The 144,179-nt window shown below is 45.2% G+C and overlaps 2 protein-coding genes across 3 annotated transcripts; both read right to left on the reverse strand.

Annotated features, from left to right (window-relative positions):
• Positions 1-13,499: 13,499 nt before the first annotated feature.
• EFNB2 (ephrin B2) lies at positions 13,500-62,138 on the reverse strand. The gene is made up of 5 exons (XM_052650050.1): positions 62,017-62,138; positions 36,921-37,204; positions 20,307-20,399; positions 19,463-19,576; positions 13,500-17,243 (listed from the first exon to the last, which is right to left on the reverse strand). Exons 1-5 carry the CDS (start codon positions 62,136-62,138, stop codon positions 16,855-16,857), a joined length of 1,002 nt encoding a protein of 333 aa, XP_052506010.1. The 3' UTR covers positions 13,500-16,854.
• Positions 62,139-69,971: 7,833 nt separating this feature from the next.
• Positions 69,972-96,205, reverse strand: ARGLU1 (arginine and glutamate rich 1). Of its 2 annotated transcripts, XM_052649998.1 has the most exons (4): positions 95,630-96,205; positions 86,974-87,199; positions 84,600-84,683; positions 69,972-70,901 (listed from the first exon to the last, which is right to left on the reverse strand). In XM_052649998.1, the coding sequence occupies exons 1-4, from the start codon at positions 95,974-95,976 to the stop codon at positions 70,737-70,739; spliced, it is 822 nt and encodes a 273-aa protein (XP_052505958.1). In that variant the 5' UTR covers positions 95,977-96,205; the 3' UTR covers positions 69,972-70,736. The 2 variants fall into 2 exon arrangements, with proteins under 2 accessions (XP_052505958.1, XP_052505960.1); XM_052650000.1 differs by lacking the exons at positions 69,972-70,901; positions 84,600-84,683 and adding an exon at positions 84,695-85,169.
• Positions 96,206-144,179: the final 47,974 nt, after the last annotated feature.

Below are 144,179 nucleotides of genomic sequence, written 5' to 3' on the forward strand. Positions count from 1 at the left end.
ACAAAGGTCCGTCTAGTCAAGGCTATGGTTTTTCCAGCAGTCATGTATGGATGTGAGAGTTGGACTGTGAAGAAAGCTGAGTGCCGAAGAATTGATGCTTTTGACTGTGGTGTCAGAGAAGACTCTTGAGAGTCCCTTGGCCTGCAAGGAGATCCAACCAGTCCATCCTAAAGGAGATCAGTCCTGGGTGTTCATTGGAAGGACAGATGCTGAAGCTGAAACTCCAATAGTTTGGCCACCTGATGTGAAGAACTGATTCATTTTTGAAAAGACCCTGATGCTGGGAAAGATTGAAGGCGGGAGGAGAAGGGGACAACAGAGGATGAGATGATTGGATGGCATCACCAAATCGATGGACATGAGTTTGGGTAAACTCTGGGAGTTGGTGATGGACAGGGAGGCCTGGCGTGCTGCAGCTCATGGGGTCGCAAAGAGTCGGACACAACTGAGCAACTGAACTGAACTGAATAAGAAGTAATCCATAGCATAACACATAGCATGCTTTGAGACTTGTTGGGTTCATTATCCCCAGAGAGCTGTGCTAAAGAATAAAAAGCATCCTGAAGAACACAAAACGTTGCGTCCTCTTAAGCTGTATTGTTTCAGCCTGATGCTGCAACCTGACCCTCATACGTTCTCAGGACACAAACACTTTTCTGGCTGTGCTGGACTCAGCAGCAACACAGGCTGTTCACATGTCAGCCCTTTGTGGGAATAGCCTTGTGACTGTGTTTTTGTTACACATTTATCACAAAATTTGCAAGTATGAATCATTGGCAGAGTATGTCCAAGGAAATTCCCAGCCGTTATCAGGCTGGGAGATATGGCGGACTTATATACCCTTGGCCACGGCAGCACCTCCTTGCAAATCCCCCTGAACATTTAATGCTGCCTCCCAGACAAGCAGGGCAAAACCTGTTCCCGAGCCGCATTTCTCATCAAACTCATCATTTTTTTGCCTTCGTAACAATAACTGCCTGCATTTCATCAGCGCACATGCTATCCGTCGTGCTCTTGGACTATGACACCCGTCTCGCAGTCACTGACTCGTTTCAGTCCTGTGCAGCACTTAGTAAGACTATGGCCATTTTATAGTGAGAAAACCAAGTGCTTTCTGAGGTCATGACAATTAAGCTGCCGTCTGGAAGGCAGACCAAAATCTGCGGGATTCCAGGCCCTGCTCTGAGCTGTGCATTGCTCTGTCTGTCTGTCCAACTCCTAGCCTGACACCCAGCAACCCAGCGCCGAAGGACAGCCTGCTGCATTAAAACTTTATAACTTATTGCCTCTCACACTGGGGCTTCTTGGTGCTTTTGCAGGACAATATAGTCAATGGTTTAATCTGCCCAAATAACATAATCCCTTTACCCAGTGTCAAAGCATAATTTTTCCAAAAATAGGTGGAATCATGCTCCTATAATCAATAGAAAAATGGACACACAGTTATAATTAATATTCTATTTCAAAGGCACATAGGGGGTAAATGATAAAAAAGACATCTTTTGTTTAATGAAGTCTAAATATATTGCTCATATGGATAAAGATATAGACTCTTCAAGAAAACAGTCACAGATGGAAAAGAATAAATATTCTCTAATGTTAAAGATAATAGACACACATTAAAGCTTTTGCTTAATTCATTCATGGAATCTGTCTGCCAATGCAGGAAACGAAAGAGACACAGGTTCGATCCCTGGGTTGGGAAGATCCCCTGGAGGAGGAAATGGCAGCCCACTCCAGTATTCTTGCCTGGGAAATCCCATGAATCGAGGAGCCTGGCAGGCTATCAACAGGGTCACAAAAGAGTCAGACACAACTTAGTGACTAAATAACAACAACAAAAAGTAAACAAGTGTTGTATCTGGTTATCTGAGCGGGTGCTGTTCGGACAATACGTGTTTGTGTGCTTGCTCGTGCTTGAGTCTTTGCTTGAAGTATAGATGTATCAAGTCTGTTAAGCTGAACTTGTATATACATCTGCTATATATGCTGTGTATGTATACGCTACCCACACACACACACATATACACATTGGCTTCAAGTTCAACTTCAAGTATAAACGCATGGCCATTGGTTTAAATAGTCCAGACAGAAAAGTAAAGTGCAAAGAAAGTTTGTTCTCTCCTTACTCTGGCAAAAAATTGCTCATGGTTTCCCCCTTCATTTTGCTGTTGTTCAGTCGCTAAGTCATGTCTGACTCATTGAGACCCCGTGGACTGCAGCACACCAGGCTTCCCTGTCCTTCACTATCTCTGGGTGAGTGAAGTTGCGCAGTCGTATCTGACTCTTTGCAACCCCATGGACTGTAGCCTACCAGGCTCCTCCGTCCATGGGATTTTCCAGGCAAGAATACTGAAGTGGGTTGCCATTTCCTTCTCCAGGGGATCTTCCCGACCCAGTGATCGAACCCGGGTCTCCCGCATTGTAGGCAGACGCTTTTACCATCTCAGCCAACAGGGAAGTCCCATCTCCGGGTGTGTGTGTGTTTGTGTGTGGATACAAAGATGCTGTGTATGTTATGTAATGTCTTCAATATGAATGTTTTGTATGTCCATTGAAAGACACAGAGATTTTAAAGAAAAAAATCAGCAATTCAGGGTGACTTGTGGTCAAGAGTAAAATCCATCAAAAGCCAAGCCTTGGGATGGGCTGTTTGATACAGACACACTTCAGAGATCACTGCGCAGGGCCTATTCTCTTCCAGACTCATTGACGTATGGTGAAGTGAAGTGCAGGGAAGTGGAGTCGCTCAGTCGTGTCCGACTCTTTGCGACTCCACGGACTGTAGCCCACTAGGCTCCTCTGTCCATAGAATTCTCCAGGCAAGTGGAGTGGAGTGGGTTGCCGTTTCTTCCGCCAAGAGATATCCCGACCCAGGGATTGAACCCGGGGCTCCCGCATTGCAGTCAGACACTTTACCATCTGAGCCCACTAATCTTCACAACAGCTCTCAAGATGGGCGTTAATGGACCTCTTTTCATTGATGAAGAAACCCGAGGTTCCAGGAGGTTAAGTACCTAGATGCGCAGCCAATCAGCAGCGGGGCCAGAGTCGCCCGTAGCCAATGGGAACTCGCTCTGAGCTACGATTCATGGAAGCTGTGCTGATAATAGCAAGGCTTAGAGTCCCTTTATATCGGGTGCCACGTACCACAAGTTGGGTTGAACAGGGAGGTCCCGCCTGGCAGATCCTACACAATGCAGCTAGGGGAACATCCCCAGGGGTGAGCACCATTGCACCCAGCTGCACACCCCTGGATTCCAAGCTCAGGGGGAGGCTGCCCTCCCAGCTCTAACCTGCTCTTCTGCCAACGTGATCTTTCCCTAATATGTTTTGCTAATGCTCTGTTTCAGCCTCCCGGCGCTCGGATCCACGGAGCGCAAGTCCTGTGAGCTCCTTCCCTCTCTGTGGAAATTGGCAAAAAAGAAAGGGCAAGAGCCCAAAAGAAAACAAACAGGCCTCGTGTTCTCGGTTATCACCATTAGCTATGGATTGTGTGTGTGTGTCTGGAACAGTTGAAAGACTTGCCTAGTTTCTAATGCCTCTGTGAAAAAGTTGGGAATGTTCATGGCATGCAAAAGAGGAGAGAAGGAAAGAAAAACGATAATGCTTGTCCTCACTGTTCTAAGGAACCATGGCCAAAATCAACCCTACTTCTGGACAGGGAAACGCATAGTTTGAATGCTACAGAGAAGCTTTTGTTGCCAAAAAAATAATTCTGTATTGACTTGCTACAAGCTGATTTTTATTGGGAGAAACAAGAAAAGCAGGGGCATTGTCTTCAGAAGGCCCGAGTTAAATAAACCATGTGTTTCCTGAGCAAAGCCTTCTCACTTATAGAAACTGCTCATCAGATTAGGCGGCTGAAATTTGGGAGTGGAGGAACTGAGATATAGGTCGACGTCAGTGGGTGTGGTTCCCAGCAGAGTGAAGTTGGCAGCGTCCTGATGGGATGAAAGGATCCGGGCAAGGAGGGCCAACCCGCTTCACCGGGAGGAGGATGGGCAAACGTTTAGTGTCTTAACAATTGCTCCCTAAGGAGAAGGTACTTTTTTTTTTTTTTTTCTGTCTTGTCTATGCTGATAGAGAAGGTACTTTAAATACAGCCACACATGTGAGCAAAAAGAAGGGCATTAAACTTGTCGAGAACCAACGTCATTGTCTTGCTAAGAGCTGATCCTTTTGCGGGCCCCTCTGTGTAAAGTTTACGTTTCTGAATCGTCTGATTGGCAGACAGGCGAGGCCCAGGTGAATACTGAAGAGATCTGGAGAGGAGGTGTTTGCCCATAAACGGAGACTTTTGATGCTGAGGACAAGCTTTACTCATAGACCGCTTGGACAACTACATAGGCAGTGCCGTCTAGGGAGTCTGAGATCTAAGTTCTAGCCCTGATAAAGCTCAGTTACTTCTGTCTTGCCTGACTCTTTGTGACCCCATGGACTGTATCCCACCAGGCGCCTCTGTCCTTGGGATTGTCCAGGCAAGAATACTGGAGTGGGTTGCCATTTCCTCCTCCAAGGGATCTTCCTGACCCGGGAATTGAACCTGTGTCTCCTGCATTGGCAGGTAGGTTCTTTTACAGCTGAGTCATAGGGGAAGCCCAGGCATCTTCTTACTAGGAGCAAAATATGTCTCCTTACATCGTAATCACAAAGCAAGACTGAAGGTTCTGAGCACTCTAGAAGGTACTGTGTCCTATGTAAATATAAATACGCATATTTGTGTGTGTGATATTTCTAATTCCCAGAGCTTGGCACCAAAGCAATATTTAGTGCCTTAACAATTGCTACCTAAGGAGAAGGTACTTTAAACACAGCCACACATGCAAGCAAAGAGCTCCTGGTGGTATTAATCTTTCTCATCCCATTTGCCTCTTGCAGGTTTTAAAGTACATCACAGAGGAAAAATGTAAACAAACTAGGAAAGGGAGGCAATGGAGTGGAGCAGAAGTTGTATATTTAAATCAAAAAAAAAAAAAAGAAAAAAGAGGAAGGTAATTGGAAGGCAATCTGGCAGTATTTATCAACATTTCAAATGTGTATTGCCTTTTGTATAACAATTTCACCACTAGGAATTTGCCCTATGGATATACTTGGGAAAATACCTGGAGATAATGAGGATGTATAAATTAGGGTAGGTGGACACAGGCTGTGGTAACAAATACCACCCCCCGGCCCGATCTTCTGGCTTACCACGTAAATTTGAGTCATCACACGCAGAGCACGGTAACACAGACCAGCAGGAGGCTCTGCTCCATACGGTCACTCAGGATCCAAGCAGGCCAGACCCAGCCTCCACTGCCTTTGAACTGTGCCCTCTGGAACTTGTGGCAGCCTCGTCGTGATGGCTGGGGAGGAGGGACACATGGCAACCCCTCACCTGCTCTTTTGTCCTTCATACGACATCCCCATCACCGCTCGTTGCCTTCAACCTAATTGCAAATGAAGCTGAGAAAAGCACAGAAGTATGTAATTACTCAATGAATCCCACTGTCTCTGCCACTAACCATGAGCTACACGTGATGTATTGTGTGTCCAAGCTTAAAAACCAAATTTTGCTGGTGGCCAATGATTTAAATAAGCTGCGATATATTATAATACAGTGACTTAAAAAAATGAATCTGTATGTCCCAATAAGGAAAGACCTCCTAGATGTATTATTTAGCAAAAAAAAAAAAAAGAAAAGAAAAAAAGCAAAACATGGACAATGTGCAAAGTGTGATCTGTAGAGACGTCATTTAGAGAATGCACATATGCAAGTATACAGTGTTTTTCTGAAGAGACAGACACAATTCTGTTCACAATGGTTGCCATGAGGAATGAAGGAAGGGACAGGAAAACAAAGATAATTTTTGCCAGATGCAAGCTCAGTACTAATTTTACCCAAAATAAGAAAGCTAAAAAGATAACTCTAACACACTAGTTAATAATATTGTGAAATTCTTAGTTTTCTCAAGATTGATTATGGTATTTTGGTTCCATGAGGGGGGGAATCTTTGTTCTTTCATTTTAAATATTTTCTTGGCCATGCTGCACAGCACATAGGATGTCAGTTCCCTGACAGGGGATCAAACCCACGCCCCCTGCTCTGGAAGCTCGGAGTCTTAACCCCTGGACCGCCAGGGAGGTCCCGGGTTTCTCTCTTCCTAGATGCTGAGCGGTGCAAGGAAGTGTAATGATATCTGTAACCATTTTCAAGTGCTTTAGCCGAAGAATCGTGTGCATGCGCACACACACGTGCCCCCAGAACACACACTTATGTGCAAAATGTGAATTGTTGAATCTGCATGGTAGCTCTGTGGCAGTTTACTGTTCTGGTCTTTCAGCTCTTCTGTATATCTGAGAATTTTCAAGGTAAAAAGCTAAGGAAAATGAAATAATTAAAAAGCTTGGCACCTTAGGACAGAGAGCTTCAGAGATCTCCAGTCTTCCTGATGTAGGCAGCGTTCACAGTTTGCCATATTAAAACGTCAGAAATCAGGCATTAAAATCTGAAATGAAGATGCATCACAGAAAGAGTGGAGACCACGGTCTGGTGGAAGGAGCTCTCTGAAAGGATTTCTGTTCAGGCCTAGGAGAAGCTGGGAAACCTTGATAAGGGTAACGAGACTCTTCCAACTGCTTCGTCACTGTCATAATCACGGTATCTTCTTGGCTGGAGATGCTGTTTGAAAAGATCGGTTGCCTTGTATCAAACCCTTTTGTGGAATCTGTTCTTCAAGTTAACCTAAAGGAGACTCTTAAAAACAGTGCAGGGGGATGAAAAGCCCAGTGACGGTAACTCATTCTCTCCTGCGTCCTTGAGGTGGTGATGACTCACGAGAAGGTGTGTCCCTGCAGGTCATCCTCGGGGAGGCAGTGATGCTGCCATCCCAGTGGCTGGCGGCCTCTCTCCGCATCCCAAATGATGCTACACACAGACTCTTGTCTGTTGCGTTCCATGCAGGCTGCGGTGTTTCCCACATTCAGCAATCGCTGGCAGCCGAACCTTGTCCCCACGACGCAGAGCTGAGGGGCCTGGAGGAAAGGAACCATTACGGGCTATCTTCCATCGCCCGACAAAACGAATGGTAACTTCCTCTTTGAATCTGACACACGTGCTCCTAGAAAGAACATGTGTGGTGCCATCTTGTCTTTTCCTGACCACAGTATGGAGGAATCCATGTGTTACGTGTGTCATTGATGACAGATTTCTGCAAGATAATTAAAGGAGTTGGTGGTTATCTTTTCTTCTCTCCGTTACAAGGAGAGAAGTTAAAAGGCAGAGCCCTGGTCTCGACAGGAGGAGCCCTGTGTCTGCTCGGCTAAATACCTTCTGCTGCAAGAAACTCTGGAGGTCAGTCTGGCAAGCATCCCAGACACTCAGACTTCATTTTTTTTCCTGCTGTTTTTGAGCTCAGCACTAACTACTGTTAGCAGACAGAGAGCTCTCTGCAATTCTTTCCTCAGAACTAGCTACAAGAAAACTACCAATTATAGCCAAGAAACAGTCTTTCAAATACACAAACACATTGTAATGTGGGCTGGAAACCAATTGGAAACGTTTTGATTTGCCCTTTAAGGCCAGAGGCAGGCGCTTGAGGCAGACTCTGAAGATGTTTTAAAGAACCGTTACACTAAATTTAGCATCTGAACCAGCCCGTTGGCATATATGTAATGAAAAATTTAAAAGGAAAGAAATGTAACCCACAGTAACAAAGACATAGGCTGCTAATGGACAAATACTTCTTACAACAGATGCTCTGGGAATAAACCATAGAGTGGTTATTAAAGTTGTTACTCCCCTCTTTACATGCGTTTGAGACGCTTCATTTTCACTTGTGAAGGTTTTGAGTTGACGACTGGACTCTGAGCTCCCTAACAGGAGGAATCTTTGATTCATGTCGTCATTTCCAAGGCTTAGGGCCCTGCCTGGCATATATTAAGTGTTAAATAGATGTGTGATGGGTAAGTGGGCAAGTTAAATGTGTGTGTGTGTGTGTGTTTTCAGTGGACAGAAGCTTCTAGACTTGTGTAGAGCCTACTGGGCCCCTTGTTAGCATCTTGGACCCGTCCGGTAAAAAGGGTCTCTCTGAGGATGCTGAAGTCACTGGTAATTCTGCTTCTATGTCATCATTATCTGCGAATCTCTAAGCATTCACTCCGGGTAAGCTATAGAGATAATAGGTTTTGATTTGTTGCGTTTTATAAGCTACACGCCAAAATGGGACGCACGGAATTAAGTTAAACCTTATGAGTGAGTGTCCCAAAAAACCCACTTTCAGATGACTGGCCTTGGAGGAGGAAGGAACAGCTATGCAGTTTGCCTGGAGCCGGGCAGCGGGGGCGGGTTGGAGGGGGGTGCAGGGGGGAATCCTACAAGGAACCAGAAGCTCCAGACAGGTGTCCCCAGTTCTGAGAGTTGCATGCATTCTCTCAGGCAAAAGACACTTCATCAGAAGGATATGAAGGAACCCAAACACAGTAAATGCCACATGTAAAACAAAGAAATTTGCAGTGATGTTTGTAGAAACCTCTTACAGCCTTCTCAGCATCTTGAACATTATGCCGATGGCCAGGATGACAAAGGGACCAAATACCTTATAGACGCGAATGAGAGCTGTCGCAGGAGCTTTTCCTGTGGTGCCGCTGTTGCTTCCCCCACCGGGTATGTCCTGGAGCCAGATATTAATCCCGACCACCTTTTTTGTCTCCCTTTCATGTGGCCTTAATGAGGCTACTAAACAAAAATGATACACCTCAAAGGCATCTTCAGATTTCAGTCGATTTTAAGCAGTCTTCTGTGATGACCATTATCTCCTGTACGGTTCTTGAGTTTTTAAAGATAGAGTCACGGATGGCTTTAAAAACAAAACACACAAAAACTCTGTGATGTCTTTCTTATGCATGAATGATTCTTGGGAAATAACAGCGCTCTTAACAACCAAAAGATGTTTTTCAGTCAGGTACTTCTTTGCCACAGATTACAGAATCAGAGGTGTAAATCAGAAAGGAGATAGTAATAATAAAGACGTGTTCCAGCAACCAGCACGGAGAGAATGAACTACTGAGCAAGTTAATCTCAAGTACAAGGAAAATAAAGTGAACCTGGGCTCAGGAAGAGAACACAACCAATCGCTACCACATTGCCTGGCCCCTCATGAAACCTTTAAACAGAAGCTGGGAGCCTGCTCAGAGTGACTGACAATGTTTTTAAATAAAAAAAAGATTTACAGGCATGCCTTGTTTTATTGAACTTAGCTTGACTGCCGTTTTTTTTTTGTTACAAATTGAAGATCTGAGGCAACCTTCAACCAGCAAGTTTGTTGGAATCATTTTTTCCAATAGCATTTTCTGACTTGGTGACTCTATGTTACATTTTGGTAATTCTTGCAATATTTCAAACTTTTCATAACTATTAAATTTGTTATGGTGATCTGTGGGCAGTGATCTTTGATGTTACTGCTGTAACTGTTTGGCATTTTTTGGCAATAAAACAATTTAAGAATTAAGGTCTGTACATTTTTTTAAACATAATGTTATTGCACAGTCACTGGACTATGTGTGTGCGTGCTCAGTCACTTTAGTCGTGTCCGACTCTTTGCAACACTACAGACTGTAGCCCACCAGGCTCCTCTGTCCGCGGGACTGTCAGGCAAGAATCCTGGAGTGGGTTGCCATGCCCTCCTCCAGGGGATCTTCCTGACCCAGGGATCGAGGCTTCATCTTCTGCTTCTCCTGCACTGCAGGCAGATTCTTTGCCGCTGAGCCATTGGTGCTAGACTGCAGTATAGTGTAAGGATAACTTTTTCATATGCACTGGAAAATCAAAAAATTCATGTGACATGCCTTTATTGCAGTATTTACTTTGTTTTGGTCCAGAACCAAACTTGAACTATCTCTGAGATGTGCCTGTTCTTAAAAATTATGGCTAAAAGGCTGAACACACAAGAGCAGGGCTCCCAGTTCAGTCAGTGTGTGCAGATTGTTAGAAGTTGGATCTTTCTAGTTTTAAGGGCAGGAAGGGGTGGCGAGCAGCCGAGCTCAGAGCCAGAGGTGGACTCTCGATGGGGGAGGGGTGAACGGTCAAGTGCAGCCCCAAGGGGGTTGGGGTTTGACGGTGAACAGTCTTCAGAGCTCTGTCTGTGGGATGCCAGGATAAATAGGAGCTTGCACTGAGATCCTTTTGTACAGAAGACTGATGGCTTTGCTGCAAATCCTGTAAAAAGCTGAAAGCGACCTTCAGTGTGTTGGAGACACGCCCTCTCACTTTACAGGTGAGGCTGCTGGGGCGCGGAGCACAAAGCGATTTGTTAGAAGGCCTTGGAGTCAGTGGCAGTAGAGATGGAGCAGGAAGCTAGGTCTCACTTTCACTTACTCGACACTCGTGTCGACTTTCTACGACTGTCCATGAGCGTGCGGGTTTCCTTATTTCTCCCGTCACACACTTATGTCCATAGAGATTTTTTTTTTTTGAGGAGTTTGGTTGTTTTTTAAAATGGGTCTGTGTGTTTGTTGCTCAGTTGTGTCTGACTCTCTGCAACCTCCTAAGATTGTAGCCCACCAGGCTCCTCTGTCGATGGGATTCTCCAGGCAAGAATACTGGAGTGGGTTGCCTCTTCCTTCTCCAGGGGATCTTCCCAACCCAGGGATCGAACCCAAGTCTCCTGCATTGTAGGCAGATTCTTTACTGTCTGAGCCACCAGCAAAGACCCCCCTCTTAAAAAAAAAAAACTACATATATATAATTAGCTTCATGTGAAGAACTGTTTCTAAGAGATTCTGTTGGTTCATTTACTACGATATAAAACCTTTGAAGTGAATACATTTTTCAGCTTTGGGGGCACACTTTCATCACTAAAAAGTGGATTCATCTATCTGTAATTTGCTGGAAAAAAAGATAATATTTTAACATCCCCTTGATCACTGATAAATGCTTTGTTACCTGGAAATATGAGGTAGGAAATACGAAAAGAGGAAAATATTTAGGAAATCCAGAAATTGTGCCATCAAGGGCATCAGCTGTGTAAATATCACAAACGTGATGCCAAATTCCCTGAAAACAGAAACAGAAGACCATCCTGGGCCTTTGGGTGCAGTTGCAATTTTGCCTCCTGTTGAGCCACCTGAAGACCTGTTTTCTGCCCAACCAAAAGCAGGTAATCAGTCTTTTCTATGTACATTAGCAGTCAGTTTTATTCCTCTGAATTTTGTTTATTTTTTCTCCTTCCCCTGATTCTTCTCTGGGTTGGGGCCACAGACTGATACCAAGCTGCACGGCCAGACACTGATATTTTATTTTATTTTATTTTTCTCATTTCCATTGTGAACCTTTATCACAGTGTTTGAGTGGACAACTGCTTTACCAAAAAGGAGACTAACAACAGGGAGAGTTGTTCTGAAGAGTCGTCACCTGGCCGGACAACACTTGGGGATACGAGGCAGGGAAGTCACAACCGCGGGCTTACCTTTCAAAGAGGACGCAGGGCTCCTGCTTCTGCAACCTCTGCAAGGAGTTTCTGTATGTGACATTCCTTCTCTCTGATTGAGAAGAATAACACCTGTTGGCACATTTTATTTTTCTCAGTTGAGGCTTAGTTTGGAAAGGATGGTTTCAAAAACAAAGTGACCACTGACACTGTGTCAGAGGTCACAATGCTTTTGTGAAAATTGAAAACACAGTATTTTGTCATTGATTTCTTTTACTCAGACTAATCATTCGTGATCAGGGTTGAACATTCAGCTGGGGGACGTGGCTATAAACTGTACTCGAACCTTGGATTTGCACTGGAGGGGCAGTGAAATAACCTGATGGGGAAGACGAAATTACTATTCAAGCACCAAGTGAAACTGTAGGCCTCTGGAGAATTTTGTTTCTGGTTTTAGGAAAGAGAGCATTTATTCGACAAACACGCCTTTAGCCCAAGTCTGCTGGGCCAAGGCTACAGATGCAGACTTTCACGACAATCTCCTGAGGGGCTTCTGAAGCACTCAGATTCTTCGTTTGCTACAGCTGTGGTCTGGGGCAAATCACCCCGGGCTGAACGATTTCTGGCTCCTTACTTCAGGGGCCCTTTCTCACCCTCTCAACCTAAAAGGCTTTACTCCTTAAGGTAAGGATTAACCAGAGCTCATGTAGCCAGTGAGGGCTTCCAAGGTGGCTCTGTGCGAAAGAAACCGCCTGCCAGTGTGGGAGATGCAGGTTCGATTCCTGGGCAAGGAAGATCCCCTGGAGGGTCTCACTCTGGTGAGGTTCTGAAGTCCTGGCCACTCACTCCAGTACTCTTGCCTGGGAAATACCATGAACAGAGGGGCCTGGTGGGCTGCACACCAGGGGGTCACTCAGAGTCAGACACGACTGAGAATCGGAACACTCACGTGCTGCATAGCACCCGCGTAGGAGGACTGAACCCTTCATGGTTACCAGTCAGTCACTTTTTGGCTTGACCACAGCTCTGCCCTCGGAAATCAAAGGATGACCACGGTGGGGGTCTGACGATCAATCCCAAGGCCTCAAAGACCACAAGATAGGGGAAAACACTTCGGGCAGCAGTCACCTTCCCCAGAAGGTGCGCGGCAAGGGTGGCTAAAGCTAAATTCACTGCTTGTCTCAGTCCGGTGTCACAACACTCGCTTTCATCCATGGCACGTTTTCACAGAGAACCTTTGACTTTTTCCCTCCGCCTGGGATTATTTTGTGAAGGAAAGGGAAGCAAACTGCTCTGTTTGAATGGAAACCAGATCAATCTGGAACTAAGGTTGGAATAAAAGTCCTTATTCTGGGACTTTCCTGGTGGTCCAGTGGCTAAGACTCTGTTCTCCTAATGCAGGGGGCTCCGGTTCCAGGGAAGCTATGGGCTTCCCTCATAGCTCAGTCAGTAAAGAATCTGCCTGCAGTGCCTCGAGTTTAATTCCTTGGTGGGGAAGATCCCCTGGAGAAGGGAATGGCAACCCTCTCCAGTATTCTTGCCTGGAGAATCCCACGGACAGAGGAATCTGGCAGGCTACAGTCCATGGGGTTGCAAGAGTCGGACAGGACTTAGTGACGCTCATTTCATTTCCAGTTCGATCCCTGGTCAGGGAACTTGATTCCACATGTGTCAACTAAGAGCCCCCACGCTGCAACGAAAGGTCCTGTGAGCCACAACCAACACCCAGTGCAGCCAAATCAATAAACAAAAATATTTTTCAGAAGTCTCTCTTCTTCTCACGGCTGTTTTCACACTGTGCAGGTCAAACTGCTCAGGATGAAGAGGAGTCCATGTAAAACCTGACACTAAAACGTGAGTTCTAAAGTTTTACGGGGAAACCAAGGGGCTCACGCAGCAGGGTGGGGCAAGATGAACCTTTACGCTGTGCGCACGGCCTGGTTTGAAAAATGGGCACGTGCACCCCTATGGGCAGAAGGGTTTGGGTTACTGCAATCACAGAGAAACATGGGAGGCAAATTAAAATAACCAACAAAAAAGAAAGTCAAAGGAAAAGAAAACAAGCAGGAAAGGAAAATACTTTGAAGGCGCTTTTTCCATAGGAAAAAAATATTTTATTTTTTTAAGAACAAATTCAGTTTGAAACAGGTTTGGAACGTGACTTCATTGGCTGGGGGGCTAACTGCAATGTGGAACTAAAGCAGATCAAAAAACCTATGACAGGCTATCAAAATAAAACAAAGGAAAGAAAAAATATTTATAACTCAAGCATAATACTGTGTTACTTACAAATTGGACAACGAAATTTTAAATAAATATTCATGGTACATAATTACGGCACAAATATGCAGCAATTTGGCAACCTTTTATACCATTTTTTTTTCCTCATTACAGTGCAAAGGGGAATGACACTGCTGTTTAACAAGCTGTAGCTAAATACATTGCAAAAGTCAGATTTTATACAAAACATCTTGCTTAGACTTTATAAAAAACCAACATTGCTCTATGTACACAATCTGGGTAAGAAAAGCCGTATCTGTCTCGTTTTTCATGTGTATTTTTATTAAAAAGGTGAATAAGGCTACTGTAACACCCCAAATCCATATACAGTAAAATCTGAACTTATTTACAGCATCTTCACTTAAACATTATGGTGCAAATTCCAAAGTCAGGTGACTAGGGATGAGAATACAAGGAAGGCATTTACAGTAACTTTCCAAAGCTGAACCAACTTCAGACAAAGGGACAGTTGGTAGATTGTCATATTCTGCACCACACACAAAACAGACGCACAGACTACTTGTCAACTGCTTGCAGGCCACTCTTCATCAACTCATCTGATTTTTTTCACAGTTTAGCACATACTCAAAATGTAGCCAACTGATGACGCACACCTTCAATTGCATTAAAATCAGACTGGTTCCCATTTCTCCCCTTCTTGCCCCTCTCCCCCATCCTAAAGGTCAATTTTTGATGGCTTACAAGAAAACCTTGTATGAATGCACGTACAGGAGAGGCCAGGGTGATGGAAAGAATTACATATGTACTGTGGCTGGTCACCATAGCAACCTTTCACAGAAATATGATATAGATATATATAATATATACTGTCGATATATATTATACATATATGTACACATGTATACCACACACCCACTCACACAAACACACACACACTTTGGACCAACATCATTTTCAGGTTCAGGAAATAGAAAGAAAAATTTCTGTGACAACTCATTTTTGTAGGTATTCACTGGAGGTTTGAGAACCTTAAAATGCTGTTGCTTTCTTTTTTTTTTCTCCCAATTCAGAAAGCAAAGTGTTACCATAGTAACGGGACTATGTTAAAGATGTCTATTTTGCATAGTACATAAAAAGTAGGTTTCCTGTTTACTCGCTTCTTTTCCCAGCAGGGAAGGGGCGAGGGGAGGGGGTAGAGAGGAAGGAAGGGGGTCAGGCTGAACTTTCAGCCGAAGCCCCCTGGACGTGACCCGGTGGATTCTAGCGAACACTTCAACCCATGAGGCAAGGAAAACACAGCGCAGAAGCTAAAGGCCGGCACATCTTCTCATTGTTGAAAACACCACGCAGTGAACACTGATTTCCTGGTATTTGGGGCTTGCACTTCCTAATCTATGGTGACGTGACATGCCTTCAGAGGACTTGGTTATTTTTGTGTTTGCTCCCATTATTGTTATTTTTGGAGTAATGTCGTTTTTCCCAGAAGTAGCAGTCCAATTAAAAAAAAAACAAAAACACGGAGTGTTTGAGATCACTTAATCGCCACAAATGAGTTTCACATCTTCTGGTGTGGATTGTGTGCAATCGTAAAATATATATTAGTAAAACTCTTTCATTTTATATCCCTTGTGTTCTATATACCTATTATAAACACATCCTACCTTCCTTCTCCCCGCCGGACATCATCATTTGGGCCCTCGGGACTCCTAGGAGGGTTGCCGCGTGGGCCTCTCCCTGACACAGTACCGGGGGCTGCAGTCTCGATCAGTACCCACCCCTCGCCCCGAGGCCAGGGCGGCACCACCATAAACCAAAGAGTCACGAGGCGCGATGGGGGGCGGGGGGGGGGCGGCGGTGGCAGGGGAGGGGCGATGAGGGGGCGGGGGGATCTGACCTTCCTTACGGATATGAAGATGCCTTAATAATTAATGTCAATGATGATGGAATTACAGCCCGTGTGACCTTTGGCTTTTTAAACTTCTAGGTCAGATTTGGCTCTCTGCTGTTCTCCTAAAGGCTCTCCCTGTGTGAATAAAATGTGATAAGTATAGCAGCTGGGTCCGCTTTAAACAACATCCAAAGCAGACCGAAGACTTCCCTACAGCTTCACAGCTGTACGTCTATTGCCAGTACCAAGAAACTCCTGCCCGAATCACCCTTCTCTCCAAGCCTGGTCCTCTACCAACAGTGCCTCTTTGTTCCACCCGGCTAGACAGGGACTGTTTCTTTCTTTTATTTTTCCTGTGCATTGCTATTTGATAAGAGTGAATTCCTTCAAATGCACCCTAATCTACGGTGTGTGTCGTTGTGTCTCCTGCTTGCCTCTTAAAAATCTTAGCAAAACCAAAGTGCTGTGCTCTCTAACTGGGGCTTTCCCTTCCCAAATCTTGTTTCAGAGGTGGCAGCACGGAACCGCCTTCGCAGACAGACAGCCTTTGAGTCTCCCCCACGCCCCCTTCTCACGAAACTCCTCGTTTTCCTGGGCTGACAGCCGAGCATCTGGCTGGAAGGCTCCTCTTTACCCGCAGACGCAATTCCTATCAACGTGTGGCCCCTTTCGCTGCGGCTGTTGTTGCAAAAGGATGGGGTAGGAGACGCCCAACGTTAATGTCCCGTGTGAGTGATGCGAGTGTGGCGTGGGGGTGGGGGGGAATCTCGTGTGAAGGCCTGCAGAACCCTGGATGACAGGGCGTGTGCAACAGTGAGGACTAGAAGCCAGCGGTCTCCCGAGGCCTCACGCAGCCAGAGTCTGTGCGACAAGACAAGTCCGGGGTGCAGCTCAGGAGTAGGGGGTCGGGGGGCCACGCCCGAGGCGGAGGGCGGCCCCGCCAGGCCCGGCGACCCAGGGGCCTGGGATGCTCCCAGCTCTCGCTCCTGCCCACCAGCGGCTCGGTCTCCCGGCTCCTGCGGAGGCCCACGGGCGCGCGCGCTCGTGGTACCCAGTGGTACACGGAGGAGGAGAGGGGCGGGGCGCGCGCGCGCATCTTCTACGCGAGTCTTCCGACGGCCGGGGCACATCCTCCGTCACCGCGGCCGAAACGCTACAGACTAGTAAGCTGTCCGACTCTACGGGGCTCTTCCAAGAAGGGGTGTCCCCACTCCCCGCTGCGCGTCAGTCCGTCGCAGACACAGGGGGTCTCGGACCCTCGGCGGGCGGCAGCGGGGACAGTAAGTTTCCTCCGGGAAGTGAAGGCACCGCCGAGGCTCAGACCTTGTAGTAAATGTTCGCCGGGCTCTGCGGGGGCATCTCCTGGACTATGTACACCGGGTGCCCGTAGTCCCCGCTGACCTTCTCGTAGTGGGGGCAGAAGACACTGTCCGCGGTCCTTAGCGGGATGATGATGTCGCTGGGCTCCGAGCCGTTGTTGTTGCCGCCGCGCTTGGGCGTGGCCAGTGTGCTCAGCGACAGCGTGGCCGTGTGCTGCGGCGAGTGCTTGCGGTGCCGCCGGCGGTACTTGAGCAGCAGCACCACCAGCGTGATGATGATGACGATGAAGATGATGCATCCTGAAGCTATCCCTGCGAATAAGGCCACTTCGGAACCGAGGATATTGCTCCCAGAATGTCCGGCGCTGCTACCGTCTGTGCTGGAACCTGTGGGGAGGATGGGGGTGGGAAGAGCAGTCAGAAGAGTCAGCGCTGTCCCCAGGGGGTTCTGGAGCACTGCTGGGGATGAGGGGAAGTGTGTCCAGGTGGTAAAACTCAGCGGGGGACCAAACATTTCCCTGGCAGCTAGACTCTGGTAAAGCAATCACCTCATTTATTAGCCAAATGCAAGGGTAAATCAGAAAATCGGAATTGACCAACCACTACTATATATAAACTAGAAAACCAACAGGGACCTACTGTGGGCTTCCCTGGTGGCTCAGAAGGTAAAGAATCTGCCTGGAATGCAGGAGACCCAGGTTCCATCCCTGGATCTGGAAGATCCCTTGGAGAAGGAAATGGCAGCCCACTCCAGTATTCTTCCTGAAGAATGCCTGGTGGGCCCCAGTCCATGGGGTTGCAGAGCATCAGACACCACTGAGCAACTAACAATACAATACAATGCTGTATCGCCCAGGGAACGATACTCAGTATTTTGTAGTAACTTAGAAGGGAAAAGGATCTGGAAAAGAGCATATATGCATACCTGGATCACTGTGCTATACACCTGAAACTAACAGGACATGGTAAATTTTGTTTTGTTTAGTCACGAAGTCGTGTGAGTCTTTTCCGACCCCGTGGACTGGAACCCACCAGGCTTCTCTGTCCACGGGATTTCCCAGGCAAGAATACGGGAATGAGTTGCCATTTCCTTCTCCAAGGGATTTTCCTGATCCAGGGCTTGAACCTGCATCTCCTGCATTGGCAGGCAGATTTTTTTTTTTTTTTTTTTAACCAGCGAGCCACTACTGTACTTCAGTTAAAACAAACAAACAAACAAAAAACAGCTAAATGCAAATGGCAGAAGCCAGCCCTGGGGGGAGACGGGACTCCAGGTGGGGCTTTGAAGCTGCTCCCAGACTGCTTCATTTCCCCTCCATACATCATCGTCCATCAGCTTCGAGAACGGGCTGTGACAGGCAGCCCTTGATCTTGCCCCACGTCTCAACCCAGGTCAGCCGGCCTGCAGCCACCAAAGGGCGCAGGAAAGGAAGTGGCCAGGCCTTCAGGTCAGCGTCTGCCGCTCAGGCGGCACCGCTCTTGGACCGCCTTCTGGCTCCGAAGGCTTCCTGGGAATCTCCAAACCCCTTGTCATTAAGGACAAGCCCCGCCTACCCGCAGAATGGCGGGAGCGCTTGCGAAGAGGAATGGGGCCTGGGAAAACGTTCAACCCGTAACTCGTTTGTATTACTTGATTTACACTTAAAATATATCTGGAAGGCAGTAGAAACTCTCACACGGAACAGACTGCCAACCCAAATGTTAAGCACTAAAAAACTGCCTGGCATCATTATATTATCCATTTATCAGTTTGTCATAAGAATTTGACACATCTTGTCATTGAAAGTTAGAAATAACAACTTCCCTCCTTGAAGCTTGGAAAGAGATGGAATACTGCTACAGATGCTAAATTCGTGCGACTACCAACCAGGCGATCAGATCTGACGTCTGCTCAGCGACCACCACATAACAAGTTCATTCCAGTGGTAACAAACACATAGCTATTTGCTCAAAGACTGCTAAAAAAGCGAAGTTATACAACAGTTTTATCCAGTATTCTAAACTTTTGCCAGGACTCCCTTTAATATCTCATTTTACACTGAATTCATGGAAAAAAAAATTTATGAAACCACCTGGAAAATGTAGCATTGTGCAATATTTTAAGGCGTTACCACCTTAAATGTAGAAGAGGATCAATCAGGCTCTCTGTGGATTAGATATAATTAGATGAGGCATTAGAACCTTAATTATATATACATTAACACCGGCTTAAAGCTAGTGTTGCAACCAGCATGATAAAGTGTCAGCCAATGAAAATAACTTTGATCTGAAACAGCAGTGCTAATAATTGGCACTTAGATTTGATGGATTCTGCTCTCTTGAAGCTAAGACTTTTGTGGGAGTGAATTATTTTATTCTGATTGGGTAATGGTGATGGACAGGGAGGCCTGGCGTGCTGCGATTCATGGGGTCGCAAAGAGTCGGACACGACTGAGTGACTGAACTGAACTGAGAGCGAAGATTACTGACTTCAGGAAGTACAAGTTCACGTTCTGGGGCAGAAATACCTGCACTCTGATACTCCCCACTGTGTGCAACACAGTAAGTGTGGTACACAGTAACAGTGGTACACACAGACTAGTCACACACAAGTCACGCTGCTGTACCTGAATTTGGTTTGACAAAGGGACTTGTTGTTGAACTTCTTCCATTTGTACCAGCTTCGAATTCTGGCCTCCTCGTTGGATCATTATGCCTGGTTGACCCAGCGGAACTTGCATCTATATGAAAAACAGGCAGTTACTTACAGCACAGAGATCTGACGGGATCTACCTTTAGGAGCTGGATCTAAATCTCAAGAGGCACGAATAGCAATGAACGTAAGATTCTTTATGCAAAGTACAGTAAGATGCAAGAATATCATTTTCCTTTGAAAGCACAACGGTTCTACTAGTTATTTCAGAGGTTTAGCTAGTGAGGCCATCTGTGGAAACTATAGGGATTCTTGCATTTGGCAGGCAGAACATTGCAGATGACATTTTAATTTAACTGAGCGAGTTGACTACTACCCCAATGTCTAATTAGAAGAATAATTCTCTCTGCACAAGAGGTCATCTCTGTGTGAAAAGGCTCAGTGAACACAAGTTTTCCGTAGTCAAGAGGCAGAAATGGGCAAAATGGCAGAAACTTTAGTTTGCATTCTGGGTATTTTAATTGTGAACCAAAGGGGGTGTTTTGCCTTGAAGAAGGAAAAATCTATCTGCAGATACAGACATGGCCATAGACACTGAACCTGGCTGACCTCAACTTTTAGAAGTGTCTCCAGTAAAAAGAAATGGGCTGCATCAACTTAAGGAAGTCGGTCAGTGGCTCGAGGTGCACAGAAAGGTTTGCTTTGGAAACTAAGCTGAAGAGTGAGAGCAGGCGCGTGTGCACAGCCCTGGGGGCAGCCATACTAGCTGGGGGCCCAACCAGATCAGAGGCTCCGTGAATCAGCAGACGGTTTTTTACCTTGTCCAACTTTCATGAGGATCTTCATGGCTCTTGTCTGGCACACCCCTCCCTCCTGGTTATCCAGGCCCTCCAAAGACCCATTTGATGTAGCTGATCAAAAATAAAATGGACAAAACAAAAAAATAAAGAAAAAATCAGGAAATCAATAAGCCAAGTTTACATGAACATGAAATGTCTGAAAACAATTCGGAAAATAAGAATTCACTCTTAGTCACAGGTTTGCTGAAAGTATGGGATGCTGAAAGGCAAAACGAAAAAATAAAGAAACAAAGAGCGATGGATGTCGTCCACACTGCCGCACGTATGACCTTTGGTTTCCAATGGACTTAAGCGCTTTCTCCTCCCTTTATAATCAACGGATTTCGTCTGAGTCTGTAGATAAAAGGGAACGGCATCTTCCAAAAGCTGACGATTTTGGAGTTCAGCCTCCAAAGAGCAGTACGGTAAATACGGTAATTTCAAAATGTGGTAATCATCACCCAGCACCTGCTTCCTCTACTACTGATTTCCTGCCTCAAGAACAATTACCTTGATGCTCCCTGATTGTCAAGCGTCCAAGTTCTATAAACACTCAGAGAGGAGACTCCTACGCCCCTTTTTCTTTCCCCAGCCTTTCTGGAGCTTAAGAGGTTGTACTAGAATTCACATCTTCCAGCTCTGGAGTTTTCCTCCTCCATCATTTTGTACTCGTCTCGAATGAATGGATGCGCTATTACCACCACCATCGACCTTGGTCAGACTCATCAACCAGACTCCCTGGCGCAGAACTCTGGGTGGACAGAGTGACCCACACGTGCCCACTGCTCTGTGAGTCGCCCGGGGCAGCTCGGGACGTAAGGCAAGGACTTGGTCCAGATCCACCAGCTCGGTTACCTTTCCACCTTGAGGAGGAGGGGGAAGGCAGGATGTTTAACCATTCTCAGTGTCTTTTTTTTCCCCAGCAGTCCATGCCCTACTCTATTTGAAGACAAAGGTCTATCTCTTTAGGACAGTGAGTTCTCTGAAGAGCATTGTAACTAAAGCTGCAAAAAGACAGGCTGCTAGCTAACTTGCTGAGGGACAGGATTTAAATTACAGGTCAAGTTCCAGATGAGAAAAGGAAGTGGACGTTTAGACATTTCTATTCCTCCACAGTTCAAGGGGCAGGGAACATAAGTGTTTCACATCCAATTCTGCCGTATAAATCTTTCTCTATTATTTTTTTTTCCTCTCTCCCCACCCCCCCCCCCCCTTTTTTGGTCATGCTGTGTGGCATTCTGGATCTTAGTTCCCTGACCAAGGATCGAACCTGTGGCCCCTACGGCAAGCCGGATCCCTAACCACTGGACACTCATAGTAGTCTCCCTTCTCTAATTACCAAAGTTGTGCCTACTAACTCTATACTTTTAAAAGCACTGAAAAGGGGACAGACTTTCTGATAAAAATACATCCAAAGACAGTCTGTTAATGGGCTGTTTGTTTCCCAAACGGCAGGGCAGCAGACAAATCTGGATAGGTGTGCATGGAAATATGTATGCTGTGGATAATTACCTGAGCTGGAAAACAAGGCCTGAGTTGACTCGTTTTTGTGTTCTCAAGTTACTGACTTTTACTTTCACTCTTTTCCTTAATAACAATGGCTGCCTCTTGTGTGTATAAATATCTCTTTGCTTATCTGAGTGCTTCCTTAAAGTCCAAGCTTACAATCATATCTTAGTCTTCTGTTCTTGCTGATACTGAATTTCTCCTGGGAAACTGGACAAAAATTGCCATCATAATTTTTTTTAAAGAGTAAAAAGTAGATAGTATCCTCTTATAGATGTCTGAGAAAATGTTTGGCAGATAAGTTAGAATAAATACCTAAGAAGCTTGCATGCTTTGGGGACTCTAAAAAAATTTTATTTTTTTCTTTCCATTTTCTGTCTTATTTCCCTTTTGTTTTTTCCAAACCTGGGCTTAAATTTCAAAGTATCTTTTCCTCCCACAGGCCTAGAAGAGTATGGTTAAGTGTGAGCAGGCACTCTTTCTGAACAATATCAGAGCAGTACTATAATTGTCACTTGAGTTTTCTCAAAATTTAGGATATGTTTTTATACAGAAAAAATGGTGAAAAGCTGATGTCTTTATCTGGCTGACAGTCTCAAAGGTTTAGTTACTTAACTGAAGTGGAATTCCCATCTTTTCTAATTCATACACACATAAATGCACCCCAATGCAAAGTTCAATGACTAAGTGTTTCTTGCTAAAACTTTAACATTGAGCTGACGAATGATAAAAATAAGATTTGAAGGTTGATACACAGAAGAATAAAAAAACAACCAGGTAAGGGGAAGGAATATAGATTTATTTATTTTAACCTTGATGTAAAAAGATCAAAGATTCAGGTCTGAAAGTAAAAAATAAAGAAATTCAAGAAAGAATAGCCAAGTCACAGCAGAGAACAGTCACTGGTGAATAACATTCAGAACTGCATCTGCAGAGGCAGAAACTACAGCCGACTTCCACCTTGTCAGTTTGGAAGCAGGAGGGGTGCCCGTAATTCGAGTGACTTTCCTTTTGATTTTAATTTATAGGTCAGTGCCTTTCCTGTGCCATGGGAGAAGACCGCTTTGCATCTCCAACCGTGGACGTTTTTTCATTCCTTGGGGAGGGGAAAAAAACAACCCTCAAGCCCTGGAGAGTCCCAGAAGGAAACCTGAAGATGCAGCTCTGGCTGAGCTCTTGAGGCCGAGGCCACTGCTGGGGCTGGGATGAGGATGGAGGGGGCCCAGGAGCAGAAGACTGTGACTGCGGAAGGGTCTTCTCTCCACTCTGGGCTCTGCATCCCTTCCCTCTAAGTCCACTTGGAAATTGCAAAGTTACTAGAAGATACTGAAAATTTCATTCCTAATGTTTGTTTTAGCATCCCAATACTTGGGTGTTCAAAAGGGTGCGAAGTGGGGGGTGGGTGGGATGAATTAGGAGATTGGAATTGATACATATACCCTGTTGCTTATTTTTAACTTTTCATTTTGTATCGGAGTATAGCCGATTAACAACGTTGTGGTAGCTTCAGGTGAAGCACGAAGGGACTCAGCCTTACAGGTATCCTTTCTCCCCAAATTCACCTCCCATCCAGGCTGCCGTGCGCTAACACTGAGCAGCGTTCCCTGAGCTGTACATATACGCTACTGACACTCCACCGTACAGCCCAGGGGACCCTATACTCAAAGCTCTGTGGTGACCTAGATGGGCAGGAAATCCAAACAAGAGGGGACATATGTGTATGTATCGCTGATTTACTTTGCTGTACAGTAGAAACTAACACAACATTGTAAAGCAACTGTACTCCAATAAAAACTTAAAAAAATAAATAAAAGGGGCTAAACTTTAAAATACAGTTAAGAGGGCCTGGCAGTCCAGTGGTTAGGACTTGGCATTCTCCTTGATGAGGCCCCGAGTTCAATCCCTGGTCAGTGAACTAAGATCCCACAAACCATGCAGCTCGGTTAAAAAAAAAAAAAAAAAAAAGTACAGTTATATGTTCCACCACGAAAGGATTTTTGCCCTGAGTTAGGAATGATGTAAGCTGTCTGGGAAAAAACCCCGTTTTAAGATGTGAGTACCAGTGGAAACTTCAGAAGGTAAACTTCACAGCAAGTTCAGTTATAAAATAACTCAAGAGTAACTTCAACTTATTGTATATTTAATCTCACAGTAAAAACTAATGTCTGTCTTCCTCACGACCTTCTTATCAAGGAATGTAGGGCTTGTGGCCCTAATCTAGAGGTGTCCCCTGCCCTCCCTCCGCCCCCACCTTGAGAAAGCGCACAGCTGAAAGTCTTCTGACCTGATGACACCTCATTATTGGCCATGAACTCTGAAATAAAGCCTCAAGATTAATTTTCTGATTTCTGCTGCAACAGCTGGTCACCAACAAGCTTAGTGGCTGACTTTGAAATACAACAAGAAAGTGCTAATACTTGGGAGTAAAATCTACTTCTACTTCCGGAGACAGTTTTGCAATTATTCTTACTGTTGATTTGAATGTATTGGAAATTGTTAACTGGGAGAAGGTAAAAATAAATTGCGAACCTCATTGTACTTAATTTTTCTTTGCATCTCTCAATCAGCATCATCTAATGCCACCACAATCATAGTATGACTGTACTAAATGGATGAAATTGCACTTAATCATTTACAGAGAAAAAATAACACTGTTATATCTAAGCTGTTAGTGCCCAGACTTTTTTTCCCCCCTTAACTCAGAGAAAAACTAGATTTTATCAAATCAAAAATTATCAGAAGAGTATCTCTATCTAGTTAGAAAGGAAGATTCATAAAGATACATGGGCATTTTATAGCCTGCTTTTAAAAGCTTTTGCTTCTGGGATCTAATTGCACTGAGCAAGTGTATTGAAATCACTCACTTGTTCCCCCAGGGCCTGATTTTAAGTGGGTGGAGATTGTGGCTCAGCGGGGGAGGGGGGGAAATACCCTGAGTTCATATTGCCTAAAAGTTCTCTTCACGTTTGAAAACTGCTCCGCGAACATCTGTACCTGCCCGTGTATTTGTACGCGGACTTAACTGCAGTTTCTCCCTAGCTGCAGGCAGGCAGTGTGCTGGTGATCTGAGTAAGAGAGGAGAACCAGTGGGCAAGGCATACTGCATTTCTGGCTGTGTTTTTGGACTGTGCCCACGGAGAGGAAGTCCTATCACATTCTAATGTGTCTTCACTTGGTGGTTATGGCTCTGCAGCCGGGGGAGGGTGAGCTGGAGTCCTGGGTCTCGGCTGTTTTTATTTCAGTCTTCCACCTCGGTAAGTGGATGGAGCATTAACTGCTGGCTGAGTGCCGACGTACACTTGGGTCCATCCCACGCACAGAGAGGTCAGCACCAAGAAATTCTATAGAGTGGGCACCTCCCGACGAAGCACATCCGTCATTCTTAGGTTATGATGGAAAGAATGAAACATCGAGATATCCTATGCAGGGCATTTCATACTATTTTATTTATTTATTTTCATGCCCGCACCTCTCAGCTTGTGGGATCTTAGTTCCTTGACCAGGGACCAAACGTTCGCCCCTGCATTGGAGGCACAAAGTCTTAGCCACTGGACCACCAGGGAAGTCCCTAGACCATTTTAAAATGTAGCTTACTGGGATGGGGCTGGGATGGAGTTGGGGGGAGGAGGGGGTTGATGGACATCCCCAAAGCAAATCCTTTTCTCATCAGAGAGATGCACCAAAGAGAGACAGATAATAAGCATACAGGGTCAGGAAATCAGAGTTCAGTTTTCTAGTAAGAATAAAAACTCTGTGTCCATATAAAACTGCACAAGACATAATTTGCTCTTATTTGGTTATGAAACAGAGCATTTTGTGAAAATCCTCTATCAATATCAGCTTCCTGGCACTGTCCGCGTCTGCCGTGTCATCTGATGCTGGCCATGCTAAGTGTGGTTTCTTCGGGCAGCCCTTATACACACGGGTCTCCCGAAACTCAGCTCAAGAACTGGAAGGACTTGAAGCCTATTACCCAGCACACTGAGGAACTAAAAGAAGCAAAACCAAGTGAGAAACTTGGAAAGTAAAGCGATGTCACTAAAATGCATGTGGCATGTGGATGGGGTTACTGTTTCCTTCCAGAGGGTTGCTATGTAAGTTGAAAACCAGAAGGCTGAGAAAAATGGAATTACTTAATATGAACATACAACCCAGGGAGCTAAGATCTACCTATTTCGCACCCTGACATGAATTCATATTCAAAACATATGATGCATATTCAAAATATATATTAAAGACACAGGGATTCAGTTTCTAGAACTCAGTGTAGTTTAATGCCCTGGGTATCATAGTTATCCTCTAATATGCCAACTTCGAAGAAAAGTTCTAAACATGGAAATGCTAACAATCACTAAATGCCAAAAGGAACTTGCCCTTTGCTTTAATTAATAAAAACTTTTGAAACAAAAACATCTGTATAATGTGTCAAAAGGAGGATGAAAAAAAAAATCACTTCTAACTTCTTTTTTAAATGCTTTCCTCTGTGGTTTTATAGTTAAAGAAGTGGTGAATACACCACCATGGTTTTCCAAGGTCCTCACTATTTTTGCTTGGTGCAGTATCAAAAAAAGTTAAGCATTAATTCAAATCCCAGAATGCCTGATCTTAGAACTAAAGATTTATAGATACTTCTAAAAGTCTGGATTTGAAGGAAGAAAAATACAAAGGAAGACACAGGATGTGTGCATTTTTCACCCAAGGAAACATTGTTTCAGTCATGATGGGAAGAGTCACTTGAACTTAACCCCACATCATTCTGGCTGTGTTTTGACATTTTAAAGCAGTAAATCAGGCATTTGGAGGTAATAACTGGCTTAGCCCCAGTGACTTCTATACAACACATTTAGTTAGTTTCTCTACTAGACAGAATGATTTGGAAAAATGAATTAAAAACCAAAGCCACAATTTAGCCCCTCCTCCCATATTAAACTACAAGTAAAGATACAAGTAAAGATACCTACTTCTCATGTAGCACTAGTCGTAAAGAACCTCCTGGCAATGCAGGAGACATGAGACGTGGGTTTGATCCCTGGGTCAGGAAGATCCCTTGGAGAAGGAAATGGCAACCCACTCCAGTATTCTTGCCTGGGAAATCCCATGGACAGAGGAACCTGTCGGGCTACAGTCCATGGGGTCTCAAAGAGTCGGACACAGCTGAAGCAACTTAGCATGCATGTAGCAACAGAGATAAGGGTATCCAGTATAAATGAATGCTCTTGAATAAAATGGTATAATTTTATTTTCCCAGTTTTAAATGTTCACCATGAACAGTGATAGGATATTCTACTGACAACTCAGTAATGAGAGTTTTGAAAAATGTAACAACCTTGAAACAGTTTAGTCAACTGCTTCCGCTTGTGTGTTCACTAAAAGATTGTATGACATATTACTTTTCCAATATTACTCTTTTGGGAAAGAGGGACGATGCAAAGATACCACTTAGAACTGAGTCTAAAGGTGCCAACATATGTTATTATATCTCCTACTTCATAGGAGACTTGGACGTTGAGAGAATTCAGCCAATAAGAGAACAGTAATAATCGAAAATAATAAATATGACCCTCAGAGCATAAGAGATTTCATCACAGCTTACTCATAAAACCCCTTCACCGTGAGGAAGTATATACAAAGTCCAAGGTGGGGACAATCACTGAAGATGCTAAAAGCCGAAGTCACCTTTGGTGAGACAGCCCTGAACAGTCGCTGACTACACATAAAACCAGAGTGGAAAAAAATGGGAAAAGGAGAAGTGAATGTGCGTGTGTAAGTGTGGGCACACATCACAGGTATATGTCGATGACAGAAATACCTCCCAGGCTCAACGGCTGCTCTGACATTTCGCTGAGAAAGATCAAACAGTCCTGGAAATAAATCACCGGTCCCCTCTTTTTACAAGAGGCAGGCTTAAACACATGGGGTCCTTTATGAGTGGCTTACTTTATTCTCCTCAAAATATGGCTTGCAACACCTTGATTTCTTGATTTTTCATAAATTCTGTTGTGGGAAAACATTCCTTTCAGAGTCTAAAATTTTATTGCTACAAGTGATAATGATGTATGCAGGTAGGATCTCTCATTAGGCAAAACAAAAATTTCAACAAGATTTTTAAAAAAAATAGAAAAAGCTTTGCATCAAGTGTGTTTTAAGAGAGTGTCACAATGATTTAGAATTGAGAGAATGTGATCATTAACAGTAAAAGAACCTTCTACACACGACTGTCAACCTTAATATGGGCCAAAATCTACTTCAAAAGAGGAATCACATTTTAAAAATAGGGTGCCAACTGCCTGGTGGCCCAGTGGCTAGTTAGGATTGCAGATTTTCATTGCGATGGCTATGATTCAAAAAAAAATTAGGGGCCAGATGATCACGTTGATAGAATGACCAAACTCACATTAAAAAAAGAATGAGGTCAGAGTTCTAAAGATAAGACATAATGCCCTATTGTCTATATTAGCTTTACTTTGGCATTCTGATTTTTTTTTTTTTAATAAAAATGAGATTTCCAAGTCGAGAGAGTGATAACATCTAATAAAAACATTTTGGCCATGAAGAAGCGTGTGTTTGGGCAAATTATTTCCAGCACACAATTTCTAGCCCACTCCTGAGTGTTTAACGGTCTTCATCATTAAAATATCTTTGTGGAGATGTGGAAACCTCTAGATAGTGAAGGGTCAGAGTAAAAAGTTCATGGTGGGGCGGGCACAGCCCACAAGCCTCCTGCTCGTCCCTAATCACAGGCAATGATATTAATGACCCAGTAATTGCGAGACCGCGGCACTGAAGTGGAAAACTTCATCTGAGGCAGAGTGCATCTCTGGGTGGTAGGGCTTCACCAGAGACTGAATTAATGCTTGCTGACAGTTTAGAACATAACATTGCAGATGAGAAAATGCATGATAGCTCAGACGGACATGATGTTATTTGCTTTGACCGCCTAGAGACCAGCAGGAACCCTGATAAAGTGCCCTGTCTGAATCTGCCCTACACGTGAACCTAATTCCATTCAGGGGACACGTCCTAGACTCCAAGAAGCCACATTTTCCACATGTTTGCGTCAATAAAAGAACACCTGCAGCTCCTGGTTTAACATCAGGAACGATGAAACTGGGTTACTCCACCAAGGGAAAAAGCCATTTGCAAAGCGGGACGGTCTTTTAACGACACACAGCCTGGCTCCTCTGTGAAGAGATCAACTGTGCTCCTGCCAGAGGTTCTGCTTGCCCACCCACCCATCCACCCCTCCCTCCCTCCATCCACCCATCCACCCATCCTTCCATCCATTCCTCCATCCATCCCTCCATCCACACAAACTGTACGCTTGTGCTTGGCTAAGAAAATCTGAAGTCTCTATTACCTCTTTTGTACACTTGAGAGATTTTTTTATTATTTTTAATCTTACTATTAGCCACTTCTCACTGACAGGCAAAGCACACTGAACCCTTGAACAACATGAGGGTTAGAGGCCCCAATCCCCAAGCAGTCGGGAACCTGAGTCTAGTTTACGGTGGGCCCTCCACACCCGTGCTTCTTCTATATCCTCGAATCCAACCAACAGCAGTTCCTAAGGCGCTGGAATAGTTACTACTGAAAAAATCCGCAAGGAAGTGGATCCAACCAGTTCAGTCCGTGCTGTTTAAGGGTCAACTGTACTTGATAAAACACAAAGCTCTGTCTTGCTGGAGAAGTGGAATTGACTGACAGTAGCTCTGAAGAGAGAAATGAAAATTCGGAAGATCTGATAAATTGCCACTACAACCACTGTTAACCGATGGCCCTTTCTACTTTCCTACTGCTCTATAGCATTTTCGCAGGGCAATTTCAGGGCGTATGATTGCAGTTAGCCATCACTGTGATCACGCTTAGTCGCTCAGTTGTGTATGACTCTTAGGGACTTCATGGACTGTAGCCGCCAGGCTCCTCTGTCCATGGGGATTCTCCAGGCGAAAATATGGAGTGGGTAGCCATTCCCTTCTCCAAGGATCTTCTCAACGCAGGGATGGAACCCGGGTCTCCTGCACTGCAGGCAGATTCTTTACCATCGGAGCCACCAGGGAAACCTGAGGGTAGTTACACATTTACACAACACAGGCCAGCACCTCTGGTCCAACACGTCTGATCCAAGCAGAGGTCTCTGGGTATCCGTGGTGAGTAGCCATGCGTGGGCGCCTGGGTATCCATGCCTGCACTCTGTATGAATATATGCTGTCTCTGCTGCCACCATGTATGTGACATGTGTGTCCCAGTATGTAGGGTGCTCTGGCTACAGACTGTCTTTGCTCTCCGCCTGTGCACAGGTATGTGCCTGACAACCCCAAGGAGCTCCGGCAGCATCTAATGATGCTGGGCTAAGGGTCTGCAAACCTTGGTCTCAGTTTTGCCCCTGACACCCCATGCCTGTGTGAACTGTACTAACCTACTCACACGTCCTCGTTTCTGTTTTCTCATGGTGATAAAAATTCCTCTGTCACCTGTGTTTTGAGACTGCACAGTGACACAGAGTATGTGAGGCCGTAACACTTTCTTGTAAGTGATCAAACACCCAGAGCCTGAGGTTTCAATCTGTCAGGAACACACCCAGGACTCTTAAGAATGATATAAGTAAGTTCTTGCCAAGTAATCTTTTCATGTCTGTCTAATGCTTCCTGGCTATTTCTTGAAGTACTTGATTTTGCTTTAAATTTTGATTTTCATGATAAATATTTAAAGGCTATTAAGAAAGAAATGCGTCCTCATGCTTCCACAAAGTCTCCAGGACTGTTCAATTATTTACAAGTCTAAGTAAACTTTGCAAAAGCTATAAATACAGGTGCTAGGGAAATTAAGATGTAATTTATGAAACAGTAATGGCAGTTTTATTCTGAGCAATTCCTAAATAATTCTTTTTTTCCAAGGAATTGCCTTCACGCCTCATGTACTCTTATTTCACGTGAGAGGCTTTTAGTCTCTCCCCATTGCTTTAAGGACCAGAGTCATCTTGTCCGTTCATAGGTTATTCTGGGAAAAAGGAATGGTGCTCAGAGGACAATCTCTGTCTAGCTTTAAATAAGATAAGCTGTCACTACCGCCTAGGTGACGCCATTGAACATGAACAGAGTCTCAACCTACAATAGCCTAATCCTCCTAAACCCCAAGAGATACGGGATAAATACCCCAGTGGCCATGACTCCAGCAGACCTGCAAACCAGGCATTTCCCAGCACAAGCTCCAGTGGAGCAGAAGTTGAGATTTTATTCCTGAAATTACAAAGAATTTAAGCTTTATTCATATTAAATTGAACAAGGAGTCTTACTGATGTACTCCGCAAGAGCGCTTCCAACACGGTCATAAAAGGATTTTATGTTACACTAAAAATAACAGAAATGATGCTTCTCATGGTCAGACCAGTGAAAGGAAGCATGGTCTCAGTTCGTCTCAGTGACGAGGCAACCGAGATGCCTACATTTTCTCTAGAAGAACATGGATACCACGTTGGGATGCTGTGGAAATGACCAATAAAAACACAGCATCTCCTTTGTGTAACAGGGAATAGAGAAACGGACCTGGCAAGGCTGGTGAGATGCTAAGTGGGAGATGATTATACGTGTAGAAGACTCCGCCCAGTCTGTCTCTTTTGGGTCTTACAGAGGATCTGCTAACAAGCTTGGGCAATTCCTCCAACAAAAAGATCCATAAATGCATGTTTCTCAGTAAGGAAAGCCCAAGGACAAAAGAACTTTTATAACACTCCAAGAAGACAAAAAAAAGGGAAGGTCTTATAATTAAGTTACGCAGCATTACTGAAACTTGTAAAGTCTCCGGAGTTTCATTTTGTGGATGGTTTTTCAAATAAATGACACTTTTGGAGCACATCCTCCCCGCCTGCCAGCTCGCAGGAGCGCACAGGCTTGCCTTTAATCTCCTGCCTCTTGTATCCCTCCACCCTCTGCCTCTCTCCAAAGAGACCCCCAGCTGTGCTTACTCGGGGCTCCATGGTAAGCACTTCACATACAGCGCCCCACTTCAAGGCACATCATCCCCAGCTGACAGACAGGGGCCTGAGGCAGGGACTGGTTCAGTTCCTTGTTGAAGGGCATTCGAGAACCCAGCTATGCCTGACTCCAAGCTCCCAACTGGGTTTTCCCAGGGGGCTCAGTGGTCAAAAACCCGCCTGCCAAGGCAGGAGATGCAGGTTCAATCCCTGGATCAGGAGGATCCCCCAGGAGAAGGAAATGGCAACCCGCTCCAGTATCCTTGTCTGGAGAATCCCATAGACAGAGGAGCCTGGAGGACTACAGTCCACAAGGTTGCAAAGAGTCGATGAGCATTCTATGATGCAGCCAATCAGTTCAGTTCAGTCGCTCAGTCGTATCCAACTCTTTGCGACCCCATGGACTGCCGCACGCCAATCTATGAAGCCAGCAGTTCTAAGTTAAAAATTAAAATGCATTTAATTCTTGAGTTTATACGCATGGCAATTCTATGCCAGGTATCAGACATAAATCCCTGCCCCAAAGTCGGATAAGTGATAGGCTCATACTGCCATGCTCTTGAACTTGATGATGTTTCGTGAGGGAAATACAGCTTTTGCCACCTTTATCATGTACGTAACTTATCAACTAAAGCCCATAATCAACTGCAGAGACCACGCATATATTCTAAAATAAATCTATGTGTAGAAGGACATCTGAAACCTCCCATAATGATTTTGCTAGGGAAAGGGCTTATAGTACATTCAGCATATTTTATTTTTCATTTGTGTATATATATTTTTAATCTTTTGGCCACACCACTAAGCAGGTGGGATCTTAGTTCCCCGACCAGGGATCGAACCTGCACCCGATCCACTGGCAGCACGAAATCTAACCACTGGACCACCAGGGAAGTCTCTATTTAGTATAATTAGTGCCACTTGCTACACTTACTCCCAGAAACAAGGAAATAAAAAACCAACAAGAAAAACAAACAGGAAAAAGAAAACAGTCCACAAAACTACAGGAATGGAATCTGCTGTTCTGTTTTGATTCTTTAAGAATGGTGTTTCCTTATATTTGTGTGCAAACATTTTAATTTATTTTGCAATTTTGCTCAGAAGTGGAGCTTATGCCTAAAAAATAGCAAAGCTGACTGAGGAGCTTTCCAATTTTATATGCTCTGATAACATTTTAAAAAAATTTGCTTCGGAGAATGAAACCCATGATGGGCCTATGAAATGGTGACTCATTCAAATTCATTCAGCGTTTCTCAAGGGAGACTTTCCTGAGGGGTGGCTTTCCGAAGGACCACTGTGAACACAGCAGGGTGGAGTTACAGAACAGCATTTAATCAATCAAACAATCATTAGAAATGATGTCTTTTAAACTGTTCCACAAATCCACATCTTGGCTATGGATTTGCGGTAAAAGAACGTACCAACCACACAAGGGTAAATTGGGAGGTGCCCTGAGCGGGCGGCGTTCTTCCTAACATCTGGGCTGTGGGCATGGTTCACTTAGAAATTATCCACACAAGGGCATTCATTGTCACCATCTCTGACTCACAGGTTTTTGGTAGTGTGATGAAAACCTCTTTGCAGGTATTTTGCAAGATTTTACGCTGTGGCTGGCTGACCAACCCAAGGGACCTTCGTGAGGGTTAATACGGCAAAAGGCCTCCACACCAAAACTGCTGATTCATTCAGCTCTGAATTATTAATTCCCCCCCTTTTTTTTAACTTTTCAAATCCTTCAGCCATTTATTTATTCTTCTCTTTTCATGAATAACTATTGATAAAAAATAAAAACAAATACATAAATAAATAACTCTTAAGCACCAACTATGCAGCCCATACTGTGCTTAGGTCTAGAAATATCCCGGTTAACAAAAGCTGAATCTCTGCTGTGGAAGGCAGAGTGAATACAAAGTGAAAGTGTTAGTTGTTCAGCTGAGTCCGGCTCTTTCCGACCCCATGGACTGTGGCCCACCAGGCTCCTCTGTCCATGGGATTTCCCAGGCAAGAACACTGGAGTGGGTTGCCATGCCCTTTTTCAGGGGATCTTCCCGACCCAGGGATGGAATCCCAGTTTTCTGCACTGTAGGCAGACTCATTACCATCTGAGTCACCAGGGAGGCCCCAGACATAATGCAAGTGAGTTATTAAACGATTCCAAAGAAATCAGTGACAATGACTCCCAATTTGATATTTGGAAGCAAGCAAATCCTTCTGGGTTATCACTTCTAAAAAGAAATTGGAAACCAAGCATAAATTTGACACAAATAAGGCTGAGGACACAGTTAGGAATGCTTGCCTATAGTATTCACTGGAGTGTTTTTCTGAGACTGGGCTTCCTTTGACAAGGGGTCACTTCAGAACAGATAATTATTTTATAAACTTTTTTAAAAAATGTAAAGACATGATTTAAAAAAATAGACCTGTAGCTTATATAAAATGTTTGTCTTTGAGGCAATTAAGAATCAGAATGTAATAAAAACCAGACCAAACGGCTGCAATATCCTCACTTTTGGAAGATTTAAGATTAGGAGATTTTATTATGCAAATTAAACCCAAGGTTAATGACTGACCCAGGTCACCTGAAAAAGTCAGTTCCCAACGTGAGGAAAACCCGGATATATCATTTTGCCCCACACCAAAGCAAATAATCATCCAGGAGAAAACAAATTAGGATGAACACCTGTCACGTCCTTTCTTAGGGGAACTCAGCGGATACTTGGTAGGTTTAAAAATACATTCCCAATCAAAAGTTAATATTGACTTCTAAAACTTAAAAAAAAATGTGATGCCTGTATTACAAACCTGTTAATCCTACAAATCAGTGTCTTTAAAGAGTTTACAGTGGATCCTGTCCATTCAGTTGGAGAAGAGCCACCCTGACAAGAGACGCTAGACCAGATGTACATATCCAACCATAAATGGTTTGGAACTGGAGACTTCCACCATTAGCCAGAATAAGAACAATAATAATAATAAAGGCCGTTTCCTACAGAAGACATCAAACTTCAAAGAAATAAAGTAAGTTTCTCATTAAGCTTAGGCAGCAGGACTAGAACCCAGGTCTCAGGGCTCCTGCCATCAGTTCACCTAGGGAATGACCCAACACCAATTCCAATTCAGTCTACTGGCAACTTGGACTGTTCTCTGGGGGTTATAAACAACTGCTCCCAAGTGTCACTTCTCTTCTTCCTACCCGTGGAAGGAAACCAGGATACAGTAATGATGCTGACTGGACTAATACTCTAGCTGCTGCTGCTAAGTTGCTTCAGTCGTGTCCGACTCTGTGCGACCCCATAGATGGCAGCCCACCAGGCTCCGCCGTCCCTGGGATTCTCCAGGCAAGAACACTGGAGTGGGTTGCCATAGCCTTCTCCAATGTGTGAAGTGAAGTCGCTCAGTTGTGTCCGACCCTCAGGGACCCCGTGGACTGCAGCCTTCCAGGCTCCTCCATCCATGGGATTTTCCAGGCAAGAGTACTGGAGTGGGGTGCCATTGCCTTCTCCAGAAGGTGTAGCCCGACAATGTATAGTACCTGAGTTTAACTCCAAATCTTTGCATCCAGCTAGAAGGTGCCTACTAGCATTGTCAGGCTTCCCTGGTGGCTCAGAGGTAAAGAATCCGCCTGCAGTAGATCCCTGGGAGAAAGAAGCGGCAACCCACTCCAGTAGTCCTGCCTGGGAAATTCCATGGACAGAGGAGCCTGGAGAGCTATAGTTCATGGGGTTGCAAAAGAGTCAGACATGACTTAGTGACTAAACAACAACAAGAAATCTTATTTTAAAAAGTCTTTTTTTTTAAAAGACACTGTTGGACTTCTAAAAGCTTAAGATTTCCATTTATTTTACCTAATGACTATTTTATATTTTCAAAGATTTCCCTCTTATTTCATACATATTACCACCCCATCTGCTTGTCCCATCCCTCAAAAACACTTTTCCTTTCACTGTATGAGCACTCTGCTTTTAAATCTGTAATTCACCACTTTCCCTTTTCTTTGTTACTTATTCTCCCTAAGCCACTCTCTGTGCATCACGCTGGTTTAAAAATAGGCTTTCAGTCGCTGTGGCATTTCAGGTTCACAGCAAAGGACAAGGATTAGATGGTTATGACCGCCTTTGTTTTAATTACTAATGACTGTAATTAAAAAAAAAACAGAAAACAATATTGAGTATTTAATACATAGTCAATGAATTGTTGATTTTACAGTTTCTCAAAAGCAGCCAAGAGAGTTTCAGTCTGATCCCCCAGAGACGGTCTCCCAGCAGACAGCAGCTCAGTGCCCCTGACAAACTGGAGCCCACCATGATGAGTGGAGACTCCCAAAGAAACCAAGGAAAAGGACTGTGCTGCCCTGATGTGAACAGCTGTCCTAGGCACCCAGACTGGGCTCTGACATAGCCTGGTCCTGGAACAACCCTAACTCCTGTACCTAGTAGATGCAGCCTGCCTCACTGGATTTCACAGCCTCAGGAGCGAACAGCAGTAGCTCAGATAGACCCCAAAAGGTACACAGGATGTGTCAAATTAATTATATGGGGAGAAAAAAGAGAAATTCATCAAACCTAACTTTATTCTTATTTTTCCAAATCTGGTTTCAGCCTGCCTGTGTACGACAGTGGTTGCCTGGAACTCCCATCCTTTGACCTACACGCTCCCTGAGGAATGGGTACCATTTTACCATCTCGCTCACTGCTGAACCCCCTAGCACTGATGCACAGTTTCTGGCACGGAGTAAATACTAAATGAATGGATGGATGGACGGATGGATGGATGAAGATAAAGTCATCGCACAAGATTCACCTATCAAAATCTCACCAATGTTTCTTAAAAATGGTTTCGTCAGTAGAGATGCTGAGGCATATTCAAATATATCCAGTTATTTCAACGCTACAAAAATTCTAGGAGGCTCTTTCTCTTTAGGTATTTATATTAATGAGTATTACTAATACAGGGGCCTTCATTCAATTAAGGCTTCTTTAAAAAAAAATGGACAATTTTCAGCAAAGATTCCCACCAAATTATTTGCCACAGTAATAATTTTAAGGAAACAAAAATGGATACAAACCTATTTAGCTTATCCTAATTTCTATAAAATAAGCGAATAGAATTATACTTACATATAATGTAATAATCTCTGTTCTTCTGAAATTCTAGACCCCAGAGGTTAGGGCTGAATTCTTGGAACTTGATAGTGAACTTTACATCTTGATCTGGTCTGGCACAGTTGAGAAGAGGGGTATTTTCCTTCTTAATAGTGCATCTGTCTGCTTGGTCTTTGTCCACCATATAAACTTTATAATATTCATACTGGCCAACAGTTTTAGAGTCCACCTTGGGGCAAATAATATCCAGTTTGTCTCCTATCTGTGGGTATAGTACCAGTCCTTGTCCAGGTAGAAATCTAAAAGCATAAAAGAAAAGGTACCATTGAGTTTATTTAAAAAAAAATTAACCGTGTTAATGATAGTGACAATATAGTCAGACAACATCAAGAATTCCAAACTGCAATTTCATAGTTCCACACTTTTATTGATCAAGAGTATCTGAGTTCACTTTGCCGACAAAAGTCTGTATAGTCAAGGCTATAGCTTTTCCAGCAGTCATGTATGGATGTGAGAGTTGGACCGCAAAGAAGGCTGAGTGCCGAAGAATTGATGCTTTCAAACTGTGGTGCTGGAGAAGGCTCTTGAGAGTCCTTTGGACTGCAAGGAGATCCTACCAGTCCATCCTAAAGGAAATCAACCCTGAATATCATTGAAAGGACTGATGCTGAAGCTCCAATACTTAGGCCACCTGATGTGGCGAGCAGACTCATTGGAAAAGACCCTGATGCTGGGAAAGATTGAGGGCAGAAGGAGAAGGGGCCGACAGAGGATGAGTTGGTTGGATGTCATCACTGGCTCAATGGACGTGAGTTTGAGTGAACTCGGGGAGATGGTGATGGACAGGGAGGCCTGGCGTGCACAGAGAGTGGGACACCACTGAGCGACTGAACGACAACTCCCTGAGCTCAGATCAGCACGGGATGCATGTATTTAGGAACTAAGCTTTAAAGAAAAAAAAAAAAAAAGAAACCACACTCCTATCTTTACCCAGCAGGATCAAGTCACCCTGCCGACAGTCCTTTCCCACCCCCTCACTTGTAATATTTCAGTGCTCCTTTGTGTAACTTCACAATGCCTTTTCCTTGATGGTGACTCAGACCTTCCCACCTGTTTGTTATTTTTTAACCATCGGCAGCCTCCATTTCTTGGGCATGCCACAGAAAGACGCATCAACTCCAGGGAATGGTGGATGCAGTAAGACTTTGTTGTCCTGTTAGTTTCCATTTGCTGTTGATGCTAATTAACAGACAAGTTTCATCAAGAATGTTTCAAATTACTTATCATAATTAGTCAGTCACTGATCCAACAATGGCTCCTTTATTACCCTGAACAAAAGAAACGTCTTACAAACCCATAAAAAGTCAACCAGAAATAATTAGTTGGAGTATTGATTCAGCTGCAAGATGAAAAGTCCCCAGCTCAGGAGAACAGCATCTACTGTCCTGGCCCCACAAACCATTTTCCCCCTCCCTTGAGATATACTTGCTTCAATTAATTCTTAGGTGCAGATCTTTAGAACCCAAACTCCTGATACACTATCCCCACGATGCTTACCGCTAACAGCCTCCCTCCTCCCCGTTCTTTCTTCCCAGCTCTGCTGCTGAAAGATCTTTCCTATCAGGGAGCTCCTCTGAGAACCCAAAACAAGAACTTCTCAGTGAACATCATTCTACAAGTGCTAACACTGAAAACACACTTAGAAACCCATCTCGTTCCTTCCGAGGAAACCAAGCCTGCAGGCTCATTCAAGTATTAAAGTCTGAGAACAAAGCGTCATGTCTGATCCAACATTTACTGAACCAGGGAAGGCCATCAGCCATGATCATGAATGGGTCGTAGTTCACTGAGAGAGAGAGAAAGACAGAGAAAGAAAGAGAGGGAGAAACCAGGAGGGATGGGGCGTCCCCAATTTCAAATCGATACTGAAAGAACAGGTGATGATGTGTGCTAATGAGCGGTATGAATTTTTCTGAAACGTGCAGGAGGTTGATTATAAAGCATCACAGAACATAACAAAAACTAGATAGCAGGTTTATGTGAAAAACCAATATTCTTTGTGGCAGAAAAAAAAAAAGCAAGTTGCACACAATGGCTTGTCACTTTTCCCTGGAATGTGCCTTTCTACAATCCCAAAGAGAGGGTGGCCCCCTTTCTTTTTTTTTTTTTTTGTCTTAACTGAGATTCCTAAAGCAGGGATATATGACACTTTTCTTAACTTAGGAAAGAAAGAACAGTGGATGAGAACCACCTGACTAAAATCTTTCCTTGAAGCGGAACTCAGAATGAATGACAAGTCTCAGACAACCATGCTGTGCACCCTTGAAGAATTCTCTAGAACTGTTGACAAATATAGATCACCTCTGCGGAGCCTCTCGGGGAACCTCTGGGCCATTTCTGCAGTTTTCTGGAGAGCTGCTGGGAAAACTGGACTCCAGGGGACCGCGGGCCTCTGACGCTCTCTCTCCATCCCGAGGGTCAGTGGTCTCCATCTTTTCTGTGGCTAAAACCCAGCTCTGGCTTCTTGTGGACAGACTGAAGGGCAGAATCTGAGTGTTTGAGGCTATTTCAGTCTTTTCTAAGTGATTCTGCCGTGGTTGGGAAGCGGGGCAAGGAGACTGACGGTCCATATAGATGAGATACAGTGAGTGTTAACGCTGCTCACCTTCCCAACACATCATTTTTCTCATGTCTTATCCCTGGACCTTCTTAGGAAACCTTCACTGCATCTGAGAACCAAGGGGGGACTCCTGCCTGGGGTTTCCCACCCCTCTCCAAACACCTTCTTCCCTAAACCTGCTCGGAGAGCAGCCGGCACAGCGTGGGCACCTGTGTTAGCTGGAGTGAAATCTGTAGCCTGGATGCCCGGACCCTGCCTCCTTTCAGTTCTGACCTCCACGCTGAGCGACCTTCACCCTGGACCACCAGGCTCCGGACCTCAGGACCCCGAGACAGACGGACCCATGCTCTTGCCCATCCATTCAGTTCCTTTAAGACTTCGGGCCCATCCCCACCCGAAAGCCGTGTATCATCTCTGCACATCTCTGCGCTCTCCCACATCACGCCTACGTCTCGGGTTTGGCTCACCACGCTCTTCCTTCATTCAAGATGCTACCCAGATCCTGTTTCCCTCACGAAGATGATTTTTTCCTGTGTAACTGAAGACTCGCTGGTGGTTCCCTCTCCGCCCCCGTGAGCACCTCCTCGTGACTCTCTCTTCACTCACCAAATCCAAGTTCCAGTTTCTGCTGGAGCCGATGGGGTGAAGTCAAGGACAGAGGACATATGAACTGGCCTAGCTACAAGCATCTGCATGTTTCAGACCAGATTCTCAGAAGGCACTGATTGTATTGGCTGAGTCGCTTCAGTGGCGTCCGACTCTTTGCGATCCCATGTAGCCCGCCAGGCTCCTCTGTCCATGGGATTCTCTGGGCAAGAATACTGGAGTGGGTTGCCTTTTCCTTCTCCAGGGGATCTTCCTGACCCAGGGATCGAACCCTCATCTCTTACGTCTCCTGCACTGGCAAGCTGGTTGTTCACCACTACCAAAATCTGGGAAGAAAAGTACTGATCACACAAAAAGCTGAAACGGTCAACGACAGGGGCGCCATGTCTGGGGAGGAGGTAACCCAGGGGATGCTTTTTGAGAGGGAGGAATCTCAATTGCAATAAGCGTATGGGATGCACTCACAAAAAGTAAATCCTGATGAAACCCACTATTCCTAATGCTTGCAAAAGCATCAGTTCACTTTTTAGAAGGCATTGTGGCAGAAAGTCAGGCAAGGATTTGCTCCTTCACTCTGAAAAGTGGTTTCAAGGGTTCCTAAAAAAAATTATGCCTTCTTTAAATCCATACAACAGGACCCGACACTTGAGCACTTTAGAGGTTGATTTTTTTAAACCCATACAGGTATATAGTAATAGATATACCAGCAATTAGCACACTCGTTTCTTTAATTGATGAGATTATGGTTTCTCAGTGGACAAATGATTTGGGCTGAATTTCCTGCACATGTTACCACTAAGTGCATCGAGCCCAGAAATTCCTTTGCCTCCCAGGAGACTTCACGGTTGTTGGTTTTTTTCTTTAATTGAGATATAGTTGATTTATAATATTATATTACTTCCGGGGCACTACATTGTGATTCAAAACGTGTATGGTTCTACTCCATTGACAATTATTATGAAATATTGATTACAGTCCCTGTGCTGCACAAAATACCCCTGTAGCTTATTTTATACACAGCGGCTTGTCGCTCTTAATTCTCTGCCCCTCCCACCCTCCTCTGCCCACCCCCCCCCTCAATTAATAACCACTGGTTTGTTCTCCATATCTGTGAACTTTTCTTTTTGGTTACAATCACCAGTTTGTTTTTCAGATTCCACACGTAAGGGATCACAAACTGTACCCGTCTCTGGCTTCCTTACTAAGCAGGCAGGATGCCCCTCAGGTCTATCCAAGCACCTTCACTGTCTCTAAGGCAACGTGGAGCAAGCAGAGTCAAGTGAGGGTAACAACCGAGGCAGCTGCGTCCCCATCAGAGATGCTACGATGGCAGGGAAGGACGACCCGGATGTCAGGACTTTACAGTCTGGCTTCCTGAGGGCAGGCAGCTCCCAGGCATGGCTGACTGAACACAGAACGTCCAAGTGCTGACACCCGGCAGATGCTTAAAGGACCGGAGGCAGCTAAGGCACACACTGTGAATTCGAGTCACAGCTAGTGCCACGAACTAGCTGCAGATCGCAGGCACGGAAGGGCTTCTGAAGAAAGGATGAGCTGCAGTTGGGATGGGGCTGGGGGAGGTGGGCGGGAGTGTGGTGGTGCTGAGAACTGAGCGGAACCACCCCAGCAGGATGCGTCTCTGGACAGTCAGGGGCACTGCAGGTGGAGCTCTGGATCCGTTCTCCCCAGAGTCATGGATATCGGCAGTTTTCTGCAACCCTTTCCTGGTTACAACGCAAAGCCGTGCGCCACCCCCAGAAGCGAGGCTGCTTTTGAGCACTGACTCTTCGGTAAGTGAGCACCGATCACAGCACCCTCCACCACGGTCTCCACTCGGTCCCCGCACACGGACCTGACATGCAAACCAGATGAGGACACGCGTGCCGCACGCGAGACGCGACAGGAAAAGCTCCCCCCACCCCCACCTGCCCTGCACACCTCTCAGCTCCGGCTGCACTGCCTTAAAGCGTAAATCAGGTTTGGGGAAATGCAGCTTTCTCTCAATTGAGCTTTTCATAGAAAAGCCATGTAGTTAAAGGCAAACCAAGAGAAACAAAGTCAATCCACGTGCATGCCTCTGCCCAGGCATCAGAGACCAGGGTCCATAGCAGACTGACGGATCCATCTTCGTGTCCATCTCAAGCCGTGTCCAGGGAGCCAAGGACCAAAGGGTGAGGGAAAAACGGACCAGACGTGCAACTTGTGTTTCCAATGTAATGTTATAGAGCGGTCTGGACAGTTCGTGAGAATCACAGAATGTAGGTGGGAAGAAAACGGGGTGGATGTCCTGATAGTATCATTTCCGAATGGAAAACAATGTGTCCCATAGGTTAAGGCCAAGGCAGTGACCACAGAGGTCTATTTTTGAAGCCAGGTCACTTATATTTGCATTTTATCACCACAAGATTGCTCAGAAATGTTAACAAGTCAGATTGCACAGCACATCTGTGCCCTGAACATTTGGTAATAGTCAGTAAGACAATTGTCTTATTGTGGACTTGGGAATTTTTTTTTTTTTTAAGAATAATTAGGGTGGGGACAACTGGCTAATTTTAAATTACTACACTGACTCTGCCTGTTGTTTAGTCGCTAAGTCGTGTCTGACTCTTTCAGGACCCCATGGACTGTAGCCTGCCAGGCTCCTCTGTCCATGGGACTTCCCAGACAGGAATACTGGACTGAGCTGCTTTTTCCTTCTCTGGGGATCTTCCTGACCTGGGAACCTTCCCTACTCAGGGATCGAACCCTCATCTCCTGCATTGGTTGGCGGATTCATTACCACCAAGCTGCCAGGGAAGCCTAGTGACCCTACCTAGTGAATATCAAGCGCGGATTTCCTTCTGTGTGATGAGATCATGTCCATTTCCGTAGCCAAAGAAGCCCAGGGGAAAATCCCCACGTTTGTAACCCATGCCACAGGACTGAGGTTGTTGTTGTTCAACCACATCCAAAAAGGGGAAAAAAAAAAGTGGTTAGAAGTCTTCGTCAAGAATATCTACTGGCTTTTGATTGAAAACAAAGAACAAAGAAGGCTCACACTGTCTCATAACCTACACAGGAGAGCAAACACAGTGGGTCAGATCCCCTTTGGGGTCAGGGGCTCAGAGTCAGAGCAAGTCACCCTGCTGCCCTCCTGGGAGGGGGAGGCCTGTCTTCCTACCCATCAGGGGAGCTCGCGGTCAGGACAGCTGCCCAGAGTGTTGGAGCTGTGGTTCTGGGTCTCTCCCTGGAGGGCTTCCGTGGGAAGGCACAGGAGTGGGGTGAGCCGAGCAGAAACAGGGAACTCCTATGGTTTTTCAGTTTTTTCCAGTGAATCATTCCCAAGCAAGACAATAAGATATGATGACTCTGAGCCAAACCCAGGGACAGTATAATGTGGAATAAAATGGAAACTCTGAGTAGGGTTTCTGAAGTTTCCCTGCCTGAAATTTATGATAATGATTATTTTGGTCTCACCACACAACTTGTGGGGTCCTAGCTCCCCAACCAGGGATCGAGCCCCGCTGCTGTGGAAGCACAATCTTAACCACTGGACTGCCCGGAAAGTCCCTGCTATGAAATGCTTTACTAGTAGGATCTGTTTTTATCTTCTGATTACCTATCAACCTGAATCCAAGTTTTTAAAAGTTATTCACCAAACTAGACTCTTAACACTTCCACGGGGAATACTCTGAATCAATCTAATAACCTAAATTAGACTTTAATGTTTAATAATCTAAATTAGATCTCTAGTAATCTCAATTAGATATTTCAACTCCATATTCATCACTGTGGAAACTTTTAAAATAATGCAACCATTATGTGACACAACATTTTTTAAAAATTTATTTTATGGGAGTAGAGCTGATTAGCGTGTGTTGATTTCTGCTGCGCCCTCCTTCCCAGGTGGCTCAGGGGTAAAGACTCCACCCGCAGTGCAGGAAACACAAGTTTGATCCCTGTGTTGGGAAGATTCCCCTGGAGAAGGAAATGGCAACTGACTGCAATGTTCTTGCCTGGAGAATCCCATGACAGGCTACAATCCATGGGGCTGCGAAGAGTCAGACAGACATCTAAACAGAGTCAGACAGACATCTAAACAACAACAATTCCTGCTGCGCAGCACAGGAATGCAGTGATACAAACACAATACATTCTTTTTCATATTTTTTCCATAAGGTTTGTCATAGGATATTGAATATAGTTCCCTGGTGACACAAATTTCCTTAATGTTTTAATCCACACTAGGATCCCATCCTTGTTTAAAAACCTGGCATAATGCATTTAAAGCCTAAACTTGCCACTTAGGAGTTTAGGAGTCACGACAGATCGGAGTATCACACGTTACCGTCTCCAGTCTGGACCCTTTTGTCAACTGGCATCACACTCCCAGGTTTCACAGGGTACATCAGATGGGGCAATGGTTGCCTGCCTGACATCCGAACCAGGCCTGATGGAACAGCGAGGCCCACAGGAGCCAGGAGCTGAGGTTCCCCAGGGCTGGCTGGTTACGGGCCCACAGTTATCCTCCCCACCCCCTCACGGACACCCCGTTTTCCTTGCTTCTCTCTTCTCCCCTTCCCACTCCTCCATTCATGCCCCCATCATAACATATGCCCCTCAGGACAAACATGCAAGGACTTCTCACACTTTTCTTTGAGGTTGCCAAAAATACGTAGGTTGAACCTAGAAGGACAGCCAAATCACTGTGGCCCCCTTGATGCTCAAAGAGTCTGAAAATACTTGAAATAAGGAGCCCTTGCACTCCTGAAGGCAACAGCACGTCGAGGCAGAGGACTGGAGAACACATCGAACTACCACAGTAATAAGGGCAAATTGATACGCTGCTGCCAAACACAAAAACATCCCGCTGACCCAGAGCAGAAGAGAGGGGAATGAAAGGATGTAGGCAAGAATGGCCAGCTTCTGGGTCCAAACAAATAACCGGGTCAGGCAAACGCCCTCCAGACAGGCATGACCACCAAGCTTCTTGTTTTAAAGTGTGTCAGCTCCGACCCGGGGTCCTCTCTGGGTACCGTTGTACACACACAATTTCAGCATCTCTCTGAGTATCTGATATTTCCGCATACTTGTGGCAGGTATCATCCGACTGAGAACAGGAGCACGTCGCTCATATAGCAGGGCCCATGCAAACCCCGCCCTAGGGGTGCAACTAGGGGAAACCGACCGGCAGGTGACCCTCTTCTACCTCTGGAACAAAATGCCAAGCCAAAGCAGTTTCCGCGTCTGAGTGAAGAGACCTGACTTTGCCACTCGTGTCTGTTAGTCACTCGGTCGTGTCCGACTCTTCATGACCCCGTGGACTGTAGCCCATCAGGCTCCTCTGTGCATGGAACTCTCCAGGCCAAGAATACTGGATAGGTTGCCATGCCCTCCTCCAGGGGATTTTCCCAGCCCAGGGTTCCAACCCAGGTCTCCTGCAGTGTGGGTAGATCCTTCACCACCTGAGCCACCTGGGAAGCCCACGTGTATGACTGATTTTATTTTTCCTTTCGCTTCAGAATTACATCATTAGATGCTCATGTGCACACGGCCATATTCAAAACGGACAGCCAACAAGGCCCTACTGTGGAGCACCGGGAACTCTGCTCCGTGTCATGTGGCAGCCTGGGTGGGAGGGGAGTTTGGGGGAGAATGGATACATGTATTTAACATATGTATGGGTCAGTCCCTTCACTGTTCACCTAACACTATCACAACGGTGTTAATTGTTAATTGGGGTATGCCTCAACACAAAATAAAAAGATTTGGAAAACATTACATCATTAGAGTTTATGATTATTTAAGTAAATGGCTAAGTTCAGTTGAAAATACACACACACACGCATACACAGAGCCTGTTGCTCTGCTCATTTTGCTGACCAGACAGAAAACACAGCCACCGATGGTCAAACACAGGGCCTTTATCTGAGGCTGCTTTGAGGTAGTGGATGGTGGACTTGGGGTGACTGTCAGCTTTCTGCGTTTTTTCAGAATTCTCTGCGATAAACATCAAATGCTTTTGTAATCTGATTAGAACATTATGTGTCAAGGTCCAGTTTCAAGAACAAACTACTGCATTCTGGAGCAGTCTTTCATGACTCCAGTTTAAAACAAGATTTTCAAGGCCTGTAGACTTTTACACTTTTGGGGGATGCATTTGCTGAGAACGCAACTAAAACTTATCTTCTCTGAACTGCGGTCTATTTAACGAAGCAGTTCTTGAGACTACAAAAGCCGTATGTAGTCACATACAAGTAGTTTATTCAAACAGATGAAAACTATGGGATACAGTTTCTGCTTAATCATTCAACTGCACAGATCTGGGAGTTGGCTAACATTTCAGGCACGCTTGAGTCCCAGCTTTAGGAACAAGTTTTTATTACCCTAGCAGTTGGCACACCCCAAATCATACCACAGAATAGGCTCATTCACAAGCCAGAGTTCTGTATTAAGTACACTCTGAGTTTACCATGTTTTGGAAAACATGCATTTTTCCCAGAAAATGCTTTTATTTGTAATTAAATGTCAGAGGCTGCAGGAAGAAGAGCAGCTGGTGTGTAAATCGCTGCCTCTGAAATTCTGAATCAGGACAAGCCCGCTACCGCCTTGTTCGCCATGGCACACCTTCCTAACTCCCTCCTGCAAAGACGTGCTCGGTGCTAGCGATGAGCCCAAACCCTTAACGCTGCAGCCTCCCCGTGCACTTGGGGCTTTGCAGAAGTGGAGCTAAAACAGCATTAACGCAGCACCCCGAGACTCCTTCCAGAGATGCTCAGTGCACTTGGGAACATAGATCCCTCCTCCCCCCAGAACGACTTAAACTCATGAGTTTGTGAATTTGATGGCACATTTCATAAACAGGCAGGATTTTCAGGCTTGCCTTACTTCCGTTTAATGCTAGATTGCTGCTGTGGCTTAATACGATCAACTCCAAACGCCCCAAACAGAAGAGCTTGTCATAAATGAATAAAAGCAGGGCCCAAGAAAGACTTAGGCAATATCGACCATAAGAAACACTCGGGGAAACCATTGTGCTGTTTTTGTGGACAGCACTTTACTGCCCCCTTTTGCACTCTAATATCAGAACAAGTGTCTCACACTTATTCTGAAACCAGAGAGATATGGGGTGTCGCTATAGGGTGTCAGGCTGATACAGAATTAGGTTACCAGACCCCACCTTGGAGGAACAAGTAATTACCTTAAAACTTCACATAAACGCACCACTCACTGTCTTCTCAGTGGCTTGAAAGCTCTAAGAAATAACGTAGTCACTGGAGGCTTTAATTGGCATTTGCAGCTTTTGATTCCAGTGTGTACGGGTGCTGGGACAACTGTCTGTTTTCACAGGTGTCCCTTCTTTCACACTTTTCTAGAAACAAATATCATCTGCAACATGAAACTGATTTATTCAAGGAAAAGAAAAGGTGTATGAAAACTGGCTCTACAATCTGGACCATTACAGCGGCCTTAATCCAAGAGCTGGTAGGGGATGGGCAGGGGGTGGGGGTGGAGAGTACATCTCAAACTTCACACCGAGGACAGGCAGCATCTTTTCAAGGAAAGGAAAGATGAGAAGCACTGAAACTCACATGGTGGTAAGCACAGGTGCCCGATCCTGTTCTGCAACTCTCCAAGGGGAGGCGGACTCCTCATCTACGCAGGGACTTGAAAGAACTGTAGACGGCGGTGACTGAAGCAAAGTTTTATTTATAAAATCCTGATCTTCAAGGACACAACTCCGGGCCCCCATTCTTGGCCCAACGACCTCAAGCTGCATTCAGCAGTGTGTGTGTGCAGGGCGGTGTATCCTTTCATTTCAACTTAATCCATTTCCCTCTGTCATTCTACAATTACCGTATAAGCCAAAATAATATCAAATTTCACAGCCTCCAAGGCTGCACAATGGGGCGAAAACTGACTCCCTTTGATGTTAATCTTGTTTGTTATTTGTGATATAACGCTCAAAACACTGGTGGCTGAAAGTGAATTTCAGTCTCCAGTGCTCAAAGAGATGATGCTCAAGTTTTACATTTTCTTTCAGGAAAATAACACAAGTAGGTATTTAGTTTTTTGATCCCTACCGTAATTTTCTCTATAACAAAACCCTCCAGTTCACAGAAGGCTCGCCTTTAACGAGCCGAGGTTGGACTAGATATATCTTTGTTGGTTAAGTTAGAATTTAAGAGTGGGAGGGGCAGAGGTCATGGTCTCCTTTTTCTAGGCTCACAGAGGCTAATCTCCAGCATGGAATTAAAACAAAAATCAACCACTGGGCTCAAAACACACACACAAAAATCAAGGTCTTTATTTAAGGAAGTGCCCCAAACATCTCCTCCCTCAAAACTTTCCCCCAAAAATCATGCCTTGAATTTTGTAGCTAGCTGGGGCAGAAGGGTTGGGGATTGAGGGGTGAGACCGGGAGGGCTGGAAATGCTGGGATGTGCCTGGGAAAGCGGATGGGGGGGTGAATCACCCAGGCCAACCTCTGTCAGGCTGGCCCGACCACGCGGCCCCATTATCGAAACAGGAATTTCGTAAGCAGGGCAGGCGGGAGCCGGTGCAAGCAAGCTCCTTTCCCAAGCATAATCTGTTTGCACCTGTGCGGTCTTGCTCCAAAGCATGCTTTTAGCAAGAGTCTATAAAGGAAGGTGGGACTCTCTCTATTCACAGCTGAGGGCCCAGGAAGAAACCCCAGAAAACCAGCTTTCCTGCAGAAAGCCATTTGAAGGGCATTTCCAGCTGGGTCTCTGCTGTTTCAGATAGAAGTACAGACCCCCTGTGCTCAGCTACCTGAGTGGGAACACCACAGGAGGCAAAAGCAGAAGGACACTGTCCAGAAACGGGCTGGCATCTTAAGGAGATGGACCTGAGATCTCAGCGCAGCAACACCATCGAGGGCCCTTGAGCATCCCTTTCATTTCCATCAACACACATTTTTTTTTAACTTCAGACAATTGTGCCTATTGAGCGAGACCATCCAGCCACGTTTTATGGGTGAACGAAACCTCTCCCCTTTGGTGAGGAAAACAGCCTTGAAAGAAAGCACACGCCATGGGGGTGGGACGCCCATTCTCCAGGCTGGAGTGTGACCCCAGGACTGTTCACCACTGGACCCCGGGGCCCCCACCCCAGTTTGCCCCACGTTGAATAAGGGCTCAGTGAGTGTCTGTGTAATTGTAGAAAGAGCATTTTCAGAAGTAAGGTTTAAGAAAGAGGTGAGATTCCCGGTCTCTCTTGCCATAAGCAGAGAATCCTCTTGCCAGGCAAGCATCAGCTACCAACACAATTTAGAAGGCTGCATGCCAGCCCTTCGCAGCCACCTACACGGTTGCCTTCTGGACACTTCCTCCTTCCTCACTCCAGAGAGGGTCAGGGACGGGTCTGCTGTGGGCGGGTGATGCTGACCATTCCCCTGCACCTCCTGGGATGGGCCACAACCCAGGGAGCAGGGGCAGAAGACAGGAAGAGAAAGCAAGCAGTTCCTGAAGTCACGTCTGCACCATAATCATCAGAAAGGAGGAAAACCAGACTGGGTGATGGATTCCCTTGCAGATCACCCCAAGGTGTGTACATTAGGGAGAAAAATGTGGATGGCGCGCCACCATAACTTTGTGGACCGTATATTTCCTGCTCAGTCGCCGCCAGCAGCCTGGGATGAGCCGGACCGAAAAACAAACACAAGGGGAGTTCACCACCCTGAGTCACCCAGGCTGCTGCTGAACTCCAGGAGGGGAAGGAACTGGACCATGATGAGATGAGAGGAGGCCCTGAACTCGGGCAGGAGTGAGGGCTGGAGGTGTGAGAGCCCCTCACCAAGCCCCCCAGCCCACTCCAGGGCTGCAGGTGAGCAGACCCTGAGCCCTGAGGGGATGCAACAGGGTTGGGGGAGGATCTGCTCGGGAGTCAAGAGCATCCCAGGCCCACTGATCCTCCCCGCCTTGCTTCCTGAAACAAACTGCTCCAAACTCGCCGAACATCAAAAGCCAGATGGGCTACACTGAATGAATCCACAGGCAGGAAGCCAGAAGCCCAGTTTGCTGTAGAAATAGGCCTGGACTTGATTTGAGTCTTCTCAGCTCTGACAAGATGGAAGCTGGCTCAGATCCCAAAATCCAAAATAAAATGGCATTTAATTGTGACTAGACTCTAAAAAAGATGTCATCCTATCTCCTTAGCTTGACACGCGTGCAGCACCGAACCCCATGGAACTCTCCACGCAAACCTGACCTGGTCTTCTCCCAGCAAAGAGACAATCAAATGCTCCCATTTTTAAAAGGAAAATGTTAATAGTCAGAGGAGTAATACTCAATCAATGCATTATTAATATGATGGACTTTTGTAACTGTCTAGCTTCCATTGGGTAAAACCTTGTTATCAAAGATTTAAAGGATCCATTTAGAATCGCATGTCCATCACAGGAAAGTCTATAAATCAAGATGGACAGGCAAAGAGTGATACCCCAAACCTTCTTTCAACCCACCTTGTGGGTACTGCTTTGAGCACGCGTAAGCTTCATTGGGTTATGTGATTTCTAACCAATCCACGCAGCAGCCTGAGAAAGAGAGCTGGAGAATTTAGAGGAAGGATCCTGGAGTCAGAACACTCAGGTTCAGACACAGACTGTAGCACCTATGAGCTCCATGACTTGAGGCAAGATGAGGAACCAGTCTCCACCTTGGTTTCCCCATCGCAGTCATGGGGTCATAACAGTTCCTCTCTCAGGTGGTCATTATTAAGTCTGAACGAGTCAGTACTTGCGGGGCAGTTAGAACAGTCACCGGCCCCTAGCATGTGCTGCAGGCAACTGTCATTCAGTGAAACAGACTGTGCCCGCCAGGCAAGGAGATTGCTAAATAAGCAACAGCATGGCACGTTAATGCTGAAAGGCTACCCAGCTGTCTTCAAGGATTCATTCAACAACCCAGTGGCTTCCCGTGCCCTGCCCATAAAGGGGGTTCACCCAGGATCCAGCTCGTCCCCAGCCCTGGTGGAGAAGCCGAGTCGATTCAGGGTTATAAATGTTACAACACAGCACCAGGGCAGGAAGCAGGGGAGAGAGCATCCAATTTGGTAGCAGAAGGGAACTAAACAGGTGCTTCACGTAGCAGCAAAGTGTGTGAGATGAGCGGAAGACAGGCAGCTAAACAGGGATTTTAAAGGTGCAGGTGCCACGTCCTAATCAACATTTTTTTTTTTATTTACTTGACATCTGTATGTAGAAGGCAAACTGAACCAGACAGCTGGGCATACAGTAGATGCTCAATTAACTTTCAACAGCAGGAGCCGACGGGTATCGGTTCGTTGTGCCAAGTCCAGAGCTAGAGTCTTCAATCCTGACCACAGTTCCAGCACACTTCTTCTTCAATCCTGTTAGATTACTGTCCCCCACTTTAGAAATGGGACAAGTGAGAAACGCAGGAGGTCTTGCTCCCAAAGCTACACAGCAAAAAAATGACTAAACTGGCAGTGGGCTCCTACAGCCAGAGTCCAAGGCCTGTCCTCCTAAGCAAACTAAAATAGCCCTGGCCTGGCTCACTTTGCTAAATTGAATCACCTGAACTTTCCATTATCAGCACAGACCTTCTGAAAACCAATATGTACTGCTAGTTCTCCTGAGAGTAAGGGGGCTAGAATGGCTGGGTTAGCTGTCCCGCAGGGTCTGTTTGTTCACTTGTGGGAATCTGTCTCCAAGCTCCACTGAGACCTAGGAAATGAGGCAGATTATTAAAGACATACGGTGTAGACAGTGGCCACCCTTAGCTGAAATGTGTTCCTTTGATTTGCTGACTGTGGTTCTGTTTCGGAGATCTCCCGGGATTTTGCCTAGCGATACTGTTGTCTCTCTTGACTCAGTTTCCCCTCCCGTGGGAGGAACGCCAATTCCTTTCTTGCTCTGTGCCCGTGGCTACCCTGGCCACGCAGCACTGGCCTTGTTTGCCTTCCCCGTGGGATAGCCTTACTCCCTTAGGGTTTAAGTCTCTTGAGGGTAGAGACTGCTCTCTTCTGTATTCTCAGAGCCCAGCATTAACAGAGCTCACTGTTCACAAATGCTCATCCAACAAGTCAATGAATTATCTACCATCAGTGATCAACCAGGCAAAAACAGAGGCCAAGAGCTGGGAGACAAGGGCCTCCGATTTCTTCAGCGATCCAGGGCTTTCTTCAGCGATCCTTATCAGCCTTTCAGAGGATGGTGATCTAATCTTGAGCCATTTTCCAAAAAAAAAAGTTGGAAAGAGGGCAGCCATTCTTAAGGTGTGGCATCAGCTGAGAGCTTGTTAGAAATGTGAATTTCAAGTCCCACGCAGCCCTCAGGAATCCAGAACTCTGGGGGCGGGCGGCCAGCCTGTTTTAACAAGCCCTCCAGGTGATTGTGATGGTTCTAGAGCCACTGGGCTGGAGGGAGCGCCCCAGGATCAGGCGATTTGTTAACAGGGGCAGCCAGAAACAGACCTCTGGGTTGTGACTGCTCTTCCAACTAATACTTATTGGATGTCAATGCTTGCTGGTAGAGATGGATGACATGAAAGAATTCTGCTCCCTGCCTTTTAGGGATAGGCTGGGTGGTGGGGGATTAAGACTTGCATATGAATCATGACAGTGCCGTGTATCATGTTCTTTCTATGCCCTGGGTATTTAACTCGAGTGCTGTGGGATTACAGGGCCAAGATTTAAAGAAACTGTGTTTGATCTACGTCATCAAGAGAGAGCAGTCATTTCAGGGGAAACGGTGACCCTTAAGGACAGTCCATTTCTCATGAAGATCCATTTTCCCATAGACAAAGTGGGGTGCAGGGCTTAGGAGAGCCTGTTTTTATCAAAAACGTACCCCAAGAGCCTACTGCGCAGTACAGGGAATTCTACTCGATGCTCCGCAGTGACCTAAGTGGGAAGGAAATCCAGTAACAAAGGCGTATATGCACACAGACAGTTGGTTCACTTTGCTGTACCCAACACTAAAGCCAACTACGAATGCGGAGTGAAAGCGTCAGTTGGTCGCGTCCGACCCTTTGTGACCCCGTGGACTGTAGCGCGCCAGGCTCTTCTGTCCATGGGATTCTCTAGGCAAGAATACTGGAGTGGATTGCCATTTCTTTCTCCAGGGGATCTTCCCAACCCAGGGAACAATACTCCAATAAAAATTAATTAAAAAAAAAACAATATGCAATCATAGAGAAGGTCAATCTTATTTTTAATTATTTCCCCCATACAATTAGACATTTATTTTCTGCTGATTGGAGTTTGCAAGATTAAAATACTTATTGTTTAAAGGTCATGTATTTAACATAAGAGAAGGGCATTACACATTAGATGATATTCCTAACACTGACTATGCATATATTTGTACTGAATATAAAAGAACAGAGATGAAAATACACTGTTTATTGCAAAAAAAAACATACCCCAAATATAGTTCTGGTAAGCGAATAGTGGCTCATCGGTAAAGAATTCTCCTGCCAATGCAGGAGACACAGGTTCAATCCCTGGGTTGGGAAGATCCCCTGGAGCAAGATAATGGCAACCCACTTCAGTGTTCTTGCCTGGGAAATCCCATGGACAGAGGAGCCTGGGGGGCTACAGTTCATGGGGTCAAAAAAGAGTTGGACACGACTGAGTGACAAAACAACAGCAACAGATCTAAGTGAAAACTGACCTCTTCTAACTTCTGCAGGTAGAGGCACTCTGAGCTGGCCTCGAATGTAAGCAGCCTGGCCCCATTCACTCATCAGACAGTTCCTATTCGGGACAAAAGTTTCAGGCCACAGTGAGCCAGTTTAACAGGTAGAAAAAGCAAGGACTGAGATCCAGAAGTGCTTCCTCAGGTAAGAGCACCACGCTGGCCCTCAGGTTCATCAGCTGGTACAGGAGATGCTGCAGAGATGCTAGAAGGGCCATCTCAGACATTAGCTCTGCAGCTCAGAGCTACTGAGGTGTGCAGGGTTGGGTGGGTAGCACCCATCACCGCTCTGGTGGAATGCAGGAGTACTCAGTACGTGAAAAGCAGAGTTCTGTCTCAGAAGCAAGAGAGACTTAACTAGCACCTATGAATACCTGTGGGCTCCCCAGGTGGTGCCAGTAGTAAGGAACCTACCTACCAATGCAGGAGACACGGGTTTGATTCCTGGGTCAGGAAGATCACCCAGAGGAGGTCATGGCAACCCACTCCAGGATTCCTACCTGGAGAATCCCATGGACAGACGAGCCTGGCAGGCTACAGTCCAAGGGGTCGCAAAGAGTCAGACACGACTGAAGCGATTTAGCACGCATGCACATTAATACTTGTAGAACGATCCAAGGACTGTAATTAAAACTGGGTGCCACCAAACGTAAACTGAGAAGAAAAATCTGGATGCTTTTCGAGTTTCATATAGAAAACACCAAGAAGATGAAGTTTTCAGAGAATGGTTCATTCACGGTCTTCTGAATGCCTGCCCAGCACCAAGCAGTTAGAACATTCACCTACCCGTGCTCTCCAGAATGGAAAGAGCGAACTATGAACACTTCACTACTGCCAATTTGGTCTTCATATTTTGTTGGGGGAATTACGAAGGGCAGAAACAACCTGTTTGCCTTTCATGGCACTTTCTCCTACTATGGTGTTTTCTTTGAAACCAGCACGGCTGCACTCACCAGCCACAAAATGCCCTGGAATAGAATTACACATTTGATATTCATACACGAAAAGGGGAATAAAGACCCTCTGCCGATTCTCCACGGAAGCCACAGAAATTGGCGCACCTGGCATTTAGCGCATGTGCAGAACAGTTCATAAGGGATCACCTTCTCTTTCCATGGGGCCACCGGATCCAAACGTCCTGATCCCTAACGCTCCTGCAAGGGGTTCTCAAAGGTAGGACTAGAAGCTGTGGGTTGGATGCTGGTTCGTAAACAAGTGGCAGGACTTGCCTGCATCATTTCTTTAATCACTTTAACCCTGTTCCTCATAGAAAGCTGGAGGCCAGGGCAATTCAGCGGCTCCTTTTGTCACTTGCCTGCCATAAATATGCACCAGCCTGCATCTGAAAGGCTGAAGGAGGCCGCAAGCTTGCTGGACATTTATCATGCTCTGTTCCCCGCTAACAAGCAAATACTTTCGCTGAATGGACCATTAGGGCTCATTGTCAGATGCAGAATGCAAGGTGCTGGGATGTGACCAGCTTGTAAATGAGGGGGTGCCCCTTCTCCTAGATGAACCTGGGCAAACGCACTGGGTCTTTTGACATGATTTCTGAACTGCACTGTAGAGGAAGGTAGAGCAGCAGGCCCTGCGGAGGGCAGGTCTCTGGGCCTCTCTCACGTGTGTTGAAGTGGCTAAAGCTACACCGCAGTGGCCAGAGAAACAGGCAACACACGTCAGAAAGCCGTCGCCGCACACCGTCAAGGTGGCTCTCTGAGAATGAGAAGCAAAATCCACGAGGTGGGTCTAAAACAGAATAATTTCAATTTAGTGAAGATCTTCAGACACGGGATGCGTTCGTCTAGAAAGTCACCACGCTGTTTTTCTGAGGATGGCCCCCAGATGCCCCGCTCCAGCAAGTCATCACCCTGGGGGGTTGCAGCTTTCAGTTTTCTCAGCCTCTTAAGAGTTCAGACTTTCCTAAAGAAATGCTAAGACTTTTCTAAGACGCCAAACAGGAGGCAGAAAAAGCAAAAATTTCCTTTCTGGCCTGACCTAACTTGCCGATGCCACTCTGCCTGGAACCCAATCACGGCTTCAAAGGCCGACTTTGGTTAATGACTACAATGCAAAGTGTAGACCTCCAAGACAAAAGCCCTGCCTATGGACAGGGCTGTTCAGGGCACGGAGCAGCAAGAGCCTCTTCTGTTTTTAAGTTTCAAGCTGGCAGCAATCACAACTTTTACAGTCCTACCCTTTCCCCAATGGGGGCCTGTCCCATTCAACTCAACTCATGGTTAGGAGTGAAATGTCATCTCCACCGGTGGGGGCATATCAGATTACTACCTATCTGAGTGAAGACGCAATTCCCCCTGTGCTTTTGCTTAATTATACTTTTTTTTTTCCCCTGGGAGTGGGAAACGCAAAACTCAGAGAGGAGCTAGCTCCCTGGCAGAGGCGGGGGGTAGGGGGGTGATATATAAATGTTAGCTCAGCTTTTCCCCGGGCTGGGGCTGAAAGATGGCTGAAATCAAAAGGTCTGTGTTTTCTTTTCAGGTCCCTGCGGCCCTTCCTAGCCCCTCTGGGCTCTGTTCATCCCCAGCAGGTCCCTGCCTGGAGACCAAAGAGATGAAGGCAGGTACCGCCAAGGGCGGCTAATCCTACATTACGGCAGCCGCTGTTAGGCCAGGAGTTAAAAAGGAAAACCTTGCAGGCCTGAACTCACTGCAGTGAGCCGAGGTTTTAATCAGCCGCAACCTCAACCTCTGGAAAAGGCGGTCAATGGGAACCTACCTTGGCCATATTATCCGCCACCAATGAGCAAGAACTGAGCCATCTTTTCTTCCCGGCTTCAACCATCTCGGGCCACAAGGGGGGCTTTCATACCTTCTAATCCGAGTTTCCAAGTCTGTATGGCTCCCACATAATAGCCAACAGCCTGAAGCAAGGCCCTTCCTTTCTACACTCTTTTCAGAGACGTGTCATTCCCCACATCCAGCTAATCTATATGTTGCCATGGCTTCACCCTTTATCTGCCTTTACATCTTATGAACTGCATGGATTTACCACATTATTTTTATCTGAAAGACAGAAAATGGTGGTTTTATTGCCATACAATCAGATTACCGCTGCTAGCTTCTCTATGCCTTTTTACCATACTTCAATCAAAAGGGATCCGTGTCTTTTTACTCTGCCCTTGATTTACATTACATCTGTAAAGACCCAGTCTGGGTTGTAATCCCCTTATTAACTATGACCAGGGTTGATTTGCCTAAAAATAAAAGCAAATTGTGTCAGACCCTTTCACTTTGTTTTTGATTCGGAACTACAAAATGGATTACTAAAGAAATCTTCAGAGTTCACACGGCTCGTATAGTACTGAATTTAAAATGAGAATTAAACAAGTCAAACAGGAGAGCGATGTCCACGGTCTACACTTTCCATCATGGGAGAAGGGCTGAATTGCCTGTGTCTTTGTGTGCTTTGGCTTTTGAGAGACAATGAAGCCCCAGGAGTTTTTCCAAGCTGTTCGGAACTCTGTCCCTTCCCTACCCTACCCTTCCCTCTTGCCTTTTCTTCTCCTCCTCTCTCCCAGCCCCATTCTAATTCCTCTCCTTAAAAAAAAAAAAAAGATAGAAGTGGGGGGAGCTCATTCCCGAAAGACCTAATTCCTAACTAGCAGCTTCTAGTCTGCATATGTTAATGAAAATATTTTAAGCCACTGAACACTCCCCATTTAAGGCTCTACTCTTCTGCACCAAGAGCGAGCTCCTAAGTAAATCTATGTAGATATATGAAAAGTGACCTGAAAAACAGGTTTTTACGGCAGCAGCCGGAGACTAGGCGGGCCCCCAGTACCGTTTCGATGATTATTTTCCTTAGAAGAGCCCTCCTTTTCGTCTCATTTGCAGTGGGAGAGTTCAAGAATAAAGTTTTCATGGAATGCTCAAAAAATAGCCTGCTTGTTCTTTTTTCTTTCTTTTCTGATAAGGGTCTCAAGTCTGTATTTCCTTCCCCCTGCCACTCCCATCCCTGTGACGCGTCACTGCAGTCACGCTGGGATCTCGAATCGCTTCCCATTAGGTGCCGGCGCTGGAGACATAGCTGGTTGTGGCAGCTGGGGGGGGCGGGTCACTCTCAGCCACCCCCGGTACTACCTGAATTATTTCAGTGTGGGGCCAGGTAGCAAAGTCCCTCTGCAGGTAATCATCATGCTGACCCACCAACCAGAGGATTCCTCTCGGTGTATTTCCAGATAAGAGGTTTTACGATAATGATTCTGAATATACCGCTGACTCTTCAGCTGACTCCGTATGGAGGAACCAAGCCCATCAGCAGTTCTCAGCCGGTACGGGCTTGATGGCTCATTTACCTGTCCCCCGGCTTCAGCCCGGCACATTTCGGGACGCGGGAGTCATTTGCATGTCTTTGCCTCCTAGGACAAGTGTCAAGAGCTACCCTTTTTGAAAGATTTTGAACCAAGTGCTTAAGGAATCATCTTAACCTCCAGCTCCCGTTTCTGAAGCTCTAGGCTGTTAATTGCTGAGGTTAAAAAGTGCAGTCCCTGGACACACGATTCCCAAATCAATTCTCTCCTGGTCTGAAAAGAAGGCTCCCAAGCCTGCAGTGAGATCTCGAGGCTGCCCCGGCTTTGTGCTCGCCCTGGCTCGGTCGTCCTGTGCAACAGCGACAGTCCATTACTTACAGTTTATCATCCTGACAAAATGTGAGGGCTGTGGATGTGAAAGCACGAACAATTCCACCCCTGGTGCTTTGTGCTTTTTTTTTTCCCCCCTCTCTATATTAAAACCGACAAGATTAACCCAAACGCAAACTGGGGAGCATAGTTCAAGGGGCTATTGAATCCTTGCTGAATGTGCATTTGTTTACCTACAAAAATAAGAATTTCAGACACAATGGAAGGCCGGGCGGCTTATATATGGTATTGAATGGACTGTTTAAACAGCACTATCCATTGTAGTTTATTTTATCAATCTCTGACAGGTCTGTATTTATTCAGAGCCTGACTGTGGTGGAGCCTAAGTATTATAGGTTATCTGGACATTATCCAGCCATTCTTTTGTATCAAGTCAATCAATATCAGGAATTCACCATTATGTAGGGAAAAATTGACCTAAGAAAAGCAAAACGCTTGGTTAACTAGTATATGGGGCATATACTAGGGAACCACACTCCTAGACAGAAGAAACAAATGCTCCAAATTCAACAAAGCTAGTGTAATTCACTCCAGAATTCCATACCAATACTGACCTGCTCACTCTAAAGTGAAGTTAATAATAAATATATATATGTATTTTAAAGAGCAAACCTTTTTTTTTTTTTTTTTGGCTAAATCATCATGCTAGGAAAAAATTATTCTACTGAAATGTTAATTAGCAATGAAAGCCAGGCTCTGTTTCTCTCTCCAGAGTTAAAAAAAAAAAAAAAAAAGCTACACAACCGAAATGGCCACAGTTGACACAACCCTTCCTTGAACCTGTGGATGCAGGGGCTAACTTTTCAGTCAGTAAAACTTCTTCAAAACTCTTCCGGGGCAGGGGGTGGTGGTGGGGTGGGGTGGGAGAAGCACACAGTGTGATTGAAGTAGTTATGGAGACGGTGAATTTACGAAGGATTTTCTGGACTGTGTCTCCAAACAGCTGCTGTGCCGCTCTCTCTGTCCACCACCTGCTAAAAAAGCTGACCTCCGAGTGAAACAAACCTAATTACTGATGGCCGATTCATTACAAGTGAATTGTTCTACACTTGGACAAACTGATGGGCAACTTCAATGCAGTTGATTACTCTCCTGCCACGTCGTCACATTTACTGACTTCCCCCCTGGAAATAAACATGCAACTTCCCCCAACAAACAGAGCAACTCCTTGGCACCCCCCCTTTTTTTTTTAAAATTCATTCTCAAACTTAAAAAGGCTCTTTTATAGCATTCCCCCAGGAAGAAATTTTTCTGATTTCTCAAGCTAGCATTCAGCTGCATAACTTAGTTAAGTAGACTTTCGCCAGGGGACAAACGATCCCCTCCTCTAGGCCAGCCATTATCCTGAGGATTGGAAAAGAAATTCTCCTCTTGGGGGCCGGAGACATCACACCAACAGCAACGCGGTCGGTGCAGGGAGGCAGGCTTCTCCACAACCAGGCCTCCAGGAGGGCTCTAAATCCAAGCCCAGCTCAGAAGAGCAGCCTGATCCTCGTATCAGGCTAGTGAGTATCAGTCACCAGTTCCCCCAGCATCTTAGAGGAAGAAGATACTCACAACCGTAGGCTGAAATAATTACTGCGCTACCTTTATTGTTTCCAAGTAGCTATTTGCAAATCCCACAAACCAGTAGTTAATAATGCATAAAGGTGACTTCTACTGAGCTGAAACCTGAAGGGGTTAATGGAAATTTCTTTAAAGACAGGAATGTAAAAATTAAATCTTATTGGGAGGAGGAGAGGAGTGGAAACCCAAACCCAAAAACCAGCCCCCCAAAGCCAGTCGGTGAGTGAAAGTGCAAGGCAGCCCCGGGGAGGAGGCGAGGGCCAGCTTGGCGACAGCGCAGGGAAGAGTGACCCCTGTAGGCAGGAAGCGAGCGTCGGCCGCCCTGGGCCGACTCCACGGGGCTCGCTGCCCTGGCCCGGCTCCCGGGTCCCCGGGTCCCGGGTGCCCGGGCCCAGGCTCCCAGCCCCGCGTTCTCCCGCACCGCCCGGCGCCTCACGCTGCGGGAGCGGAGCCCAGCTCTCACTGCCAGCGCTTTCTCAGCAAATATAGTATCTTACACCAAAGCGGGGAAAAGGAAACACAAGTCCATAGAGATCAGGCTACAGGGAAAGCGACCGCACTGAGTAACTTTTATTATACACGGGAGCAGTGTCGGGATAAAGCCATCCAGGCTCGTGCAAGAATCTCGGTTTCATACGCTTTATAGCCATGACGGTTTTTTCACTCTTCACCAGGGAATTCTTGGCTAGCATGTTGGTGAATCTGAAATTCACTTTTAAAAGCGTGGATATAATTCTCTGATTGAGATGTGATCTTCAAATCAACCCCACCCCACCCCCATCCCTTTATTCCTAAATCCACGGCCAACTCAACTTCGTATTAGGTCATTGATTTCACTTCTGATCTCAAATGCTGACTCCGGGAACAACCAGTGTCTTCAGACTCCCCCTCCTCCCCCACCCCCCGCCCAAGTTTCCCAAGGTTAAAAAATCCCATGGTTCTGTTAAATAATTTTGTCTAGGATTTGAGACGTGTCCCGAGAGTGAGGTAATAATGCAATACTGAGTGCACAGCTAATTACCAGTCACGACCATATATGTATATATATCATATAGGTATATTTCGAGATGGATCTCCTTGTCTAAATGCTAAACGTACTCGGGCTGTTCACACTGAAAGTTAATCTCCGCCAGGCCTGGCTTCTTCGGGCTGCACCTTTCGATAAAGCAAATCGGACCCAAGGCTCCCATTCCCGCCCAGGCTCCCCAGGCGCGAAGGCTTCAGGAGCTGTGTGGCGACTGGGCAGGGCCTTAATGAAGCTTTTGCGCAAAGCATCCTTAAAATCAAGTTAGCTTTCGGGACACAGAGTCCGGCCCATGGGTTTAGAAACGAAGGGAGAGGCCGACCTGCAGACAGTTCCCCGGGAACAGCCGAAGGCCGGTCTCCCAGGCAGGGAGGGAAAGGCTCGCCGCCCGAGTTCTCTCGGGCGGGCGAGCTCCCCGCGCACCCTCGGGCAGGCCGCGCGGCGCCCAGGCGCGCGAGCTCCGGGCGGCCCAGGGACCCCCGGCTCCCTTCTCCCGGGAGCGCTCCGCTGCACCCCTGGCCTGCTTGCCCCGCCCGCCCGGCCCGCCCGGCCCGCGCCCCGCCGCTCCTCGGGAGCGCGGCATCCTCGCGTCTCCGGAGCCCACCAGCCTCGGCGCGCCAGCCGGCCCTGTTTGCGGCCCCGTTCTCCGCCCTGGAGAAGTCAGGGTCAGGGATCGCCATCGGACACCTCTCCAGACGTGACACCCAAGTCAACAAGGGGCTTTTTTAGCGCCCGGGAGCCTGTTCACAGGGCGGAGGACGAGGAGGGCGCCCCTCAGGGCCGGCGCTCTGGCTGCAAGGCCGAGCGGAGTCACCACAAAGCGAAAGGCGGCGGGTGTGGGGGGTCGAGGGGGCGAGAGGGATCGAGGATCCAGAAACAGACTCCAAGCCTCGGCGGCCCGACCCATCCTCCCTTCGGGGCTGCGCGGAGCGGCGGACCCCGGGGCGGGGAACGAGGGGCATCGTGGACGTTACTTACTTGGAGTTCGAGGAATTCCAATAGATGGGTTCTAAAACTATCGATCTGGAAATCGCAGTTCTGCATAAAACCATCAAAACTCCCCAGCAGTACTTCCACAAGGAGTCCCTCCTCGCGGCCATGGCCAAGCCGCTCCCAGCTCCGCGCGCTCCTGGCGCCGGAGGAACGAAGTGCGGGCCGGGAACCCCAATCCTCCGGGCAGACACGGGGGAGACCGCAGGCAGCTCCTGGGCGCGCCGATCAGCAGCTCCAGCGGTCGCCGAGGCCCGGGGGCGCTCTCCGCGGGGGCCCTCAGAGCGCAGGGCGGGAGAGCACGCGCGGGGCGCGGCGGCGCGGCGGGCTCGGGGCTCCGGGGCGCCGCGCCGGACGCAGCTTGGACAGCCGGCTCCCGTGCGGCTCCAGGGTGCCGGGCGCCGGGAAGCGGGGAGGGCGCGCGGCCGGGACACAAAGGCGGAGAGACGACGCGGCGGCGGACGCGGCGCCCCGAGCGGGGCCGCCTCGCACTATAGATCCAGGGGGCCCGGCAGCGGCCCGAGCGCGCGGACGCCGCTTCGGCGCCGTTCCATGTCCCGGAGCGCGCGCGGGGCGCGAGCGGCGAGGGGCGCCTCCGGGCGCACGGGGAGCCTCCACAGTCCTCGCTGATCTCAGCCCGCGGGGCAGGCAGGAGCGGGGGGCTCGGTCCTCGCCGCGAGGGCCAAAATGCGCGCGCGGGGCTGGGGGGTGAGGGGGGCCCTTTGTGCGCGGGGAGGGCGCCGGGACCAGCTCCGCGCACGGCTCCTCGCTGCGGCCGGCGCCGCCTTCCCCGCCGAGCAGAGTCCGCTCGGCCGGCGCGCTGTCAGAGCGCTATAAACGCGGAGCCCCGCCCCGCGCCGCGCCGCCCATTGGCCCGCCGCGCGGCCCTCGTCTGCCGGTTGGACGACCGGACTGTCCGTCAGCCACCACCCTGCCCCCCACCCGGGAGTGGGCGGTGCCATTTGACAGGTGAGCCCCGCCCCCGCCCCCGGGCGGGCGGAGCGAGCGCAGCAGCGCCGGGGAGCTGGGGCCAAGGGGGCCCGACCCGCGCGCGAGCCCCTGGCGCCCCCGGAGCGGCGGCCTAGAGACGCTCGGCCCCGAGGGCGAGAGGGAGCGGGGGCAGCGCGGGCCACCTGTCCCCGCGCCCAACAGCGCACAGCAGCGCCCGGCGGCGCCCAGCAGCCGCGATCTCAGGGCCCAGCAAGCGCCCTAAAGTTGGGCAGAGACACCACGGCAAGGGCGCCCCTTTTCCCTGCGGAGAGGAAAGTGGTGGGTTTCCCGAGGGTCTTCCTCCTTATGAGGCGGAGGACCTCTCCCCACCCCCCAGATCTGCGTAGAGGGGCTCGCGGCCCCTCGCACACCCCCTAGCCACCCCCTCCCCAGGGCTTGTCGGCGACGCTTCGCACACTTGATTTCTGCGCCAAACGCTGGCCGGGGCGCCCGATCCCAGTGCGCGGGGGCCGGGAAAAGCAGAGCGCGTCTGCCGGGGACCCGGCGGGGTGGCCGAGCCCCAAGGCGCTGGCCCCACGAAGGCAGCGCTTCTCCCCACGCGCGCCGCCGGACCGTCTCCTTGATCGGGACACGCTCACACCTCCCCAAGGTGACCGCGAATTTCGAGGGTGACGGGGACAGAGAAGCGGAGGGGCGGCGGGAATTCTCTCCGAGTCCCGGCGGAGCGCGGGCCCCCGGAGCAGCCGGGACGCGCGGCGCCGCCGCTTCCGCGGACCCACAGTGCCCACTAGCGGCCGGTCTCTGCGCTCCGCGGCTAGAGCGGGACCCTCGAGGGGCCGGTACTCCGCGCGCGCGCCCCGCCGCGCAGAGGGGCCGCGGACGAGATCGCCGGAGTGAGGAACAGCGGCGGGAGCGCGGCGGGGACGAGGCTCTGTGCACACGATTGACAACAATTCGGTTTGAAAAATTTATGTTGTATACCTACCTACAGCATGCTTTAAAAAATTCCTTTCTACACCAGGTTTCCCTTAATGTTTTAAACGCAAAGAACCGGTCACTACTATTGCTACGAATTCTAAATTTTAAAGACTGATTATCCACTAAATTTAAAACAATTACTTACGTGGTAAAAAAAAAATATATATATATATATATATATATCTCGTTTAGATAGTTTGAGCCCTTTCCCTCTTCTTTGTAATAACTTTGGAAGGGTTTTATGGTGCATTCAGTATTCGGTTTTTGGACATTAAGAATGTACATCTCAACTGGGAATGTTAAAACTTTTGTGAAGGCTGAAAATACCAAGGCAGGCGAGGTACCCAATACATTCATATTATTCCAAACAACTCTTTACAAGAAGAAAACAACTGTATTTTCTGCATTTGCTAGTTTTCAATGAAGGCTCCAACTTGCGAAAAGTATTTTAAAGTTTCAAAGACAGCAAACCAATTGGAAGTCATCGTGACTCCCAGAGGACTGAAAAACTGGGAGCGAACAAGCAGTATATTTCACAAAAGCAGTTTTTTTTTTTTTTAATAAGCTTACAAACATTTAAGGGATTCATTTGAAACAATATAAAGCTAGCTTATAACCCTTTAAAAGTACTAAAATCGAGTGTCTCAGTAGCTGTTTCACATTTAGCAAACTTAGGTTGTGAAATTTAAGTTGTGACCTCTTAGCACCTACATCCTCTCTCCAAGTAAACCAGAGGAAATAAAGGAAATTTGCACTGTCTGAAAATAACCCTGGCTTCCATTTTTAGTCAATCAGATATTCTCACATCCAGAGCATTTTACCTTGGGGAAAATGTAAATGTACATGTTTAAATGGCTTCCTTTTAACATTTTAATAATTTTTTTTCATTGTTTTTTACAATACTGTATTGGTTTTGCCATACATCAACATGAATCCGCCACAGGTATACATGAGTTCCCAGTCCTGAACCCCCGTCCCACGTCCCTCCCCATACCATCTCTCTGGGTCATCCCAGTGCACCAGCCCCAAGCATCCTGTATCCTGCATCAAACCTAGACTGGCGATTCGTTTCTTACATGATATTATACGTTTCAACGCCTAAATGGCTTTTAAATTAAAAAAATAAAGTGTGTTCTTGACCAAAAAATAAAATTACACGAAAAGATTCCTATTATGTAACTTTCGTGTGAATATGTATTAACTTACTTTCAGTACAAATAAATGTAGAAACTATGTGAAAAGTAGCAGCAGTAGCAACACCACCGCTCTTTAATTACAATAATTAAAAGCATTACCCCGTCACTTTATCTCCTGTATATATACCTACAAGGAAAAACCACCAGTCCCATCTGCCTGTATGCGTCAGTTTAATAGCTCTTTGTATTTGGACTTCATTTTACAATTGTGAGAAACTTGGTTATTGTTGAAAACCTGTAATTCTACTGGCACATATTTAGCCCTACATCTAAAAATGAGATTTTATTTCAGCAAAAATTACTTCAACTACTTCCAGTGTTAAGAAAGAAATTTTTAAAAATCTAATCAAACTTTGAGGGATTTCAGAGACGTAACCAAGTATAAAAGTTGACGGATATAAATTGGAATAAAATAGAAGTGGTCAATATATAAAGTTCAATAGTTGTAGTTTTAAAAATAAGAGGGCAATGAATTTTGTCCAAGTAAATGTGCCTTACTAGTAGTCATGTTCCTACCCCTTTGGGGTTCATACTCAAGCTTTGGTCTTTGGAACTTACTTTTCTTACATATTCCTTGTACCAGTATTCCAAGACTTACTTTGAAAGACATCTTTAACTTTCAAAAAACTAAAGAAATGTCTAAGTTTAACATTACAGAAAAATTGCTGATGTTTGATTCTTGTTGATGAAATGTTGTCAAAAGCCATGAATTTTCTAACACAGCTGGAAGCCCCTACTGCACTACCTGCAGTTCACGTCATACAACTTACTCAAGTTGTAAGAGCTCTTTCCCCGAGTGACACTTTGCTTGCTCTATTCCCAGGTTAAGACCTTTCAAAACAAAGGTCTTAGATCACTTTTGCCACACATTCCTGCCCCATCAGCTTATAAAATTCGTATTATTACACACTGCAGCATGCTAAGTTAGTGTCTACTTATTACTTTGGTAAGAAAAAATTATTAGTCATTACATAGGGTTCTCGGTCAAGAGAGTAATTTTTCCCTTTGGGAAGTTTCATGACAACTCATACCTTATAGATCCTAACATATTTAAGGAACCAAATTCTATTCCTTTCCACTACAGATGGCTTCCAAGGTGACTTTCCAGTGGTAAAGAATCCACCTGCCAAAGCAGGATATGCAAGAGAAATGAGTTTGATCGCTGGGTCAGGAAGATCTCCTGGAGAAGGAAATGGCAGCCCACTCCAGTATTCTTGCCTGGGAAATTCCATGGACAGACGAGCCTGGCGGGCTACAGTCCATGAGGTCACCAAGAGTTGGACACAACTGGGCAAACACGTAGTAATCTAATAAATCTCTAGCTCAAATTATCACTGCTTTTATATTAATACAAAAGCACTGTATGTGGAAAGAATGCAGGTATGGCTCCAACCACCTGCGGAACCTGGCCCAAGACTTCACTTTAGATCAAACCAGTCAACCCTAAAGGAAATCAATCCTGAACATTCATTGGAAGGACTGATGCTGAAGCTTCGATACTTTGGCCACCTGATCCAAAGAGCTGACTTCGCTGGTAGACTCTGATGCTGAGACACTGAAGGCAAAAGGGGGCAGTAGAGGATGAGATGGTTAGATGGCATCACCAACTCAATGGCATGAATTTGAGCAAACTCTGGGAGATAGTGGAGGACGTAAGTGACTGGTAGGTTACGGTTCGTGGGGTTGGGAAGAGTTGGACACAACTTAGTGACTGAACATGCTGAGATTCCCACTTTGTGCAATGATAAGATAGACATCCTGTGTAATATAATAAATTCTGCTCTCAACATGTAAGGGGTATTACTGACCAGCAGTCTCCATCAAACCATTTTTGCTCCTTTATCCCACTTTGCAGTAAGAGATTTCACAGTACCTAGAACCAATTGGAATTATATATTCCTTTAATTGTTCATGTTGTCATTAATTTAATCCATTGTGAAAGCCTGGAAAATGAGGAAGGCAATAATCATAACCCGTATGTATACAAAGAACCCATTTTATTCTAACCCTAATAAACCAGGCTTAGTGATCAGCAGTTAACAGCAATCTTACAAGGTTATTGACGCTGCTGAACACACACACACACACCCCTTCGCTTGAGTGGTAGTGAGAACTACCTGAACACTGATTTTACTTTTATTCTGAAACTTACTGGCTTCAGACATGGAAAGATAAATAAAAAGTGAAACTTTTCCAGCATCCCCTGGTCAACCACCAGAGGCTCCGGAAAGGGACGATCTTGCAAAGCAACGCCCCGCGCAGTCCAATCACACACACCCCAACTCTTAAGCCCCTACTGGATTGTCTGTATCCCCCTTTCCATTGCTCCCCAGCTGCAAGTCACTCATTCTCGTCATTCTTCCAGTAATCATACACAGTAAACGGATCAGGCAATGGGATTTAACCATCTGAAACCCAATTATGGCTACCTGATAAAAACCATACAGCACGAAGCATACAGTATAAAACAGATTGCCGCTCCACTGGCAACTGTGCCACTGGACCACAGACTGTTAAAAAGAAAACAGCGACACCCGAAACACAAGGGCAAACAAGAACATTTATGAACGACAAAGGTGACGGTGAAGAATCAACACCTCCACAAGTGGCAATTCAACCAATCAAAGAGTGGGCCGACTGCTTGGCCTTCACACTCCTCCCAGAGCCTGTTACCTTCACTGGTTCTGGTCCTTTCACGAGTCAAGTCATACTTTGCTACCTGAGTGTTCACAAGCCTCCTGGATGGAGTCTCAAAAACTGATACTCTGTTGTAGAATTTCTCAGGCCAACAGACAAAACAGATGGATGGCTCTGGGTGTAAAGGAGCAGAAAGCAGGGACAACCGATGACAGAAGCTCTGGCTTTATTAACATCTTCGGAGAAACTTTAGTTGAGAACTCTGATATAAAACAAAGCCTTGGAAACAATATATACACCTCAACTGGCCAGGATTCTATGCTTATTTTACCTCAGACAGAAAATTTTAAAAGTAGTACTAATTATCTTTTGCAAATTTTTTTTTTTTGGTAAACTAAATTATTTGCAAATTCTTAAAGTACTGGTGGCTACACAGAAAAGCTACGGACATTACTAGTAAAACTGACTCAGAAATTAACTGAGGATAGGGAGAGCCTAATTTGCTGTCTTCACAAGAGAAACTGAAGCAGTGTATCTTTAACTACAAACCCCTTCCCCTCTTTGCAAGCATTGAAGAGTCCTCAGACATAGCTAATTTAAAGGTTTAGTTTATACAACTGATTTCATTCTGCAAACTCCACAATATAAATGGCAATAACTACATATTTTAAATACTGTAATAAAAATAAACAAAGTCATCAGTTAATTCTGTAATGCAATAAGAACATATAACTTTAAAAAACAAATTGTGAAGAAAAGCATACTTAATTAAAGAACATCTGAACTGCTAATAGTTTGGGAAAGAATTTGAACTTTTATAGTATGTATACAAAAGCAGTAGAAATGAAGAAAACAAATGACTACATATTGCTGTTGCATAGAGAAGACTGGGTGTACTTTATTAACAATTCCATCCTCTTTCCTGCAGCCTGGAGCAGGAACAATTTCAATATTGGACGGGAGTCTCCAACAGCAAAGGGATACTGCAATACGTTACTAAGCAACTCACTGCGATTTCACACCATATGAGGCAGGAAGAAATTTTTTAAAAATTAAAAAAGGCACGCATAAGCTGATTTCATATATTCTAAAGTCCAGGCTACTCTCTTAGATACAATGTTTAGAACACTTGTATAGCAAAACAATTTTTAAATAAACATTTCCAAAAACTTGAATACACAACTTAGGAACAATGGATCTGCACCCCCCCCAAAAAAAAGTTACATTAAAAAAAAGTGTTAAGAATCATAAAATAATTAAGAGCTAACCTAATTGAGAGATTAAAAAAGGGATTCATAAGCAACCTAAATTCTTTAGGTAAATAAAGTGAATGTTTTACTAGAGTAGAAGGTACCATGTTCACTAAAGTCAGTTCTCACTACAGTTCATGCCTATTTAAAATTCTGTCTTTAAAGATATTTAAACCTAGTTTATTGTTCCTTATCACAATTAGACTCAGGAAGAGCTCAAACTAAAGCATGCACACACAAAATAATCTAGCATTTAGTCATCTCATTAACTTATGTCTTCACTTTTAAAAGACTGGTCAAACTGTCTCAGAAATACTGGAAGGTTTCTCTACTTTGATGACGTATCTATGCATCTCAGGCAGCTTTTTTATATCCATCTCCTTTTCCTGAATAAATGTTTTAATGCCAGTTGACTTAAACATATGTAAAGATAAACGAGGCAGATTCTAGTATATAGAAGTCATTTATAAGATACCACATGCAAAAACAAAAGGAAAACTTTTAAGCTGAAATGTGTTTTCCCCAAAATAAATGTGCATGTACCCTCCACTGAGGGTGATCTGACCACCTTAGCCTTTTGTAAAAGAACAGAGCTAAGTTCTTTCTGATGGCCCACTGTGAAAATAATTTAAGATACTGTAAACTTTTAGAGGCATTTTTCTAGTCTTTATTAAGTATAATTTGTGGTGATAATACTTATTACCCTAAAATAGAGGTGTAGGATTGAGAATTTAAATCTTTTTCTGGGTGCTTAATCTTTCTTAAAGGTAATACTGCTGCCATAATTTGTGTAGGCATAAATTAGGTATTTGTAAAAATAGCCATTAAATACTAATTCTCAAGTATATTTAAAGTACATATAAATCCTATGTTAAAGGTATAAGCTAGAAGAAATATATAGCATAGTCCTAGGATTTCTAGATTGTTGACATCAAAAAGTAAACCACCCTCTTTAAGACTTAACAGAACTTTAAAAAAAATTGCTTCAACATATGAATTTAAGACTTTACTTTATTCAGCAAAATTATTTATTTACACAGTGGGGAATGCTGGTTTGATTCTGTCAATGAAATAGAAACCAGGTGAACAGAGACAATACTGAATTGTGCATGTATCCTGTGCCAGAGGTGACCAACTGCTTCCTTACCTGTGTCAGGAACACCAAGAGCAACGGTATCGCGAGACACTGGCTAACAATACACCACAAAGGCCCAGTGACACCCTGGGGCTTCCAGTGCAACCACCAACTTTTTCTTTTTTTATAAATATATAAAAAAACAAAAAGTCAGCAAAACCAGCATTATGATGTAGTAAACAGAGTGTAACTCTAAAGTCAGTGGGTCAGTAAAAACCTTATCAGACCATCCATAGTTTACAAAGTGATCTGTTCTTCCTCAGACCACTAACAGAGTCCAACAGGTGAAAAATAGATCGCTTTTTAGAAGGTAACAATGATCTGATAAGGATCTGACTTAATGGAGGTTAAGAGGGAGTTGGGGGGTAAGGGGGTTGAGGGGTGGGTGGGCTGGGGAAAAAAAGGAACTGTAGAGCATAGCCCCTATTAAAACAAGCTAACTTTCCAGATTTTCCAAATTAAAAAAACAAAAATAAAACAAAACAAAAAAAACCACTTCAACATGAAGCTACCATACAAAGTTTTTCCATATTTCTTCGTAAAAAGTTCAGAGTTTGCAGTCTAATCCTGGGTTTTTAACGAGAAGGACAGTTTTGGCCTGGACTTCCCCTTGCCCAGGATAATTTTTTGTTCTTCTTTTTGTTGACGCTGTCGCTCTTGTTCTAGTTTCATCCTTTCCTCATGAATCTTTCTTTGTTCTTCAACAATTCTCAACTGTTCTTCAGCCTGTAAGTTAAAAGTAAAAAATTAGTAACATTTTTTTATTTGTAACTTCTGACAAATTAATCAAAAGGGTATACAAAAGTTTATGTTTAAAAAAATCTTGCCTAAGATGACACAGAAGGTATTAGGGAAAAATATTGAGGAAGTCGGAAACAACTCCTTGTAAATTATTCTAACATTTTCCAATATTGTTTTTTATGAAAAATATATGAACAAATTGTTAGGAAAGCACATGAACATTTTGAAGATGAAAAGAAGTTTCTATAATCATGCCTTGAGCTCAGTATACATTTTGTCCTATTACCTATTTTTATCTACCATTTTAGCAACCAGACTAACAAACTGTCAATTACGAATGGAGGCATGAATTCTAAAGAGTATTCTATCTACCAACTTGTTTAACTAAATTTGCAACCAGAAAGGCATACAAAAATCCTCAATGGTGCTACATTATACTGTCATATTGACAACCAAAAAATAATAAACTTTTTTCTGGAGAGAAAAATAACGAAACCTTTCTGACTTGGCTGACTATTAAAACGCTAATTTCAATCAGTTCAGTCACTCAGTCATGTCTGACTCTTTGCAACCCCATGGACTGCAGCATGCAAGGCTTCCCTGTCCTTCAACAACTTCCCAAGCTTGCTCAAACTCATGTCCATTGAGGCGGTGATGGGCTTCCCTGGCTAATTTCAATAGACACCAATAAAATTAATTCCTGCAATGCCTTCAACTCCTTCAGTCTCAAGCAACCAACTTCCTGTGTTCTCTACAGAAGATTTCCTCTCTGCACTAAGAAAATTTAGGCCATTCTCACCAGCTCCTTCCTCCTCAAGTCGCTCTTCTCTCCAAAGATACCACATCCACTTCCTTAAACTCTCAACTAGGTCCAATTCCACTCCACTCTCCCCCAGGGGACATCAAGCAGTGTGTGGTGGTGACTTGAGTCATCATGACTGGGGTGTGGCTGCTGGCATCTCATGGGGAGAGAACAGACTGCCAAACACCCAACAAGGCCTAGGACAGCCCCCGCAACAACCAATTCATTCCAAAGTTGAACAGTGCCAAGGTTTAGACCGCCTGTGCCAACCCTTGACTTCTGAATCTCGGTTATCACCGAGTTGGCCTTTTCTCCCTATTTGACCTTGATCGTAAAATATTCACTGCATCATCTGAATGCCTTTCTATTTCCAAAGTCAAAAATTCATTGCTTTCATCTCCATTATGCTCCTGAAATTGCTTTCTAGATGGTCAGGGCATGGCACATGCAGCTGAGTCAAGGTGTAGTAAAGATTCTCAGGGTGCGTGCCTGTGCTTCGGAAACTTTCACCAATACAGACATCCCTAAAGTTCTAACTCGGCCTTAAGGAAAGCATATTAGAAAGAACCCTGGGAATTGAAGGGTTTTATATCACACACCTCAACAACCCACTTGAGAAATTTATGAAAAGCACTTTGGCACAATCTACCCCAAACTACATTTTCATAGCACTTTTATATCCAGCAATTTCATTTTCTACTAGTTTTATTCTATAAATATACTTGCATACATGCAAAATTGAACAAATTTATTGTAACATGGTTTGTAAAAGACTGGAAAAACCCTGTAAAAGAAAATACTGTGTAACTGTTAAATCCGGAATTATGTGATATTACCTAATCAAAAAAATTAAACAAGATTTAAAAAGCAACTTCCTTCACAGACAGAAAAAACTATTCCAACCGTACTGAAATTAACTTCAGATCTGAGTGAAGAAAAAGAAAAGGTTCATTTTCATTAAGTCTACAAATATGGGAGATGACAGTGTCTATGCAGCGGGGGAGCATAATTAAGCTGGGATGACACTAACCACTGAAGTGCTATGCCCAGTGCCAGCAAAGCACAGGGCCCGCTGCCGGCACCCAACAATGGAACAATTCTCGAAACCTGAAGCACACCTTTCCTGCCTCTGTGCACACACACTCGTAGTTTCTTCTATTACGGCTTTAAACTGAGCATATTTTGGGACAAAAAAAAAAGATGGATTTTCACTAAACTTATCATGGTAATCATTTCGTAAGTCAAATGTTTAGGCTATACACTAACCTATACAGTGCTGTATGTCAATTATATCTCAACAAAACTGTAAGAAAAAAATAAGAGAGTAACAAAACAGACATTTTCAAATAAAATGGTGCAGAAATAAGTGTCTTTGTGTAAAGAACATGTATTCCAAAATGTGGCCTGAAATAAGTTTTTTAACAATTTTAGTATATTAGGGAAGGCTCCCTATTTGTAAAACATTCCAAGATTTTGTAAAACACAGAAGAATTTGACATTCATAAAAGTTGGTTGTTAAGATTCAGTACTTCAATAATCTTGGGGAAATCTTAATTATTTTCGACCCTTATATATAAAGAATGACTCTAATAGCAATGATAGTAACTATGAAATGACTAGAGTAAGTATATCGTAGGGTAATTACAAGATGAAGTAAGATAATTATGAGAGCACACTGTGAAGTACAACACTTACAAATGCTAGAAAATACCCTTTCAGCCAAACAGAAAAAATGAGGCCTAAGTAGAGTGACCAAAGAAGAAAAACCATTATTTTAGCTCTAAAATAAGAAAACTATGTTGAACTGATAAAATTACCAAGTCCTTTTCAACTGCAAGTTAATGAGTATATTGGTAAATTGATAAACCTTGACAATAGAGTAAATTTTATATTAAAAAAGGCTAGCTGAGAAAAACCAATCTTTTCTCGTTTTAACTCAGTGGCTTTCAAGAGACGGAAACCTGCCTGTGCGTCAGCGTGTGTGGTGGGGCTCCACAGCTGCCTGGAAAGGTGTTTCGCTAAGGCCTTGCAGCCCTCTCAGCTAACTGACCTGCTCTGTCTCTCATGACCCCGTTTACAGGCAAGTATGCATTACTCCTCTCCCCTCTTCATTTCCAATGTGCACACAAGAAACCATTCTTCCAAATGAGGGGCGGGCATGCACAGGCGTGTTTATACCGACGGACAGCACCAAGTTCTCTTACACCATGGAGGCCTAAGAGAAAGGTCAACACCGATGATGCGGGCCAGCCTTCACGGCCACGGCACCCACGTGGTCTCAAAAAGGTTTTCAACTCTCACCCCATTCAAAAGAATTGCTGAGGTGAAGTACACAAAAGCAGCGTATACTGCCATAATAGAAGGGTCTACCTAGCCCCTCTCCCAGGATCTTTTGTCTTCCTATCCCTCTTTACCCAGAGGTTCTATTACCTTATTAAAAATTAACTCTTTTCTAAGCATTCTCCTTACACTGTCTACAATTTTGGATCAAGGTTCTTAGCAGCAGTTTCTTTAGTAAATAGTGATACTGAAAACCATCACTCTACTTGGAATACATATGAATTTTTATGAAATATGTATCAGGACTGATAACAGGAATGCTGGGAAAAAATTAAAAAATTACAATTAGGAATCATGCCCCTAACTTGGAAATGTGAAATTTCTACATTTTAACCTTACAAAGCGTATGTTTCACTCTGCCATTTTGCAATTTTAACACACCCTTCCCTCCACTAACAAGTATAATACAGGTCCCATTTTAGATAAAAAATGAGTAAAAAATATTAAAAAGAAAATCTGATGTAATTAGTTTTGACCCTTAGCAAACTATTTTATGTTATTCATGTACAAGGCCAAAAAAAAGGAGGGGGGTTGGTTTGAAAAAAGTAATACCCTCTTTCCCCCCAGGAGCCCATGGCAATTTAGTTATTCTGACAGACACCTTCTGAGGATATATACCATCATTGTATCATTAGCTACTCACCTAAAAAGAAATCGTAACCACCCTCCCTCTAGTCCCCTTTCTCCTCAGTTTAATTCCCTTTTGCTACCTTTATATCAAACATACTTTAGATAACATCTCCTCTCTCCTCATTTTACCTAAGTACAAACAACTGCTTCAAGAACTGCCTGGTAATTGAGCATGGTATGAAACACTGGGTACAGAAACCACTGTCTTCCAGATCTCTGGAGAGACTGCTCGACGTTACTGCCAAGAGAGAGCTGACACTTTCAGGATTCTACCATTCATGTCTTAAAATTTCACAGAAAAGAAACTGTACTCTTCTAGATGCACTTCTTTTAATTCTGTGCCCTAAATCCTCTTTTACTCGGTTCTTTTATCTTGTTCAATAAGCATTCCTTTTGTGAAGTTTTCCTCCAATGCCTGGTGACCGCTGGCTCTTGGCATGACCACACCGGGCCGTCCTGGTTCCTACAGCAGACTTCCTTCTCTTCCCTTTCCTCTTCTTCCTCCCTCTGCACACCCTCCTCACTCACCAAGTTCAGCTATCCTCTCTTTACTATTTCTATTTCCACCTTATCAAGTGCCCACCTTTTCACTGACCTCAGTGGCTTTCTTGTTTCTATAGCCTCTGTCCTCCACACCACACTGCACGATGTCAATACATTTAATGTTCAGTTTTTTAAAAATTGTTGCCCAGAATACATCAACATAATTAAATCAGTTTTCTACCTTATCACCTGGCAACAAGCCTCTTAATGCCTGAAAACCCTAACTTGCCCACCATTCCATCCCAAATTAAGATATTTAAATTGACCTACAAATTTGATGCATACCATGTTTTCCCATCTCTTAAACTGTATAAACGTGTCGTTACTAGTCAGCTGACATACACTCAGCTCTATTACAAATGTTCTGTTCTCTTTCCAACTGTTAGTTTCCAGTAGCCACTGTAACATATTACCACAAACTGGATAGCTTAAAACAACAGAAGTGTATCCAGCAGGCAGTTATCACTGCAGCAGAATCAAGGTGCTGACATTCTAGGGCCACATTCCTTCCGCCAGGATCTTCCCGTCTCTGTTCTGACTCCATACCGCTGTCTCATCTGTTATGATGGAGTCTGAAAGCCTCTGCCACGGTCTTCTCTCTCAGCCCCTGTTGGCAGTGTTTCTGCTGATCTCCCAGGCACATCTGGCCATGAGCCAACAGGCTCTTCCACAGGTCCTTCTGGGATAATCTCACCTACTCCTGGCTTCTGCTAAAATGGCTGAGGTAACCTGTGAGTCACACGCCTAATCTTTTCAGCATTAGCAAGGAGATGTCCAGTCATACCCATGACCTTCTTTCTAGCACAAACATCAAGTTCTCATCTATTTTACTTCCTGGTTCTTTGCTCAATTTCTCTCTTCTTGCATTTTTCATAAATTATGAGAAGAAACAAGGCTACACTTTACTTAGAACTGAAGCTCATCATGATGTAAGCCGTACCTCTTGCTGTAGGATACAATCCAGCTAGGTTTCTCCCACTATATAATAAGGAATTCCCTGCCTCCAGTTTCCATTAACATGTTACTTGTTTTCTTCCCACCCCTAACCAGAAGTGCCCAGAGGCACTTTAGAAAGTCCATATTCCTACCTAGAGTCTCTCAAAAGCAGTCCAGGCATTTTGTCATGTGCCTCTAAATGCTTCCAGCCTCTATCCACTGTCCAATTCCAAAAATAGGCCCACATGGTTAGGTAACAAGTGAGCACAAAGTAGGTAGGCTCAAAACAACACGAAGTTCATCTGAGGGCTGGAAATCCAAAATCAGCATCGCTGGGCCCATACCAAGGTGTCGGCAGGCTCTGCTCCCTCAGGAAGGTCTAGGGGAGCCCACTGCGAGCTTCTTCCCGCTCCTGGGGGCTGCGAGGAGGACTTCTTGCATTCTGACCACATCACTCCTGTCTTCAAGGCTAGTATCTTTCAGCCTCGCTCTTCTTGCCATGTCCTGTGTGTTCTGTGGTAACACCTCTTCCAGTTCCCTCTTGAAAGGATACATGTGAAGGCGTTCAGCTCAGTTCAGTCGCTCAGTTGTGTCTGACTCTTTGTGACACCATGGACTGCAGCACACCAGGCCTCCCTGTCCATCACCAACTCTCAAGAGTTTACTCAAACTCACATCCACAGAGTTGGTGATGAGTTGGTGAATGCCTGAAGGCATTCAGGGCATAGTAATAATCTAGGATAGAATTTCTACCCCAAGACCTGAACTGGTATCTGTAAAACTCTTTATCTGTCATATAAGGTAACATTCCCAAGTTTTGGGGATTAGAACATGGTATCTTTTTTTAGGGGGCTGGAGGTTATTTTTCAGTCTACTATACTAACATTAAAGAGTGCTTTTGGTTCAAGATGGCAGAGTAGAAGGACATGCACTCATCTCCTGTGAGAGCAACAAAACTTTTAACTAGCTGTAGAACAACCATTGGAACCCACCAAAAAAAAGACACCCCACATCCAAAGACGCCCCAGTGAGATGGCAGGAGGGGCACAATCATGATAAAGTCAAACCCCGTACTTGCCAAGTGGGTGATCCACAGACTGGGAGAACAGTGATACCAAAAAAGGTCTCCCACTGCTGTGAAGGTTCCGAACACCACGTCAGGCTTCCCAGCCTGGGATCCAACAGAGGGACTGCGGATCCCCAGGGAATCTGGCTTTGAGAGCCAACAGGATCTGATCATAGGCCTCCCAGGAGACTGAGGGAAACAGAGACTCCAGTCTTAGAGAGCACAAACAAAATTTTGCACACACTAAGACCTAGAGAAGAAGAGCAGTGACCCCACAGGAGACCGAACCAAAACTACCTGCTAGTGTTGGAGGGCCTCCTGTGGAGGCGTGGGTCACCAGGGGCTCACCGCAGGGACAGAGGCACTGGAGGGTCCCCTGTAGCGTAAACCCCCTGGGAGTTTGCCACTAACCCTACCATAGAGCCTTGGAGCCCCCAGGGTTGAGTAACCTCAGACCAAACTACCACCAGGGATGGAGTGACCACACCCCCCCCCCCCCAACACCAGCAGCGATAATCAGATTAAAGCTTTCCTCAGCAAGGCCCTGCCCACCAGAGCAAGACCCATTTTTTCCCACCACCCGTTCCTCCCATCAGGAAGCTTACACAAGCCCCTTAGCTTCTTCCTTCAGAAGGCAGCAAGCAGCAGCCAAAAGAAGCAGTCTCACAGTGGCTAAACAAAAACCGTTATTACAGAAAGTTAATCATGATGACAGAGCAGAAAGTTATGTCCCAGATGAAAGGACAAGATAAAATCCCAGAAAAACAACTAATTAAGTGGTGACAGGCAACCTTTCAGAAAAAGAATTCAGAATGATGATAGTGAAAATAATCCAGGATCTCAGAAAAAGCACAGAGGCAAAGATTGAGAAGATGCAAGAAATGTTTACCAAAGACCTACAAGAACTAAAGAACAGAGATAAACAATACACTAGAAAGAATTAACAGCAGAATAACTTGAGCCTGAAGAACGGATAAAGGGAGGACAGGATGGTGGAAATCCCTGCTGCCGAACAGAATATAGAAAAAAGAATGAAAACAAATGAAGACAGACTACAAGACCTCTGCACAACCTGAGGACAATTAAACGCACCAATATTTGCATCCCAGAAAGAGACAGAAGAGAAAGGACTTGAGAAAATATTTGAAGAGATAGTAGCTAAAAACTTCCTGAACATGGGAAAGGAAATAGTCAACCAAGTCCAGGAAGCACAAAGAGTCCCAGGAAAGATAAACTCAAGGAGGTGTCTCACACCGAGACACAGAGTGATCAAACTGACAAAAATTAAAGACAGAGATAAAATATTATAAGCAACAAGGGAAAAACAACAAAAAACATACAAGGGAACTCCCATCAGGCTATCAGCTGATTTCTAAACAGAAACTCTATAACCAGACAGAATGGCATGATATATTTAAAAGTGATGAAAGGGAAGAACCTACAACCAAAAATACTCAACCCTGCAAGACTCTCATTCAGATTTGATGCAGAAATTGAAAGCTTTCCAGACAAGCAAAAAAAAGTTAAGAGAATTCAGCACCACCGAACCAGATTTACAACAAATGCTAAAGGAACTTCTCCAGGAAGGAAACACAAGAGAAAACCCACAGAAAATAAACCCAGAACAATTAAGAAAATGGTAATAGGATCACATATATCAATAACTACCTTAAATGTAAACAGATTAAAAGCACCAACCAAAAGACACTGACTGATGGGGGGCGGGGGATGAAGACATGTGCATGCATGCACTTCCACTCACCACGTCACTCTGCTTGACACCCCCAAATTGTATGTAATTATTTTATACTGTTAAGTTAAGCATGTTCCCATTATGGCTTGTAATTATTTGGGGGCAGGGTTGTCTGGCTATTAATTGTGAAAACTGAGAAAACATTTTTACTATTGTGATTATGTAACTATTACTCAATATCATTGTTATCGTGATTGGTCAACAGGAAAATAACAGAACTTTGTATTATCAAAACTAGGATCTAATAGAAAAACCTGTAAACACATTTTAAAATCCACATGCATAACAGAATTATCTTGAAATTTTTTTTGAAAAATACAAATGCTCAGGTATTGCCTTTTTCTCCAGAGCTCCAGATATGTCTCTAATGATCAGTCATGTTTAAACAACTGGACTATATGATGACCTGTTACTTTCGTCTAGTTTGTTTCATTTTTTTCTATTTCATATTTAGCACTCCTATTTAGTTTGTTCTCCAATTTCTCCATCTCTTCTTTTGTGTTCTTTTTCAAGCCTTTATCAAGTATAGTTAAAAAGCTTTTATATACATACATAGTATGCATAATATATATTTTAGAAAACTTTTTTGACTTTTTGCCTAAAATATTATGACACTGTTATTCCACTTGTCTTAGTATGAATAGAAAGCTAGATTTCTAATTAAAAAATAGATATGCAATAAGCAACGAAGATTTACTATATAACATAGGGAACTATAGTCAATATCTTATAATAACCTGTAATGGAAAATAATTTCAAAAATAATATATGTGTGTAACTGAAGTACCTTGCTGTGCATTTGAAACACTGAAAGTCAACTATACTTCAACAACATATATATACATACTTTAAAAAAAGTGCTTTCTTGCATCTTTCTAAAGACTCTTTTTTACAGTTTCTCCTAACTGCAAAGTAAGATCTAGTTTACTTTAAACTAAGAATATGGATACATTTCATATATAGTAAACAATGGTACTTTTTTAAAAATCTCTCAAACTGGTGAGATACCAACTGTCATGTAGCACAACGAATATGGGAAATCTCCCTATTCCATAAGGGAAAAAGGGGAAAACTATTCAACATTAAAGAGAGGAAATATACTATATATCTACAATTTCAGGGAACTGTCTGAGGGTCATTTTTCCTACTGACATAACCACCTAGAACACTTTATTCCATGCCAACACTGAGTAAGTAAGATTCATATACATTTCAGGACAGTATCTGGCTCTTCCCAGACACATCACTAAAAAACTGTCTTCGCACCGTTTTTAAGTATTAACACTGAAGGAAATTAAAATTCGCCATCTCATCAAGCTAACAGCCTTGCACATAGTTGATGCTACTTGTGCATTGCCAATACTAACCCAAGAACTTGACCCAATGTGCCAAAAAGCCAAGCCAAGACAATTCACATTTTGATTAAACTTCATCTGACTTTATAAATCAAGTGTGTATGTCAGCTAATACGGGGAGGGGGGGTCAGGATGGGGAACACGTGTACACCCGTGACAGATGCACGTTGATGTATGGCAAAACCAATACAATACTGTAAAGTAATTAGCCTCCAATTAAAATAAATAAATTAAAAAAAATAAAATAAAAATATTTTCTTGCCTCCTTATAAACAGATAAAATCAAGTATCTTGATAACTTGGAATTGAAATAAGCAAAAATTACTCTTGGTCTAGACCACTTAACATGATTATCACATGAGAGTCCAGTGCTTAGCTCATGTGTTCCTTATTACAGACATTACTGGGATCTATCTCTGTAGTTTCGTCAGGAGGACCTACTTAAAAGTTAGTCTAAGTGTGGCGTAGTTTACTTTCTTTACTAGTTACTCTTAAGTGATCACAATGGTGACATGTATTACTTCTAGAAATTGGAGCAAAGTATAAAATCACTTACAAGCCTACCAATCAGAGATATCTATTCTCAGTACTTTGGCATATTTTTCTATTTAATGTGCAAATGTACATTTCAAATTAGGAAAATCATAGTATGTATGTAAGTTTTGTATTTAGCTACTTTCTCTGTATTACATAGGTTCTATCCCTAGGTCGGGAAGATCCCTGGAGAAGGGAATGGCAACCTACTCCAGTGTTCTTGCCTGGAGAAGCCCATGGACAGAGGAGCCTGGTGGGATCCAGTCCATGGGGTCATAAAGAGTCGGAAAGGACTGAGCAACTGAACTGAAAATGGTAATGCCCATTTCCACTCCCAGGACACCACTCTGCACAAAGGGTCCCTGTGACCACATCCCTGCCAGCACTGGGCACTGACAGGAGGAAAAGATCTTCAAGTGTGGCATATAGCATCAGAGAAAAAGCAAAGAGAGGGCCATTTCTTTCCTTCCTTCCTAAGGAGGGGTTTTATTTTCAGGATCTATTACAGCTACTCTCCCATTACTTATCACACAGCTTGCTACACACAAAGTGGCTTTACTACTACAATTGCTACTGCTCTTCCTGTTATTCCAAGAGATCCCCTAACTCCTGCTGTTTCTCCAGTTCTATTTCCCTCCAGGCCTTTGCACTACATTTCATTTCCTCACACTCTCATCCTCATTCTAATTGTCCATCAGGGTCCAGATCAGGGGTCTCTCTTCCAAGAAGGTTCTCAGGGCAATTATGTCAGTTGTCTCACATAATTCATACTCCTTACCAAGCAGTTCCATGTTATTAGTTGACTTTCCTTGGAACTGTCCTTGTCTCCACAATTAATAGATTAAAGTCTTTAAGAGACGTTGACTCTTTATCTCCATATTACTCTTTATACATTATATCTATCATTTTAACAAGATTTTCAATATATTCCATGTAGAATTCCCTAGTAATGTCTGCTCTTTGTGGGCCCATGGACTGTAGCCTGCCAGCCTCCTCTATCCTGGATTTCCCAGGCAAGACTACTGAGTGAATTGCCATTTCCTTCTCCAGGGATCCTCCTGACCCAGCGACTGAACCTGAGTCTCCTGCGTTAGCAGGTGAGTTCCTTACCACTGAGCCACCAGGGAAGCCCAGTTCTTAGTGAATATGTATAGAGATTAAAGAACTGTACTCAAAAGTCAGAGGAAGAGGAGAGAAAACAAAAATTAAAGAAACTGCAATATGTTTTGCAAAATATACATTTTGTCTCTTCCTACACAAAGGATACTCTATCTTCCCTGCAAGGAAATGTTCACCAAGAGAAACAGATAAAAATTAATCTTTTCCAATATGAAAAGTAACTTATACTTGCAACTTTACTGAACCCAACCAAGAAGCAAATGGACTAATTATGTCCAAATTCTTACCAACTTTCAAATTCTAGCTTCTTTCCCTGTACGATCAATACCTTTCTTTTCACCCAAGTGTCACTGGCAACATGCAGTCAACAGTAGCGTCACTGCACCATTTATTAATACTGCCCCGGAGCAGCGCTGCTCTAAGTATGGTCCAGGAACCAATGACCACGCAAACTGTCACTGACCCACAAAAGAGAAGCCAGTAAGCATTTCAGCAACTCCTACAGCACTCTGATCTCAGTTTTCTAATAATGCATCTTAACTGTGTTTTGCAGAAGCAGCGGTCTGAGGCAAACCAGGATTAGAAGACAAAAGAAGCTGCTCCGGAGTATTTTTGCTCATCTTTTTCCCAGTAATGACAAACAGAAGGCTCTAAATTTACGGTTCATGTCGGTAAACACTCCTAGAGGAACACCGGAGGCGGAGGTGTCCCTAGGCACCCAGCCAGCCCGGGTCAGGAGGGATCAGGACTTCGGCAGCATACACCCAGTTCAAGAGTCACCATCCAGTATTTCAGGCCATCCACAACCTAAAACCCTTTACTATCCAATCTCTTACTCCATGTTCTAAAAGGAATCCCATCTCACCTGCTGGGTGATTTGGCTTCAGTGTTTCAACCCAAACTACACTGCTCCTGTCTTCTGCAAATATCCATGCCTTACAAACCAGACTGCATGTCCCATTCAAAGCTCAACTTGCAAAACTAAAATTAAGAGGCACACTTTCAACTTACACTGTCTATATGTACTGAGATTTCCTTATGTGGAATTATTTTTTTAATTATCACATACTTGTTCATCAGCATACAGTGATACAATCTTACTATGATTTCTCATCCACTTCACATTCATGGAGCCTTTTCTACCTAAGCAGATTTAATGTCTTTTCCTTGGTAAAGCAGAAGTGAGTCTTCCCTTGACTTGTGGCTTTCACTTTAACCAGGACAGTGATATTAAGTAAGAGTCCTTATGTCAAGCTCAAAAGTTGTTCAGGGTATTTTAAGTTTGGCTCTTAGGTGGGGTACACTATCTTGTAAAAGATCATGCTCTAAAACCAACTGCTGGTGGTTTACCTTTCACATTCTTATTCATTATAAACAAGTATTCACGGTCTTCCCTCATTCTCCCCACCCAGCCATAAGGATCCAGCTCTAACTGCCTTGTTCCACTCTTCGACCCCATGAACTACAGCATGCCAGGCTTCCTTGTCCTTCACTATCTCTCAGAGTTTGCTCAAACTCAAATTGCTTAAACACTCCCAGATCTTTTTCTGTGCCTTTAGAAACACAGTCACAGAATTTGTTTTTTTCTAAACCACTTAAATGGAACCTACATCTTGCTTTCCCCCCCGTCTACGGTGTAACTTACTGGCAACTGTTTTCCCATGGCTATATTACTCACAACCATTTCTAACTACGCAAAACTTGTCTACAATCAAAAGTCCTTCTTGGGCCATGTTTTCATTCCCGGGCAGGAACCACTACTAACGCTCATTCACCGTTAAGTACATGTCCTTCCATCTTTGATTTATATTCTTACTTTGAAGTGGAATTCCTATATGCCATTTGTAAGTTTTCCCCTATAATGTCTGACTATCCTTTTTTGTTTTTGATTTATTTATATCTATACTCCTTTAATTCTAGCTTTCTTTTTCATCATACTGAGTATGCTTCAAAATATATTCATACTTTTAAGTGGGAAAATCCTACTCCAACAAAAACTTTCATCTACTTTTAAATGCTAGTATATGCTACAAACACAAAAAACTGGAGTACTAAAATATAGAATGGGAAAGAAAAACAGAAGTGATATGTATTAGCTTTTCTATTGAAAAAATTTACTTTGGCATTCTTATGTTGACTTTACCGAAATGTAAAAATTGTATCTCCTTTCATATGCCTATTTCATAATGCCATTATATAAGTCTCTGTTCCTTGTTAGATTATAAACTTGAAACACACAAAACACTTTCTAACCTGGTACACTTTATCAGATACTGTCTACTTATTCTGTTTAGTAATTGATAACAGCAACTTATGCCAAGTGAAATATTGTATATTAGTGGGTGTAAATACCTTCAGACTTTTGGTTTTGTGTTTTAGGTAGAGAAAAAAATTAGGGACAGTTCAATTTCCCCTAGAAAATCTGTTCTAAACCCCTGTGAATTCTGGAATTTTCTCCAGATTAACCAGAATTTCTGGCTTGTCCCAAAGAGATTCCTCTAGAGATAGTAGCCAAAATCTAGCGAACTATCCCTATTCCTGCCTCAAATTCCTCGAGAGGGCCCTGAGAACTCTGAGCTACTTTTCGCGCTTGCTTCATACATACCAGTTTGGCTTGTGCCTCTGCAATCTTCCGGTTATTCTCTTCTAGTATTCGCTCGAGCTCCTCACGTTTTGCACGTTCTTCCTCCTAAAGGGGAGGACATGTTCAGATGTTAGAAAGATAAAATGTTTTTTTTTAATTGATAAATACTTACTAATCTTCCTCTGAACTTTTTTGATCTGACTTAACAGGGCAGCTGTATAGCTACCTTCTGTCTGACAAATGATAAATTGTGCAGCCACTAACATTTGTTTCTAGCACTAAATTTCAATCATCCCTCCCAGTCCAAACAGCAACCGACTACACCCTCCCTAATGACAGTTTCCTGGCAGTTACTACTAATACTTTAACATCACACAAATCAACAAGGACAACTACAAAACTGGATAGTATTTACCAAATTAAAAAATAATATATAAAAGATAAATAAAGTGAATATTTGTCTCACCAATTATGTATACCTACGTATTCTTTACCTATACTCCTTTAATCAGCATTAAAAGTTGAATATTTACTGTCTTGTCCAGTGTCCTGCAGAGTGTGCTCCTCGGCTGCCATACGCGCCAGCTTCCTCTTTAAAATGATTTGTACTGTTAGCTTGGCAAAACCTGCATCAGCAGCTCAACCATTTATAAAGAAACAACATACAAGGAAGGCTGAGCTGAGGAATGCAGATGTTTATGGTAAGAAGGAACAAAAAATGTAATTCATCATTCCTAAGGCAAACAATTAATAAGAAAAATACATTTACTGTTAGTGAAAAATACAAATGGTAATCCATACTTCATGGAACTAAGGGCTTCTTCCATGGGGAAAATGGACTTAACATTCAGAATTGTTGACAATTTCTAAAGGCAGCTTAACTTGTCATCTACAATCTGAACTGAAAATCAGGAATCCAGGGGGTGCATGGTCAGGAAATAAAATTCTGTAATTTATTTTTTCTTGGAGAATTTAATGAGATTTTATAATGCAAACTATATGAAGACTGCTTGATGGTTTGGGCAGTGTTGAGATCACAGCATACATATTCAAATGATTTTAATATTTGGGAAGACTGTCAGGAGGGTTGTGTCCGTGTAAAAAAAAAATTTTTGTTAATATGAAACAAAAAGCAAACGAAGAGAAAAAAATCTTCCTATGATTAATAACTCGCTACAAGACAGCACCATTACTCCAAAAGTATCTTCGTCATGAAAAGCACTAATCAAAATTTCATATACTCAATTGCAGAGGCTGTGAAATCCACTAAATATAGACATGTGTATCTAGTTAAAGACAGCACGAGGGAAAATGCATTTGAAAAACTACACTTACTGGAAAACAGAGATTTAATATAAGGTCAACTTGTCCACAATAATGCCAAGATTAAAAATGACAATCAATCACATTATTTTGAATAAAACATTGAAGTTCAACAAAATAGAACTACGGGTTTTCCTATGGTACACATCAATGGAATTCAGTTATTATGCAACTATGTTGAGGGACACTCAGTGCTGTAAAGTAATTTGCCTCGAGTGTTTCAGTGACTTTCAGCAAGTTTTAGGATCCTGGAGTAATCAGTGCAAACAAGCCATAAAGCTTCAGTAGCAAATTACTGTCTCACAGAAAGACATTTTCAACTTCTGCTCCAGCTGCTGATAAAACAAATCGTGTGTTTAGCTTGACTCCAGACAAGGACAACCTGTTCCTTCATAACTCTCTAGAGGAAAAAAGGAGTTGTTAGTAGATACTAAAAAAGTGGATGAATAATCTGGACATTTTTCCTAAAAAGATCCTTGAAACACATTAGGAAAATGGAGGGCCTTATGATCAGAATGCTAGAATTAGTCCATTGTGTTGAAGCAGGATTTGGGGTAGGGGGCAAGGAATAAAAGAAGGAAAAAAAGAAGAGCAAGAAAACCTATTTATCAAAAGCAGGTGCTGTCACTCACGTTAGGCCCTGCTCTTTTTAATCTGACTGAAGGCAAGAAGCCTCTCACAGTCTAGGCAGTAAGAGTGAGGAACAGAAAAGAAGAACACACACCCACAGGTGGATTATTACCCTTTCCCTTTCCCACTCCCTGTCCCCTCCAGCCTCCCAAAGAAGAGTGTTAAGTCCTGCAGCCATGGCAAAAGTTTCAAACACTTCTCAAATATGTAAGCCAGTTTCATTCAATCAAAAAGTATCCTTGGATAGTTTTATGGAAATAACTTTTAAGTATCAGTCAGCACATCTGAATAGGCTAAAAAATTAACTTTCACAGCAATGTTAAGTTTAGACGAGAAAGGAATGAGTCTGTATTCCATCTCTTTCTGAACTGAGCAGGAGGCACACCCGACACTGAAAGTTTTGCCATGGACTGTCTCTACTTTCCCAACGACCGAGCGTTACCTCTCTGGCTTTTTGTGCTGCAAGCTCAGCTTGTCTCTGTCGCTCGAGTTCTTCGAGCAACTGCTTTTCCATGATGCGCTTGGCTTCCTCCACCCTCCGGAGAACTTCTCGCTCAATTTCATCCTTCCTTTTCTCCAATTCTTCCTCTACCCTTTTGGCCACCAGTTCTTCCACTCTTCGTGCTGTTTCTTCCTCGATGAGTTTTTCTTCTATTTCCTGTTGCCGACTAGCAAACAAAGTGGGAAAAGTGATTTTGATAATATAATAAACCAAGAGTTGAAAGACAACTAGTTCTAAGTCTGTAAAACAGAGTCCAATTATATATTTCTATGATTTTACAACTCATTCTCATGTAACATACAAGGAAAAGGTAGATATCAAGAGGTTAAATGATATCAAAATTCAAATACGTATAAGATCATGGTTTTTTCTTCTGTCACTTTCTAAAGTAAATACAAAAAGACTAGTATATACAAAGAGCTTAATGCCTTAGCTTTAGGAACCGCAGAGTAAATCTGAAACAGAAAATCTACTTTCACTATCAGCTTTATAATCAAAGGACAAGCTATTAAATATATGATTTGCTCATCTGCCTATCCATTTAATCTAAGCAATGAGTTACACAAAAGTTAGGAGAAACTTATGTAGCAAGCAATTCAGACCAACTAAATTGATTCCTCCTCCCTCACTACAAGCAAGGTCAGAATAAATACAGATTCAAAGAGATTCACAGTGCGAAAGCAATAGTACTTCAGCTTTTAGACAGAATACAGACTTATTTAGCTTCACAACTTTTACCCTTTAATGAACCTGTTCTTTTTGTTAATTGACTGTCAATTCAACGCTCTACCAAATATGGAGAGTGCTAGTCACTCAGTTGTGTCTCTTCGCGACCACATGGACTGTAGCCCACCAGGCTCCTCTGTTCACGGAATTCTCCAGGTAAGAATACTGGAGTGGGTTGCCATTTCCATCTCCAGATATGGGGAAGTGGATGAAATGCATTTTTATCATCACTTCTACTAAAAAGTTCAATGAAGCATGATATTGCTTAATTATTCTAATCCCATTTAGATGTTACATATGAACTTATTTACTCAAGGCGAAATTTGGTGCTGAAGATACTGACATTTATAAAGGCACCATAGTGGAAACCTCGCACATTTTATACACGTGATCTCCAATATGACAGCCACTAGTCACATGCATCCAGTGTGAACTGATAGTAAAAAGAAAAAAGTAAATATACAGGCTATATTAAAATTAATTTCACTAGTTTTTTTTTTAATCTGGCTCACATTACATTTCTATTCAACAGCATTATTTGAGACAACCTGTGCTGAAATGAATGCAAAAGACTCTGAAAGTATACCTAAATCCTAACAGGTCAATCTATTAATGCTTCAACTTTCTCACAACCACAAAATTAAACAAAATCTGTAACCTTTCTATCTTTTGATGACTCATATGTATGTATGAAGTCATTCAATTTATCTGTTAAGACTACAGTTTCTAGTGAGTGAAGTCGCTCAGTCGTGTCCGACTCTTTGGGACCCCATGGACTATAGCCCACCAGGCTCCTCCATCCATGGGATTCTCCAGGCAAGAATACTGGAGTGGGTTGCCATTTCCTTCTCCATTATAGATTCTAAGTGACCTTTAAATATCCTAATCCACTTCAAGTCAACTATTTTGGGGGGTGATTCAATTTCCACTAAGGTGCTTTCATTCTTAACTCCTGTTATTTATTCAGTGATACCATACTAACACCAGCATATCTAACATTCCGATTCATATCTGTTTCTGCATTTATAATCTCTACGTATTTCTGCCAGGGAGATAGGAGCTTCTTGAGAAAGCATAATTTCTATTAGGTTCCAGATATCTGAAGTAACCATTCTGAAGATTCTGTTGCTTGTCTCTTAACTATCTCTCCAACATTACATTGTTAGTGATTATAACCGGGGGGAAAAACATGAAAGCCCAACATGTACTCTAACTGTGCTCTTTTCCCTCAAGTTTCAATAAAATATCATATTAAGGCAGTTCCAATAAGCCTTCATCTACAGCAGCTCAGTAAAACAGAACAGATATCTACTTCAACACTAAAAATGAGTGACCAGAATATCTAAAGGAAATCAGGCAGTGACTTCAATACAAATTAAAACTATATTTCAAATATAACCACGTTGTTTCTCTAATTCATCCAAAGACAAAGACAAACATGAAAAGAAACAAGCAAGGCTAACAACTGCTGAACCTGTATGAAGTATGAGGATTATAGTACTCCATTTTGGTAAACTGCAACGCTTTCATAACACCATGTTTTAAAAGTATACACATAACATGCACACGTTCTTTTGTTAGTTGGTTCTTATAAAATTAATAAATGTGTAAGTCTAGAAGAAATTTCATTTTAAAATTTCAAAAATGGTACAACTCAACTCTTAAAAAGACACTATAAACCAAGTTCCAATTAAAAACTTTCCACACAAAGTAGTAAAGAGGGAGAAGAATGGGATAAGGCTTTGAGTTAGGTTTTCAGTAGAAAAGCTGCCTAATTAACCAAGGAGTTTGGTAAAGGTGGAAGAGATCTGACATTTATTTAGTGTTTCTGACAAGCAAACCGTCCCTAAATGACAGCAATACAGCACAATGGCTGATGGGCCACATTTCCACAGATTTGGTCAGTAAGTACAAAATGAGCCTAAATAAATTCAGTGTTATTACTTACAGCAAAAGCCACACCAGCATGGTATCAGCTCCCTGGGTCTCTGCTCCCACTGATGAACACCAAATCAGAGGGGCCAGGTGACAGGCCACACATGGTGACAAGCAGTGTAGGCAAGAGGCAGCTTCTGCTAAGGAGTCAACTCTATAACTACAGCTCAGCAGTTTCACAGTCTCGAGGGGAGGGCAAGCGGAAACTGCCAAGCTTAACTGAAACCAGGAGATGGGAAATGGCCCAATGGACTTTCTCACAAGGCTGCTTATCTCTCTCTGTTCCTGAAGTAACAGGCAACCCCACCCCAGACTGTAATTAGGCCTTGCTGCTGTGCCCTGCCAGGAGACAGGCAAGGTCACGGCGCCAGTGCAGAGCTGCCCCCTACAAGGATTATCAATGATATAATCGCTGTTATTCTTGGTAAGGTTAGAACTGCTACTTCAGCAATCAGAAAAAACTAATCAATTTCTAGATCCAGCTCTGAAAAAGTTAAAAGCCCAATACTGTTTTTATTCCCCTCCCTCCACACACGTGAATCCAGAAACTCAATGACACAAGCACAGGGGAATTAAGCACCTGAGAGACAGGACAAGCCTCTACTGAACCACCCACTGTGTACCAGATGCTGTGCTAGAAACCACAGCCTGGACTCCTGACTGTGACTCTGTATCCCTTTACTCCACCTTTCTTGTGTCTGGATCCCTTTCTTTGTCTGTCTTCCCACTAAAGCAAAGATATATGGTATAAAACTGAATAAAACCTAGTACAACATAACGTTTCTGTACCACTCAGCTGAAGGAGGGTGGGATGGGTGGATAGTTCTTAAAAAAAAATTGAGTTCATTTTTACTGATGACAAATTTATTATCATAATCACTGATAAGGCAGCTATTAGGCTGACTTTCAAAAGAGGCACTGAAACTTTCTCAGGAAAAGAAAAAAAAAACCCAATTTCATCATTAGTATCTTATGAAACGTATCACTACAATCACTGCATACTCATTCATTAAACTTTGGTCATAGGAGTGTCATTCTTGATATTCTTTTCTCTAATTTTTTCCTCAAAGTCCTCTGCTAAATTCATCCCCTTGTGAGAACCTGACACTGATGAAAGGGGTGAATCAAAACCAAGGTTTCTCCATTGCCTCAGGTCTTTTAAAAACACTGATCACAATCAACGGTAAAACGGCAACTGCTAGAACAAACAGCAAAGGCCCAGCAACACAGCACCATTAATTTGAATGGGACTTTGCACAGAGTATCGAGCAATATTATTTTTAAGTCCTTAAAATGTACAAACTCAGTCCAAGGAGCTTAATTCTAGAAGGGCTTCATAATATTAGCAAACAGTATTTACTCAGTACTGACCACTCTGCCCAAAGCTTTATACACCACAGCATCATGTACATCTGATGGGCTCTGAGGCAAAGCAGGTGGCTGAGGGGTGGCCCTCAGCCTGGCTGCTCCACAAGCAATGACCTACTCTGCACTGTTTCTCCAGACGAACATGGAAGGCACAGGTATGCGCAAAAACTTAGCTACAAAATACTTTAAAAATTGATAAAATTCTTTTCAACATCAGCCTGATCTTTCTCCCTGAAGTTCTTCTCAAAGCCCTACCCTCCCTGAAACGCAGTTCCAACACACTGAACTTGCTCTCACCATAAACTCCCAAGTATTCTCAGAATCACTATAGATCGCAGTTCACTTCAGATATTGTCATTTAGAAGGCGCTCAAGATGTCATGCAGTTGAACACTGAAGTTACTATGCCACTATTATCCTGATTTGTTGCAAGTCATTTTCAGTCACTCTTTCCCCAACAGTTATTACAACAGGCATAAAGCATCTCAAAATAAAACATGAAAATAAGGGTGCAGAAGCAGAGAGAGTGCAACACTGAATGACTGGGACATTAGGAGGCGATCTTTCGAACTGAATTATCAACCTCAAAATTGAGAAAAAGAATTTTTTAAGGCCTGTCTTTTATTGTATTAAGATTATGACTTACAAGATCACTTCTTAAATTCACCAGGTTCAATCTGGTTGCATGTATATAAATTAACAAACAACATTACTGAGTCTCACTGCTACATAACAAATATCACCTAGGTACCCCAAATGCACTATTTCTAACCTTCACAATAAACAAGACAGCTATCTCCATTTTACAGATAAAAAATCAAGCTCAAAGGTAGGTAGTTTATTCAAGGTCTCAGAAGTGTAAATGGCAAAACAGCCTGGTTTCCAATTGTACTGAGACTTTCTAATTGCTAAAGCCCGATCAATTTTAATTTTGCTGTCTCTCTCCACCTCACACTGGACCTCTCACAAGAAGGTACACTCGACAGTGTCTTCTGCTCCTTCTTCACTCACTGCCTGACCACGCACTTTCCTTCTGTCCAATGGTAAACACAGACATCCCTGTGACCTCCGCTCTTCCCCACACTCTCCCGGGGTCATTCTACCTAGGATCAAAGGTTCTCAGGTTTCAGTCCCCCACTATCAAGCCTGGATAAACTCACTATATTCAAAATCTAGTGCCTACATTGGAAGTGCCAAGTGGAAACTCCCTTTACTTTTCCCCCTCCACCATGCACCAAGCTTCTGACATTTCACCTGAGTCTGACCCACAGTGTCATGACTTAAACTTCTGGTAGCTGAGGTGCAATGGCCACAATAGAGCCAAGAATAATGCTTTACTTCCCTTATGTTTCACATCAAATTTTATTTGCTCTAAATGTTTCTTAAATCTGCCCCTTTTGTCCATTTCAACACCTGCTCCTTCACTACTCCTATATGTATTTACTGTAATTCATCCTACACAGCAGTTGATCTGTTTAAAACAAACAAATCAACAACCCCACACCATTTGCCTGCTTTAAACCCTTCTGGTTTCTATGATGAAATCCAAGCTCCCTAATTCAGCCTACAAGACCCTTCCCACGATTCCCAGCCTGAATCTACCTTTCCAGTCACTCCATGACTTCCGTACTGATGGCATTTCAAGTCCACAGTCATCTCTTTACTCCACATTAAGCCCATCTAGGCAGGCGGGTTCTTTACCACTAGCGCCACCTGGGAAGCCCCTCCCTCTCCTGCATTAAACACTTCAAACGTGACTGGATTCAGACCTCTCCCTTTATGCTGGCAGTGCTGGGGGGACTCCCTCCCTGGGAGCCCATGTATCCTATGGGGAGCCTGACAGTCTCCCATCTTTATCTGCCACTCATTCCTCAAGAGAACTAAGATGTTGAGCTGTCCAGGATGCCTCCTTTTCACAGTCACATCACTATCACGGAATTTACCACACTGTATTATAACCTACCTACCCACCTACCCGTCTTCAAGCTAGACTGAGATCCTGGAGGGTCAGTCATCTTTCAGAATAACAGCTCTTGGCATAGTGCTTGGCATTTCTCAAATGTTCCATAAGTATTAGCTGAATGAGCTAACTAACACAATTTGTAGATAGACAACTACTACTGCCCATTCCCACGGCTGTGAAACCTAGACCTTTCAACTGTCTCCTCTGCATGATCAGACCATATTAAGCAGTGCCTACTACAAGAGACACAGGTTCAATCCCTCGGTCAGGCAGATCCCCTGGAAAAGGGAATGGCTACCCATCCAGTATTCTTGCCTGGAGAATTTCATGGACAAAGGAGCCAGTGGGCTAGTGTCCATGGGTCACAAAGAGTTGGGCATGACTGAATGACTAACAGCAGGACACACAGGAATTCAGTGTAAGGTGGATGCTAGTTCTGCCCCCTCCTCCCTTCATACATGCTAATGGAAGTGTGCCTCCTCTATCAGCTTGGAACTACATAGTGAGTGAGTGAGTGAAGTCGCTCAGTTGTGTCCGACTTTTTGCGACCCCATGGACTGTAGCCTACCAGGCTCCTCTGTCCATGGGATTCTCCAGGCAATAGTACTAGAGTGGATTGCCATTCCCTTCTCCAGGGGATCTTCCCGACCCAGGGATCGAACCTGGGTCTTCCGCACTGTAGACAGGCGCTTTACCCTCTGAGCCACCAGGGAAGTTTCTCATTTCATCTCTGGATTTCTTCTCTGCTATTCGTGTGAAGTTTGCTAAATCCTTCTAACTATTCCTCCCATACATACTCTTGAGCTTTCTAATGAATGGAAAACCATTACTCTTTGGAGATATCCTTTGATTTTACATGTAAATATTATCTCAGAGATGTCTTTTTTATTAAATACTTCGTATGTTGATAGTTACTTGAGAGCTACATCTTTACAAAACTAGATTCTATGTAATTGAAATTTCCTCCGAAATTATGGGTACTTGGTGTTCATACAATCACTGACACTTCTAAGGAAAAATGAAAGCACTGCCACGTTTTAAAGGAACGCAGTGAAGGGACTCTTAGTTTTCTATTCCCAGACCTCTTAATGATTTGCTTTTAGAAACAAGCCACACTGCAGAGAAAGTTAAAATCCCTGCACAATCAGTACACAAGAAAAACCTGGCTCGAGAAAATTCAACATTCAGTAACTGTCCTGCCTCACGGGCGCGTTGGGAACATGCACTCAAGAGCTACGGAAGACGGCCGGTTAAACAGGTAGAGTCAGCAAGTCGAACTCTGGGTGCGAAAGAACACCCAAAGCATCAGAGCACCCTAGTCTTGAACCGAAACAGAACCCAACACTTTAAAACCAAAAATTCATGATTAGACCATACTATCCCACGCCATTTCATTAGCTTGGGACTATGTGCACCTAGTCTTAGATCGAAAGATAACTCGAGAGGTGCCTCTTCTACATGGGATCAATGCAAAAGTAAAAGCAAATCTGTCTTCTCAACAGCAAGTACACCACAAGGGGAAACAACAGGCTTGCACCAAAGCCTGCTACAGAGAACTGCACAACAAACTGAATGAACAGCGCAATGCCCTGGGGGCTTAGACGGTAAAGAATCCGCCTGCACTGTGGGAGAGCCGGGTTCGACCCCTGGGTCGGGAAGATCCCCTGGAGGAGGGCATGGCAGCCCAATCCAGTATTCCTGCCTGGAGAACCCCCATGGACAGAGGAGCCGGGGGGGCTACAGTCCACGGGGGTCTCAGAATCGGACACGACTGAGCGACTAAGCACCGCACAGCAAAAGGAGGGAGTCAGCTTTGCTCGGGATGGTGGTTACACAAGTGAATGCACGCGTCAAGATCCATCTTACTGTACACTTAAGCTTCGTGCGTTTTGCTTTTCACACCTCAAAAAACAAAAAAAAAAAAGAGAGAAGAGGCTCAAGAAGGGAAAAGCGACCACGGCATCGCTCAACAGGAGGAACACACGGAAGTTCAACGCCTGGTTTGGGAGTGTTTTTCTTTACCCCGAGAATTCGAGTCCTACGTCTCCGACGCGATAGAGACCCGCATCCCTCGTCAGCCTCGGGGGCCGACGCGGCTCGCCGCCCGCTCGGAACTGCACCCCCCACTTCCGGGACTGGCCGCCGCCGCCGCCTCTCGCGCCAAAACGCGACCTCCCCTCCAAGCCCTCCCAGGCCGGTCCCCGCTGTCTTCCTCCCCAACCAACTCGCGGGTAGGTCCCGACCCCCCGCCTTGCCAGACGCCGAGGCTGCAAGCCTGCGGGGCCCGGTTCCGGCGACCCTTCTAACCTCCTCCACCTCCCCCCATCCCGACCCAGCCGTCGCCTGTCTCCTCGCCGCCCCTCACTCCCGCGTCACCCCAGGGTCCCCGCCACCCCCCGCTGCCCCTCACTGGCCCCGTCACCCCCTCCTTCGCTGCCACCCCCCCACTCGCCCGCCAGCCCGTCCCCCGTCACCCCCTCTCCTCAGCACCACCCTCTCCTCAGCACCACCCTCTCCTCAGCACCACCCTCTCGCCGTCTCCCCTCACCAACCCCCCCGTCACCCTCACTCCCTCACCCCCACCACTCCCCGCGCGGAAGCTCACATTTTCCGCTGCCGCTCGAACTCTGCCTTCTTCTCCTCCTCCTCTCGCTTCTGCTTCTCGTCCAGGCTGCTGCGCTTGCTCACCGTGCGCCCGAAGATGTCGATGCGGTCGGGCGGGGACGAGGCGCGCTCCCGGTCCCGCTCGCGCCGGGACACGGCCGTGTTGGTGGAGCGCGAGCGGGACCGCGACTCCCGCCGCCGGTTCCGTTTACTTTCCCGGGACTTGGAGCGCTTCCGCACGCGCTCCTTGTCCCGAGAGCGCGACCGGGACCGGCTCCGCTTCTTGTTGTGCTTGCTGCTCTTGGTGTGCTTGGAGCGGGACGAGCTCCGGCTCCGAGACCGGCCCATCCTTCCGGGCGACGCTCTGACTAACCGCTGGCTTCGGGCCCTGCACGTGCCGGGCTACCCGCGCCTCCGCTTCCGGACGCGAGCCGGTAGGCCTGTCGAGGCCGAGGGGAAGAAAGCTGGTCAGCGAGCTGACTCTCTCGACTCTCCCTGAGGTCGAGGGCCGCCGCGAAGGCCGCCTCCAACGACAAGGCCGCAACGCCAGGAGTAGCTAAGATGGCAACCGCGGCCGCACCGGCCGCCCCTCCCACAATGCCCCGCGCTCAACGCGCCGTCGCGCGAGCCCCGCCCCCGACGCTCCCTGCGGAAGGCGTGGCCGGAGCTTCCGAGCGCGCTCGGCTCTTTCCGCCGGCCTGCCGCGCGGGAGGCCGACTCCCTGGCCTCTGCTCCAGAGCACTTTTGCTTCTTGGTAAGATGCTTAAGGTCGTGATCTTGGGCTCGTCCGGTTTTGGCGCAGGTGAAAGGTGCCTCAATACGAACTGACTGACGGCGTTATTTCTTAGAAGCTGGTTTCGTCAAGCAGGCCAGAATAGTGTCAGTGACCCTGGCTACAGACCACTTTCCTCTGAACTGAGCTGACTGGTGCTGTGCCCTGGAGACACCGCACTTTATGACGCGGTTGTGCCGCTCACTGGCTGGCAAGGAGGCTGGGATACAGGAAAGCCAGGGGTTAATGCAAGCGCTTCAAAGGCCAAGTGCAAAAATTCAGATATCTCCATCAAAACTGAATTTAGTAAGAGGCTTAAAACTCGAGAGAGATAAGCAGAGGGAAAATTAGCAGTTTTCCTTTTGAACAAGTAATAACCTATTAAAAAGAAAATTATTTTATCTGCAGTGGCATCAAAAACTGTAAAGTAATTAGAAATAAAGGAATTAAAGTTTAAGGAGTTACAAGATCCTGGTGATGAAATAAATCCATTACTCTTGGTGAAAACAAGACTTGAGTAAATGAAAAAAATGTGCCAAATCTTTGGATGAGAAGTCAGGACCAAAAATAGGCCAATTCTTCCCAAGTCAAATTTGAAAATTAGCACAATTGACATCAAAATCCCAAATTCTCTCGAGGGTGACTTAAAAATAAATACTTTAAAATTTTGTGTAGAGAATCACACAGTTGTAAATGATCAAGAAAACCCTAAAAAAAAAAAGAGTAATAATAAAAAAAAATTAAACACCAAGCTGTTAGCACAGAAATAGGAATAACCATCAGCAGACTAATAGTACAAATCCAGTTTTTTAATTTTAGATTAAAGTAAAATAATATTTAATAATATAGAGTATACAGAATTACCTTGTACTGGAAATATTTCTCTCAATCTGTTACATGTATAATATAAGAATCTGCCTTCAGTGCAGGAGACTGGGGTTCAATCCCCAGGTTAGGAAGATCTCCTTGAGTAGGAAATGGCAACCCACTCCAGTATTCTTGCCTGGGAAATCCCATGGACAGGGAGCCTGGCAGGCTACAGTCCATAGGGTCACAAAGAGTTGGACATGACTGAGTGACTAACACTTTCACACTATACTTCATGCTTACATATAATTCTCCAAGCAAGAGTTCAATGGTACATGAACCAAGAACATCACATGTTCAAGCTGGATTTCGAAAAGACAGAGGAACCAGAGATCAAATTGCTAACATCCATTGGATCATAGAAAAAGCAAGAGAGTTCCAAAAAAACATTTACTTCTGCTTTATTGGCTATGCAAAAGCCTTTGACTGTGTGGATCACAACAAACTGAAAAATTCTTAAACAGATGGGAATACCAAACCATTTTACCTGCCTCCTAAGAAATCTGTATGCAGATCAAGAAGCAACAATTAGAACTGGACATGGAACAATGGATTGGTTTCAAATTGGGAAAGGAGTATGTCAAGGCTGTGTATTGTCACCCTGCTTATTTAACTTATATGCAGAGTACATCATGCTAAATGCCGCATTACTTTGCTGATAAAGGTCCATCTAGTAAAAGCTATAGTTTTTCCAGTAGTCATGTATGGATGTGAGAGTTGGACCATAAAGAAAGTTGAGTGCCAAAGAACTGATGCTTTGAACTGTGGTGTTGGAGAAGACTCTTGAGAGTCCCTTGGACTACAAGAAGATCAAACCAGTCAATCCTAAAGGGAAATCAGCTCTGAATATTCGTTGGAAGGACTGATGCTGAAGCTCCAATACTTTGGCCACCTGATGCGAAGAACTGACTTACTGGAAAAGACCCTGATGCTGGAAATGATTGAAGGCGGGAGGAGAAGGGGACAACACAGGATGAGATGGATGGCATCACCAACTCGATGGACATGAGTTTGAGTAAGCTCTGGGAGTTGGTGAAGGACAGGGAAGCCTGGCGTGCTGCAGTCCATGGGGTCACAAAGAGTCATATGCAACTGAGCGACTGAACTAAACACATCTGCAATGAGGGCCATTTGATGTTAAAGTCAGTTTTTTCTTGGTAGTTGATATATTGGTTTCCTAGAGCACCACAGTCAGACTGGTGGCATAAAGCAACAGAAACTTAATCGCTTGCGGCTCTGGGGTCCAGCTGTCCAAACTCAAGATGTCGGCAAGGTTGGTTCTTTCGGAGGCTCGGAGGAAGACTGTATTCCGTGCCTCTATCTTAGTTTCTGGTAGTTGCATTCTTTCTTTCCTTGGCTTTTCAATCTCAGTCTCTGTCCTCACATGGCATTCACTGTGCATCTGCTTTCTTCTTCATGTGTGCTCAGTTGTGTCCAGCTGTTTGTTACTCTGTGGACTGTAGCCCACCAGGCTCCTCTGTCCATGGGATTTCCTAGGCGAGAATACTGGAGTGGGTTGCCATTTTCTTCACCAGGGGATCTTTCTGACCCAGAAACTGAACCAGGGTCTCCTGTGTCTCCTGCATTGGCAGGCGGATTCTTTACCACTGTACCACCTAGGAAGCCCAGGTTCCCTTCTTATGTTCAGTTCAGTTCAGTCACTCAGTCATGTCTGACTCTTTGCGACCCCATGAATCACAGCACACCAGGCCTCCCTGTCCATCACCAACTCCCGGAGTTCACTCAACCTCACGTCCATTGAGTCGGTGATGCCATCCAGCCATCTCATCCTTTGTCGTCCCCTTTTCCTCCTGCACCAAATCCCTCCCAGCATCAGAATCTTTTCCAATGAGTCAACTCTTCACAAGAGGTGGCCAAAGTATTGGAGTTTCAGCTTTAGCATCATTCCTTCTAAAGAACACCCAGGACTGATCTTTAGAATGGACTGGTTGGATCTCCTTGCAGTCCAAGGGACTCTCAAGAGTCTTCTCCAACACCACAGTTCAAAAGCATCAATTCTTCGGCGCTCAGCTTTCTTCACAGTCCAACTCTCACATCCGTACATGACCACAGGAAAAACCGTAGCCTTGACTAGACAGACCATAGTCAGCAAAGTAATGTCTCTGCTTTTGAATATGCTATCTAGGTTGGTCACGACTTTTCTTCCAAGGAGTAAGTGTCTTTTAATTTCATGGCTGGAATCACCATCTGCAGTGATTTTGGAGCCCTATAAAACAAAGTCTGACACTGTTTCCCCATCTATTTGCCATGAAGTGATGGGACCAGATGCCATGATCTTCGTTTTCTGAATGTTGAGCTTTAAGCCAACATTTTCACTCTCCACTTTCACTTTCATCAAGAGGCTTTTTAGTTCCTCTTCACTTTCTGCCATAAGGGTGGTGTCATCTGCATATCTGAGGTTATTGATATTTCTCCCGGCAATCTTGATTCCAGCTTGTGTTTCTTCCAGCCCAGTGTTTCTCATGATGTACTCTGCATAGAAGTTAAATAAGCAGGGTGACAATATACAGCCTTGACGTACTCCTTTTCCTATTTGGAACCAGTCTATTTCCATGTCCAGTTCTAACTGTTGCTTCCTGACCTACATATAGGTTTCTCAAGAGGCAGGTCAGGTGGTCTGGTCTTCCCATCTCTTTCAGAATTTTCCACAGCTTATTGTGATCCACACAGTCAAAGGCTTTGGCATAGTCAATAAAGCAGAAATAGATGTTTTTCTGGAACTCTCTTGCTTTTTCCATGATCCAGTGGATGTTGACAATTTGATCTCCGGTTCCTCTGCCTTTCCTAAAACCAGCTTGACCATCTGGAAGTTCATGGTTCACATATTGCTGAAGCCTGGCTTGGAGAATTTTGAGCATTACTTTACTAGCGTGTGAGATGAGTGCAATTGTGCGGTAGTTTGAGCATTCTTTGGCATTGCCTTTCTTTGGGATTGGAATGAAAACTGACCTTATCCAGTCCTGTGGCCACTGCTGAGTTTTCCAAATTTGTTGGCATATTGAGTGCAGCACTTTCACAGCATCATCTTTCAGGATTTGAAATAGCTCAATGGAATTCCATCATCTCCACTAGCTTTGTTCGTAGTGATGCTTTCTAAGGCCCACTTGACTTCACATTCCAGGATGTCTGGCTCTAGGTGAGCGATCACACCATCGTGATTATCCGGGTCGTGAAGATCTTTTTTGTACAGTTCTTCCGTGTATTCTTGCCACCTCTTCTTACTATCTTCTGCCTCTCTTAGGTCCATACCTTTTCTGTCCTTTATCGAGCCCATCTTTGCATGAAATGTTCCCTTGGTATCTCTGATTTTCTTGAAGAGATCTCTAGTCTTTCTCATTCTGTTGTTTTCCTCTGTTTCTTTACATTGATCGCTGAGGAAGGCTTTCTTATCTCTTCTTGCTATTTGGAATTCTGCATTCAGATGCTTATATCTTTCCTTTTCTCCTTTGCTTTTCACTTCTCTTCTTTTCACAGCTATTTGTAAGGCCTCCCCAGACAGCCATTTTGCTTTTTTGCATTTCTTTTCCGTGGAGCTGGTCTTGATCCCTGTCTCCTGTACAATGTCACGAACCTCATTCTGTAGTTCATCAGGCCCTCTATCTATCAGATCTAGTCCCTTAAATCTATTTTTCACTTCCACTGTATAATCATAAGGGATTTGATTTAGGTCATAACCATGAATGGTCTAGTGGTTTTCCCTACTTTCTTCAATTTAAGTCTGAATTTGGCAATAAGGAGTTCATGATCTGAGCCAGTCAGCTCCCGGTCTTATTTTTCTGACTGTATAGAGCTTCTCCATCTTTGGCTGCAAAGAATATAATCAGTCTGATTTCAGTGTTGACCATCTGGTGATGTCCATGTGTAGAGTCTTCTTTTGTGTTGTTGGAAGAGGGTGTTTACTATGACCAGTGTGTTCTCTTGGCAAAACTCTTATTAGCCTTTGCCTTGCTTCATTCTGTATTCCAAGGCCAAATGTGTTATGTTAGTACTAATTTTTTTAATTAGGACCCACCATAATCCTGTAAGATCTCATCTTAATGTAATTAAATCTGCAAAGATCCCATTTCCAAATAAGTTCACAAATGCAGGGTGACATGAATTTTGGAGGGATACTGTTCAGCCTAAGACAGCAGGGTTCTTTAAACAACCTTATTTTTCTGCATGTCATGAATTCTTTATGATTAGTACATGATATTTTACAAAAAGAATAAAGGGATGTGTCTTTTTTAAAAACCGTGAGAAACTCCACTATCTATCATAAGGGTGATGCTTTAATTTAGTGGGAAAAGATGGGTTATTAATAAATGCTACTGGCATAATTAAAGTAAAAACATTAAAAATACAGTTAATTTAATTTAGATTTTTGCATCATGTGCTGTGCTTAGTCACTCTGTCATGTCTTACTGTTTGTGACCCCATGGATTGTAGCCCGCCAGGCTCCTCTGTCCATGGGGATTCTCCAGGCAAGAATACTGGAGTGGGTTACCATGCCCTCCTCCAGGAGCTCTTCCCAACCCAGGGATCGAACCTAGGTCTCCCACATGGCAGGCAGATTTTTTACCATCTGAACTGCCAAGGAATCCCTTTGCATCATAACAGAAAGCAAATTAAGATGGATTGAAATCTAAATACATAGGAAAGCATAAAATATCACTCTTAAATAATTATATGAGACATAAAATATGTAACTATGAAGCAATGGTTTTACCACCTAGAGATTTGTTTTTAATATAAAATCCTGTGTCCTTTGGCCAGAGATTCTCAGAGTGCTTGGACCCAAGAGTCTGCATTTTTAGTGAGCACCCTACATGCTTCTCTTAGAGGCACTCCATCAAGAATAGTTTAAGAAAAAAAAAAAAAAAAACTGGAAAAGAAAAGTGGATCAAAGCCATTCAAATTCCTGGGAACTTGTCTTTGAGGATGCACTGAAACCATGAGGGACACACACACTTCAGTTGTCCACTTTATCAAAGTTTTGGCATTGCACACTCCATGAACTTACATGCAGAGACACAAAGGTCAGCATCATATCAGACTTCTTACCGGAAACCATGCCTAGTAAAGGACAGTGGGGTGACATATTCAGAGTTTTGAAAGAAAAAAAAAAAAAACAATGACCTAAAATTTTGTATCCAGCACAATTATCCTTCAAAAGTAAAAGAGAAATACAGATCTTCTCAGAGAAGCAAAAGTAGGCCTGCCTTGCAAGGAACAGTTTGAAAAGTTCCTCACAGAGAAGGAGAAGGATAAGGGTCAGAAACTCAGATCTCCGTAAAGAAAAGAAGAGTCAGAGAAGAAATAGTGAAGAGTCTTAGATCACTCTTGGAAACCCTTACTGTTAATGGTGCTGACTGTTATCTGAACCCCATACCCCTGGAAAACAGTGACAATTAAGAGATTTCTCATACTTTGTGTTTGGAGAAAAAGCTCACTGCAAGGAACCCGTTCCCCACCCCCAACCCCAACCCCCTGTAAGACTAAATGAGACTTAACAGGAGTACCTTGATTACTTATGAAAAGGTCAGGCACAGACCCTCCAAATTTCCGTGCTTTGTCTCTTAAATGAGCTGAACTATTTTGTCCCCACTGATCAATGGGAGCAAATGTATGTTAGTCAAACTTTGGTTAAAGTTCTGTCATGACATATTTTGAAATGGCTCCTACCCCTCACCCCCACCCCCAGCTAAACAAGGGGATTTTTCTCCCATCTTCCCCATGAAAACCTGATGGGGCTGCTGAAATCCATGGAAATGTGGGGAACCCTTGCTTGGTCTGTTAGCCCGTCGTCAGTGTCGTGCACTGTGCTTTGGGGACCACGAAAGCCCTGCTCCTGGTCCCGGAGCTTCTGCTGTGTTCTCGGTCCTCACCTGTCTGTAGTTTTCAGGCTGTTGGTTTATCCCAGGACCTCAATTCTCTGATGGCGCTAAGAAAATTCATCGACTTTCAGTTTGTACAGGGCTTCACTGGTAGCTCAGACGGTAAAGAATCTGCTTACAATACAGGAAACCTAGGTTTGATTCCTGGGTTGGGAAGATCCCCTGGAGAAGGAAATGGCAACCCACTCCAGTCCTCTCGCCTGGAGAATCCCATGGACAGAGGAGCCTGGTGGGCCACAGTCCACGGGGTTGCACAGAGTCGGACGCGACTGAGAGACTAACACGTTCAGCTTATGCAGCTCTTTTCTTGTTCTGAGAGATGGAGACATGACTTCCAAGCTTTTTGTTTTACACTTAATTGTTTTAACTCCCACAAGAATCGTATACCAGTAACCTACGAATTCACCTGTTTCTTTCAGATAATACAACCTTAAAAAAATGTGAGTGAGCTGTGACTCATATCTGGATTTCTTTTCCCCACGTAGCATGAACAATCTTTTCTTAAAAAAAAAAAAAAAGAGTTGACATATACCAAAGAGTCCCAGAAATTAGTGTTTCAGTACCAGCCTGTTCCTAGTTAGCCTTTTTTTTTTTTTTTTTTAGAATGAGACATTTCAAGAATGGCCTACTCTCCTCCTTTCTTTGCTTTTAGTCTTCCGTTTTTAAATGTAAACTCAGCCATTTTATGTAAGTGCCTTTGTGGGGTTTATAGGCAGGGGGGATTCGCGTTTATTGGCAAATCATCGTGCCCCAGGAACTGTGCTCAGTGCTTCTCAGGCTTGAAGGTGCACTGGAAGCAGCTTAAATGCTCACGCTGGCTCAGTGGGTCCAGGCTGGGGCCTGAGTGTCAGCATTCCTCACTGGGTGATGCCTGGTGGCTGGTCTGTGACTGCGTTTGCCTTGGCTAATCCCTGCTCACAGATGAGTATTGGGAGACCGGAGAGGTGAAAGGGCTTTTGCACAGCTTCACAGCTGCCCCTGAAGCTCGCAGGCTTCCGGAGTTGCAGCCCGTGGGCTTCAGTAGCTGTAGCTCCCAGGCTCTAGAGGACAGGCTTCCTAGTTGTGTATAGTCGTAGTGACTCCACTCCACGTGGGACGTGCCCACATCAGGGACAGAACCCGTGTCTCCTGCATCGGCAGGCGGACTCTTTGCCACTGAGCTGCCAGGGAAGTCGCGTTCTGTTGTTTTCAAGCGCAGATTTTGAGGTAATTGGTGACAGCAGCCACAGGGAACTAATACACTTAATACAGTATCTTGGTTTTCCAGGTCTCTGAATGTGTCTGTACCTGCTAGGCATTTCAGGGGCTGCCGAGAACACTTGACACCAACACAAGCCCTCATCCTGCTTTCTTTACCTGGCTTAATTAGGAAAAAAGAAAAAAGATGTTTACATTATGAAAGTAAATCAGCCGTATTGTACTTAAGAGCAGAGAAGCCTCTGGTTTGCTTTTGCTTTCAAATACTTTTAAAGTACAGCTCTATTCTTCAACAACAACAAAAAATTTCTCCCCGGGGGGAAAAAAAATCTTGTATATATGTGATTAATTGCCAGGATATTTGCTTGAGTACTGTGCTGCTAAGCAAGTGTTTATCATCTGAAAATCTTGTGACATTTAGAAAAGAAAAACTTCTTGGGCTAGCCTTATAATTTGTTTCTCTGTGCTGCAGAAAGTTAAAATTCAGAACCAAGTTTTATTTCATTTCTCTTCTCAAATCAAGTACAGTCTTTTGGCTTTACTTGGATTTGAAGATAAAATAAACTAGGAATAAATTTTTCCTCTTTGCTCTCCATTTAAAAAGCCATAGTAGTGGAGGAAAAATAGTATTCATTTTCATGCTGCTGCAACAAGCCACCCCAAAACTTTGGCCTAAAAGAACCATTTTATCATGCAGAGAGATTCTGTGTACAGTGGGAGAGGACGAGATGGGTTGGATGGCATCACTGACTCAAGGGACATTGAGTTTGAGCACACTCTGGGAGATGGTAAAGGACAGGGAAGCCTGGTGTGCTACAGCCCATGGGTTGGTTAAGACTCAGACATGACTGAGTGAACGACAACAACAGTGGAAATGGCTTGTCTCTGCTCCAGGTTGTCTGGGGGCTCAGTTGGGAAGGTTCAGTGGCAGAAAGCAGAAGGGGGACCACGACTCGATGGCCAGGGGCATCATCTGGAAACTGAGCTACATCACCTACCTGTGGCCTGGGCACACGGTGGGGCCTCGTGCCAGCTCGGTGCTCCCAATGTCAGTGACCCAGGAGAACAAGTGAGGCAGAAACTACCCAAGCTTTTTCTCAACGTGACTTCCAAAGCCATCCCATCACGTCTACTGTATTCTGTTTGTAACCATTGAGTCACCAGGGTTGGTGCAGATTTCAGGGGAAGAGGCCTCTTCCTGGGGGCTCACAGAATGTGCAGGTATGTTTAAAAATCATCACAATACCCTTTACGAATAAATGTTTCAAAGAACGTAATGAAAGTAGTGAGGTATTCTAGGTGGAAGATACTCTCAGGCTTCTGTCTGATTCTGAGTATAAGATTTTGCAGCTCTCTAGCCCTCGCTGTCCTCAACTGCAGGATGAAGGGCTGTACAGAGCCCTCGCTGTCCTCAGGATGAAGGGCTGTACTAGGTAGGTCCCCAGCTCCTCTGCAGAGCTGTGGTTTTATAGGTCTTCCTGTAACTGTACCAACTGAAATGTTACAGGTTCCAGTTTGAATTTTACAGCTGATGTTTATCAGTCACATTATTTTCTGTTGTCTTTCCAGTTTTAGAATATTTTTTTAAAGTCTTTCACTTATAGTATCTGCTTGCTTTGCTTTGTGTAGAGTCTTTATTTATTTGCATCCTTCTTTGGGGGTTTCCCTGGTGGCTCAGTGGTAAAGAAACCCCCATCAGTGCAGGAGACACGGGATCGATCCATAGGTTGGGGAAGATCCCCTGGAGAAGGAAATGGAAACCTACTCTGGTATTCTTGCCTGAGAAATCCCACGGACAGATCCTAGTGGGCTACTGTCCATGGGGTTGCAAAGACATGACTTAGCAACTAAGCAACAAAAGTAAGTGTAATATTTACAAAAGTAGCCAATAAAACAAGAACTGTTGTTGTTTATCACTAAGTCATGTCGACTCTGTAAACCGCCAGGTTCCTCTGTCCATGGGATTTCCCAGCAAGAATGCTGGAGTAGGTAGTCAGTCCCTTCTCCAGGGGATCTTCCTGACCCCGGGATCGAACTCAGGCCTCCTGTATTGAAAGCAGATTCTTTACTGTCTGAGCCACCAGAAAAAGCCCCTTATTTCCTCTTGTTCCTGCCTTTATCCCCCTCACCTGCGTGGTTAATTTCTTCTTTCTCCTGGGTTACTTCGTCAGTGTGCAAAGATACTGAATTAACTTCCATGGGGAAAAACAAAAATGCGAGTGCCTGCTTACGCACACTTTTCAAACAGCCTCTATTTCTTGTAGAAATAGCTTCACCCTTACTCCTTCCGCCCTGAACTCTCTTCAGCTGGAAGCCTCTACTGCAAGAGCGCTTGTCCATGTCACTGATGACCCCGAGCTCACAGAACCCAACCGTCCTTTTGCAGTCTTGACCTTAGTCACCACTCACATCCTGCCGTTCTCCTGAAAGCACTGAACCGGCTCAGGGCACCGCACCCCCTCTCCCACTGGCCATTCCTTTGCACTCTCCGTCTCTTCCCCCAGGCCCTCTGATTATCTTGTCTCCCTTGGAGATCCCACAGGCTCCGCACACCAGCTGCATGCTCCTGAGCCTCCCAAACTTGTATTTCCAGCCTGACCTTTTCCCCCGAGGTTCAGACTTATATATCCAGCCACCTGCTTAATATCTCTACTTGGAGAGGTCCTAAGAATTTCAACCAGAACCTGTTCAGAACCAAACTCCTGATTCCTGATCCTTACAGAACCTTCATGCATCTCCAGTTCTTCCCACCTCAGCTGTTCCAGCCATGACCTCTTCCTCTCCTGTGTGTCCAGTCAAACACCAAGTCCTGTGAGCTCCAGCTCAGCTTCACAGCTTGAATCTAGTCCTGTGCTGGCTCACGTGGTCAGTTTTCCACACAGCTACAAAGGTGCTCATTTAAGTGATGTGAATCAGAGCACACTTCCTACATATAGAACCTTCATCAACAGCTGCTTCCCTAGTAGCTCAGTTGGTAAAGAATCTGCCTGCAATGCAGGAGACCCCGGTTCAATTCCTGGGTCAGGAAGATCTGCTGAAGAAGGGATAGACTACCCACCCCAGTATTCTTGGGCTTCCCTTGTGGCTCAGCTGGTAAAGAATCTGCCTGCAGTGTGGGAGACCTGGGTTCCATCTCTGGGTTGGGAAGATCCTCTGGAGAAGGGAAAGGCTACCCACTCCAGTATTCTGGCCTGGAGAATTACATGGGCTGTGTAGTCCATGGGGTCGCAGAGTCGGACAGGACCAAGTGACTTTCACTTTCACTTTCACCCACCGCTGCAGAGAGCCCCCTGCCACTCTAAGCCTCTGACCTTCTGCTGGTTCATCTCTGTCCAGCTGCCTTGGCCTCCCCTCCCCGACCCGGTCCTGCCCCGGGGCCTTTGCACTGGCTGCTTCTCTACCCCCGACTTTCACAGGTTTACGTCCTCACGACCTCTGGGGCGCTGGGCATCTCATGTTCCCTTTGCTCCTTTCAGGCGTGCTGAGACCTCAGTCCTCTGATCGTGCTTGGTAAGATTCCTCTCCTGCCCCTCTTGCCTGCTGTCGCTCCGTCTTCTGCCTGTGTTCCTCCTGCTGATCACAGTTCCTTCATTGTTGTGCCTGTGGCTTCAACAGAAGCTTCCAAAGGCAAGGCTCCCGTGCATCTCATTTATGCCGTGTTCTTTGTGCCTCAACGGTCCCCAGAACGTACTATTTGCTCAGTCAAGATTGGTTGAATGAACAAAGGAATGAATGAATTGAAATGCAGAAACAAGCCCATGTTTATTTATAATTTTATTCTATTGATATAATGAAGGTGGTGTTATACAACAGCAAATAAATGATATTTGTACTGGGATGATTAGCTAACTAACCACTTGGGAAAAAATAAATTTCATATCCTACCTGATTGTATATAAATAAATCAATAAATATAAGGTGAATTAAAGTCTTGAATTTAATGTTTTTATGTCTTATGCACACACATTTTCTTTTTTATTCATATTTTAAATATTTTAAAGGTAAAAAATGAAACTGTATTAGTGCGTTAAGGATTTTTATTTTCTTACATGTATATTTTGGGTGACTGTCAAAATGTGACTCTGAGGGAAAAGTAGTAAGAAAAAATATTTCTAAATTTCAATAAATAAGAATTTAAAGAGTCTTATGATGAAAGTTTTAAAAGAACGCTTAAAATTAAATGATCTGGTAAAAAGATTTCAACACATGTTGTAAAAACCAAATAGCCTTAAAATATAAAAAGAGCTTATAAGTCAATAACAAAAGTGAATATCCCAGTAAGGAAAGGGCATAAATTTCACTAAAGAATGAAAGACAAATATTAACATTGTCACTAATAATTAAAGATTCATACATTTAAACATTAAATGATTCTATTTTTTTACCATATAATGAAGATTTTTAAAAATGCTGACGTCAACCGTTATTTTACCGGTAGGGGAAAATGTAATCCTGCTCACTGCAAGTTTAAAATAGTGCAACTTTTCTGGACAATAATTTGCACTACTAAATTTTTTTTTTAAATGCAAGCCAGTCAAGCTCAAATGTATACTTCTTGGAATTGTTTGTAATAGTTAAAAACAAGAATACAGCATAAATATTCAAAAAAGAAGGAGGTTATAAGATAATGATATATATCCATATAATATATATCCAATGAAATAGAATGAAATCACCATGAATACTGCTATAGATGTATAATATTCATATGGAAATACGTCATATATAGTAAAGAAATGGTTGAAAAACATTGATAGTATTGTTCAATTTTTGTGTTTGTTTATGTTTATTATATGATAATCATAGCAAAATAAGTATGCTATTATAATAAAAATAGTATTATCAGTAGGAAAAATAGGAATTACTAAAGATTAATTTACAATTTTTAAATTAAAAAAATGAAATGTAAATAGGACACTTAAAAGGTAAGTAAAATACGAAAATTTATCATAAGTGCACAAGAGAAGAATACCAGTTGGTAACTGGAACATTTGCTTTATCTTTTTTCTACACACGTAATATAAAAATATGCTCTTGTTGAAAATATTCAAATGGTAAAGCACTCGCCTGGCACTGCAAGAGATGTAGGAGCTGTGGCTTCGACCCCTAGGTTGAGAAGATCCCCTGGAGGAGGGCATGGCAACCCACTCCAGTGTTCTTGCCTGGAGAACCCCATGGACAGAGGAGCCTGAGAAGCCCCAGTCCATAGGGCTGCAAAGAGGCGGACGCGACTGAAGCGGCTTAGCACTCAGCACACATGGATAAGACAGTCTCCCTCAGTATTTTTTTCCCACAGAGATAATGTCTATTCTATTTGTTGCATATACCTCCAGATGTTTTCCTGTATTTATCAAATACATTATTTGTTTACTTTTTAAAATGATTTAACCACATGTCTTAGGAGTTTGGGGCTGTCAATAAAGTAGAGATTTAACATGTTTTTTAAACACTACATAATATTCCAGAGCATGTGAACAGGATTGTTACTGAACAATTTTCCTTTAATAATTCTGTTTATTTACCCGGGCTTCCCTCATAGCTCAGTTGATAAAGAATCTGCCTGCAATGCCGGAGTTCCTGGTTCAATTCCTGGGTTGGGAGGATCCCCTGGAGAAGGGACAGGCTACCCACTCCAGTATTCTTGAGCTTCCCTTGTGGCTCAGCTGGTAAAAATCCCAACAAAAAGTGTATGTGCCAACGCTGCAGCAAATCCTAGAGACCAATGACAGAAGGATAAAACAGTCTTAGTAGCCATTTTACTTGGTTAGTTCCACTTTGGGGCTAAATTGGAGGATCCAAGTTCTTCAAGTTCATTGTCTTTTACCAAAAAAAATTAAGGATTATTTTTTTCTCCAACCTCCTGGGAATGACCTCTGCAAGATTCCTTCTCATACTAACCCTGCCTTGTTTAAACAGTATTCACCTCTCTGATCAGCAACACCACCAAAACAAATGCTGTTGGCTCATCAACACTTTCTTTCTGGTTTTGCTGAATGGAGTGTGTGTTTCCGGAGGGAGACAGGGAGAAAGGCAGGAAGGATCTGAATAAGACTGGCAGCTTTAGTGGCCTTTGAAAGCCTGGCATTTGGCAGGCAACATCACTTTAAAGATTCACCTGCATGATATCTGAAGGTCAGAACAAAGAGAGGCCATTCAGAACTTTAAGTCTATGATTCTCTTACTTGCTTGGATAAGTATGGACTCCAGCTCATTTTTAAATAACTGACATTTCTTGCTAGGGCTTAACATGGTCTCATCGAGGTTGGTTCCACTCAATAGTGATAGGATCAAAATGCAAAGTCATGCATGGGTAGAGTCAATTTATATCTGTGGGGAAAGTCATTATTATTTTTGCTTAAACAAGCTGTATATCACACTGGGCACCACCACTGAGTCCGCAGTCATTTTATTTTAAACGTGGGCCTCTGTGGTTGGTCGCCAAAGCTCTGCAGTCATGGGGGAGGGTGTGTGGGTGGGTTGCCCATGTGTGCCTTCACGAGCATTTATTTAGAAAACTTAGAGGTTGGAATAAAAGCAAAACTTTATCCCAGTTGAGAGGGAATAAGGTTGCTTCATTACTACTGCCCAGTCTGCGTTCTCATTTCCGGTTGGAACTCACTATAGGGACTTTCCTTTAAGCACAGTTGGTTACTTGCTAAGTCGTGTTTGACTCTTTGCCACCCCAGTGAACATGTAAATAGCACTCCATACCCTTCCCAAGGGGCTACTCTGGTGGCTTAGTGGTAAAGAACCTGCCTGCCAATACAGGAGACCTGGGTTTAATCCCTGGGCTGGGGAGATCTCCTGGAGTGAGAAATGGCAATCCTCTCCAGTATTCTTGCCTGAGAAATGCCATGGACAGAGGAGCCTGGAGGGCTGCAGTCCATGGGGTCACAAAGAGTTGGACACAACTGAAGTGACTTAGCACAGCACACCCTTCCCAAACCCCAACAGAATGACAGAAAACTCATTTTAAGGACTTCTCTGGTGGCCCAGCAGTTGACTTCACCTTCCAGTGGAAGGGGTGCCGGCTCAATCCCTGGTTGGGGAGCTGAGATCCCACATGCCTTGTGGCCAAAAAGCCAAAACATACAACAGAAGCAATATGTAACAAATTCAGTGAAGACTTTAAAAATGGTCCACATTTAAAAAAAAAAAAATATATATATATACACATATATGTATATTTTTAAAGGAATGGAACAGAAATAAAGCACATGCTGTTATATGGAAAGAACAGAAGTCATGATTTCAGGCAATCTGAAGTCATCAACCAAAAATGACTTGAATCAGTAAAGTTGCTTGAAAGAAAAGTGAAAGTCCCTCAGTCATGTCCGACTCTTTGCAGTCCATGGAATTCTCCAGGCCAGAACACTGGATTGGGTAGCCTATGCCTTCTCCAGGGGATCTTCCCACACCAGGGATTGAACCCAGGTCTCCTGCATTGCAGGTGGATTCTTTACCAGCCGAGCCACCAGGGAAGTCTGTCCTCGTCCCATGTACTTTCTCGCTCACCTCGAACCTCCAACACCTTTTCTGTCCTCAGTCTCCTGTCCTCCTTTAGTTCAGGGGACACTAAAAGCAATCAGAAGAGAACCTCCAGAGGCTCCCATCGGCGTGCTTGCCCTCCTGTTCACATGAATATACTCCCTTATGTATAGTCTGTCTTTTCCTCTGTTCACAGAGCTGAACTGGGGCTTCCCTGGAGGCTCAGTGATAAAGGTCCCACCTACCCGTGCCCTCCAAACCATTCTTCCTCTTGGCATCATCATGCTTCTACTGTACTAGATCGTCCCCATTAGTGAAAAAAAAAAAAAAATCCATTTAAAACAGACCTTGGGACTTCCCTGGGCGTCCAGTGACCAGGGCCAGAGCTCCATTCCTGGTCAGGGAACTAGATCCCACAAGCCACAACTGGCGGAAAAAAAAAAAAAAGATCCCAGAAAAAGATACCCAGTGCTGCAACAAAGACCTGGGGCAGCCAAATAAATTTGTTTTTTAAGAAAAGACCCCTTGATTCTGTGTACTCATTTGGCTGCAAGTCCATATTTCTGCCCATTTGCAGCAGTGCTTCCCAGAGTAGCTGTCTACACCCACTGGGTGCCGTTCCTCCGTTCTCATTCTCTCTCGAATACACTCGGTAGGTCTGTGCGCCTGCCTGACAACCCAGCCTGCCATCGTTGTTGTTCAGTAGCTCAGTCGCGTCCGACTCTTCGCGACCCCATGGACTGCAGCACGCCAGGCTTCCCTGTCCTTCACCGTTTCCCAGAGTTTACTCAAACTCATGTCCATTGAGTCGGTGATACCATCCAACCATCTCATCCTCTGTCGTCCCCTTCTCCTCCTGCCGTCAATCTTCCCCAGCATCAGGGTCTTTTCCAAGGAGTCAGTTCTTCACATCAGGTGGCCAAAGTATTGGAGTTTCAGCTTTAGCATCAGTCCTTCCAATAAACATTCAGGGCCACTTTCCTTTAGGACTTGACTAGTTGCTGCTATCATTAAGCTCTGAATGCTATTCATGTTGCTAAACCCATGTGGACGGTGGCCCCTGCCCTAGTGACATGGGCATAGATAGCCTCAAGGTAGGACAGACCGTGCGTATCTCTACCCCGAGCCTCCCTGGGGGCTCATCTCAAGGGAGTCACACATTCTCGCTTAGCTTTTCCTCATGCTCTGTCCCACTTCCGGTACTAACCCTGACCCTTCTCCCAAGGTCACTCTCTGAATATGCCTCCTGAACAGAATATGCCTCTCTCAGGCTCAGCTCCTAGCAACCCAATCCAAGAGAGCTCCTCTGTGCTCATCGCTGGGTGTTGAGAGGAAAACTGTCCACATCTGTGTCAAATAGGAGACTTCCCTGTCCCTGTTAACCTTTGCCAAGATTCCACTCTGTCATGCGTCTGATACTTTCGGAGCTAAATGTTCTGCTTAATTCCTCTGTCTCCCTGACCTAGTTTCACTCAGATAATAGCTTGCTATGAGAATTGTAACTAGCCTCTAGCACAGTGTCCAATAATTAACACAGATCTGGCAACAGAAGACGTCCAATACATATTTCTGAATGAAGCAGAAATTTGGCCCTCTGATGGGACATTGTCCATTTGCCTCATATTGTCATCATTCTAGCAGGTATCTTCTGCCCTGTAAGGGCTGGATCTTTGAGTAAATGCTGACTTCTGCTTCCATAGAGAGTGTGAAAGTTGTGTCTGACTCTGCACAACCCCTATGGACTGTAGCCCACCAGGCTCCTCTCTCCATGGAATTCTCCAGGCAGGAATACTGGAGTGGGCTGCCATTCCCTTCTCCACGGGATCTTCCCGACCCCAGGGATCGAGCCCAGGTTTTTTGCATTGGAAGCAGATTCTTTACCATCTGAGCTACCAGGGAAGCCCACAGAAGCAGGACATAAACTGAAAAGACAAAATTCTCTTCTTCTAAAGGATAAGCTCCTTGAGAATGCACAAAATCTAGCACAGATGTCTTCACAAAAGCAGTCTGTTAGCAAATGACACTTTAGAATCTCCAAGAACCTTGTGGTTGGAGCTGCTTATTTATTTTATATTTATTTATCTGACTGCCTGGGGCCTTAGTTGGGTGCACAGGACTTCTCTAATTGTGCCCCGGGGAATGTGGACTCGTGGTTCCCTGACCAGGGACCAAGCTCTCGCCCCCTGCTTTGGAAGCGCAGAGTCTTAACCACTGGACCGTCAGGCAATCCCCCAGTAGATATCTCGATTGCAGGCTTATCAGAGACCTTGAGGCAGAAGAACCAGCTGAGCTCTACCTGGACTCCTGACCCAGAAAAAATTAAGAGAATAAATGCTGTTCTAAGCCACCACATTTCAGGGTAATGAGTTACTCATCAGTAGAAACTAACACTCCATAAAGTTGTCAGATGCATCTGCTTCTAGGGAATCATTTGGATGTAAGGGAAATATGATCAGAAGTCATTCTGAGCAGAAAGTTACGGGAAAGAGCAGAGATGTGAGTGGACATTGATTAAAAACCAATGTCAGTTTATAAACTCGTGTGTGTGTGTGTGTGTCTGTGTGCTAAGTCGTGTCTGACTCTGTGACCGTATGGACCGCAGCCCTCCAGACTCCTCTGTCCATGGGGTTCTCCAGGCAAGAATCCCGGAGTGGGTTGCCATTGCCTTCTCCAGGGGTCTTCCCCACCCAGGGATTGAACTTGCATCTCCTGCATTGCAGGTAGATTCTTTACCACTGAGCCACCGGGGAAGCCCTAGCTTACAAACGAGTTTGTAAGAAAATCAGGAGTACTCCAGTGTTGACAAAAATTATCCCTTTTTAGTAGCCAAGTAATCATACCATGTATTCTAAGTTTTACTTAATGAACAAGGAGATTCTTGAGGTTTTACTTGCCTGGACGAGCGCAGTGGTTTGTTCATAGAACCTAATAGTTTTCCTGGACAAATGCTGTAAACTTTTTAAAACTGCATATTATCAATATTCTTTGAATTGTTTTTCTTCCCCTTAAATATGTGCTAACCTTTGACTGTAGCTGCACTTTTTCCTTCTCTGCTGGCAATCAAGATGGCCTGGCTTCCATATTTGATTGTATGCGGCCCCTTCTTCCCTGAGGACCAGAGGGAGAATCTCAGAGGAGCTTCATAGTCTGCGGTCTTTTTCTTACAGGGCTACAAAATAAGAGGATGAGGGAAATATCCTTTATTGAACTGAGTTGATAACATGTCAAGACAAGTTACAGACTGAGCCTGTTCAAGTGAAAAAAATGAGCAAGTATGATAATCTTATCAGTGAGCTCAGCTTTGTTTATTATTTGTAAGTGTAGGGACAGAATAATTTTCTTTGTTGTGATGTGGGTCAGGGTGGTGATCGTCTTATGGAAAACAAATCTCCTCTTTGCAAGCCAGCTTGCTGTAGAGTACTTAGTCAGGCATGCTTTTCTTTTCATTTTTAAATTTTTTATTTCAATGTTTTAAATTTTATTTTAATTAAAAAATTTTTTTTATTTTTTAAAATTGAAGTTTTTTTTACTTTTGACTGCACTGGGTCTTCTTCACTGCCGTGTGAAGGCTTTCCTAGTTTCGAGAAATGGTGCTCCAGCTTCTCACGGCAGAGACTTCTCTCGTGGAGCACAGTCTAGGTGTGCCGGCTTCAGTACTGGGGCATAGTAGCTGTGGTGTTCCGCCTCTAAAGCTCAGGCTCAGTAGTTGGGGCACAAGGACTTAGTAGCTCTGGGGCATGTGGGATCTTCCCCGACCAGGGACTGAACCCATGTCCCCAGCATCAGCAGGCAGATTCTTATCTACTACGCCAGCAGGGAAGCCCCAGGCATGGTTTTTAATGAGATTCTTGGAAATTAAGCAAGATTCAGAGCTCGCTTCTTATGCAAACTACCCTGTGCAGGGCAGGAGATCTGACATCCCAGGCTTCCGGCCTCCTCCGTGCCAGCAGCTCCCCTTTCATAACTGTGACAATCGGAAATACTCCCACAAATCTTTAAAACTACCTTCTGAGTGGTGGCATCCCTATTGAAAAATCACTGCTCCATTGTCCTGTCAGCTCAGCTGTCAATACAAACTCTGCCGTGTGTAGCGTGGACTTGAGCAGGACTCCACCCTCAGCTGGGGAAGGGAGCATAGGCCTTAGCCCATGTTCATCTGATGACAACTGTTGGTTCAGGATACACGGCCCAATCAGAGCTGAAGACACAGATGGAACTTTTGCTCAATATCTGCAGAAAGAGGCTGCGGGCTTCCCCGTCTACTTGAATGACAGGGGCTGTGGGTGTGGGGCGGCTGCAAGCACTTAGCATCTTGTAGACTCAACCCAGTGGAATGCATATTTGGCTCTGGTTCCCTGTAGACGCTCGTTCTTAGAAGGAAAGCTATGACAAACCTAGACAGCGTGTTAAAAAACGTTGCTGACGAAGGTCCACATAGTCAAAGATATATTTTTTTTCAGTAGTCATGTACGGATGTGAGAGCTGGACCATGAAGAACGCCAAGTGCCGAAGAATTGATGCATTTGAGTTGTGGTGCTAGAGAAGATTCTTAAGAGTCACTTGGACTCCAAAAAGATCAAACCAGTCAGTCCTAAAGGAAATCAACTCAGTATTCATTAGAAGGATCGATGCTGAAGCTGAAGCTCTAATACTTTGGCTACCTGATGCAAAGAGCCAAATCACTGGAAAAGACTCTGATGCTGGGAAGGAGTGACAGCAAGATGAAAAGGGGGCGGCAGAGGATGCGATGGTTAGATAGCATTACCCACTCAACGGAAATGAATAGAAGCAAATTCCAGGAGATGGTGGAGGACACAGGAGCCTGGTGTGCTGCGGTCTGTGGGGTCGCAAAGTGTCAAACACAACTTAGTGACTGGACAGCAATAAAGCGCTGCTGGATTTGAGGAGAAGGGAGCTATATTTCTGCTTTATGTGTTTATGTTTATGTACGTAACAGTGTGGCCAAGGAGGGACTCGTGTGTGTAATCTGCGATCCTAGTACTCTCATAGAATACTTCCCCTGAACCAGGTATGTTGTGTTCAAAGCTACAACCTGAGCATTTAGGGGAAGGGAGAAAAAGCAGGGTCAACACAAAGGTGGAGATGCAGACACTGACGGGAAAGAAACGAATGGATGCCTGAGTGAATGGGTGAGTCAGTAGTGGATAGCAGTCAACACTATGCCAAGAACTGGAATAAAGCGAGAGGGTGACGGCCGGGCTGGCAAAGGTCTGTTGTCTCATGGGTTCGGTGTTGACTTGAATGTGGAACAGAAGGCTCCATGGGGACAAGTTCTGTGCCCCCCGCCACCCCGCCAACAAGGAGAACTGACCGTGTTCTTCCTGCTGTGGACTTGGTCTTCCGGGTGGACCTTGCCTAGACCGCCAGCAGTGGCCTGGGGTCCTCCTTCCCTGTCTCCCCTTGTCCCCCCTGGACCCCCCCTGAGCTGGGACAATGTCCCCTGTGCGCCCTGTGACAAAAGCCCCGCTGGCTTCAGCGGGCTTGTTCTTATCAGTGACGGAACCCAGACAATGAACAACCTCCTCCAATGACAACTCTTGCCGCGAGGCTTGGGAAACGCTGGCTAGGACGGGACTGTGGCTTTTTTGTGGCTTTTTTTAACCGCAGGTGCGGTGCTCATTCCTGCTGAGCCGCCGGGGCCTGTGTGCAGCGACACGGGGGGGGCTGTCCCCTCCCAGCACCACGCCCCCAGCTCCCCCTCACCGAGGTTATGGAGGGAGCCTGTATTAAATAGGAAAACTAAACAACAGCAAAAGGAAACCAAGCGCGACAGGAGCCGGCCCCTCGTGGCTGATAATTCCTGCCAAGTCCCGGTTCTCATCTGGAGCCCAGGACTTCATCTCCCTGCACCCCTTGCTGGGGGGCACGGGAAGAGAGGAGCAGAGATCCCCCTCGACCCAGAAACTGGACCCCCCTACAACCTTACCTTGCAGGCCCCCACCTTTGTTTGTTGATTGGGGCGCCTGATCATTAACCCAAAGACAAGGATGACCGATTCCCTAAAAGCCCCTGATGGCCCCACCGGGGCTCCTCCGCGTCCTGGCGCCGCCTCTCCGTCCCGGACTTGGGCTCAGGCGCTATCACCGCCCCTCCAGCTACCCCCTGCTCCCCCTTCCCCCATTCCTCCCCCCTCCCCCTGCTCACACCCTCCTCCTGCTCACCCTTTGCCCCCTGCTCACCCTTTGCCCCCTGCTCACCCCTCCCCCACTCCTCACCCCCTCCCCCTGCTCACCCCTCCCCCTGCTTACCCTTCCCCCCTGCTCACCCCACTCCCCCTGCTCACCCCTCCCCCACTCCTCACGCTCTCCCCCTGCTCACCCTCTCCCCCTGCTCCCCCTCCCCCGTGCTCACCCCTCCCCCACTCCTCACCCCCTCCCCCTGCTCACCCCTCCCCTGCTCACCCCTCCCCCTACTTACCCTTCCCCCCTGCTCACCCCTCCCCCTGCTCACCCCTCCCCCACTCCTCACGCTCTCCCCCTGCTCACCCTCTCCCCCTGCTCCCCCTCCCCCGTGCTCACCCCTCCCCCACTCCTCACCCCCTCCCCCTGCTCACCCCTCCCCTGCTCACCCCTCCCCCTACTTACCCTTCCCCCCTGCTCACCCCGCTCCCCCTGCTCACCCCTCCCCCACTCCTCACCCTCTCCCCCTGCTCACCCTCTCCCCCTGCTCACCCCTCCCCCTGCTCACCCCCTCCGCACTCCTCCCCCCTCCTCCTGCTCACCCCTTCCCCACTCCTCACCCTCTCCCCCTGCTCACCCTCTCCCCCTGCTCACCCCTCCCCCTGCTCACCCCCTCCGCACTCCTCCCCCCTCCCCCTGCTCACCCCTTCCCCACTCCTCACCCTCTCCCCCTGCTCACCCTCTCCCCCTGCTCACCCCTCCCCCTGCTCACTCCTCCCCCCTGCTCACCCCGCTCCGCACTCCTCACCCCCTCACCCCCTCCTCCACTCCTGCGCCCCTCCCCCGCTGCCCACCCAGCCCCGGTCACTGCCTTCCCTTCTGCTCCCCCTAACGGCAGGCTCCGTAAATCACTCGAGGGAGCCTCGGTGACGGCAGCTCAGGCTGCCCCTCTCCGATGCAGAGAGAAGACATGCTGAAAGGAGAGAAAGTCCTGCCTTTACCACTCAGAGGAGGCCCAGCTTCTGATTTAAGCACAACAGACAGTCTGGTCCGAAACTGTGAGATATTTGTTCTTTTTTGTTTGATTACAGGCACAAAAAATTAAACACCAAAAATTACATCTATGTAAATCAGACTGTCATAGAATCAAGACTTCTGGCTATTTTTCTGTTATCATATGTGACAATACAATTGATGAAAAATAAACTTAAGCTGATCATCTTTATCTAAATTGCAATCTGAATGAAGTTGGTTCTGTAAAGCTGACATTGGTCACATTGCCCTTTTGAGTGGAATCAACTTGTTTACTGAAAGAGAACCCTAGGGTTAGAATGCTAGGGTTATGCCTGTATAACCTAGGGTTATGCCTAGGTTATGCCTGTATAACCCTAGGGTTATGCCTGTATTCCCAAGGCTGACCACAGTCCTAAGAAGTGGGGTCAGAAATAGAGACACAAGTTTAGCAACCAAACATGTGGTCACCAGAGGGGAATTGAAGAAGGGCATGGGATAAACTGCAGTTGACATATACACACTATTATATATCAAATAGATGTGACCCATAGACTGTAGTCTGCCAGGATCCTCTGTCCATAGAAAAAAACCCCCTGCAATGTGGGAGACCCGGGGTTCCATCCCTGGGTTGGGAAGATCCCCTGGAGAAGGGAAAGGCAACCCACTCTACTTTTCTGGCCTGGGAAATTCCATGGACTATACCGTCCATGGGGTCAAAAAGAGTCGGACAGGAATGAGCGATTCTCACTTTCATATATATATATATATATATGTATGTATATAATAGATAACTAATAAGAGCCTACTGTATTGCATAGGTAACTCTACTCAGTACACTGTAATGACCTATATGGGAAAAGAATCTAAAAAAGTGTGGATTCTTGTATAACTGATTCACTTTGCCGTACAGCAAAAACTAACAAACTCTGTATATCAACTATAGTCCTAAAATAAAACTGGAAAAAAAAAGAGGTGAGGTGAGCTGCATGATATGAAGAAGACTAGGAAGAGCCTTCTGCAGTTAAAAATGTTACCCAGTGTCACATGGTCTGAAATGATGAGTTTAACCTTGAGCTAAAGTCAAAGGCTCCTATCAGGAGGCAGATGTCATTAGAATCAATTAATCTTCGGCTCTTTTTCCCTTCCATTGTTAAATCTCTCAAAGCCTCACTCTGAGCCACTGGGAAGAGGTGGGGAACGGCTCTGTAAGGAGCAGGGTCTATTTTCTTGCCACTGGGAAACTAAAGAACAGGATGAGATGCGGGGACAGAGGGCAGGCGAGCAGCCTAGGAGGGGCAGGGGGAGGCTTGGAGCTTTCCCTCCAGCTGTCCTCAGGCACCTCTTTCAGATGTTTCTATTTCCTGAGTCTTTATAAAAAAAATTCTCTCTTCTGTATGTCAGCTGTGTAGGTCAAGGGCTGAGAGAAAGACCTTTTTTCTTTCCTTTACTTGAGTGTTAGTGCAGCTTCCCTGGTGGCTCAGATGGTAAAGAATCTGCCCTGCAATTCGAGAGACCCAGGTTTGATCCCTGGGTGGAGAAGATCTCCTGGAGAAAGGAATGGCTACCCACTCTAGTATTCTTGCTTGGAGCATTCTTGATCCTGGCAGGCTACAGTCCATGGGGTGGCATAGAGTCAGACACAAATGAAGCAACCTGACACGCACACATGTTAATGCATCAAATCTTACCAATAGCATGATGAGGAAGGTACTGTTAGGAAATCCACTGCACAGATGAACGGAGGCAGAGGAAGGTAAAGCCACTTGCCTAGAGTAAGAGATAGACCGGCACCTTAGCACTTGTGCTGGAAGTGGCCCTCCAGTGGAGAAGGGCAGCGGAGCTGAGCTTTTGAAGCATCAGCTGATCTGATCTTTGCGGTAGATCACCCATAACCTTTTAGGGCATGTTGATTGATTATCAGTCCATCCTGATGCTGGGTAAGATTGAAGGTAGGAGGAGAAGGGGGTGACAGAGGATGAGATGGTTGGACAGTATCACCAACTCAATGGACATGAGTTTGAGCAAGCTTCAGGAGATGGTGATGGACAGGGAAGCCGGGCGTGCTGCAGTCCATGCGGTCGCAGAGAGTCAGACATAACTTAGCGACTGAACGTCAGTTCTTCCTAAAAGGATAGTGTTTCACTGAGGCTTGATTGAGCACACCGAATTCTATCTTGTTCTTCAGGATTCTAGGCTGAGTTAGTTGGAATTGGGTAGCCTCACTTTCTACCAGATTGCATGATAGAGATGAGATTGTTCCTTACTCCCTAGTGGGCGCCAGTTTTATCAATTACTGTTTGTAGAGCAAAGACAAGATTTCTCTAAGAACGTTTTTCTTGGTGTTTTAAGTGTTTTAAAAACAACCACTCTAAAATTTTCACAGCAGCAGGAGTCAGGGTACCTTGTGACCTTGGCCGTGCTTTCCACCGCCCACAATATTGTTCTGGTGGGGCGGAAGAAAGATGGAGGAAAAACCCACTTCGTGGCTGAAACCCACACTCATGTTGGACTGGGCTGGCTGAAAAGTTTGTTTGGCTTCTTCCAGAAGATGACATGGAAAAACACAGACAAGCTTTTCAGCCAACCCAGTACATACAGACAATCCATTGAATTAAAAGAGCAATTAAAGAGAGATCAAACTCTTGTAGTAACTTTTTATGCCTTTTTTTTTTCCCAACTATGATATTCTCTAGCATGTGAGCATAAACCTGTGTGATTAGAACTGTGACCGAAGGAAGGGGATCAAACTGCAGATCAACCAGTGAAAGCTGTCGTTTTAACTGCAAACATCTGCAACAACTAAATAAGACCCCGTCGCCTCCACTGTGCAGTGTTTCCTCCTGCATTTCTGGAAATGTGCTCAATTGTCACATAGTAAAAAGTAAGTATTGGGCCAGTTCCCAGGGATGGTGGTACTCTGAAAAAATTGATTCCAATCCTTATGTCCTTTAAAAACAACTCAAGTAAACATATGAATTTAGATTCCATTCCTCTCACCTCTGATGACTGGTCCATCTCCAATTCCATCCATTGGGAATAGACGAGGAGATGGACAATATCCTTGGAAAGATTATATGTCTAGACCAAGGGACACATCAGTTTTTTACTTTCACATAGGAAAAAAAAAAACCTTTTTGCTCAGAGAGCCAGATGGTAGACAGAATTGCTCTATTTAATTCTGGAAGCTGTTCATGAAAGACAGTGCGCTGGATACGCTGACAGAGATGAATGCTTTGGGAAAGATTGCCCCCCAAACCAGAAACTTGATTTGCAATCGAGGAGAGTTTGTCTGTTTCCTAAGCGACCGATCTTCCAGAATGACTTTCAAAAAGGTGCGAATTGAAAATTAAATCTGAAATCATGAGATAACTAACATCTTCCTGTTATAGTTACACGTTTGGGCGTATGATTAATCCCTGGTCATTTGGCAGGACTGTTACAACAAATCACAATCTGAAATAAACTTCTTATATTCAATTTGTATGCTAAAATGTATTGGCTTGGCACACAAGGATTCGATTTTTGCCAGAGTTTTGTAACAGGGAATAAGGATTTGTGTTGCCAAGAGAAAATTAAGGGACCGAGGATAGCATTCTTCTGAACAATCCAGAATACTATTGTGCTTAAAAATTAGGCAATGTAGGATCTGCACTTTAGTATTTTAGTATTATGTGTTCACACACAGAATTTCACCTATATAGCATTTCTCTTTCCAGAAGTAATTAGGGGATTCAGTTAAAACCAATTATTTGTGATGTAAAAGAGGTCCCTGTGCTGAACCCCACACCGGGGGATGGTAAATCAATGGTTCCTTCCAGGGTACGTTGTGTTTGATTATACTTATATTTCATAATATTTTACCCTTTTCATTTTGTGCTCATAGTTGTAGTGGTTTATGAAGTAACAGTCTCTAGATTTCATTCCAAGTGGAAAATTGGCATGAAAAGTCTCAATCCAATTATTTCTGTACGCATTTTGAAACAAATCATTTTGGCCCTTTTGAGAATCTTACAGGAGGTGATAAAAATAGGAAATTTCAGGTTGCAGATGTTTTATTGCGCTCTCCTAGCATAATAACAGCTTCATTAAAGAGGTTCACAATACAATATGAACTTTGTGAGATGTCTAGAATACACTTGCTGGCCTTCTTTTGAAAGTTTTATGTGCAAGAAAGTTGTTCTGTTTCACATGTTATATTTCATTTCGTTTTGGTGGAGGTTTTGTGAGATATTGAATTGCTTCGCCCAAATGCATGATTCTAAGAGTCTGGAAGGTGGGAGCAGTGTTCTCGAGGGTAAGGGCTCAGGACACTTCCCAGCTAAGATCACACATGAGACAGTGGGATGGGTTTCAGGGCTTGTTGAAATCTTGTGAACTGAGAGCACTTCAGTTTATGGGGTGCACTGGAAGCAGATGTCGGGGAGTTCTTCTCTGGAGCCCTGGCACGTCAGAGCTTCCGCTCAGTCACTGTGCAAGAACATGACGGGGAATGCGAAGATGCCCCCTTCTCCTCTGAACTGGGGAGTTGATCGTTTCACAGGCTGGACACATTTTAAAACTGCTATGACAAACCTAGATGGTGTATTAAAAAGCAGAGACGTCACTTTGCCAGCGAAGGTCCGTCCGGTCAAAGCTATGGTTTTTCCAGTAGTCATGTACAGAAGTGAGAGTTGGACCATAAAGTAGGCTGAGTGCCGAATAATTGATGCTTTTGAACTGTGGTGTTGGAGAAGACTCTTGAGAGTCCCTTGGACAGCAAGGAGATCCAACCAGTCCATCCTAAAGGAAATCAGTCCTGAATATTCATTGGAAGGACTGATGCTGAAGCTGAAGTTCCAATCCTTTGGCCACCTGATGCGAAGAACTGACTCGTTGGAAAAGACCGGAGAGGACCTATAAAAGTCATCTAATGCAAGGGGGCTTAGTGGTGGTCCAGTGATTAGGACTCCAGGCTTCCAGTGCAGGGGTTTGATTCCCAGTCAGGAGACTAAGATCCCATGTGTTCTGTGGTGCAACCAAAAGAAGAAAAAAAAAAAACCCAAAAGTCATCTAATGCGGAGGCGCTTCTGCTGCCCCATTTCCCTACCCAGAATCCCTGCCCCCGCTCCCAAACAATGTGTGAGTTTCTCCAGTCATGCGAAACTGTGAGTCTCCAAAGGGTTCCAGAGTGCTTCCTGCTATCGGACTGAAATCTGCCTTCCTGTAATTTCCACCCATTGTTCCCAGTTACATGCCTCCGACCCGAAAAGAAACAGGCCCTGCGTTCCATTGTGACGGCACTCTGCTCTCGGCGGGGAGGTGGGGAGGAGAGCGGGAAGGGTTTGTGGGCAGACAGGGTCGTGTCCTCTCTGACCCTCAGTCTCTTCTCCTGTGAAATGCCGGTTATCAGACCTGACCTACAGAGTGGTTGGGAAGATTTGAGAAAACATGTATAGGACATACAGCAGGGGCTCAGTAACAGATTATCATTGTTGTTACTACTGAAGGTGCCTAAGGAACTTCCCTACAGGTCTAGTGGTTAAGACTTCACCTTCCAGCTCCAGGGATGTGGGTTTGATCCTTGGTGGGGAAGCAAAGATCCCACATGCCTCACTGCCAAAAAAAAAACAAAACCAAAACGTGAAACAGAAACAATATAGTGACAAATTCATTAAATGCTTTAATAGTGATCCACATAAAAAAATGATCTTAAAAAAAGGGAGAGAGAAAAAGGAGGTGCCTAGTAATCTCCGTTAGAGTTTCTTTTTCTTTAGGCTAATGGGCCTCTGTGTTTCATTGGTTTTAGAAATTTTGTGGTTCTGGACCTCTCCATGTTCCCAGTTGTTCCCATCCTGCCCAGTGCCGTTCCATCCTTTTTTAGACTCATGCTTGCAGGAGAGCAGTTGGGGAATGCTTCCTTGGAGCCGCGTCACTGGCCACTGAAACTGCATCGATGTCCACGTGCTCTGTTCTAGTCCTTTCCTCCAGAGACCAAATGTCCAGCAGATTCCCATTGAGGAAATGATAGGCATTCCATGGAATAAGAACAGAAAGAATCACAAGACAAAAATCCACTCTCTCTAATATCGTACTGATCATGGTATGCCCTTTACCTGAGGGCCCTTGTGCCAGACGCCTGCACATGTCTTCTCTCAGTTACTCTTCGCATCAGCCCAGTGACGTCACCGTCTCTGTTTCCCTACCAAGGACATAGAAATTTGGGGGATTTAAGTGAGGGCAGCATTCTAGAGTTGAACGTAGGTCCTCTTACTTCGAACGAGGCCGTTTCTCTAGGTCCATCTGGTGGGATGGGCATCATGGATCTCTTTCCATCCTCCCATCCTCATATTTCTACCCACCTCTTGCCAACTCCCCTACTTTCTCTGAAGGGTTGGCAAGGGACCACGGTGGGATGAGGGATGCTTCTTCTGCTCCATGCAGGGTCGGGTGGGATCGGGAGGTTTGAGGGTCCCTATCAGTGATGGAGGTGAAGCCAGTCTCTCGGAAACTAAGGAGGCAAAGACTGTGTGAGTGACACGCGTGTCTGCTATGTGTGTGCTAAGTCGCTTCAATTGTATCCGACTCTTTGCGACCCCATGGACTGCAGCCCACCAGGCTCCTCTGTCCATGGGATTCTCCAGGCAAGAATACTGAAGTGGGTGGCCTCTAGGGGATCTTCCCGACCCAGGGATCAAACTCACATCTCTTACACCTCCTGCATTGGAGGCCAGTTTCTTGACTGTAATTAGCACCACCTGGGAAGCAACTTCCAAGGTTAAATTGATGATCCAGCCCAATCAATCAGCACAAAAAACAGTGGGGGTAGGGACTTCCCTGGTGGTCCAGTAGGGAAGACTCTCCTGTCTCAAGGCCAGGGGCCTGGGTTCGACCCTTGGTCCGGGAGCTGGATCCCACATGCTGCAACAAAGACCCGGTGCAGCCAGATGAATAAATAAAGTAACTAAAAAAACCCACAATGGGGTAGACGTGGATTCCGGGCAGGGGGGGTCCAAGGCGCTGGGTGCTCCGGACACTCACCTGCATACGCTTTCCCAGGAGAACAGAAAACTCCAGTGCAGGGAAACAGAAGGCTCCTTCCTCCCAGCAGTCTCCACCGCCAGCTTGTCCTTCCCACCCAGAGACAGAGCGGGGGAGGCACACAGCAGGCCATGTGCCGCCCGAGGGCACGGTGACCCCACCCGCCTGACCCCCAGTCTGCTTCTATATCGCCAGACCCACGGGTAGCCTAGAGCGCCCCCCCACCCGCCCCAGACTTCTGCTCCGCGTCACCCCACTGTTCCCATCTGATCCCCTGGACTGTCTCTCCAGCAGAGCAGGCAGCTCCTCAACCCCAGAAGGGTATTTCATGAGACCGACAATTCCCATTCCTCAGCTAAGAGCATACTATCATGATAACATGTGAGGGCTCTTTTAACACGGCTCCAAAGTGACATTTCCAAATCATTTGAGAAATATTAAAATTTAGAAATGCAATGGAACCTCCGTCTAGGGGCACGTCTTTAATAATATCTAGAAAGCAAGCGGTTAGAAAAGGCAAGAAATATGCCTGCAAGCCAATGTTCCCTATAAAACAGGGAAGCCTAAAGCCAGTCCTGAACCGCAGCCTCAGAAGGTCGGGATGGAGGTTGTCCAGCTCATAAGCACATTCCTCTCCTTCTCCTGATGTTTCTCTTCCAGGTCATAGGAAAACAAGCATAATAATGTATCTTGCCTATAGGTGCCAAGACTCATGCTGGTCCCTTCCAGACTCTTTTCTTTATTGTGTTCGGGAACAAAAGCCCGGTGGCAGCAGGAGGAAGAGAGCGTTGGGAGGAGACAGAGAAAGAGAACAGGGGGCCGGGGCGCTACCCTGCGGGCACTGGACGCGAGCTGTGCTTTCAGGAGCTACCAGCAGCCTCTTCTTTTGCTCAGATACATCCAGCTCTTTCAGGTGTCAGCTCTATTCCGGGAAAACCCTTGAGTCTGTCGGCGCCCCCCCAGGAGATGGCTAGCAGCTCCAGCTGGGGTGAAGGAGGGTGGAATGAAGGGATCTTTCCCAAAGGTTAGACGCACTGTTTGGGAGCCCCAAAGACAGTGCAGTAAGCTCTGCTGACGAAACAGAGCTGTCCGCACCCCAGACCCAGAGGGACAAGGGCGAGGGTCGTTATGGGGACCTGGGAGCACCACATGGCTTCCCTGGTGGCTCAGACGGTAAAGAGTCCGCCTGCAATGCGGGTGACCTGCGTTCGATCCCTGGGTCGGGAAGATGCCCTGGAGGAGGGCACGGCAACCCACTCCAGTAATCTTACCTGGAAAATCTCATGGACAGAGGAGCCTGGCAGGGTACAGTCCATGGGGTCTCAGAGTCGGACACGACTGAGCATCATGCTGAGAGGATGGCTTTTGAAGGACAAAGGGCACGGGCAGTTCGGAGGACCCCACAGGGAGGGAGCTGCAGGGATGAAGATCCAGCCTTTCTTCCCAGACTCCCTCTGGACTCCTCACTGGCCAAGCCCAGCTGGAGTTCCATGACCTATGTACACCAAGCAGGTCAGGGGGTCGGAGAGCACAGATGATGGGGAGCGGAGTGGTTGTGGAAGGGCAGGTGGGCCATTTCTGGATAGCCCTGAATGCCCAGCATCACGTGAGGGCCCGTGTGTCGTGCCGGGCGGATCGCAGTTCACCCAGTCATGAAAACTGCAGGCTTTACCAAGGCTGGGTTGTTGCAGAATGGTATACAGTGTTCTTCCTCCCCTTTGCATGGTGGCTTCAATGCTCTGTGTCTGCAGATCCTTGCTAGTTCCTGGTGTGTATGTGTCTGTGTGTGTATGTGTGTGTGTGAGTGAATTCCTCTCCAAGCACTTACATGATAAGTAGGGAACCTGGACCCTGGTGTGAGCCCGGCAGACCTGGTGTTTTTTGCTTGTGTGTGGGATGCAGACAATGGAATTGGACTCAGCACAGTTTCTGGGATCCAGCTGGTGGGGCCCACACATGGTGTTACTTAGAACTGAATCCGTCAGACTTCGGGTATTGCTCTGTGAATGACTGTCCTTGTTTGGTCCAGGCCTTCTGAATTTGACGGTAGAGGGTGGGCCCCAGGGTCCACCCTGGAGCACATAGCTGTGGCTGCTCTCTTCAGGGTAAGCGTGGGGCAAGATTGGGGAGCTCTCTCTGGGACGTGTAGTTCGGAGCCACTGAGATATTCGCTGATGGAGACAGAGGTGGCTGCCCCCAGCTGGGTGTCCCGGGCTGGGCAGGGATGCTGAGGCCTGGTGGGACCTGGGTGTCTGAGTGCCCGGTTCCAGGAATGACTGTGACCCAGGAGGCCACCTCTCTGCTGACCTTGAACCTCCCCTACATTCTTGTTAAAGTCCACCTTTGTGTCATCTGTGCTGGGGAGCTGAAAGAGGTGGGATTCTTTCTATAAGAAAAAGTGGAGTAACACAGGGCTTTGTCTTTGGGAGATGCTGTGTCCTGAAAAGCAGAGACAACAGCGTGGATGCCCGAAGTTGGGATGGATGTGGGCAGGAAGGCCCCGGGGTCTTTACCACAGGTACTCAGGCCTTGAAAAGAAGTGTGACCTCATTTCACAGTCACAGCCTAGTGAAGCCAGCGAATATGGAAAATCAACCCCAGCAAAGAATAGCTGCTTCTCCTTCAGCCTGAGGACCTGTCACTCCTGCCAGTTACCTCCTCTGCTTACAGAATGCTTCCCCTGGTGGGTGACTCAGCCCAGCAGAGAAAACCCATAAGTAGATGGACTCTCTTTTAGCTGGGGGGTGGTGGGATGTGCCGGGCTGTTCTTATCCACTCCTAGAAATCAGGGAAGGTGTATGGAGCTGGGTGTGTCCATGTGGCATGGAAACGTCGACCTGGGGGTGTAGAGTGTGGTTGGCCGTGTGAACTGGGCCTGTTACCTGGAAGAGCACTGGCTTCAGGGCCTGGCCAGCGAGGAGATCAGCCTCACTCCTAAAAGTGACCTCAGGACTTCCCTGGAGGTCCAGTGGTTGAGAATTGGCATGCCAGTGCAGGGGACTTAGGTTCGATCTCTGGTCTGGGAAGATCCCACATGCTGTGGGGCAACTAAAGTCCATGCCCACAACTACTGAGCCCCAGCACCCTAGAATCTGTGCTTCCCAACAAATGTACCCCCACTTGCTGCAGCTAGAGAAAGCCCCAGTGCAGCAACAGAGACCCGGCAGGGCCAAATCAATAAATGTGTTTTAAAAAGTGACCATCAGGCTCCATGGCCCTGCATGAGGTAGTCCCTTTTCTGTCTAGCTTCTTCATCCCAAAGTAGACACAGCAGTAGTGGCCACCTTATAAAGTGGTCGTCAGGATGAAAGGAGTTGCTCCATGTCAAGTATTTAGGAAAGTGTCTGGAACTTATACTAAGCTTTCAAGTCATTCACGCATTCACTCGTTCAGCATTCAAGAAGTATTTATTGAGTTATGTGCCAGGAACTGTTTTAAGCTATGGATAACCCAGGTGAAAATATTTGCCTGCATGGAGCTTATTATTAGGGGCACGGAGCCGTAAAGATGTTTACGGTTTCATCCTTTTCTTCACATCGCACAACCCTCATATGCTGCAAAGATGTGGAGGTTACAGCCGCACAGGCCTTGCTAGCTTTGCTGACGTTAGGCGTTTCCAATTCCTAGCAGAGGCTGGAGGAAGAAATGCGTTCCTATTGAAATGGTTCATTCTTTCTGAATTGCTAATGCTTCCTTGTGTGTTTATGGGTTCCATAATGCCGAACCGAGGGTGGGGAGTTTAAGAGAATGGTTGACCTATGTAACCACCATTATAGATAGAAAAGCCCAGCTTAGGACAGAACTGAATTTGGGGAGTTAAACTCGAGAAACTGCCAACTTTTGAACTTTGCAGTAGGAAGGGGTGAGAGTTGAGAGTTGGTTCGAACATGGGAGTTTTCTAGTGATTTTAAAACAGTTTTTATTTGTGGTAGGGAGGGACCTCCAACGCTCAATTCAATTAAAACCCACAAAGAAACTCTCTGTAGCCCACGCCACATGGCTGCAGTGCGCGCCAACCTTGGCTCTTTGGGACGGTGGCCTGGGTTAAATGTTTACAAATACTGTGCTGTGTTTAGGGCTGGGTCTCAGAGTTCGGCTCTTAAACTTGTTCATGGTATTAACTGATTCCAGGAAGAGAAACTGGGAAAAAGGTTTGCAAAGGCACAGAAAGGAACCCAGCCACATTTTCTCATCTTTTAATCATAGAACTTGGCACGAGGGAACCACAACCTTTTCATGATTATTGTACAAGTTTTCTGTGTTCATTTACTCAGCAAATGCTGTGTGAGCATCTAGTTGGGTCAGGTATGGCCCCTTATGCTGGAGACAACACAGTAAGCCAAGTGGCAGCTGCAGGACCAAGGAGGCCTGGCCCTGGCCCTCAGGGAGCTTAGCATACAGTGGGAGAGACAGAAGCTAACGGAATCCGACGGTAACAATAAATGTCCAGGTAATAGCTGGGGTGCTTCTAAAAAGAGGTAGGTGGTTCCCTAACAGTGAATAATGAGAGAATTTGCTTCATTAGCAAAGTCAGGGTAAACCTTCTTGTGCTGTGTTTAGTCACTCAGTCGTGTCCAAGTCTCTGCCACCTCATGGACTACAGCCCGCCAGGCTCCTCCGTCCATGGGGATTCTCCAGGCAAGAATACTGCAGTGGGTTGCCATGCCCTCCTCCAGCGGGGATCTTCCCGACCCAGGAATCAAACTGGGTTCTCCTGCATTGCAGGCAGATTCTTTTCAGACTGAGCCCAAGAGAAGCCCACAGAGAAAGTGTAAGTCCCTGAGTCACGTCCGACTCTTTGTGAGTCCGAGGACTGTAGCCCACCAGGCTCCTCCATCTGTGGAATTCTCCAGGCAAGAAACCCTTCTTAAGTGAGGGTAGGGTCAGGATGACGATGAAAGTCTTTGCCGTGTGTGATGGAGCACAGCAGGGTCTGCACCCCTGGCCCCCAGCCTCACCCCTCTCCCCACCTCTGTCTCCGCATGTCGCTGTGCTTGCCACCGGCGTCGGCGCCCAGGGTTCCCGTTCCTGGAATCCTCTGTTTCTCATCACCTCCTCTTCATCCAGTTGACCTTTTACTCTCCCTTCAGAGCTCAGGTAACATTATCCCCAAGGGAATAAGAGGCTGACCTCTGACCTCTAGCCTCCAGGATGGTGAGAAATCAGTCTCTGTTGTTTAGGCCGCCCAGTCTGTGTGGTTCCAACAGCGGCCAGCAGTGAGGTTCCCTTCGTCCTCGCAAGGCCCTCCATGGTGCGAGCATCTGGAGAATGAGGGGGATCTCCTGTCTCTCCCTCTCTTCATAAGGGCACTGATCCCACTGGGGGGGGCCCCATCCTCATGACGTCATCTGAACCTAATCACCTTCAAATACCATCACGCCACAGGGCCAGGGCTTCCATCTGTGAGTTTCCGTGCATGGCAAGGATGCAAGCACCCAGAACATCACTCTCACCAGGTACCAAGAGCTCTGCTCCTGCTGTGAAAACGGCTGAATAAGATGGTCATGGTTCCTATTTTCATACAATTCCCCAGCTGACTCAGTGGCAAAGAATCCACCTGCCAATGTAGGAGATGGGGGTTCCATCCCCGGGTCGGGAAGATCCCCTGGAGGAGGAAATGGCAACTTACTCCATCCAGTATTTTTGCCTGGAGAATCCAATGGACAAAGGAGCCGTGTGGGCTACAGTCCATGGGGTCACAAAGAGTCAGACACCGCTGAGCACAGCACAGCCCTGTTTTCATGGAATTTACAATCAGAGGGAAGAATGCACTGAATAATGTATCAGTACATATGGAATCTTGGAATAAAGATTTCTCACTGCTGGGGGCTCTGGTACCCCTAGGGTTCTTGCCTGCTGGCCGGGGGCTACCAGTCAAAGCAGGGGCCACAGTCAAAGCTGCAGTAATTCCTGCAGGTCTGCGGGCCACTGTCCACATTCCCCAAAGCCCACCCAGGAAGTCTTTCCTGGAGGAACACTGAGCCGCAGGCCACCAGGCCACCCAGAAGACCAGGGCGCCTCCAGATCAACTGAACAGAGCCCTGCACCAGACGGCAAAAACTATGTTTCTTAAACCTCCCAGTGTGGGTCCCTGGAGCGTGGGAAATGCATTGAGAAGACATAGCACACACAAACCTTCCTCTCAAAGATCTACTCAGTTAAAATCTGATGCAGCAAAGCATTTCAGGAATAGACACAATGTATTCATGTGAGTAACGGAGATCACCTTGGAATTGATAGTTGTCAAATTTAGCATGATGATAACTGAATGTTTTTCACATATGTGTGTTTCCTATTTTAGTTGTTGGTCTAATAAATAAAATCATTTGTATATTTTTAATAATAGTCAAGAGAAATGAGACTTAACACCTTGGTAGAGAGCAGTGAAAACAGTGCTTGTGGCATTTCCCCTTATTGTAAAATTTAATGAAACAATTGATGGAGAATTAATAAAACAATAAAATACCAATTATACATTTCCTACTGTGGTGCTTAAAGGAGATGACTTAGATTATTCCCTAAGTTAAAAGCCTGCATGCATAAAACAGACCACACTGTATTTCAAAGTCACTGGTAGATTATATTTTCTGAAGGCAATTAGCAAATTTATGCAACATTTAGTTTCTGATTTTGCACTTTTCTGGCCCTTTTAAAAAATATTTATTTTTAATTGATTGATGTTTGCTTTACAATATTGGTTTGATTTCTGTCACACATCAGCTTGAATTAACCATAAGTGTACATATGTCCCCTCCCTTTTGAGTCTCCCTCCCACCTCCTGTCCATTGCCACCCCTCTAGGTTATCACAGAGCCCAGCTTGAGTTCCCTGGGTCAAACAGCAAGTTCCCACTGGCCCTGTCTTTACAGATGTTAGTGTATGTGGTCCTGACGAACCTGTCTGCAGAGCAGCGATGGAGACGCAGACGCCAAGAACAGACTGATAGACAAGGGCTGGGGAGAGCATGAGATGAATGGAGAGAGTCGCATGGACTGGTTATGAATAGCTGGCGTTTAAAACATATGCTAAGAAGTACTGATTATCTTTTTCTTTTCTTTCCTGAGCCATACAGCCGTTGGCTATCTGTTTTACATATGGTAATGTAAGTTTCCATGTTACTCTTTCTCACCCTTTCCTCCCTTCTCCGCATGTTCCTAAGTCTATTCTCTGTCTGCTTCTCCACTGTTGCCCTGTAAATAAATTCTTCAGTACCATTTTTCTAGATTCTGTATGTATGTGTTACAATACAGCATTTATCTTTCTCTTTCTGACTCACTGCACTCTGTATAATAGGTTCTAGGTTCATCCACCTCATTAGAACTGACTCAAATGCATTCCTTTTTATGGCTGAGTAATATTCCATGATAATCTATCATATTATCCTGTGGTCTAACCACCCCCTGCCCCCCGCCTCCACCTCTGTAGTAACAGCTCGGGTTCTGCCACCTTGGCCCCCGAGTTAGCAGAAGGGAACGTTTCTCAGGGTGTGTGGCTCTTTCCTTTGCCCTTTGCAGACGTGGGCCATACTACTCTCTTCGCTTCTCTCTTCCACTTTCTGCTTGGCAATTCTTCCATTCCTCGCATTTCTACCATGCTGCCCTGAGCCCCTGGATTGGGTCGGTCACTCCTGTTCCAGGACCCCCACTTCCGTCTCCACACTCCCTCTTCCCAGGAGCAGGGAGAGATGCATCTCAGTTGCTGCGGCTCTGGGCCCTTGTTTTCTGTGTTGGGTCCTGTAAGAAACGCTGCGGGAAGAAGGAACCACCCCTATGGACCGTTGAACAGGGCCTTTTATTGGGCGGTCGCTCTCGGGCAGAACTCCCAGGGGCGGGTAAGCAGGGAAGCGAGGGGGCGGTCTGCGAAGCAAAGGCAGTCAGCGGGGTAAAGGGAGTCTGTGGAGTCTGCGAGGTGTGGGGAAGGGGTTTTATAGCCCAGGCCGGGGCTCCCATATAAGGAAGAAAACGCGGGCTCAGCGGTGATTGGTGTTCAAGGGCTCCATGTCGGTTCCTGATTGGACGGCAGGGCTTCGTGTCGGCTCCTGATTGGTCGGCTTGGTTGCCGGCCCGTCTCCGGGGTGTGTCTGCAGCGCCCTCTGCCGGGGCATGTCCCAATATGCCCGGGCATGCCTCAGCACGCCTGACCTTTTCCTGACTTTTCGTCCTGACCTCGCCCTGACCTTTCAGGTCTAACGATGCCTTGATTCTCGGTGAGTGTTTGTCAAACTGATTGACCTGGGCTGAGCGGGGCCTCTGGCTCCTCATCCCCTGGCGTTTGTCCTGTTGTTGACTTTGGCCACCGCCTCTGGCCTCGCACTGGACAAATCACTTATAGGTCTCTCACTAAGTTGAAAATCACAGTGTCTGGTTTGTGAACCTCACAGGATTCTTAAGTATCAAGTGAGAAGCCCAGAAAGTACCGCTGGATCAGATCCCGTTGGATGGAGACCTTGGCACAAGGCGAGCCTGAGTTTCCTCTGCTTTTTTGGACCCGGTAACTTGACATCTGGCCCTTGGTTGCTCAGCTCCGGGCATGTCAAGAACCGGCTGTGACTCTGATCCACCCAGACCGGTTCCTGGGAAAGTCCTAATTCCCACTGATGTAAAAAGGGAGGAGAAGGATGAGGAAGAGATGCTGTGAGCAATCAAGGCTGGAGACCCTCATCCCATGGTGAGTGCTAGAGTCACCCAGGGAAGAGGCCAGCAAAGGACCACAGCAGAGGATACCTTGGAAGTAAGAAGGGGGTGGCAGTGATGCTAAGGACAGGACCAGCTCCTCGGGCTTGCTCATTTCATCCTTTTGCTGCCCTGTGAGGGAGGGTTTCCATTTTTTTCCTCATCAGTAGAGGAAACAGAGGCTCACTTAGAAACCAAAAACTTCCCCTGAAGTCCAACAATAAAGAAAAGTTAGAGGCAGGATTTAATTCCAATGGTCTGGTGGCTCAGATAGTAAAGCATCTGCCTGCAGTGCAGGAGACCCGGGTTTGGTCCCTGGGTTGGGAAGATCCCCTGGAGAAGGAAATGGCAACCCACTCCAGTATTCCTTCCTGGAGTATCCCATGGACAGAGGAGTCTGGTGGGCTACAGTCTATGGGGTCGCAAAGAGTCGGACGCCACTGAGCAACTAACACGTTGCTGTTTAGGTCTCTGCAGAGCACTGAGCAGAGCTCCCTGGGCTGGACAGTAGGTTCTCACTCTAATGTAGTTTCTATGACAGCCCTGTGATGTCTTCATTTTGCAGATAAGGGTGCCTAGACAAAGAGGTTGGCTGCCTTAGCTCAGCCAGTGGCAGCTCGAGGAATCAAGCTTGGCCTTCATGGCCTCCCCTTGCCCCAGGCTCTGAGTGAAGCAAAGATTTCAGACCCTCCAGAAAAAGAGCATCCTGCTGCAGGCCGCAGGCGCCCCCAACACAAGGGTCACATATGAGAGTGAAGAAAGGACGGGGTTCGTGCTTCTCTCAGAAGGTACCAGCTGCCTGAGAAATACGCTCTCCTTTGAAACTGACAGCTTTATATTCTTGCTTTATGTTTGTATCCACAATGAGAACATTCATTTCTAATATTTAACTTACAGCTGGTAGGAAATATCTTTGAACTATTCTCAAGGTTTGTGCCAAATATTTTTAAGATTCAAAGGCAGGCAAAAACCTTGTCATTTTCTCCAGCAGATTTTTTTCCCTCTTGTGTTATTGCCTGGTTTAGGCATGCTTGCCTTACAACAATGATATTTGAACAAAAACTAAGTTTTCTGTGTTTTCCTGGAAGCTCTCATTTCTCATCATCTGTATTTAAGAAAAACAAAACCAGTGTATACAGTCTTCAGTTTGGTTCCTCTGAGTTTGCGTCTCATGCACTGATGTGTTTCCATCAGGCTGCCAAATTCCATTCTTCTTGCCTTGCCTGGGTAATTCTGAAACAAACTCAAAACTAAGAACAAAAAACAAAGGAGAACACAAGATTCTCAGTCAAGAGATTGAAATGTAGCTCTTCCATTCATTAACTCTGTGACTGGGGCGCATCAGGCCAGCCCTGTCTCTGGTTTCTCTTCTGTAGAGCCAAGTTTGCGCTGTTTATCTCCTGAAAATGAAATACGTGACCCCATTTGGAGTGTCGCGGGTATTGCTGGACAGAGTGGTGCTAAGTCGCTTCAGTCGTGTCCGACTGTTTGTGACCCTGTGGACTGCAGCCCACCAGGCTCCTCCATCCAAGGGATTCTCCAGGCAAGATCGCTGGAGTGGATGGCTGTGCCCTCCTCCAGGGGATCTTCCCGACCCAGAGATCAAACCCGCGTCTCCTGAGTGTCCCGCATTGGCAGGCAGGTTCTGTACCCCTAGCACCACCTGGGAAGCACACACTTAATCCACACACGCTTTCTCTCTCCCGTTCGACAGTCTTTTCTTCACTGGGTTAGAATTTTCCTCTGTCCCGTCTCTTTACTGCTTCCCATTGTTGGCAAAGACTCTCTCTCCCAAGCTGTTTTGAATTCTAGAACAATCCTTGTTATTTGGTCTTAGTGTCTGTATTTTTTAGAAAAGTCAGCCCTTTTCTTTTCTTTTTTTTCTTGACTCTCTGCCTTCTAAATTTCTGTCCTGGCATCCTCATAGTTTGGCTAACTCCGAAATGTGTTTCTGGGATACAGTTTATGTGTAAACAACAGGCAGCTGAAATCACCAACCCTCTGCTTCACTGGGGCAGGGGAGGGGGGTGTGTGGGGGAGATGGGGGGGCTGGAAACGAAGGAGGGTGATCTTTCTAGTCTCTTTTTAGATGTTGGAGTCACACATTTCTCTGTCTGCTTTCAAATGCTCTTAGGAATTCTAGGAGCCTGTGCTGGGCCCCGGTTTGCCCTTTGGAGAAGTTTCTCTGACCTTTAGCCCACTCTGGGTGGGAAGAGCTAGGGAACAAAAGCCCGTCCTCCGCCCCCCACCCCCCACCCCCACCCTGGAGCCGTGAAGGGAGAGCATTAAACTCTGGCCCCTTTTCAAGGTGAGGTGATTCCAGATTGGATTTACCTGGAAGTAGAAAAACCCCTCCATCCGTGCAGAGTCTCTGTAAATTCTCCCCGTGAGCTCAGCCAGGCGCCCAGCGAGCTGTCCTTTGGCTCCACTGTTCCTCTGGATGTGGCGTCCATGTCTCAAGGCTGCTCCGACAAACTGCCACCAGCGGGGCGGCTGCAAACAGCAGACACGCATTCTCTCACGGTTCTGGGGGAGCTGTCAGGGTCAGCGTGTCCCCGAGCCGCGTTCAGGCGTCCACGGCACAGCGTCCGGGGTGCTGCTCAGCCAGCGCGGGGTCACCCCATCTCTGCGTCCATCCTTACTTGTGCAGCCCTCTCTGCCCTCACGTGATGGGGTCCCCTCCGTGCTGGTCTCGTGGCTTCTTGTAAGGACACCAGTCATCTTGGATGAATGGCCCGTCCTATCCAGTGGAGGAGCCTCTTGGGACCGCATCTTTTATTTTTTTAACTTTTTGTTTTATGTTTTTTTTTTTAATGTTGGTTTTTTATGATAGCTGATTTTTTTTTTTTACTTTAATCTTTTTGTTTTGTATTGAGGTATAAGCGATTGACAACCAATGTTGTGATAGGTTCAGGTGAACAGCAAAGGAACTCGGTCATATGTACACATGTACCTATTCTTCCCCAAACCTCCTTCCCAGCCAGGCTGCCACACAATATTGAGCAGAGTTCCTTCTGCTACACAGGAGGCCCTCGTATATATGTATCTGAAAGTGAAAGTTACTCAGTCGTGTCCGACTCTTTGTGAACCCGTGAACTATCCAGTCCATGGAATTCTCCAGGCCAAAATACTGGAGTGGGTAGCATTTCCCTTCTCCAGGGGATCTTCCCAACCCAGGCATCGAACCTAGGTTCCCTGTGTTGCAGGTGGATTCTCTGCCGGCTGAGCTACTAGGGAAGCCCTATTCTTCCGCAGAGCCCCTTCCCATCCAGGCTGATACATAATATTGAGCAGAGTTCCTTCTGCTACACAGGAATTCCTTGTTGGTTACAGGCATGTGTGCCAAGTCGATTCAGTCATATCTGACTCTTTGTGACCCCATGGACTATAGCCCGCCAGGCTCCTCTGTCCATGGGATTCTCCAGGTAAGACTACTGAAGTGAGCTGCCATGCCCTCCTCCAGGAGAGCTTTCTGACTACATCTCCTGCAACTCCTGCATTGCAGGCAGATTCTTTATCGCTGAGCCACCAGGGAAGTCCCCGTGTTGGTTATCCATTTAAAATACAGCAGTGTGAACATGCCCATCCCAAATTCCCTATCCAGGCCATCAGGAACAGAACTCAACAGCTGAGTTTCTTTCACCCCAGGTAGGATGAGAGAACATTAGTCTTCTCCCCTCTGCACAACCCAGGGATTTGTTATTATTGTTCAGTAGCTCAGTTGTGTCCAATTCTTTGCAACCCCATAAGCTGCTGCATGCCAGGCTTGCCTGTCCTCCACCATCTCCCAGAGTTTGCTCAAATTCATGTCCATTGAGTTGGTGATGCCATCCAGTCATCTCATCCTCTGCTACCTTCTTCTCCTCCTGCCCTCAATCTTTCCCAGCATCTGGGTCTTTTCCAATGAGTCGGCTCTTCGCATCAGGTGGCCAAAGTATTGGAGCTTCAGCTTCAGCACCAGTCTTTCCAGTGAATATTCAGGGTTGATTTCCTTTAGAATCCTCCAGGCAAGAATACTGGAGTGGAGTGGGTAGCCATTCCCTTCTCCAGGAGATCTTCCTGACGCAGGGATCAAACCCAGGTCTCCTGCATTGCAGGCAGATTCTTTACCGTCTGAGCCACCGATGCAAGCGCTTATGTTGACATACTGATTGGAGCAAAGGAAGACATTTACCTATACATATAACCAAAATCCACTCCCCTGAATTCCCAGGGGTCTACGGATATTGTGACGGCCACCTTCCTTTCTATTTTCTTTTTTGGGGCGTGCCGCACTGTGTGTGGGATTTTAGCTCCCTGACCAGAGATCAAACCTACATCCCCTGCACTGGAAGGATGGAGTCTTAACTACTGGACCACTAGGGAAGCCCCTCCCCATTTCTTCTATTTATTACTTGTTACATTTTATTTCCCATGTCCGCTTACTGAACAGCCAACCAGTCTCCCCACCAGTCAACCAGTCTTCTCTCTCTTTCTGCCTTCACTAGCTTCCCTAATAAAAGGCTTGTTTTCACGCTTTTAGCTCATCTAGATTGCGGGGAAATTAGAGCTTTGGATGAGAGCATGTAGAACCCTTTTGAATTGTCACATGCTTTTTTCTAGTTGAAAATGTTCTGTTTCTTCAAAAAAAAAGAATATGTGCCCACTAAACGCAAATATGCTCTCTGATTCTATTGCTTTGCTTACTCAGAAATCACCAGTGTAAAACTGCTACTGCTATTGTAGGCATAACGTTTTCCCTTTCTTTTTGATTTCTTTAACACATGGTTCATGGCCTTTGCTACATTTCAGCAGAGTTAATTAAGTTTTCAGCTACAAGCCTAAATCATAAGTGTGCTTGTTACGGTCACCAAAAAAAAAATTTTTTTTGGTTGTGTTGTTGTTGTTGTGTCTCCACAGCAATTTAAATTGCATTAAAAACAACAACCAAATTTAATATCCCCATAAATAATATCCAAATTTTAAAATTCCCTTGTGACTTAAAAGCTGTAGGTGAGTTTTATGGTTTTTTATAGTGGCTTAATCTCTCTCTGACATGATTATTGTGTTTCATAAGGCAAAAGAAAAATAAATTCTGACACTGGAGAAAATAAGACAGCAGAGTTAATCGGTCCATGAAGAGTGCAGCAAGAGGTTGCAAACCCAGCGAGCTGTGAGGGTGGAGGGCAGCGGGGTAGGAGTGGTGGGCCCTGCGTCTCCCTCCCCTCAGTCCTCTTGCTGCATTATTTGTCATTTTTGTGCAGTCTCTAAGTCACACGCGACTCTTTGTGACCCCATGGACTGCAGTGTGCCAGGCCTCCCTGTCCTTCACCATCTCCTGAAACTTGCTCAAACTCACGTCCACTGAGTCGGTGATACCATCCCACCATCGCATCCTCTGCCACCCTCTTCTCCTCTTGCCCTCAGTCTTTTCCACTGAGTCAGTTCTTTGCCTCAGGTGACCAAAGTATTGGAGCTTCAGCTTCCAGCATCAGTCCTTCCAATGAACATTCAGGACTGATCTCCTTTAGGATGGACTGGTTGGATCTCCTTGCAGTCCAAGGGACTCTGAAGCGTCTTCTCCAACACCACAGTTCAAAAGCTTCGATTCTTCAGTGCTCAGCCTTCTTTATGGTCTGTATTTCACATCCTTACCTGACTATTGGTAAAACCATACGTTTGACTTATGGACCTTTGTCGGCAAAGTGATGTCTCTGCTTTTTAATGTGCTGTCTGGATTTGACATAGCTTTCTCTCCAAGGAGCAAGCATCTTTTAAATTTCATTGCCACAGCCAACATCTGCAGTGATTTTGGAACCCAAGACAATAAAATCTATCACTGTTTCCACTCTTTCGCCGTCTATTTGCCATGAAGTGATGAGCCCAGATGCCATGATCTCAGTTGTATTTTTTTCATGTTGAGTTTTTCCAGCCAGCTTTTTCATTGTCCTCTTTCGCCCTCATCGCCAGGACAAGGGTGTGGTCCCTGAAGCGGCTGCTGGCTTTCATGGGGCTGCTTTGGAACCAGGGTCATGTGTAATTCTGGCTGTCTATGTGCCCTCTCCCTCCTCCAACTCACATGCTGCTGCAGATACTGTATATTTCACTCGGCACCTACTTTGTCTTCCTGTATGATCCGGCCAGGAAAAGGAAAGCCCTCGGCTCCTTAACCCTCCTGGTGTAAAGCTGCCATGCATTTCCAGGTCCTGCCAGGTGGCTGCCCTTCCAGGAGACCTGATTGGGAGTTTACGGCTGGGAGTTTAGAGCTGTCTCTCACAGCTCTTGAAAGGAACCCACTCCACCTACACCTTGAGTTTGAACTTCTAGCCTCCTGAGCTGTGAGACAAGATGTTCCTGTTGTTTAAATCACCCAGTTTATGAAACCTTGTTATGGCAGGCGTAGCAACTGAGAGAGGCTTGATACTCTGTTGTGTTTGGGAAATGGACTGTGGCCAAACCTAGAGGGAAGGTCAGATGCCCACGGCTTAAATGTACTATACATCTGCAGGAGACGCAAGAGATGCAGGTTCGATCCCTGTGTTGGGAAGATCCTCTGGAGGAGGAAATGGCAACCCACTCCAGTATTCTTTCCTGGGGAATCCCGTGGAGAGAGGAGCCTGGTGGGCTACAGTCCATGGGTCACAAAGAGTCAGACATGCCTGAACAACAACATATCTGCATAGGTCAAGACAGATGATAAATGAAGAGCCTGTGAGTGTGTGTGTGTGTCTGTGTGTGTCTGTGTGGGTCTGTGCTCAGTCATGTCCGACCCTTGGCCACCCCATGGACAGTAGCCCACCAGGTTCCTTTCTCCATGGGATTTCCCAGGCGAGAATACTACTGTATTGCCATTTCCTCCTCCAGCGGATCTTCCCGACCCAGGGGTTGAGTTCGTGTCTCGCTTATCTTCTGCGCTGGCTGGTAGGTTCTTTACCACGGAGCCACCGGAGAGGCCATAAAGATTCTGGGTTGTTAATAAATGAATGGATGTGGCTGAAAGTCCTGGAACTTTTAGGAGGAATAGCCGTGACAATGATGCAAGAAGCAAAGCAGGCATTTTAACACTGCATAAGCAAGCTGGCTAGAAAACTTCCCAATAAAAATTTCACATGAATGGTTCATAGTTTTGTAATATGAAAAATAAGGTAAATCAATAAGAAAAGACATCAAAAATCTAATATATAAATGACAGAGGTTATGAACAATTTTTAAAGAGGATATATAAAAGCTAACAGATGTGAAAATGTTTAGCTACATCAAATACAAAAAAATAAAAATTTTGCGTTATACATTTAGAGTTTTATTTCTTGGACATTCATTCAGTTAAGCGCAAATTTCTCCTGCCAAATTTGTTTCATCTCATTAAACTAAGAAGATTCTTTATATATATATATATTTTATGCTTATACTTTTATCTGATAGTATGTTTTACCATGTACGATTTTAATTGCCAACAGTTTAACTGTTGACTTGTTGACTTTTTCCGCTAATAACTTTCATTATGAATTGGATGATAGAAACTTTAATTTTTCAAAAAGTATTTTTATGGTATAAGTTATATAAAATATATAATTTATTTTATAAATTATAAAACAGAAAAAACAAACAGAAACTTATAGTCGCACTATGAAGATCTTCCCGTTGATACTAAAAGAGTATAATACATGTACTTAGTTCAAATAATACAGAAAGATGCAAATGAAAACTCCAAACCTCAGTTTTCCACTCCCCTCTGTTCATCTCTGCAGTGATGACCACTTTAAATCGCTTCCATATCATGCACAAATATTTTAACTTGTATTTTCACATGTATTTTAACTCAAATTTTTAGAAAATTTTAAGTACTCATGGGAAGAGAATGACAAAGAAAAATGAAAAGACACATATAGATGAGAGAAATGTACACGCAGAGACTGGATACTCCCTCAGTAGAACTTTATACTATTTTACGTTACAGCCTAAGTGTTTCCACCGTCAGATTTGCAGGGCTGTGGATACTATAGCGTATACTGGTAGCTGCTCAGTGGTGTCTGACACTTTGTGACCCCACAGACTGTAGGCTACCAGGCTCCTATGTTCATGGAATTCTCCAGACAAGAATACTGGAGTGGGTTGCCATTTCCTCTTCCAGGGGATGTTCCCAACCCAGGGATGAACCCATGTCGCCTGTACTGGCAGGCAGATTCTTTACCATCTTCACCAGGGAGAACTGTGTATTCTCCCTCGTAATTGTGAAATACCACATTTTATGAAACCTTAGGAGTTACTCAGATTTTTACATGTGGAGGAGGAATGTCTTTAAAATCCTCAGATCCTGAAGTTATGCAGCTAGGGTGCTATCCTAGGGAAATATTTAGAAGTGCAGATAGAGTTTATGAATAGTGATATTTATGCAATATTAATATAAATAAGAAATGACCCAAACATCCACTCTGGGTGATTAACACAAAGTATGTCCATGCAAGGAAGTATCATGTAACCATTAAAACAGTGAAGACTGCTTAAGGACCCACCTAGTGATATTATTTTCTAAGCAAAGCAAAAGTGGGAGGTGGGTGGGAGGTTCAAGAGAGAGTGGACATACATATACCTGTGGCTGATTCATGTTGATGTATGGCAGAAACCAACACAATATTGTAAAGCAATTATCCTCCAATTAAAAATAAATTTAAATTTATTTATCTAAGTAGGCTGTCAAATTGTAGATAAAGAATGATCTCAAGGGACTTGCCTGATGGTCCAGTGGTTAGGAATCCACCTTAAAATGCCGGAGATGTGGTTTCGACCCCTGGTCAGGAAACTAAGATCCCACGTGCGCCTCAGCCCATGTGTGACAACAAAGATCCTGAGTGCCACAGTGAGGACGCAGTGCAGCTGAAATTAAAAAAAAATTAAATTAAAAAAAATTAAGGATTCAGGGGGAAAAAAAGTCAAAACTAAAAAAGAAGAATGATCTCAAGCATGGAGGAAACACAGACAGATACAATTGGAATAAATTATGCCCATATTCATAGGCTGGTTATTTCTGAGGGATGAGATGATGTATTTTCTAATTGTTCTACTATACAAAATAGATTAATATTCAATTTCAACATTTAATTAAAATTTATACATAACTGTTAGAATATGGCTGTCACAGCTTTTCTCTGCAAAACCAAATTTTGTTGTTCAGTCGCTAAGCTGTGTCTGACTCTTTGCAATCCCGTGGACTATAGCCCCTCAGGCTCCTCTGTCCCTGGGATTTCCCAGGCAAGAGTACTGGAGTAGATTGCTACTTCCTTCTCCAGCAAAACCAAATAGACCACCAGTAATCACGTCGAAAGACGTGGGCTGAAGAGACTGCTCGGAAACCTGTCACCAACGCTCGGCCAGGTTTGAAGGGGTCAACAGACTTGCCGAGAATAAAGCAGTTAAAAGACACCATAAAAATGCAGGGCAGATGCTAATATATCAAGCTGGTTCTCTGAACTATTGAATCTTTAATTCAGAATTTAAGCAATCATAAAAAT

This window comes from Budorcas taxicolor, chromosome 12, assembly GCF_023091745.1.
Source record: "Budorcas taxicolor isolate Tak-1 chromosome 12, Takin1.1, whole genome shotgun sequence".
NCBI classification, from domain to species: domain Eukaryota; kingdom Metazoa; phylum Chordata; class Mammalia; order Artiodactyla; family Bovidae; genus Budorcas; species Budorcas taxicolor.

Excerpts from the sequence above, each read along its gene's own strand:
- EFNB2 (XM_052650050.1), bottom strand. The coding sequence starts at position 62,138 with ATGGCCGCGAGGAGGGACTCCTTGTGGAAGTACTGCTGGGGAGTTTTG. Across the intron at positions 37,205-62,016 it reads TGGAATTCCTCGAACTCCAA|ATTTCTACCTGGACAAGGAC; the intron begins GTAAGTAACGTC and ends TTATGCTTTTAG. Across the intron at positions 20,400-36,920 it reads CAGAGATTATTACATTATAT|CTACATCAAATGGGTCTTTG; the intron begins GTAAGTATAATT and ends ATTTTTGATCAG.
- ARGLU1 (XM_052649998.1), bottom strand. The coding sequence starts at position 95,976 with ATGGGCCGGTCTCGGAGCCGGAGCTCGTCCCGCTCCAAGCACACCAAG. Across the intron at positions 87,200-95,629 it reads TTCGAGCGGCAGCGGAAAAT|TCGGCAACAGGAAATAGAAG; the intron begins GTGAGCTTCCGC and ends TTTGTTTGCTAG. Across the intron at positions 70,902-84,599 it reads CAGAGGCACAAGCCAAACTG|GCTGAAGAACAGTTGAGAAT; the intron begins GTATGTATGAAG and ends TTTAACTTACAG.